This window comes from Acomys russatus, chromosome 2, assembly GCF_903995435.1.
Source record: "Acomys russatus chromosome 2, mAcoRus1.1, whole genome shotgun sequence".
NCBI lineage: Eukaryota > Metazoa > Chordata > Mammalia > Rodentia > Muridae > Acomys > Acomys russatus.
Genome location: NC_067138.1, coordinates 72582879 through 72727057, shown reverse-complemented (window position 1 = coordinate 72727057; position 144179 = coordinate 72582879). Strand labels below are relative to the sequence as shown.

The 144179-nt window shown below is 37.1% G+C and overlaps 1 non-coding gene across 1 annotated transcript; it reads right to left on the bottom strand.

The window, feature by feature from the left end:
• Nucleotides 1–20418: 20418 nt before the first annotated feature.
• Nucleotides 20419–20549, bottom strand: LOC127208026 (U6atac minor spliceosomal RNA). Its single transcript, XR_007833048.1, has one exon. It is a non-coding gene; the product is annotated as a U6atac minor spliceosomal RNA (small nuclear RNA).
• Between the last annotated feature and the right edge of the window lie 123630 nt (nucleotides 20550–144179).

The window sequence follows — 144179 nt, the reverse complement described above, 5'->3', positions numbered from 1 at the left end:
GGAGTCATCCACTGTGGTACAGGCTACCTGCCAGCCAATATTTCCTTCTAGCAGGGAAGCAGTCAGTTGTCAATACCCTTTGGATATGTGTGTTATCTGTGAACCCCTTCCTGACATCATGTTAGGATTTTAACTACACTCATACCATGTACGTGCTGTGTATATCATTAGGAATATGTTTTTCATTCTTTAAAGAGTACTGGATATAATTCAGATGATGTGCCTGATGCTTCTTCTACTATTTTTTTAAAGCATCTACTTCATATGAGTGGCTACAAATCTAAAAATCTTCATTACATACTATCATCAACATGTAGTACATCTGACATGACAGAGCTCATTGAATTCCAGCTTGAAAGGCCTAAGTATATGAAAACTTATACCAAGATTCATAGAATGAGCCTTTTTTTTTTCTTTTTCTTACAGATAAAGTCAATTGATATCTTTATTAATCAGTCCCACTGGTCACCATATTCATAAACTAGTAAGATAAACTCCAAAGCCTTAAATTAAAAAAAAGCACAAACCATGGAGGTGAGTAGACTTATTTAAGTTCTGGGTCATGCTACAGATGGAGAGTCTGACCTCGAGCAGTCACTTGGCTTTTGGCCTTACATTTTTCAATATGAAAAGTATGGGTAATAACATTTACTCCTCATTCCTTCTTGGGATGCAGGACAAAGACATAAAATAAGCACTTTGTATTCCACAGTGTAAATGTACCACAGTTTCTTTATCCATTCTTCTACTGAGGGACACTTAGGCTGTTTCCATGTTCTGGCTATTATAAATAAGGCTGCTATGAACATGGTTGAGCGTATTCCCTTTTGTGTGGTGGAGCATTTTCAGGGTATATTCCAAGGAGTGGAATAGGTGGGTCTTGAGGAAACCCTATTCCCATTTTTCTGAGAAAGCTCCAGGTACATTTCCAAAGTGGTCATACCAGTTTGCATTCCCACCAGCAATGAAGGAGTGTTCCTCTTTCTCCACATCCTGGCCAGCATGTGGTGTCACTTGAAATTTTGATCTTAGCCATACTACTCAGCTATTGAAAACAAATAATTCCCGAAATTTGTGGACAAATGGATTGAACTTGAAATGATCATAATGAGTGAGTTAACCTAGAAACAGAAAGAGTCAAATGGTATATATTCATTTATTTATTTTTTATTTTTTTTTTACAACCTTGGCATGTTTACTTTTATTTTTTATTTTTTTCTTTTTTTTTTATTAATTTATTCTTGTTACATCTCAATGTTTATCCCATCCCTTGTATCCTCCCATTCCTCCCCCCCCCCCATTTTTCCATTATTCCCCTCCCCTATGACTGTTCCGGAGGGGGATTACGTCCCCCTATATATTCTCATAGGGTATCAAGTCTCTTCTTGGCTACTTGCTGTCCTTGGAATATACCCAGAAGATGCTCCAGCACACAACAAGAAACTTTGCTCAACCATGTTCATAGCAGCCTTATTCATAATAGCCAGAACATGGAAACAGCCTAAGTGTCCCTCAGTAGAAGAGTGGATAAAGAAACTGTGGTACATATACACTATGGAATACTACTCAGCTATTAAAAACAAGGAATTCCCGAAATTTATTCATTTATTTTTGGACATTAGCCTAAGGGAAATGTCCCATAAAAGTCTTCACTTACCAGGAAAGTGAGACAGAGAGGAGGACATCCTATTTGGACTTTAGATGAGAGAAGTGTGGGAGAATGGGGAAATGGATCCAGAGGGTCCTAGAAACCTACAAGAAGAACATTATGATGGGCTACCAAGAAGACACTTGATACCCTATGAGCATATACATGGGGAGGAGGTCCCCCTTAGTCAAACTCATAGGGGAGGGGAATAGGAGGAAAGTGGAAGGGAGGGAGGAATGGAGGATACAAGGGATGGGATAACAATTGAAATGTAATATGAATAAATTAACGAAATATTTTTAAAAAAGAGATTGACACATACAACATGATGATTCCCTAAATGATGGCTGGTTTCATGACTATAGCAATATTAGAGATTATTGTCATCTGGCCTCTAGTCAATATATGCATTTATGGAGTAGTGTAGAGGGTTTTTTTAAATGAGGATCAGCCTTATAAAACTACTTTTTGTTTTTGTTTTTTGTTTTTTATTTGTTTGTTTGTTTTTTCGAGACAAGGTTTCTCTGTGTAGCTTTGGCTGTCCTAGACTCACTTTGTAGACCAGGCTGGCCTCAAACTCACAGTGATCCATCTGCCTCTGCCTCCCAAGTGCTGGGATTAAAGGCGTATGCCACCATGCCCAGCTCATAAAACTACTTTTAAAGAGTTGTTTGGGGTTCCTGAAGAAGGTACCTCTTGTAATATTAGGTGACTTGCTGGTCATTCAGTTAGGACTCAGGAAAAAAAATTTGCCAGTCTTAAAACCAGCAGCAGTGTAGTTCTGTGACAAATGTTTCTCATATATTCTGTTTGCTTGCAGTGCTAGGAAGCTCAAAGTTGAAGAAAGCCAATTAATTGCCACTCATGTAAATATTCTTTATTTCAAGGACTCATTAAACCAAAAGGAATACTGAGGCCTCAGCTGACATGTTCTGTGAAACCTCTGCTAATGCATTCTTCAGCTCTGGAACTCTCCATTCTTGACTGAGTTTCTGAGTCCTTTCCATTTCTTCCCTTTCAGCTTCTTACACACTGAATACTTTCTACTCTCACATTGCAATGTGTTTTTCTTACGCTATCATGGTACTTAACCTTTCCACAAATATTCTAAAGCATGATTTGCTATTATGTTTCTTTTTACAATAAAGAAAATGGTGGCTTAGAACAAACTGTAAAAGGCATGTTAGTCTTTCCTTCAGTATTTAGGCTATAACATTTCCCCTAATGACTTGCTTCATTTATGTACCTTAAACAAAGGCACCTGCACTGAACAAGACTGAATTTTCATCAGCAACTTTCTGAACAGTCTTTTAGATACCCAAGAGTTATTTTCAGGTTACTGGTTATTTCACAGAAACTGTAAGTTAGCCACCCTGAGGACCAAACTACATCTGCAAGTCATGTTTTACTTACAGATTTAGATTTACCTAAAACTAACTAAATAATTATAAAGCTGAACATACCTCATTTGTCATTTTTTTTCATATTCACTATGTGACCCACTCCTTGTGTGTATGCATTATTTCATTTAACCCTAACAATGGATTAACATAATATTAAGCTTAGTAATATACATTTGTCTTAAGCAGTTCAACAAGCACCAATTGTAGCAGTTCTGATTTGAGGCAAAAACACTGAAACAAAAGCAGATCTCTTGATCATATGGACTGAAATTTCCTCTAAGTTCACTTTATTCCTTTCATAAAAACCTTTAATCATTCAGATGAGCTAATTGATAAACCAGTGGCTCTCCAACTTGAGGACACATTGCAATCACCCATGATGCTTTATGATCTCCTCTGTTTTGTGCTTCTCCAATTTAATTGGGACACACTACATTCTGTGTAGAGTATTGGAAAGCTTCACAGACAATTTAATGGGCAGTTGTATTTGAGTCCAGCTGAAACATCATCCCTACTACTCTTGCCCTGGACTAGTTTCATAATCTTTTCTCAGATATTGCAAGATGCGTAACCCAACATCCTGTCCTCTTTACTATCTCTGACCGTATATTCTCCCTGGTGACTCTCAAAATGATTTCAATGAGGCAGATCTAATCAGGCCACAGCATGGTTTCTAACTGCCCTTAAAATTCTAACTTAACCTTCATTCATCTAATTATAACACCTGCAAAGCTCTTTCTCTTGAATGGATCCTACCATGCCCCAATTCTATCCTTAGCTCCTGCTGCTGCTTCTTCCTGGAAAGGACTTCCTCCGTGTGGTCTTGAGCCATCCTGTAGGACTGTGAACATCAGACGACTCTTAGAACTTCCTTGTTTAAGACTACCTGACCCTAATAGAATAATTTCCTCCCTTTTCTGTGCTCCTAAAGAAGAAAGCTATTACAGATTTAGAACAACAGCAGCTGGTGAGCTCACTAAAGGAAGTGAAAGTTTCATTACTTGTTTTCTTATGGCTACGGTGGAGCTTATAATAGAAATGTAATAAGCTAATAATAGTTACTAAACAATTACACAAATACATTGTTAAACAAGTCACCATGCCTTTTGGATATAACTTCATTTGATTTACTGCTTCCTTTAATTGTAGTGTAATAGTTCTTTCTGAGGAGTTATTTGTGGAGTGGCATTACATAGACAGGAATTAGACAGAAAACAGCTGACTTTGAGCTGTTTAAAAGGGTTGTAATATTGATCTTGAGAAAGTGAGGCAAAGCCTTGGACAGGGCAGTTTTCTAATCTATAAATCAGAGCATATAATTTTATAAACTTATTTCAGAGCATCATTAAAGCTTAATGAGATGATGTTTATATGACAATTGGCAGAAATAGTACCTAGAATAAAATAAATACTTTTATTTACTTTTGAAGACTTCTTCGTTTATGCCAAATCTTTATGAAACCTCGTTTATCTTCCCTATTTGTATTTACTTACTTAATGCATAATTATTTAATTGATTAATAATTGTTTCAAATCTAAAATATGGTACATGCTTCTTGAAAATGCTATATTATTACAATAATTAGCCAGCAATTAATATTTATAGCTTACACATTATTATATACTCTCCATGATTGATATGTAAACAATAGATGCATAGATGAGAGCTAGACAGACAGATAAATAATGGGTAGATCGATATCAATGAGAAAAGCAGCAGATAGCTCTGTCCTCCATGATCTTGTGTTTTTTTAATGTAAGTAATTTATTCAGGTTACATCTAACGTGTTATCCCCTCACTAGTATCTCCTCATTCCCCTCTCCCTCCCTCTTTCACCCTATTCCCCTCCCCTGGGTCTATGACAGAAGTGGACTCCTCCCTTCCCATACAATCACAGCCTATCAGGTCTCATTCTGGTAGCCTGCTTAATCTTCCTCTGAGTGCCACCAGGTCTCCCCTCCAGGTGGTAGAGGTCAAGTAGGGGGAACCAAAATTCATATAGGAGTCAATCCCTACTCTCCACACAACTATTTACACAAATGTTCTGTCCATTGGCAGGATCTGATTAGGGATTCTAGGTTTACTGCATGCGTTGTTCTCAGTTGGTACAGTAGTTTGAGAAGACACCATTGGGTCCAGATACACCAGTCTTGAAGTTCTTCTTTTAAGTTTCTAGGGCCCTCCGAATCTTTTTATTTCCCCATTCTCCCATACCTGTCTCACCAGGAGTCCCAATAGGAAGTCCTAGCTCTATCCCAATATCCTGCTAAGTAAAAACTTTCAGAGGACATCCCTGTTGGGCTAGTGTCCAATTATAAGTTAATATATACCATGCATATCTTTCTGGATCTGGGTTAACTCACTCAGGATGATCATTTCTGGTAACATCTATTTGCCTTCAAGTTTCAGGATTTCCTTGTTTTTAATAGCTGAGACATATTCTGTAGTGTAAATGTACCACAGTTTCTTTATCCATTCTTCAACTTAGGGACATCTAGGTAGTTTCCAGATTCTGGCTGTTACAAATAAGGCTGCTATGGACATGGTTGAGCATATGTCCTTGTTGTTTGGTGGAGCATCTTTTGGGTATATTCAAAGGAGTAGAATAGCTGGGTTTGAGGTAGCCCAGTTTCCCAGTTTTCTGAAAAAGCACAAGATAGATTTCCAAAGTGGTTGTACAAGTTTGCACTCCCAACAGCAACAAAGAAGGAGCATTCCTCTTTCTTCATATCTTTGCCAGTATGTGCTGTCACCTAAGTTTTTCATTTTAGCCATTCTGATGTGTGTAAGACAGAATTTCAGAGTCATTTCAATTTGCACTTCTCCAATGACTAAGGATGTTAAACATTTCTTTAAGTGTTTCTCAGCCATTTGATATTCCTCTGTTGAGAAGTCTCTGTTTAATTTTGAGCCCAATCTCTTAATTAGGTTATTTGGTTTGGTGGTATTTAATTTCTTGAGTTCCTTATATATTTTGAATATTATTTCTTTATCAGATGTAAGTTTGGTGAAGATATTTTCCCAGTCTGTAGGCTGTTGCTTTGTTCTGTGGACAGTTTCTGCCATACAGAAGCTTCTCAGACACATGAGGTCCCATTGATTAATTGTTGATCTTAGAGCCTGAGATGTTCATGTTCTGTTCAGGAATTTATGTCCCTGGTTGAGTTCTTTAATCCCTTGGACTTGAGTTTTGTGCATGGTGATAAATATGGATCTAATTGCATTTTTCTACATGTAGACATCCAGTTAGACTAACACCATTTGTTGAAGATGCTATCCTTTTTCCATGGAATGGATTTGGCTTCTTTGTCAAACATCAAATCTCCATGGGTGTGTGGACTTATTTCTGGATCTTGGATTCAATTCCATTGATCAACCTACCTAATGCTAAGCCAGTACCATGCTGTTTTATGTATTGTTGCTCTAGAGTACAGATTCCTCTGGAGGATCATTTATAGTACAGAGTTGTTTTTAGCTATTCTGTATTTTTTTCCATATGAAGTTGGGAATTGATCTTACAGTATCTTTTTAAAATTGTATAGGTATTTTAATAGGGGTTGCATTGAATCTGTAAGTTGCTGTTGGTAAGATAGTAATTTTTATTCTGTTAATTCTCCTGATCCATGAACAAGGGAGATCTTTGCACTTTATGATATCTTCTTCAATCTCGTTCTTCAGAGATTTGAAGCTTTTTTCAAACATGTCTTTCACTTGCTTGGTTAGAATTACTCCTAGATGCTTTATGCTACTTGTGGCTATAGTGAATAATGTAGTTTCCCTAATTTCTTTCTCAGCACTATAGTCATTTGCATGCAGGAAGGCTACTGATATTTTTTATTTAATTTTGCATCCACCACTTTGCTAAAGGTGTTTATCAGCTCTAGAAGTTCTCTGGTGGAATTTTGGGTGCCAGTTATTTACACTATCATATCATCTTTAAATAGGGATAATTTGACTTTTTTCTTTCCCATTTGGATCCCCTTGATCTGCTTTTGTTGTCTTATTGTTCCTGCTAGAACTTCAAGAACTGTATTGAAGAGATACAGAGAAAGTGAGTAGCCTTGTCTGGTCCCTGATTTTAGAGGACTTTCCTTGAGTTTCTCTTACTTTAATTTGATGTTGGCTATTGGCCTGCGGTATATGGCCTATGTTGTGTTTAAGTATGTGCCTTGTATCCCTAATATCTCCAAGACTTTAAACAAGAGTGTGTTTTGGAATTTGTCAAATGCTTTTTCTGCATCTAAGGAGATGATCATGTGGGTATTTTTTCTTTCAATTAGCTTATATGATGAACTACATTGATAGATTTCCATATATTGAACCATTCCTACATGCCAGGAATGAAGCCTTCTTGGTCATAGTGAATGATATCTTTGATGTGTACTTGGATTCAGTTTGCAAATATTTTATTGAGTATTTTTGCATCTATGTTCATAAGAGAAATTGGCCTAAAATTCCCTTTGTTTGGTCTTTGTGAAGTTTAGTTATCCAAATGACTATGGCATCATAGAATGAGTTTGTTAATTTTCCATCCATTTCTATTTTGTGGAGTAGCTTGGAGAGTATTGGTATTAGCTCTTCTTTGAAAGTCTGGTAAAATTCTGCACTGAAACCATCTGTCCCTTGGCTTTTTTTTTTTTTTTTTTTTTTTTTTTTTTGGTTGTGAGGCTTTTAATGATTGCTTCTATTTCTGCAGAAGAAATAGGACTGTTTAATCTGTTAATCTGATTTTTGTTCAACTTTGGCAAATGTAATCAATTAAGAGAATTATCCATTTCCCTTAGATTTTCAAATTTCATGGCATATAAGTCTTTTAAGTAGGACCTAATGATTCTTGGTATTTCTTCAGTGTCTGTGGTTTTGTCTCCCTTTTCATTTTTTTATTTTGTTGATTTGGTTCATGTTTCTCTGCCTTTTAGTTGGTTTGGCTAATGGTTTGTCTATCTTATTGACTTTCTCCAATAACCAGCTTCTGCTTTTGTTGATTATTTGAATTGTTCTTTTTGTTTCTAATTTTTGATTTCACCCCTGAGTTTGATTATTTCCAGCCATCTACTCCTCTTGGGTCTTTCTGTTTCTTCTTTTTTTCTAGGGCTTCCAAATTTGTCCTTAAGTTGCCTATATGAAATGTTTCCATTTGTTTAGGAAGGCACACAGTGCTATGAACTTTCCTCTTAGTACTGCTTTTTTCATGTGTCCCATAAATTTGCTTATGTTGTATCTTCATTTTTATTGAATTGCAGGAAGTCCTTAATTTCTTTCCTTATTTCTTCACTGACCCAGCTATCATTAAGTAGAGAGTTGTTTAGTTTCCATGTATGTGCAGACTTTTACTTATCTCTGTTGTTGTTGTTGTTGAAGTCCAGCTTTAGTCCATGGTGATCTAATAGGATACAAGGTATTATTTTAATCTTCTTGTATCTGATAAGGCTTGCTTTGTAATCTACTATATGTTCAATTTTGGAGAAGACTTCATGAGGTGCTGAGAAGAAGGTATAATCTGTTCTGTTTGGGTGAAAAGTTCTGTAGATATCAGTTAGATCAATTTGATTCATGACATTGGTTAGTGTCATTTTTTCTTGGTTTAATTTCTGTTTTGTTGACCTATCCTTTGGTGAAACACAGGTGAAGTTTCACAGTATTAATGTGTGGGGATTGATGAGTGGTTTATGCTTAGTTAATATCTCTTCTACAAACATGTGCCCTGTACTGGAGGCATAGATGTTCAGAATTGTAACATCATCTTGGTTGAATTTTCCTTTGATGAGTATGGATTGTCTTTCCTCATCTCTTTTGATTAAATTTGGTTGAAAGTCCATTTTATTAGATATTATTAAAATGGGTACACCAGCTTGCTTCTTGTATCTGTTTGCTTGGAATACCATTTTCCAGCCTTTTAATCTGAATTAATGACTATTATTGTGGCTGAGATGTGTTTCTTGAATGCAGAAAAATGTTGGGTCTTGTTTATGCATCCATTTAGTTAGACTGTGACTTTTTATTGAAAAATTGAGACCATTGATGTTGAAAAATAATAATGACCAGAACTGTTAAGTCCCTTGATTTTGATGTTTGTTGCAGTAAAGTGTTTGTGTGGTTATGTTTTGCAATAGTGAAGTTATCTATTTCTCTTGTTAATTTTGTTGTAGTTTGTCAATTTAGGTTGGAGTTTTCCTTTTAGTAATTTCTGTAAAGCTGGATTTGTGGACAGGTACTGTTTGAATTTGTTTCTTGTCATGGAATATCTTGTTTTCCCCATCAATGGTTATTGAAAGTTTTGCTGGAATAGTAGTCTGTACTGGCACCTGTGGTCTCTTGGGGTTTGCAAGGCCTCTGTCCAGGCCCTTCTGGCTTTTAGGGTCTCTGATGAGAAGTCAGGTATAATTCTGATAAGTTTGCCATTATGTGTTACCTGGCCTTTTTCCCTTGCCGCTTTTAATATTTTTCTTTGTTCTATACATTTTGTGTTTTGATTATTATGTGGCAGGAGAATTTTCTTTTCTGGTCTATTCTTTTTGGTGTTCTGTAGGCCTCTTGTATGTTTATATGAATCTCTTTTAAATTGGGAAATTTTTCTTCTATGATTTTTTTTTTTGAAAATATTTTCTGGGCCTCTGAGCTAGAGCTGGGCATTTTCCCTTTCCTCAATTCCTATTATGTTCAGGTTTTGTCTTTTCATGGTATTCTTGATTTCTTGGATGTTCTTTTGTCAGGAATTTTTCAGATTTTGCATTTTCTTTGATGGTTGCATCAAGTTTTTCAATTGTATCTTCTACTCCTGAGATTCTTTCCTCCATCTCTTGAATTTTGTTAGAGAAGCTTGACTCTTCATTTCCTGCTTTTATCTCTAAGTTCTCTCTTTCCTTGCTTTCTTCTGCCTTTGCTTTTATCATTGTTTCCATTTTCACCTTCAGATCTTGAACTGCTTTATTGATTTTCTTCATCTGATTGTTTGTATTTTCCTGAGTCTCTTTCAATGATTTCTTCATTTCCTCTCTATAGGCTTCTTTAATGTCCTCAATCTATTTGGCTGTATCCTCCTGCATTTGTTTATGGATTTTATTAGTTTTCTCCAATATCACCTTCATTACTAAGGATTTGAGATCATTTTCTTGTGCTTCAATTGTGTTTGAATTCTCAGGGTTTAATTCTTTGGGATAGCTGTATTCTGGAGATGTGATATTGTTTTGGTTTCTGTTGTTTTGTTTTTATGATGGACTTTCATCATCTTGCTGTCTCTGACATTGAGACAGGTCTCTGGTGTCCTCCACGGGCCATTGAGAGCAGATCGTTGGTGAATGTCTATAGGTTGAGAACCCTCACCAGAGGGGATTAAGGAACCCTTCCCTGGATAAGGCAGATGACCTGGTTTCAGCTCCAGGGGACTTTGCTCCACACCCTGGTCTCCCCACTGGGTCAGCTAAGCCTGGTGCTGGTGCTCTGTAACCCAAGTATGAGTTTGAGGTAGTGTAGGTAGATGGTTATCCTGCCTTTGGCTCATCTTTGAGAACCCTGGCCTCAGGCACTGGAGCTTTGGAAGCCTAGACTCAGTCCACCCTAGAGTGCAGAAAACCCTGCTGGCTTGTGGCAATTGGCTAGATTTCCATCTAATCCATCCAATCCATGGGACCTAGGTTAAGTCCTGCCTGAGAGAGCATATACTCCCCTCTGGCTTATGGCAGCTGGCTAGTTTTCTACTCTATGATCTCAGGCCAGTTCAGTCCTGCCCAAGAGTATGGGAAACCACCCCACCACCACCCTGGATTTTGGTGGCTTGCTAAGCTTTCACCAGTTCCCTTCAGGCTGGTTTAGTCCTACCGAAGAATGTGGGAACAGTCTGCTGTGGTGTCTGGCTAGGATTCTGCCTGATCCATTCAGGCTCAGCTGCCTTATATCAGTCAACCAGAAAGTGTGGCTATAGAGCTATAGCTGGAGAATGTGTCCATATATTCCTGGGACCCCTCATGGGCCCTGGGTCCCTCCATGGATTGGCAGGATGATCTGAGGTCAAATCTATCCCTGATTCACACTCTTGGCTCTCCCTGAATGAGCAGACTCTGAAATTGTTTCTCTATAGCTCTCACATCAGTCAGAGAGGGGCAGAGAAAGAGTGCAGGTATATCCTAGCATGACAGGCTGTGCTGGGCTTTGGATACAGTGTCTCCAAGGTGGTAGCAGTCCTCTGGGGCTTTCTGTGGATTAGCAGGGCATATCTGAGATCCACCAATTTTCCTGAGTTTTCCCCAGACCAGAAGATCCAGACTATTGTGCTTCACCACCCACAGTTCAGTCCCACATACTGAGTCCATGATATAGAGTATGTCTGCAGCTTGCATGCAGGAGGGTATAGGTCCAGACTCTAGGGACTGGGCACCCATCCTTTATGGGCAAGTTAGTTGGCCTGAGGCCAGACCCACTTGTGCTCTGCACTGTGTGGACCCCTCTTACTTAGGGCTTTCTAGGTCTTGTGGTTTGTAGCTCCCAGCCAGGTCACTAGTCTCCAACCTGTAGATCAGATATCCTGCATGTTTGGCACCACCATCTTGGATCTCCCATGATTTTATTTTTAATATGAAAGGCAGAGAAAAATAAGCAAAATAAATCCTACATATAAAGTAAATTGTAAGGTGAGTTCTATTGAGAAGAATTAAAAAGGAAAGAAAAAGAATGTTGTGGTTATTTTGTTAAGAATAATCAAGCCCTTAAAGAGAAAGTCCGGGAATGGGGCAAGAAAAGTTTTTCAGGTGGCTGTTGAAGCAAAGAGCAAGAACGGGATCACCAAGGGAGTGAGTTTAGAGAAAGAAGGTGTACAAGTCTGAGCTTTGGAATAGTCCAGCAAAGCAACCTCAGGACCAGAAACATCATTAGCCTGTATGATGTCTTGATGTCAATTGAAGACAAGGTTGCAAGAATGATGGGATGAGACATACATGAAACAAGATGACTGTGAAGAAATTCTGAGGTTCAGGCACATGAGTAACAATCATCACCTTGCTAGCAATCATTTTGGTGCAAAGGTGGAGGTGAAAGCTGGATTGATGGGTAATGAGGATGAAACGGACCCCACACTATTCAACAACTGCTTCACACAAGTTTGCAAATGCATCCTTCTCTTTCCATTCCTCCTACCCACACTCCATCCCTCATTTACCCTTTTCTGACCTGAGCCTTTAAAGTGTTTTCATGTTATGTTTAAGGCAAAGAACTATTTTATGTGTCCCTTACAAAAGAGAGGACCTCCTTGGTTCTTCCCCTCAGGAGATGATGACCCCAGTATCTAGGACAAACTTTGCACAAGGTGATTCCTATTAGATATTTACTTTTTGTTTAATTGAATCTATAGTTCTCCAATTCATTTGGGGATGAGATTATTTCTTTGGAGAATAAAGGAAACTGTCATGGTTAAGGTGAGGGCACGATATTAGAGGCCACAGCCAGCTTTTCAGGAAAGGAGCATTTGGCTCAAAACTACATAGGGCTTCTGACTGGAAATAACAACTGGAAGTTTCTGCTTGGAAGTGGAAAGGAAAGGTCTGAGAGTAAATGCACTCTGTCCAGGGCAGCCTCCTGCGGAAATGACTTCCAGAGCAGAGTGCCAAAGTGCTTTCGTAAATGACTCTGGCTCACCCCTTTCCCTATCTCCTGCCATGGATATGCAACATTTATAAAAATAAACATTTGCAGGAGGCACTTGGGAGGAGGCCAAGGTGGAGCACCCAAGAAGAAAAACAGATAAACCAGAAGACTTAGAACACCCAAGAAGAGGATAAGTTTTCATAAGAGGAACTGAGGGTCAGCTGATAATAAGGATACCGTTAAAAGAAGGTAGACTATCAGAGTTTCACAGTATTAACTCCTCAATTGTTCTAATTCTCACTCATTACCTTGTATCTCTTCATTCTTCCCATAAAATGCATGATCTTGGGGAAACAGACTTGTGAGGAGTGTGTACTCATTTTTGCATATGAATTACTTATCTAGACATGACATGTTTACTGAATATTAAACTGTACCTGGAACTCTGCCCCTGCAGTAGGTGTTGACATAACTCTGCCTCACTTCATGCATTAGGTGTTCTGTAACAAGAATCATTTCATCTGGACTGAAGAGATAGTTCAATGGTTAAAAGCATTTGTTGCTGTTAGAAAAGACAGAAGTTCAATTCTCAGCATCATGGCACCTCACAACCATTTATGACTCCAGTTCCCGAGAGTCTGACTCCCTCTTCTTGCCTCTGTGAGCATCAGGCACATACATGATACATAGATACACATGCAGACAAAACACCACATACAAAGGGAAAGATTATTTCTTGACTTTTATTCTTTAGCTTTTCATTCTGTTTTCTTTTTTTTTCTTATTCTGATTTATTTGTTTGCATTTTGTATTATTATCATCACCATCATATTATTATTATTTAGATACCTGTTTGTATTCTAACAAAAGAGAGAGAGAGAAGGAGAGATAGAGAGAGATAGATAGATAGAGAGAGAGAGAGAGAGAGAGAGAGAGAGAGAGAGAGAGAGAGAGAGAGATTTGTGTGGGGAGGATCTTGTGGAAGGGAAACCATAATCACAATTATTGTATAAAAATCAACTCTCAATAAAAAGTAAAAATTTCTTCAGCCACTTAGCTTAACTAACTCATTACCTTCTCCATTTTCCATCTAAACAGAGCAGTACTCTTATGCCTGTATGCAATTGAATGTTTACAATTTCCTAATTTTCTACTCTTTCATTGAACCTTACTGAACATACTATTTAGTTTTATTTATTTAGACACTCAAATCCTGCCTGGAACATGAGAAGTGCTATAGCCTGAATATCAATGTCCCTCCATTCTTTAAATTCATATGGTGCAACATTTAATGGCCAGGAAGAATTATAGAAGATTGTGTTCTTTAGGAAGTGATTAAGTCAGGATGGCTCCTTGCTGACAAATCAGGTTAGTGCTCTTATTTCAAAAGTTGAAGAGGTTTTTCCCTTTCTGCTGTGTGAGGAAAGATGTGTCTTCTACAAGAAAGAGGCCTCCAGAAAATGTAGAATCCATAGGCAACTTGGCCATAAAGTTCCAATAACCAAGGACTGTGAGCAATAAATCATTGATTGTTTATTAACACTCTAAGTGATTTTCTTATAGTGGCTTCCACAGATTAAGACATGAGACATTAATTAATATTTTCAAGAGATCATAAATTATTATTATATAGTTTAACCTTTACCCAATAGTTTAAAAGGAAAATGGGAGCATCCAATAAAGTCCCTTCCTTAAATGACTGTTGATAAGATCAGCCTTGTATGAGCCCAGTAACTAAACTACGCTTGATGTAAGTTAATGGTTGTAGTAGCAGGTCAGAAGTGAGGAGTGGCATTTTGTATTTTTTTCATCCTACCTTCTGGTTTTTATATACTTCTTGCATCCTTACACCATATTCCCAGAGCTTTAGAAGGCATAATGTAAGTGTTTAGGGCTGAACTCATATGCATCTCTTACTTTCTATATCATGGGCAGCCACAAATCTCTACATTCACAGTAAGGAGTGTAAGGAGAGGTTTCTATGATTAAGACTGGGAGCTGATTTTGTATCTGGGTATAAACATAGTAATGTAGAAAGTAGTTTACTCTTGTGTTCGTTTACTTAACCATCAGAATCACACATCTGCATGGCCCTACTGTCTCTATAGATATGGGCATTAGCTAAGTTCATAGTACCAGGCACTGGTCATCCTTGTTTCTATGGGTCCTGAATCCTTTCAGAGTGCTGTTTGATACCCACTTCCATCATTCATCTGCTATTGCATAAGTAGGCATTTCTTGGTTTCCAAAGAGTTTCTTTATATTTCTCTTACCCCTGCAAATTCTCCTCACCCCTTACTCTCATCTTTCCAATTCTCTCACATTCCTTCTTGGCTAAACTGTGCCACTCACAAAATTTCCCTCTTTATTTTCTTTTGCTTGACAATCTACTATCCTTAAGACACCTAAGGTAGTCTTTCTTCCTTCTGTCCCTTCCTCACTTCCTGGTTGCACGGCTATCTCATTAGACACACCATCCTAAAGAATCAAGTAAGCATACTTATATCCTCATGAGAGAGATCATGTGACATTTGACCTTTTGTGTCTGTGTTACTACACTTAGAATAATGTTCTTTTTTTCAATTCTCCCTATTTCCCTGCAATTTCATTTTTCTTTAAAGCAGAGTAATATTACACTATGTAGATATACTATATGTACATTATCTACTTGTCAATTAGGTACTATTGTGCTTCTATTTTCTAAGCATTGTGAAAATTACAGCAATGGATATGGTTATGTGGGTATTTCTATTATACTGAATAGAGTCATTCGGGTATATTATCATTATTGGAATATCTAAGTCATATTTGGGGAACATAAAATTGCTTAGTATATGATAACAGGATAAATATCTAACCAAACATCTTGTATTTTCAGAGTATTCTTTAAATAATTAATCTCTACCTCATAAAAATGTGATTTTATTACATAAGTTATATGTAGCATTAAAATAAGAGACAAAACAGCAGAATTGTAGAAAGACATCATGACTATTAATTTCATCATAATCAGTAATTCAATGGTACACATTTCTGTCTACATTTCCCCCAAATAAATTATGTACTGAGAACCTACTCTATACTAATAACATGTGATTCATGGATATGAAGAGGTAACTTCAAAGGCACCAATCAAGATAAGGATACCAAAAGAAGCTGTGAAAGAACATAGCTTGGAGTCATCACCAAACAAAACAAAACAAAAAACTGAGAGACAGAATTATTAACATCAAAGATAAATTATAAAGATTCATGTATATACATGAGAACTATCCTATCATTAGACAAAAGGTGATGAAAGAGGTAAAGAGCATTGAGATAATTCTACACAGGAAGAGGGAAGAGCATGCACTGAAACACATGCATGGTAAAGTTAGAAGAGAGCAAGGGAAATGATAGACATGCTCAATGGCCAACAAGTAGATTGCAGGTAGACAAGGAAATCAGAGATAGCGAAGGTTAAATGAGCTAGATGCTATGCCAAATAACATCATATAATTTACAATCCATTTGTACCTTCTCACATATGATATTCAATGCTGATTCATGCATTCTCTCCCTTTCTTTGTAAATGCACACAAGCAGTTAGACACTAGATAGATAAATCATTAGAAAGTCAATTAACGTATAAATTAGTGGAACATCTTTGGTAGATAGAAGAAGAAGATGAAAATTCAAGATCTTTACATTCATATGAAAAGTCCAACACTAGAAATGGAATCTGGACAATATATTTTATAGCAACTACAATGTCTTGAGTTGGTGTTTCAGAAGTATTCTCAAGTTCCAGTGTGGTCTATACAGAAGAGTGTGAGGACAGAATGACACTGTATAACTCTGAAGAGTGAGCAATAAAGTGCTGACAGTAGAACCTGTAATTTATTTGGCAGTTTCTGAAAATGTACAGTGCAGTTCTCTGACACCACATAGACCTCTCTCATGTAATTCACTCTAACTAATTATGATTCTTCACTTACTCTCTTTCTTGTTGGAATATTTATACATTGTGACACATATAGAAAATTTCCTAGAAACCTAGAATACTACCTATAAAAACAACTTAAAAGAAAATTAAAAGTGGCCATTAGCATGGTTATGCAAAGGAGTTTAGGAGAACATAGGAGGCAGGAGGCAGGACATACAGAGGGGCAGTACTAGAGGGTGAATTTTTCAATAGGGATGAAGGGATAGGAAAGAAAGAGGATGAAAGTTAATCAAAATGAAGTGTAAATGAAAAAGCCACACGGAAACCTACTATTTTAAAAGGAAATTAAAAATATGTTAAAATTAAAATAAAATAAATGGAGATATCCTACTTGACTAGATAATGTTGGTCCTAGAATCACAGAATTAGCAAACAAAAATCCCATGGCCAAGTACGAGTTCTTTAGATAGGACCCTGTGGTTCCTTAAAAAAAAAAATACAGTCCCTTGTCATTCCTCTGCCTGCCCCCTGCCCGGAACTACATGATAAAAACATATTGTGAAAACACCATGTACTGTGACTGCAAGCTATAGGGGAATTATACTGAAATCAGCTGGAAGCTTCCTATCTGCTAGTTAATTTTCACAGTGCTGGGAAGTAACCTGTTGGGGATTGGTCTGGTGCTCTGTATTCTAATACTAATTACTCGCTCCCAAGATCTGGTTGTTACCCAGATGAGAATCTGGTTTTGTTGTGTAGACTTTTCTATACTTAAATCAAAGTTATTTGATTAATAAAGTTGTAGAAGCCTGTGACTAGGCAGAAGAGAGGTAGGTGGGCTTATGTTCCAAGGCTTGGTCTCTCAAAGGGACCACAAGGTGAGGAAGAGAGAGAAAAGGGGGAAGGAAGGAGTTTGACAACTGGACAGGGTGGACTAGGAGCACCAGGCAAGGGGAAGTGATGGAGCCGAAGCTGCCTGAGAATTATTGGATTAGCAAATGACAAACTTTTATGTAGGGTTAAAAAGTACTAGGATTAGAGTAAATCCGAACTTGCCCAACATAGTGCCTATAGCTTAATAACAAATCATAATCTCCCTGTGTCTGTCATTGGGTAACTAATTGACTAAAGAAAACTGCCACCATATTAATTTTCTGCATACACTATTATTACTAATTATTTTACATCAACCCACTAGGAAAGACATGCCCATTGCTACAATAGTGGTATAGTTGTTTGGAAGGCAACCAACCTTTTTCTTACATACTTAGTGCTGTAAGCCTGGTCAAAAAGCAATGGCCAAGGAAGTCATAGAGTCTAGGCAGGGAAGTTACTATTGTTGTTTAACTTAATTTATATGGTATTAAGTAGGCTTCTAAGCATCTATATCCATATATACAGACAGATATTACTCTCAGCATTAATCAGATGAGCTTCTCTTTACAATGAGTGGTGGAGAATGAAAAGAAAAGTAGTTCTTCAAGATGCTGAATATAAGAGACAGTTAAATGTTCAGTCTGTGAAGATCAGAAATTATTATGGAAAAGTAGGCAAAAGAAATATAAGAGTAGAAAGATAGAGAGAAGGCCTGAAAGACTGTATCTTCAGGGCATGAAATAGTCATTACAACCATGAATTCACAGCAGCTATGTTTTCCTGTACAAGACTGGTCTTATCAATAGTCAGACATGCATGGAAGAAGGACTCATTGGACCCTTCTCTTTCCGGTTGGAGAATTATCTACAGATGCATTCACAAGTGCATTCATTGGTTAGACCATGGGCGTCAACTAGATAATTCCAAATTTCCAGCCACATAGATGGCCCTGGATAATAAATTCAGTGGCTCATAAAACAAAACACAAAGGCATGCACATTAGAAAGGGGGTATAGAACAGAAGGGTTTTGAAAGTCATAGCAGGGTGATAAGAAAAGGTGGCAACTTTGGGACCATGATGCCATGGCTCTTGGAAGAGAACCTAAAATCAAATCTTTACTATATCAAAAAACATAATCCCTAACTATGTTATAAATATTTGTCCTTATACCTACAAATAAGTGTAGTCCTTACCATGCATCAAGGAAACTTCTCTTTGTAACAGAAGGTGATCATTACAGCAACACAGTTCCAATGTCTACATTTAAACACAATTTCTGCACCTAAGGCTCAGCAAACATTGGCGTGTGTGTGTGTGTGTGTGTGTGTGTGTGTGTGTGTAAGAGAGAGAGAGAGAGAGAGAGAGAGAGAGAGAGAGAGAGAGAGAGAGAGGAAGGAGTTTGCTGTGATAATATCTCCAAGTAATATCAGAAATTACATTCATGAAGTGTAACCAAGATTACTGCCTAAACCCAAGCTGAAGGACAAAACAAACATGCTAAAAATGTATGAGAGAGAGCCCATGAGGACTCAGCCATCCATAAAGGACTAAGAAAAACTGAGATTGCTTAGAGTGGGACAAATAATCCCCCTCATGCAAGAGTGCACCAATTGAATAGCAAATAGCAAATGGTCAGCTCTGAAAACATGCAAACAAGTAACATTAATCAGACTGAGTTAGTTATATTTAGCAATAAAATGTGTATACATATTTTCATGAAATCCAAATTAATGAAAAAGAGGTCACACTTTTGAAAGAGAGCAAGTAGGGGTATATGGAAAGGATTAGAAAAAGGGAAAGGAAAAACTGATATAATTATGATAACAAAAACTAAAAGAATGATAAGAATAAAAAATTAATTACTTGAATTTTGTAGGGGAGATTTGGGGAGATATGGGTAGACTTGGAGGAGAAAAAAGGAGTAGACATTGTATTTAATTATATGCATGTATGGAATTCTCAACATTAGAGAAAATTTAAATATAAATGCTGAGTACTGAGAATAATCAACATGCACACTATAAATATGTAAATTAAAAGAGAACAAATTTAATAAACAAAATTTAGTATTTTTTTCTTTTATTAGATTTTTTTTACATATACATTTACATTATTACACATATATGCAATAAACTACTTACAGCAAGAAGAGCCACAAAACAATCAGGAATTATATAAGTTCATAGTGTTTAGGCTATTTATATTTGGTAGCCTTGAGGAAAACATCTTTCCTATCTTGGTGAGTCTAAAACTCTGAATGTAAATCAATATCTAACATATCTCATCTTTATCAATTTAAAACACCTATATAGACCTAAAAACATCTTAACCACTAAACAACTAAGCTTTATTGTAAAACTAAACTATCTGGTTTTCAACCCCATCAGAGACTTGAGAAAGAGTAAAATTAATTACTTGAGTATCCAGGGAATACAGGTTGACAGCTTCCCAAATGATATGACAGAGATAGTTTGCCACCTGACTAGTCAACCAAAATTCTGTATAACATTGGAGCATCAACTTCAGCCTTCTGGACCAATATACCTGAAAGACATATTTGTGAGGCAGGAACTATTGAGGACTTGCTTACCCTTTCTTGACAGAATTTGGTCATCAACTCTGCCTGCATCCAAGCTTGTCCTTTTTAAAGCAGAATTCTGTCTGTAGTAGACACATGGACATTTTCCCCAGTGGCTTGTTTGCCACATTTGAAACCATCTCCTTAAGGAAGTTCTTTGATGCTCATCATCTTCTTTGAGGTAGGCTGCGTGTTGACAGAAGTTAACTTGTATTATTGTAAATAAATCTTTAAAATAATAAAAACATCTTTAAATGCCATATTCTGTATGTCTCTGAGGTTTTTGAAGACCTTATAAAACTATTTTACTTTAACTTTCTATAGAATCATATCTATCTTTTACACATAGGATGTATGTTCTTGTGATAAAAATATACTAATAATTTATATGAGCATGATTTGATAAACTAACAATTAACTTGTATAAAGTACTTATCCTAAACAGACTGCCTCCTATAGAACTTTCAAATTATTGGCAGTAAACCTTGTATTACTTCCATCCATTTCAAGGGAAGTGCTAACCTCTCCTTTCATACAACACAAAATCTAGTATTTTGATGGATTACTCATAATCCAGTTTGATTGCTGTAATATTCCTTAGTGTCTCCAGCAAGATTCAACTATTTAAACAAATAACTGGAATTTTTAACCAAGACACTAAAAATCATATTTTTGTGAGTATAATAAGAGTCCTATAACTTGCTCATGGAGGCAGAGACTTGATGATAATCTCTCTTTTTATTATCTCTATGGCCTGAAACTAGACATTTAAATATTCTTTGCTTGATATGTCTTTGTTTGATTATGATACTTGAGAAGGTCTTATGAGAAGAAGTTTGTGTAATGGATTTTTTTAAATTGAGAATTAAGAAGAGACATTACAGATGCTGTTAGTGTCACAGAAGTATTGATGCTGGTGGTGGTGTTACTGTGGTCTGTTTCCTGTCGAACATTTCTATGGCATCTGAAGTAGTCAGATTGATTTAATCCATTAAAAACATCAGAATCGAGTCATCTTCCTGCTTTTCACTAACAGATTCAGTTTATGTTAATAATTAAAACCTCAGCCTCCAGAGCCAGGGAGGTTCTAGAGTCTTGCCATTAACTGAGTGAAGCTTGCTGTACATTTAAAACACTATTTTTATTTTGGGCTCCTTAAATCTATTTCTTCTTACTCCACCCCAATGCCTTTTAACAACCCAATGCCAGGTAGGGGAGAAACAAGGCTTGTGGGGAGAGGGGCCACAGTTTTCTTTAGCTGCTTCTGTTCTTTATGGTCATTGGATTCCTTCGGGCAAGTACTACCTTAGTTTCAGGAGATCTCTGACTTCTTCCTGTCACACTGCATCTACAGCAAGCAGGAGCAGCAGGTGGAAGCCGCAGTCTCTCTTTGGGACTGGATTTTATCCTGACTGACAAATACCATCCCCTCCATGAGGTAGTTCACAGCTGACAAAGATCATATACCATCTCAGGAGCAATTATCATCTGTGGACAAACCGCAGCAGACTCCATATCTCATACCTCTGATTAAAACAAACTTCTTTACACATAAACCAAAACTTCCGCTACAGAGGCTGGGTAAATTTCTTATACTCTCTGAACCAGAATATTGCAAAGTAGGAATAATAATAATATGTGTGGTTATTCTATTTAATGACGTAATACCTGTAAATGTTTCTATAGTGTGAAACACATAGTAAATGCTTAATGGTGATTTATTATTATTATCATTATGGTTATTATTAGTATTAGTATTGTTCACATTACCATATTAGGATACAATAATACATTTTATAAACTATAGTTTTAAAATTAAACATGGAATACTATAAAAATGCCCCTTTGTTTCACTAGGCTGAAACAAATGATGTGGCTATAAGATTATTAATATCTTGCTTGCATATCATGTTTCTAAAAGGAAGTCTTTCTGATGCATTATTCTGATCTGAATGTTAAACAAAGGAGAAGGAGAAAGAATAGAGAGAGGCTGAAACATCAAGTTTTACTGAGAGTCTACTGTAATTAAGGTGCAGGTCTAAGAATAGAGTTGAGGTTATTTGGACTCTAATCAATATGTACTTACAAGAGAGAAGCCTTTTGAGTGGAACAACTGAGGATTCTCTGCCAGAAACTCTTCTACCAGAGTCCAGTATTTTCTCCAATATCACTAAGAAATCATATACATAGAAACCTGCAGAGGGCTGCAGGTCCAGGTTATTTTTGCCAGCACCATCAGTTTGTACACTCGCCTTATAACTTCATGCCTTTCCTCTAAAACCTACATCTATATCTACTGCCATATAAAAGGCTATTGTATATGTATGTATTTATTTTATTTAATTTCATGAATTTGTCGTAAGATTTATTTTGATCATATTCATTCCCCTGCTCAAACTACTCCCAAATATCCCCTCTCTACACATCCTACTTCCCCCTATCTCTCTCTCTCTGTCTCTGTCTCTCTCTCTCTCTGTCTCTCTCTCTCTCTGTCTCTCTCTCTCTCTCTGTCTCTCTCTCTCTGTCTCTCTGTCTCTCTCTCTCTCTCTCTCTCTGTCTCTCTCTCTCTGTCTCTCTCTCTCTCTCTGACACACACACACAAACACACAATGCAAGGCCATGTCTATACAAGCACTTTGTGGTAATATAAATGTAGTTGGATAACTGAGTGTGTATTATGTACATATCGTAAAAGGGAAGATCTAGGAAAGAAAAAAATCAACTTTCTCCTGTACTCTCCATACACTCCAGTAAGGGGCAGAATAAAAAATATAAGGTAGTGTTAATTTCAGTTTTTCTTATAGCAGCCCGCCCATCCTCTACATCATGACCTGAATGTTAGTCTCTCCCAAATGTGTGGAATTTAACAGCAATATGCATTGGGGAAGATTATCCCTGAAGCTTTTCTAAGATAAGGAGGTTTTGAAGATCAGCTACAAATATCCGATGGAAGTTCACTCTGTATGGCAATTGATGTGGCAACAGTTGCATCCTACTGTGCATTCTAAATAAATAGGTAGACTGAACTAGAATGCTGAGTCCTTTTCTAGATTACATTTGTGAATACCAATACAAAAAGTGGAACAGTGAAGTAAAGTTCTACAGTCACAAGAGCAAAGACTATATAGCAGATGAGAGCTCAGGATTAAAGACAGAAAATTGGATGTCATTTCCCATACAACATTCTAATTTTGCATTCCATGTTGCAAATGAGAATTCCTTAGCACACAGTTGGGACTACTGAGACCCTCAGAGGAACATGGAGGCTTGACTTCTGAGCTCAGCACATTTTCTGGTAGCCATTCCTATACAAAAAGCCCCTTGGGAAGAGCAAACAAAGCTAGCATCCTGCATCCTCTAGCTTTTCTTTCTACAGACCAGGACTCAGCCTATGAAAGCCTCAGATCATTGCCCATGACTGGCTTTACCCCAAGCTGGCTCTGTAAACCTCTCAAGTGGCGATTGCATATGAAATATTTTCAAAAGCAAACCATGTAACCATGAGATCTTTTATTAACTCTATTTTGGGCCTTTTGCCTGCTATCCTGTTGGGCCAGTTCAACTTCTACCTACTTTCTTGGCCCTTACCCTTACTGCTTAGGAGACCAGAAGACCCCAGAGTATTGAAAGCGAGTATATTATTTTTCAGGTATTCCTTTTACCTGATGCTCCTATCAGCTCAGTATTGCTGCTGGCCAAAGGATTTGAGAGAACGGGAGAGATAGACAAGCTACTCAGCTCTTGGCTGAGTAGTGAAAGAATAGCAGCAAACAGCAGCATCTTGAAATGTGATCAGGATTGGCACCCTTGCAGGGGAAAGGCACTGAGGTATGTCAAATTATTTCTGCAACCGTGGTTCTGTTTTTAAAAGGAAAAATCATTCACACACAACGTTTCATGTTTCAGTTTCAAAAGAGAGAGTTTGGCTTTTAATCTCAAACACATAGTTTAATGTGAAGCATGCACTTGGATTTATAGCTGATTTTCATTTAATTGTTTATTTACTTATAATAGTTGAGTTTATATATTTACATATTTAATACACACATACACATACATATATGGATATATGTATGTATTTATTGGGTAAGTTAAACTTCTCCAATGACTTCACTATTATCCTTAATGCTTGGGAATATATATATATATATATTCAATCCAGCCAAAAGATTTCACTGAGTGGCTTATTGCTGAATTAGACATATGTAGGGCAGATAAAAGAATCATCATCCTTAGACTTACAAACTCAGTTATAGGAAACAATGATGGAATAATGATAATGATGGTGATACTTCCAACATCAATGCTTCCCAAGTATTTTCATACTCTGTGGCCTACTTAGATCTATTCATGTGACACGGAGAGCAAATAGAATTGGCTGCCATATGCGTGTGATTAAGCTGATACAGAAAAATGAACGATGGACAACTTAGATACAGTAGACAGAAAGCTGGTAGAATCAAGCCCTGGATCTCAGGAGATTTAAATCCAAACTTAGTTCTTTAATTAATCAGTATACGCATTGTGAGAAACAGTTTGGGGAGGCTCTGTAAAGGAAAAACACACAGATGAGTTATAGAAGATGAGTGAGAGTATTGGTGAACACTGTGACAGAGATAAATTGTATAGCCCCTCCTTCATCCAGATTGTACTGACACAGACTGAAAGCATTTCACACCTGTACAAGTGATAAGCTACTCCTACAAACCAGTTACTTGCCTCCTGTCCAAAGTGAGATTTCACATGGTTCAGATTGCTTTGTACATATGCTCTCATCTTCTCCAATGTCAGTAAGGGTTATGTCATTTTTGTTTTTATTTTTGTTTTGTCATTGTTTCGCTTAATGCTTGTTTTTTTTTTTGTTTTTGTTTTTGTTTTTTTGTTCCTCCATCCACATAAATTATGGGTGTGATAGAATTGATTGAGGTTTCAGCTGCACAGAGGTGGGATAGGTGGTGCAACCCGGGTGTACTGTACACCAGAAGACTTTGTTGTTGTTGTTGTTTGATTGTTGAGACATGGTTTCCCTGTGTTGCCTTGTCTGTCCTGGACTCACTTTATAGACCATCTTGGGCTTGACTTCACAGAGATCTGCCTGTCTCTGCTTCACCAAGTGCTGGGATTACAGGCATGTGCCACTGTATCTGGCTTACAGGAAAACTTTTATTAGTTAAAAATTGGAAATAACAAGAATACTACTAGATAGGTTACCTTTTCATTTTTATCTGTTTTTGACAGGCTCTTCTTAGATTCTATGGTACTATGTGGATTTTCTGAAAGGTTCTAAACTATCACCAATCAGTTAGGCTTATTTTAGAAGCCATGTCCACTTTGCTAACAGACTCTCTTGCAATAATTTCCCTTGACAGACCATCTTCACTTATTTCAAGAGCAGTATACTCATACTTTCAAGTTGTGTTTTATAGGTAATATGATTAGGATTTCAACCCTGTAATAGTTTCAAAATAAAGAGATTGGCTTTTTCCTGGGGTTCAGTGTAACATTAACATGTTTGAGATCTGTACTTTGCAATTACATTTTTTTGAAATTACTTCTTTTTTATAGACTGTAATAAAATTACATCATTTCCCACCCCCCCCCCAAAAAAAAAAAAGAGCAGTATACTCTCACTAAATTTCCTAAACTTGCCACTTATAGTTTTCTTGGATCCTTTTTATATTGAAATTACTATACATCAATCTATGGACACTTTGAAGGATAATGTTCCCATTAATAGTGAATTTCAAATATGTTTCTCTAGCTGAGATCTATTTTTTGTACTTTATACTTGCTTAGTAGAGCAAGTGTCAGACCTTCATGGGTATCCAATCCACATTCTAAACATTAATGACTGATCCACCCCCTTCACTATCCCAAGGCACATTGAACAACCATCAAATAAATGTTCTTTCTCACTAGAAAATGTCCCCAACCCAGAAGATGACAGTTTCAACACATTTATTGCTAGAGTCAACTTTGATCACTTTTTCTTTCCCTCCTTTAACCATCTCAAATCCATTATCCAATGTAGAATCAATCTGTTCTTCCTCCTTTTCCAACTTTACCAAGTATTATTGCCTTTCACTGGACTATTGCAATCATTTCCTAACTAAGGACCTTTTAACTATACCGTCCTTTCATTTTTAACTCAGCAAACTAAGCTATTCTTTAGAACACAAATCAGATGGCATAGTCCCTTATGTTAATAGTGTCTCAAATTTTGCATCTTAAAATAGAAATCAGCCCTTAAAATGACCTATAAGATCTGATAGCCTGACTTCCCCAGGTTCCAGTATGTTTTATTTTTTTTTTTTTTCATTCCATGCCTGCTATTTTGGACTCCATGTTTACCAGGATACAAGGGATGGGATAAACATTGAGATGTAACAAGAATAAATTAATAAAAAAAAAAAAAAAAAAAGATTCTCTGCTTGGTCTCACCTTGAGCCATTAGCACTTTCCATTGGTCCTCTTGAATACAACTTTTTTCATTCATGTCCAGATCAGCATACTTCTTGCCTCCACACATTTTCTTGACAAGACATATCTTGCACCTCTGTTTGACATTTCCACTTAACCTTTTTGCCTTTCCTAATGTCTCTATCTGTCTCCCTCTGTCTCTGTCTGTCTCTTTTTGTCTCTGTCGCTCTATGTGTGTCTCTCTGCCACTGTCTCTGTGTCTCTCTCTTTCTGCCTCTCTCTCTCTCTCTCTCTCTCTCTCTGTGTGTGTGTGTGTGTGTGTGTGTGTAATACTTCTTTTTTGAAACATATGACATAGTTCACTTGATTGTTTAGTTTATAATCTAATGATATTTGTAGTAATTTTCTAGAGTCTCACTGCTCTTCTGCCCTCAATTCCCAGCCCACACAATAGCTTGGTATGTCCAAGGTGTTTGATGGATTTGTTGGATGACCAGGTGCCTATTCTTCCTATGCTGTGACCTGCATGGCTTCAGTATTGATCTGACTGGGAAGATGGAGAATGCAGAAACAACAGACATATGTTCAGAAAACATCAAAGTTCATTGATTGTGTGTTTGATGGAGATGTACTAGCAGCCTAAAACTCATTGAATTATTATATACAAATAATCAAAGAGGTTAGTTTACGCTATACAGCTGAATGAGGAGTTTATGTATGGGAGAAGTTTCAGGCTGCAGTCCTCTGAGAGAAGAAAGCTGTGTTTGCTACTTTTAGCAAAAAATAGTAAATATCCATTCTTGGACCAGTGGAAGGCCTTGCCATTCCTCTGGGTCTGACTAGAAAAAGGCCTTGCTATTCCCATCCTTCTAAGGCATTACGATCCTTAGCATGGACATTTTGATATCAATAATACACATTCGCTCAAAATTTCACCCACTCCATATATGCCAGAGTACTCTATCATTGTTGCTTTTGATATCAGTTTTTCTGACTGCTGAAGTAACAAGACTGTGGTACCATATGGCCTTCACTGGCCATTTAGAACTTCAGCAGAAACCATGCTTCCCCATGTTAGCAGATCCTTTGAAGTAGTAGGAGGATTCATATGAACACAGCACAAGATGGCTCAGACCTATTACTCTCTTTCTCAAGGGAAGACATGGAAGCCCAAGGGGCTATCACAATGATTGGCTACAGGAAATGATAGAGTGGCATTTGTGCATAAAACATAAAAGAAATAATATTTTAAAAGAACCTTACTCTGTCCTATCACTCAAGCGAAGTCTTAGTAGATCCTTTCTGTCAACCGAGGTAAGAAGGAAAGGATATATATGTTCCCTGTGTATAAAAGGGGGACATTTAATCAATGGAATATAGGAGCTCGGGGGAAAAGATTTGGGAAGCAATAACTGAGCATTATACTCTATTCAGGTGCTTGAAGGCAGAATCATGGGGATGCCTACATTAACAAGAGCCTCACAAACCATATGCAGAGCAATGGTTTCTGGGAACACAGCAAAGCAAAATTCACCTTTTCTTGGCTAGATAGACAACAGAAGCAAGTCTCGGACAACTTAAAGGACTAACAGAATATCTGAGGAAAAATATATACCTTGTAACCCTCTGTTAGGATAGTGAATAGTATTGTGTGCCCTAAATACAGGTATTGGTTAGTGAAGATTGGAAAACAACTATTATAACAATGGCAATAATCCCTGTGACTTCTTTGTCAATGATGTTATTCTTATATAAATGTCCTTCAATCTTCATTTACTAGAACATAACAGAAGCTTATATACACCTGGAATCTCTTCTATCAGACAAGATTATACATAATTTTTCTTATAATTTATTTTCAATTTCCCCCATAGTTTTACCCTTTGACAGGTAGAAAAGTTAAAGTAATTTCAACAGGACAGAGCATTTACAGTGTACAATCGGTTTTATAGTTCTGCTAGTGCTAGATGCACTAGCTGGATGCACTAGCAGAGGCATGGAATAGCACCATTCATCAAAGCAGAGCTTTTATTCTCAAGAGACAGATAAAAGGATCTAGGACAAAAATTATGGACCTTGGTCTTGGTCGTGCTAATATGTTAGCTGTAGAAACACTGAAACTCTTCCTACTTCAAATTTCCTGTCTCTCTCAAGTGAGCTAGCACACAGACAGTCACTAGAATATCCAATGTAATAATGTCCAATCCTGTCAAAAGCTGGCAGATTATCATTCTCAGTTTGCATTTACATGATTTGTGATCTTTTGGTTATTTTTTCTGTCAGTACTTCAGACTCCTCATTAGCGTACCAATGAGACTCTAACAAAACTCAGCTGCATGTCAATACACTGATGGCAGACTACTGAAAGAAAAAACAAGTCCATTTACAGTGGCATAAAAAAATATACTTTTGAATGAATAAATTCAGACAAGGATATGAAAGATCTCCAAAGTGAAAGCTACAATACCAATTTAAGATATGACAAAACACAAGAATAAATAAATAAATGATATTTGATGTTCATAGAACAGAAATATAAGTGATATTAACTTTTAAAATACCTATAACACCTCCAAACAATATACAGTTTAGTATAGTCCTAGAAAAAATTATAGAGTTTTTGTAGAGCTAGAAAAAATCCTAAAATTCACATGGAATTATGAGAATAATGAAAACCATTTTAAGCAAAAAGAAAAATGTCTATTAAAATTCCCAATTTCAAACTATATTAAAAAGATATATCTATCAGAACAGTATAACACTAAGAAAACGACCTAGGGCAAAGGAATGCCATTCAGAGCCCAGAAATATACATCAGCACCAAACAGGACATGGATGAAGAGAGTCCCTTGAATCAATGGTGTTGGAGAAACTATATAGTAAATAAAACCAGCATTTTGTCTTATACCGTCAGCAATGTTCAACATCTCTTTATAATAAAAGCTTTGAAAAAGAGGGACTAGAAGGAACATAATTGAACCAAATAAAGATTACTTTTGATAAACTTATTATTGATACTATACTAAATGGAAAAAATGAAAAGCATTTTCATTAAAATAAAAAACAAGACAAAACATACAACTAAGCAAGGTAGCCTCTTTAAAGGTTACTAGAAAAATGGGTTACTCATATGCTGAAATGTGAAACTAGCCTTTATCTCTCACGCTGTATAAATGTTAATCCAAAATAGACCAATGATCTTACTGCAAGACTAGAAACCCAAAATCTGCTAAAGGAAAAGAGAACAGGAAAAACACTCAAAGATACAGACAAATATGAGGGTTTTCTGGGGGTGAAAATAGTAAAGAAAAGATTACCAACAATATCTAAAGAAACTAAAAATAGATAAATTAAAATGGGAATAGTTTGGGCTCAAGAGATGGCTCAGTGCTGCTTTTGCAGAGGATCTGAATTTGGTTCCTAGTACGAACATCAGCCATTTACAACTGCCTGTAATTCCAGTTCTAGGGGGATCTGAGGATACTTTTGTGGGCACCTGGACACACATGGTACACAAACACATAAACATTTTTAAAAATGAATCTTTAAGATGGGCAAAAATTATACATGATCAACACAGAGAAGGGAAAATCTTACCAGTCTACATATTACAAAACCTGTTCCACCTCACCAGTAATTTGGGAAAACTAAAAACGAAAGTCAGTAAAAAACAAAAAAAGAATTGACAACTACAAGAAAATAAAAAACAGTTGACAGACCACTTTAGATACATAAAGTTGACAAGAAAAATCTGGCATATTATTTTGATATAATTAGGAAATCTAAATATACGGAATTCTGTGTAGTTTAGTCACTTTAATACTCTTCTGCCTCTCTGGTGTTGAAAGTCATCAAAGAACATTGTGATTTTGTTTAGAGTTTTCCACTTATTTATGAAACAGCACTCATTACTTTGTAAATTATTCACTCAGCAGCTATCTCAATGAAGAGTCAAATTAAAGACATTTGTACCAATCAGTGTTGTTTCCTAAAGACCCCTCCCAACACTCTGAATCCCTCTGGAAGGTTGTCAATTAATGAAATCTGTCTTTTTTCTCAGCCCCGAGGTGTGTTTCTGGGGATATACACTTAAACATTTCATTAATAAATATTGAATTTTGTTCCATAACTTCAACATTCAAATTTTTAAGACATTTTAAAATTCTTCATTTTCTACTTGCAAAACAAATACAAGAACACATCAAAGATATCATTCACCGTGACCAATAATCTTCATTCTAGGCATGCAAGGATGGTTTAATATATGGAAATCCATCAATGTAATCCACCATATAAACAAACTGAAAACAAAAAACCACATGATCATCTCCTTAGATGCAGAGAAAGCATTTGATAAAATCCAACACCCATTCATGTTTAAAGTTTTAGAGAGATTGAGGATACAAGGCACTTTCTTCAACATAATAAAGGCTACATACAGCAAGCCAATAGCCAAATCAAATTAAATGATGAGATACTCAAGGAAATTCCTCTAAAATCCAGAAAAAGGCAAGGCTGCCCACTCTCTCCATATCTCTTCAATATAGTACTCAAAGTTCTAGTCAGAGCAATAAGACAACAATAGAAGATCAACGGTATTCAAATGGGAAAGGAAGAAGTCAAATTATCCCTATTTGCAGATGATACGATAGTGTACATAAGTGACCCCCAAAATTCGACCAGAGAACTCCTACAGCTAGCTGATAAACACCTTCAGCAAATTGGCCGGATACAAAATTAACTCAAAAAAGTCTGTAGCCTTCCTATACACAAATGACAAACTTGAGGGGAAGAAATTAGGAAAACCACACCCTTCACATTAGCCACAACCAATATACAATATTTAGGAGTTACTCTAATCAAGCAAATGAAGGACTTGTTTGAAAAATTTTTCAAAACTCTGAAAAAAGAGATTGAAGGTGACATGAGAAGTTAAAATGATCTTCCTTTCTCATGGATTAGGAGAATTAATATAGTAAAAATGGTCATCTTACCAAAAGCAATCTACAGATTCAATGCAATCCCTATCAAAATACCTACACTTTTTAAAAAAGATATTGAAAGTTCAATTCTGAACTTCATATGGAAAAACAGAAAACCCAGAATAGCTAAAACAATCTTGTACAATAAAAGGTGCTCCTGAGGAATCTCCATACCTGATCTCAAGCTGTACTATAAAGCAACAGTAATTAAAACAGCATGGTACTGGCACAGCAACAGGCTGGTTGATCAGTGGAATTGAATCGAAGACCCAGATATGAATCCACACACATATGGTCATTTGATTTTTGACAAAGAAGCCAAATCCATTCAATGGAAAAGGGATAGCATCTTCAACAAATGGTGCTTGTCTAACTGGATGTCTATGTGTAAAAAAGTGCAACAGGACTCATATTTCTCACCTTGCACAAAACTTACATCCAAGTGGATCAAAGACCTCAACATAAAACCTGAGACACTAAGTCAGATAGTAGAAAAAGTGGGAAAGAGCCTGGAACACATTGGCACAGGAGACAACTTCCTGAACAGAACACTGGCAGCCCAGGCCTTAATGTGAACAATTAATAAATGGGACCTCATGAGGCTGAGAAGCTTCTGTAAGGCTGGAGACACTGTCAAGAGAACAAAGCGACAGCCTATAGACTGGGAAAAGATCTTCACCAACCCTACATCTGACAAAGGTCTAATATCCAAAATATATAAAGAACTCAAGAAATTAAACACCACCAAGCCAAATAACCCAATTGAGAAATGGGGCTTGGAACTAAACAGAGAATTCTCAACAGAGGAATATCAAATGGCTGAGAAACACTTAAAGAAATGCTCAACCTCCTTAGTCATCAGGGAAATGCAAATCAAAACAACTCTGAGATTCTATCTTACACCCATCAGAATGGCTAAAAAAAAAATTCAAGCAACATACCATGCTGGCAAAGATATGGAGAGAGAGGAACACTCCTTCATTGCTGGTGGGAATGCAAACTAGTACAGCCACTTTGGAAATTTATCTGGTGCTATCTCAGAAAACTGGGAATAGGGCTTCCTCAAGACCCAGCTATTCCACTCCTTGGATTATACCCAGAAGATGCTCCAGCACACAACAAGAAACTTTGCTCAACCATGCTCATAGCAGCCTTATTCATAATAGCCAGATCATGGAAACAGCCTAAGTGTCCCTCAGTAGAAGAATGGATAAATAAACTGTGGTACATTTACACTATGGAATACTACTCAGCTATTAAAAACAAGGAATTCCCAAAAATTTGGACAAATGTATTGAACTGGAAATGATCATAATGAGTGAGTTAACCCAGAAGCAGAAAGACTCAAATGGTATATACTCACTTATAACTAGACACTAACACAAGGGGCATGTCTCATGAAAGTCTTCACTTACCAGGAAACTGGGACAGAGGGGAGGTCATCCTATTGGGACTCTAGATGAGAGAAGCATGGGAGAATAACAAAGTAGAAGGATCCAGAGGGTCCTAGAAACCTACAAGAAGAACATTAGGATAAGCAGATTTGGCCTAGGGGTCCCACTCAAACTATTGCAACAGCCAAGGACAATACAGGCTGTAAACTTCACACCCCTACCCAGATCTAGCCAATGGACAGGACATTCTCCACAGTTGAGTGAAGAGTGGGGTATCACTTTCACATGTACTCTGTTGCCTCATATTTGGCCATGTCCCCTGGAGGGGGGGACCTGGTGGCACTCAGAGGAAGGATAACAGGCTACCAAGAAGAGACTTGATACCCTATGACCATATAAAAGGGGAGGAAGTCCCCCTTAGGCACAGTAATAGGGGAGGGGAGTAAGGAGAAAATGGGAGGGAGGGAAGATTGTGAGGATACAAGGGATGGGATAACCATTGAGATGTAACAAGTATAAAGTAATAAAAAAAAAGTTGGAAAAAAATTATTCATTTTCCCAACTTGATTTAGGGGTCTCTGGACTCAGTAATTTCATTGATGCTTCCAGAACTTACAATGATCTGACTATGTAACATTCCAAATGAATTATTATTATAATTATTGCACTTAATGTGAAGTGAGAAACATTGGCAGAGAGACATAAGTTGCAGGAGGTGGTATTAGGTGAGTTGGAGAAGCTCAGATCAAAAAAAAATCCCAGTTATGAGCAGTAATCCTAAAAGCAGCACCAAGTGCCAGATGAAACAAGTAGATGGCTTAAACAGTGACATGTGTACCCAGGAACTTACATAGCATGTACCTAGCTTGAGCAAATCTCTCAGGATCCATTTCAGGCTGTTAGTTTCTGGAGAAGGGCTGACCACCCTCACTTACACATGTTTCCAGAGGATCTGCACTGCAGGCCTTCTACCATCTTTCCTCAAGATGAAGCATCCCCTCTAATTCTCCTGATGTTAGGATGGGGACCAACTGCGCAGTCATTTTAGAAGAATACTCTGCCTTTGCTAGAAGAGGTTTCTTAAACACACATTTGGTACCCCACACCGCTGGGGATTATGTCAGAGGCTTTGGAGAAAAGATCAAGGCCTTTGAAATGCAGTTCTATTTGCAGCTGTTTCTCTAGCTCCCCAGAGAGTGAGGTGGGGTGACAACCGAAACCAGGAAAGACATGTGCAGCATCAAGAGGACTGGCATAGGAGTCAGGCCAGTTATTGTATGAATGAAAAATAGAGATAACAAGTGCCCACAACATGGAAAGCATTTTTAAAAATTGAATAATGGAATAAATATTTCTTCACATTGCATAGATGTGACTGTTGGCTGTTGCCAAGACAATGGGTTGCTCTCCAAAAACTGAGTGCAAGTCTGATTGCTGGAGACAACACTTATCCAACTAATTGAACACAGAAACTTAGAGTTGAAGCCTACACAGAGCCTCCACCTCTACAGATTAGTCTCTTTGATACAGAATGGTACTGTGAACATTACCAAAGGAGAACCATGAACACCAGCCCAGTAATAAAACCTTTGATCTACAGTGGTGCCATGACAGCAACATAGTCTAATGCAATGGTAGCACAAAGTTTGTGGAAGTAACCAATCAATACCTGATCAAATTAAGGCCCACAAGATGGAACCCATGTCTGACCATTGCTTGGGTGACCAAGAATCTGTGACTAGGATCATAGCAATAAAATGACTACTAATGACACTTGGCCATATTCCTAAATTAGTGCTTTGCTCAGCCATCATTAAAAAAGGAAAAAAATCTCTCTAAACTCAAGACTGAGGCACATGTGAACTCAGAGACTGAGGCAGCTTGCATGAGGCCTAAACAGTTCTTGAACCTGATGGAGTCTTAGAGCTTACAGGACAAGTGGACACATGCCTTCATCCCAAGCAAAAGGTTATCTCCAATTGACACTCACTTGGAAATGAAAATTTAATTTTCTCCAAGAAAGTCTTATTGGAGAAACAAACTACTAGATGGCCAACACAGAGTAAACTCAGCGGGACCTTTGGAGTTTCTTTGACTCATAGTATCCTGTCAGAGCCTTTTCTTTTTTTTAATAAATTTTATCATTTTAGTTTAAAAATTTCTCTCTTCTTACTTTATACGGTTTTTTTGTATATATGTTATGGGTTCTAGTTTTGTGTTTTACTGAGGTTCCTCAGTATACAAATATCTGTTTCTTGCACCTTTTCTCCTTGCTCCTTAACTTCTGTTAGTATGTTTTTACATAACTCAATTTTATTTTGTTTAATTACATATTATATTATTTTGTTAGTATCCCTTAGAACCCTGCTTGTTTTCTAAAGAGATACTGAAAGAGAGTAGGTCCAGATAAAAGGGGAGGAGGGGAGAAACCAGAAGAAGTAGAGGTTCCTCTAGGAGGGGAAAACACAATCAGTATATATTAAAAACTGTTTTTAAGAAAAAATAAAGCAGTGCTTTCACTTATCTGCAAATGTGCATGCAACTTTAAATGGGAAACAAAATATCAAAATAGAATATAGCTACTTTAGGCAAAAATTTTCCCTTTTCTCTTTGCTTCTGATTCTGAAAGGGATAGAAGTTTAATGTAGAAATGTTAAAAATAATAAAAATGTTGAAACAGTATGACACATTCATGTATTTCAAAAAAAATATTTTCACATGTCTATGCACCCCCCAACACACTATAAATATGATTGTTTCTTTTAGACTTTAACTCATCACTTTCATTTTGATTTTAGTTGTTAGTTGTTTAGTATTATACTCAAATTTTTTGTTTGTTTGCACTGTGTTTTATAACCTCATATGAGATTTAATTAAGCCCATTTCCGCCTTTATTACATGTTCTTATTAATTATTTCAAGACCCAAAGACCCAATATTTGTTTTCCATCACTTTATCTTTTGTTTTACAGTCAAACCTTATATCATTGCTATACTTCCTCAAAACACCCAGACCAATATATTTACCAATATATACCAATATATACCAATATTTACCAATATATACCAATATATACCAATATTTACCAATATATACCAATATATACCAATATATTTAATGTCTCTTTTGGCCGTTGATCACTGAAAAAAAAACTAACTTGGTTTGTCTTTTTTGAATTTTATTTATATAAATAAATTGCAATTTTATTGTTCAATCTATATATTTTCGTAATGTATTAAATAGGTATTAGGTTATAATAATTCCTTATCTATTGTTCTATTTTTTTTCTCATAAAACAAAGAGAAAAACTAAAAGTGAAACAAGTTTCTAATTTTCATAGCAAGCCTCAGTGATGTAATTCCTCCAGCAAGACTTCACCTTCCAATAATGCCCAAAAAGAACACTGGACACTGGAAGCCAAGTGCTGGCTGTGTCTTTGGATGATGTCTCAGTTTCTTTCTAAAGTCCATTTCTGCACAAGTATTTGTCTCAATGGTCCCTTATCTTACTCTTTAGTACTAAGTGAGATGTAGGCTTTTGCTCAGAATCGACAAAGAAGTCTTGAACACTGGCTTAGAGGCCATACTTTCCGCCCTCATTTGAATAACTTATTTCAAATTTTGGCAGTCAATGTGGATATTAGGTCACCTTCACAGCCGTGCACACTCTGTGAATCACTTTCTCATGCATACATAGCCATGAACCTGTAACTGATTTTTCTAGAGCTCAGGAACAAGGCTCCTTTCTCTCTAGTTCCATATACAGACAGTTTTGTTTACCACAGCCACATTTGCTCTGTATAATAGCTCATTCACGCTCTTTCCTGTAATGCAAGATGTTGGGTTCTAATTTTAATCACTTGTCCCAAGTTGAACAATACAGAGTTTTATGTTAAAAATTTTTAATCAGACGGTCTGCTGATTGTCCAGTTGTTGTTCTCTGTATTAATTATCACCTACTAAAAAAAAAAGAATAAGAGCATTCCCTGTTAAAATCTGAGCAATTTACTAATATATTGGTATAGCAACATGCCATTAGGAATCATTTTTTGCTAGTTTCCTTTAGCAAAATAATGGTAGTAGTTTTTTTCTTAGACATGCCTGTCTAGTCTCAGATTCTTGGCTACTTTTGCAAAGTCAGGCATGGGTTCCATCGCATTGGGCCAGAAGTACATTAAATAAAGAAGTTCATGTTTACTACCGTAACATTTGTCCCAGTACTTCACCAGTGTATCTTGAGGTAGGTCACTGTTGTTGCTTGCAAGACTAGCAGCTGAAGGATATTGATGAACACTTTTCTTCTTTGGTAGTATGCAAAGAACTTTCCAGCACTATGAAAATAGTATATATTAAAAGGAAGAATGAAAATTATATATGATGTAGCTCTTTAAATATTTTAGCTTATGCTTAGAATTCCTAAAAATGCTTTTTATTGATTAATAACAGTATACTTGCTCATAAAAATGATTGTTTCTTTGCCTACTCTTTCTAGAATAGTGCATGGAACATACAAATCCGAGTGGGCAAAAGGTAAACTCTCCTAAATGATTCTATCAGGTAGTTAGCCAAAAGGTCACCTACATAAGGATATGTTCACATTTACACTGTAGAAAACTTGATGCTGTATGGTAAATAAGTAACCATGACTTTATATTGTACACAGTATGATGATTTCAGAACGGGATCTTGTTCTGGATAATCCATGTATGACCTGAATACACTGACAAATATTACTTTTAAGCATGAGTCAAGGAGATTTCTATCTCACCCCCAAATGCGTCTATTAATAGCAGAGGTGCACTAGAATTACGTGACTTCACATCAAAGTTGCATAAAGATTTATATTATTTATTATTATATGAAATAACTACATATTTCCATGTGTTTAGCTGGGTAAATCTTTCTGAGACACGTTCAGAACTAGGATTCTTTCTTTCATATCAGCATAGTGCTTGTACTATGCAAGGTCTCAACTACTACTGCCACACTTCAAAGTACACTGACTTACATACTCTTAATCTTATAAATAGGTCAGGAATACTTGCAATCTTATGACATGATCATTCTTTAAACAATTACTATAGTATGATTAATGCTTCAAATAATAACCTTAAGGTATTTATACTTTCAAATGATAAGGCGGGCTCTTACAACCTTTGTTTTACCTCAATTCCATTTTTATTATTTCACATTACATAAAAATTTGCATAGCAACAATATTGGTTTGTTATAATTGGCTACAAATATGAATAATTTTAGTCATGCTACTTACCCAATGCCCTTGAGATGCCACTCAACAATTCAGATCACTGGAAACTATGCTCTCTCCACATACTCATCCCATATTATGATAAATAAGCTACAGGTAGGTATTTACATAGGATAAGAAATTCTAATGGTAGAAGCCCTACATTGTATTGGAAGAAAAGTAAAATTTAAAGCTAAAAATACAAAAAAAAAAGATGAATGCCATATAAAATTATCAAACATTCCATAAATAGGACTGATTTCTTTAAAATTCATTTAAGAAAAAAAGATTTTGGAAAGATATCTCTTAATGTGTGTGTGTGTGTGTGATATGAATGTGCATGTGCACACTAGGCATTGCTCTCATGAATAATAGTGGGAAAGGGTTTAGAGAAACATCTACTTGAAAACATACATTTTTGGGGGGGACAGTTACATTTCAAACACACAGAGAATCTTACCAATAGCCACACAGTGAATTAATAGGACAACATTTTAAACTCCTGCAATATAAATTAAGAAATGTTAATGACATAATGCAAATATAATAGTTTACATTTAAGACAAGGTCTTAGTGTGTCCTTGTTTTTACCTCCTGCAGTCATTTTAAATTTATTGGTCTTTTTTGTTGTTCAGAAAAAAAGTTTATCTTGGCAAACATGCCATGTATACATGAGAAAATTGTTTGCTGCTGTTTCATGGCATTCTATAAATGTCAGTTGGAACTAATTCATTAGTAGGGTTGTTTGAGTTTCTTGCATTCTTACTGTTTTTCTGCTACATGTCCCATTAATTACTGGAGGAAGAGTCATGAAATCTTTAGTATGAATTTATATAGTCTCTACTTATATCTATCAGTCATTGCACATATACCTTGAAGCTCTTTTATGCTCATGAATTAATCATCATGTTTGTTATATGTGCAGCATATATGTTTTCCCTTACAATATTTTAAACATGGCAAAATTCTTCGCTGTAAGTGTGATCATGTATATCATAGCTAGGAAGACAACTAAGATATGTTCACTCTACTCAAGGGCTTTGCATTACTCAGAAGTTATGATCAAAATCCGTGGAAATTCTGAGTAATGAGGAATGACTTTGTTTTTGAGTTAGTTACTTTAACTAAAGATTTCCATTATGGACTTCAGTTTTTATTTCTCTTCTCCTATTTTTATTAGTTTCGTGAGAACTTTGTATATGTATTTTATTTATATTCACTGCTCCTCTTCCAGATCCTCCCAGATCCCCTTCCTTATCCATCTAATGTTGTGTCTTTTTTTTTTTTATAAAAAGAAACCATTGAGTCCAATTAGTAGTGTTTTCACTCTTAGATATATGACTTTTACTAGGATGTAGATGACCTACAAAGTGGCCACACCCTTGGAGAAAACTGACTCCCTGTCTCAGCAGCTTTCAATTGCCAATGCTATCTTAGTGAGGCGTGGTATTTCATGTTCACCCCACTGCTTCTTCTCTGGGATTATGTCTGACCTGGGTTTGCACAGATCTTATGCATTCTGTTGTGAATGCTGGGAGTTCATATGTGAACTGCACAGTGTCAGGAAAAGAGTTTCCTTGCAGTCATCCACTGTGTATGCCTCTCACAATCTTTCTGCCCCCTCTTATTTCTTAATATGATTGATTGAGCTTCGAAGAAATAAAGGATGTCTGGAAAATCATTGAGAAGTGGTCCTTTTCATTTTTTTAGACTAGAAAGTGACATTAAGCACAAATTCTTGAAGATATCACTGTGTTCTTGCCATCCATTCCCTTTCATGTTCTGTTCTGACTTTGGAGAATGAAGCCATCTGTAATCTTTTGTAACTCCTAAGAATATTTCTAATAAGGGCTTAGTTTTTTATTCACCCAGAAAATAATTTTAATACCATGGAAGATATTATCCCTTATTCATATGAGCATTACCATTGGACTAAATAGAACAGCTATAGTAATGCATTGGGATTGTTTTCTTTTACACATATTTTATTGTACTGAGATATTGAAGGCACAAATTATTCCTGCTTCTATCACAATCCTTACTACATTGTAGCCTAAAATATCACTTGGAAAATGTAAGTAGTAAAGAATAGAACAGACTGGAATTGAATAACATAGAAATACAAAGAAATACCATGAAATCAGGCAGGACAGGAGAGAAAAGGACAGAACAGTTTGTCAAATTGGTTTAGACTTTCTGCAGTTACTTTAACTTTTGGAAGCTTTCCAAATATCAATTATTTACATTGCATTCACTATGTGTACACCATTTGTGAACATATCCATAACCGTGTTTCTCTTGGGAAGTGACTTAAGTCTGTTAAAGCCCTAGAAAGTACTAGTAAGATGAAACCCAGAAAGCCAACCTTTCTCAGTGTCCTCGCCTGTGCCTGTCATACATAGCTCAGTGCTTTAAGTTCAACCCATCATGGTCAGGTGTATGGACAAGTGCATATCCCCCAAAGATTTCACACAAATTCTGTAGTTCTGGCTTTAATGCCTCAGAAAAGATACTAAGACACCTGATGGCCAGTTAGTATGAGAAGACTATGTAGAAGTGTCAGAGGAGCTTCAAATATCATAAAGTGAGATACTTGTCATGACTGTAGCATTTTACTATTACTATATGCATTTTTTATTTACTTATTTACTTATTAATTAATTTTATTTATGCTTTAAAATATTTATTAATTGCCCATAACATGGCAGATAGTCCTTATTGTTTAACCTTTCTTTAAGAACATATAATAAGGATTCCAAAATCAAAGGGAAAACAACACTGGAGTAAGAACAGAAAAATGGATTGTGATTGAAATAGGCAAGTATGATAGAATGTGGTAGGTTTTGGAACAGAGAAATGCGAGGAGCTTCTCAGCCCATATGACCAGCTTTGGAAGCTTCTTTCTCAGCTAAAGCAGTATCCCAGTGAATGAGTGGGGAATGCTGAGGGAAGGACAATACAACTGTTTAGAAACCAAGAGGAATGTGTAACAGCAGTTCTGAATCATGACAAAGGGGTGAGAAATTGTCCCTGTGTTTCTGGGTAGAAACAACGATGCAAAAGACTTTGCAGGTTTGATTAAGGATTTGAGCAATTAACATTTCTCATTTTTGTTGTAGAATATGTGACAGTGACATTCTATGTATGTATGTGCATATGTATTTACATATGCATATATCACATCGTAACATATATGATATATATATATATCTGTATATGTACTCACACATTAAGTGGGATGTGAACATGTGCATACTCACAGAGATATTGCTGCAGTTACAGTTAGACCTTCAATGACTACTTCTTAGAGTGCATATTCACACATTTGTGGATGTTTTAATTACTTGTTATTGCCATTTTCTCAGTTCTTCAACCCATGCTTCTTATTAACCAAAAGCCCTAATACAAAATGAAAACCTGATCATGCTATCTCCTTGGATTAAAGCACTCCAGTTTTATCCTTAAGCTTTCAACGTAAAAGACAGATTTTGAGAAGTATCTTACCAAGAGCTTTCAGAATCGGAGACTTGCAAAATTTGCCAATCAATACTCGGATCTCATTGTTATCTATATAAACAGCATCCTGATAGGTGCTCAATGTAGCATAAGCTTCTGCAGCTTTGTACACATCCTTCTTCTGCCTTCAGTATCCATCTGCCTACGTTTTTTTCCCAGTAACTCCTTTGAGGCATCATTTTTTCCTCTCCATGTAGGCTAGTCTGTGTGCATTTTCCCTTCAATTACCTATAGCCTCATACACTTCTCACTCCAATTTTATTACTTGCTGATAATAACCTTGGCTTATTACTCAATGTCTGCAGTTCTATTTCCTTTAACATCTTTAAAATAAGGACACCATCTCCTCTTGGCATTCCAAGGTTTAATATTCCTCTCAATAAATTATTGTCATTATTTTATATCACAGCTTTTGTTGCATGGACTTTAATTCAATTAATTGATTTGTTTTCTCTCTCATTCTGAAGGGCAAGTATATGACTTACTTTCTTTCCTAAGTATCATTACACAAGGCCTAGATGTGATGTGGGAGTTCAGTAAAGCTCTATTGTCTAATAAAAAAAAACTTTGTTAGCCGTCAAAGGTTCAGCTTCATTGATAGCCTACTGAAGAATCTTGGGCGGAGCATTTTCTTTCTGGGACTCTGAATGTGTGTGTCTGTGTGTCTGTGTGTCTGTGTGTGTGTTTTGTTTTGTTGGTTTTGTTTTTTTTTTAACTAGAAATTTAAATAAATTGAGCTAGATGGGGTGGGGGGTTAAAGTAACTCCTAATCATAAGATATATCTCAAACTTAGAATAAAATGCATAATGATTTTTATGTTGCTCAAAGAATCCATTGTAACTCCAGGATCAGGTACCAGCTAAGTTCAGAGACTCCTGGGAAATCTAGAAACTACCTGAGGTGATAATATGAATGGTCTTGGCCATTACTGCCAATTGTGACGGCACTTGGGATAACATTGTTCTCGTGACATCACCAATAATATGAAAGTTGCATTAAGTTTGAGTAATACAGGCAAAGTTAGATAAGGTGTTGTCTATAATTTTCAGATGTCAAGGTGACTACCCTTGAATGAAAACACCTAGGTCTTCCTTTCATTTCTTATTTCCTGTCCAATTTCTAGCAACCAACTTTTTAAAATTAAGAGCTCTTCGGAATCCAGGCTGCTGGGAATTTGACAATTGGTGGAGGAGTATTTTTCAATATTGGAAGCAGAAAAGAAGCTGTGTTTTCTTGTGGAAAATTCTAAGAACTTGTACATCATATTTTACTCATGTATACTTGATTTATGCATGACTTAACTGTCAATCAGTGGTTGAGTAATTTATGATCATGTCCACACCTCTTTTTCTGCAATTGTTGAGTGGAGATGATAATATCTACCTTGTATGATTACTGGAAGAATTAAATATAAAATTAAATTCAATAGCCTTTGGTCAATTTTAACTCACCAGTAAACATAAATTATTGTACACTCAAAGAGTAAAACAGTGATTTACATATTTAACATCTTGACAAACCACATAATTCCAGTTTTTACTCATGAGATAGATTACATTGATAACAATGTGAATTTTGTTTAAATGTTGGAAACTCTGTTGGGAATGGAAATTTTCACTCTTCTGAAATGAAGAGAGGAAAGCAAACTGAATTGGTTCTAAATTTGCCACAAGAGAAATGTCTTTGAATTACAGGGGGAGGGGATTTTGTTGATTAAACACACATGCATGTACATAATGTCACACACACACACACACACACACACACACACACACACACACACAGTCATCATTGTGCAGTTCCATTATTTTACTTACAATTCTCCTATTTCTCTGAAACCCAAAATAAGTAGACGATCAATCCTGGCTGTATATAGGGATACTGCTTACTGGATTGCTTACCATGGGTTGCTCAGCCTGCTTTCTTATAGAACTCAAGACCACCAGACCAGGGATGGCACCATCCACAATGGGCTAGGCTCTCCCCATCAATCACTAATTTAAAAAATATTAAAGCTAAGTCTTATGGAGTCATTTTCTCAATTGAGATTTCCTCCTTTTCAGAATGCTCTAGCTTGTGTCAAGTTGACAGAAAAAAAAAAAAAAAACAGTGAAAATTTATATAGTGGCCTTTCCATGGGGCTCATGTAGTTCTGGCCATGAGTCTTTAAAATAGAACACTGGGAACCTGGAGCAGATCAAGAAAGACTTAAACATCATGACTATGTGAGAACTCAGGAAAGGAACAAAAAGGGCTCAGCCAAAAACAGGAGGCTTAGAACTGAAGTAGGAGTTGGTGGGGGAATCGTAGAGATTGATAACCCAAGGTGCAAAGAATTATTCACATCTCCTTGTAACTTAGGAAACAAAATTTAGAGCATAGTTATAGTAAAGAAGAATCCTGGAAGACTAATCCTAAACTACAAATCAACATATCTCAATTTAGCTTTCCTCATCACCACTGGTGATCTTTCCTTCTTTGGACATTTTTGCTTATGAAAATGCAAATCCTTTATCAGAATATCTGTGTACCCTTGAACTTTATTCCAGAAAATTGAGAGTGATCAATGAGACCATTTGTTCTATCTGAGCACTAAAATATGAAATGAGGACAAAACTTTACCCCGACAAATCTGTCCTTTATAGTTTTCACCCCAAGAACCACTGGAATGTCTTCCCCTGATGGAAGAGAAGCTTTCTGGAATCGGATGGCCTTGATTCATCCCTAAGCTGTAGCCCCATATCCAAAGAACAAATGTAAATTTAGTTGAGATGGGTTCCTTGTTGGACAACTGAACAACTAAACATCAGAGACCCCATCTTTTGCTTAGAAACTAGAAAATGAACAGTAGGAGATATAATCTGCATTATGATAAACTTTAGGTAAGTATCATATAACCTGAAATTATGGGATGTGAGTCTCTGAATCAGAGATGCAAAGAAAAAAACATTTGTATGTGGTGAAGAGACATGGTTGCTCTGTAACAGGCCTAGAGGGGCCTGCTGAGACTGAAGCACCAATCAACGACCTTGTATGCACTGGACCCAGACTCCCTACAATGATGTAGCTGATAGGAAGCTCAGGCTTCATGTGGGTGCCCTAGCAAGGGTAGCAGAGGCTTTCTCTTACATGAACTCTCTTGCCAGCTTTTCAATTACTTCCCCCTGGTGGGATTGCATTGCCAAGGCACAGTGGAAGAGGACACTCTCAGTCCTGATACAACTTATAGCAAAGGTGGATGGGAAGAGGGACTCCCTTTTTTCTGAGAAATAGGGGACGATGTAAAGTGAATAAGCAAACAAACAGGAAATAAATAAAGAAGAAGCAAAATGCCAAGAAACTCAACCAGTATCCTGGATTCTGCTACTGAATTCCAGTGAACAGTTGGCTTCCCCAGAAATCCCCAATGACAGATTATGATTTCTGTGTAGGAACCAATGTAGTAGAAAATGAGGAGAAAGTAGCATCAAACATCTATAATTTGCATAGTCTCAAAAGTCAACATGTGGTCCAACAGCAGCCTATCAGAATAGAAGAGTCCCAGGACTCACTGGTCATGTTTTCAGCTACAAACAAGGCTGTCTTAGAAGGCAGTTACTTAGGTCCTGCACAAATGAGGGTCTCTATAAGTGCTCTTTAGCTGAGTCAGTTAGAGACAAGGGTGAAGCAACTTTCCCCTGTAAAGAAATTATCTTTACCTGTTAGGAATCATAAATACACACTCTGTAAAAACAAGTCCAGAACTTTCTGTGTGACAAGCAAAATGTACACAATCCCAACCTCCATGATGTTTATACTATAACTTATGACATGTATTTCAGTAGGGGATATTATTCATCAAAAATTTCAAAGATGTGTTAACGACTTTGTTACACTGGAAGACAATTTCCATAGTCTGAGTTCTTAGAGTAGAAAATATACTTTACTTCCTGATTAGTGCTTAGAGCAGAATTATAATCTACGCAACATATTCCTCAGGTAGTACGTGCCTTGTTTCAAGCATTAGAGTCACCATCTGTAGAACAGATGGGGACAGATGTCATCTTAACTCCCAGGTGTGGTAGAAGAGAAAGCCTCACCTGGGAACAGGAAGGCAGGTTTGAGTATTTCACTTTAATCTGTGGTGCCACCTTGTGGTTATCAACAAGGAGCGCACCAAGGGCAGGAAGAGGCTCTGTAACTTCATAGCCTGCATTAAAAGGTAGGCAGGAAGGCATGCAAGCTTGTGTTTTTCTCTCCCTGCAGCTGGGTCTAAATGAGGGGATGAAAGAGCTTTATTTCCAAGGCATATCTTTTGCTCATAAAGTATTGTCCTTTTGGCAGCACCTAAAGTGAACTCTTATGAAATAATTTGGGATTCTGTGAGAGCGAATCTTCATTGTCAATTTGATTGGACTTGGAGTTACCTAGGAGATACACCCATAAGCATGCCTGTGAGTACATTCCTACATAGGGTTAACTAAGGAGGGAAGATCACTCCCCAGATGTGAATGTGAGTATCACCATTTCGTGAGTAGGTTCTCCACATGAGTTCAAAAACAGAAAGGAGAAAGCCAGACATGCACCAGCAGGCTCCTTTTGCTGCCTCCTGATCTGTTCAATTGCACGCATGTAGCCTCATGCTCCTGTTTCTGTACCTGAGACTAGCTCTTGCTACAATGTTGTTGCTGACATGGTGGAGTGCACATTCAAGTTGTGAGGCAAGATAAACTCTTAATCTTTAAGTTGCATGTTGTCAATTGTGCTGTCACACCAATAAGAAAAATGCCTAATACAGACTGCATCTATTTGATAAAATTATCCACAGTCACATGCATTCTCTAAGTCATCTAGACAGTGATAGATGGGAATGGAGTCAAGACAGGCCAGTGGAGACAGACACAGAAAGAAGACAGAGAGTAGTGTTTTGGTTTGTTTATTTGTTTGTTTTATTTTATTTTATTTTCTTCTGCCTAATTTGCCATCACTGAAGCAAAGGCAGAGTGTAGTACAGCCAGGTGCAGAAGCATTAAGAGTTTCAAATTTTTGTCTACATTTACTTTCTTCTTATAATTACTTCTCATAACTACTATTTAATTTCTTCTTATAACTACTATTTTCTCTGATGAATTCATTATTTTAAAAAAGGGAACTTTCATGTCTCAGAATGCCCCTCCACTCTGAATCCCCTAACCTGAAGTTCACACCAGTCATCTGTACATCTGCAGTGCCCTAATTCCAAAAGCTACATTCTAAGTTAGAAGTTCCTACTGGGAGTTTTTCACATGAAGTACTCACATGGATTTACACTCTCTTGACTTGTATTGCAAGGGCATAAGGAGCAATTTTCAAATATCTGGTTCTTGAATACTCAAGAACTCAGAAAATGCATTCCTTCGGGGTGGGAGGCAATATGACAGGACACAACAGCAGGAGAGCTTGCAGAGGAATCCTAACTACACTTGGCACTGAGCTAAACATTCACCATATGTTATGCTATTTAATGTACTTTAACAAAATTATGAAGTAACTCATTTATTATTCTAATCTTTGCAGTGGAAAAAGCCAAGGCCTGTTAGGGAGTGTGGATCATGCCCTCAATCTCTCAACTCAGAAGCATCATTTTTCAATCCCTCCCCCAGCCCCCCTCTCTCTCTCCTTTCATGTCTGCATCTTACAATACTAGAAAAGCATGAGGCCAAGTATTAGGTAACTTTTTTCCATGGTGTTCTGTGGTGCTCTCTATCTGTAAGTGGAAAACTTTGTCCTTGGACTCACTGTGTCTAATCTTTGAATTTAAATCTAGAAAGGAGATGGCATAGCATCAGATAATAGCTAAAAGGCTGCATCAGATCACTCCATGCAGCTACTCAACTCAGGATGACATTTTATCTTAATGATACCTCATTAGAGATTAAAGATAGGGGAAGTCACTAGCTATAAACATAATTCATCTTGTCGATCTGTTTGGTTTGGTTTGAAATGTATTGACTTTGAATTTAAAGAAATAGAGTGAAAAGGATTCTTCATTTCATTTCAGCTCCCAAATGTCTCATTCCAGCTGCCAGTCTGACACCAGTGGATGTGATGAGTCCATAGCTGCGACTTCTCAAGGATTTGGCCCCCTGCGTCCTTCTCTTGCAACCCAGCTTTAGGCAGGATACAGGACCTAGAAGCTTGCAAACCAGCTCAAAGTCTCCCCACTTTCCAAATTCAGCTTTTTAAAATAGTTCTTTTATGGAATCCTCCTAGGATTATCTGTCAAAGTAAACAAAATCCAAAGTGTTGTACATTGGCAATCATATTGAGAGCCAGTGTAAAGGTAGATTTTAGCACTAGCCTTTCTCTTGTTTGTTGTATGAATATGTTGGCCTTTTAAATTCTGTTGCCTTCTCTGGAAACCTATGATCCATTTGGGTTACAATTTATAACAATATAAGAACTATCCTGACCTAGATTCCCAGAGCCCTAAGTCTGCTAACAATTGTATGATACTGAATAAGATCATGAAAGGTTAGAATGAAGACTTGCAACATCTATGTCTATCAATACTGGAACCGTTTGCTCTGCTTTAGTCAAGTGGTACTTTGCCACAGTATTTGTTTACTATTGTTGTATTTTAAACACAGAAGTCCCACATACAGTCATGTAATGGCTTTGATGTCTTTATTTTTATAAGAGTTCTGTGAGATTCTGAGCCATTATAATAGAGAATCTCTGCATTCCAGTGCAAAATTTGTAACAGACCCACCTTAGAATAGCCCCATATTCCTAAGAAGATAGACATGGGACAAAAAAACAAAACAAAACAAACAAACAAAAAAAACAGGCAGACAATTCTTTTTAAAAGATGATGGCACTCAGAGGAAGGATAGGCTACCAAGAAGAGACTTTATACCCCATAAGCATATACAGGGGGAGGAGGTCCTCCTCAGTAACAGTCATAGGGGAGGGGAGTAAAGGGGAAATGGGAGGAAGGGAGGAATGGGAGGATACAAGGGATGGGATAACAATTGAGATGTAATATGAATAAATTAATAAGACATACTTTAAAAAGATGATATATTCAAAATGCAACCTGGAACTCCCACTTAAAACCCAGGTTGTCTTGTTAGACCATTTTTAGCAAAACATTCAAGGAATCCAGGCATCCTTTTCTTGAGTCATTTAAAATGTCTTATAAGTTTGATAAAGTAAATAAGATGAAATTAGAAAAATCGACCTCCACCAGCTTTCAGGAAGGCTTATAGGAGATTCTACATGTGGGTCTTCCTGACCTGTTTAGTCTTGTGACCTTATTTTCAGCATGTTAAGGAGCTTTTAACACAAGGAAGGATTCTAGAAATACATGGGTAGAGTGAAGACACAGCTCACTCAGTCCTACTCTTTAGCCAACATAAGCAGTGGCAAAAGCAGGGTAAAAGATCAGCACCATCTTTCAGATTATCCAATCAGCTAAAAATCTCCCTTGGTCACCATCCAAGGGAAGAAGAATGAATTGAGAATCAGTTTCTGGCAACATGCAGCTTTCTGTATCCTCAGTACCTCCTTGGGCTCCAGATTCACGTGTCAAGTCACACTGGCCCACTTGCAAATACTGTCTGCATTCATAGAGGCACTCTTATTCATCACATTTATTAAGTAATAGAAGGTGAGTTATAGTCATTACTGCATATAAAAATGACTTTTATTCAGGTGCCCATGAGTCTTTCCAGCTGGAAAATGAAAATAGGAGACCTGGCTGACTTTTCTCTCTACCCAGCAATTGTGCCAGGAAGTAGAGAGTGATCAGGCAGTTCTTTCTAGAAGATTAGTCTAGCACTTAAGCTAATTAAGCATCGTTCCTTCACATTTGTTTACTGAGTGTCCAGTATGTGCCTGGAACTGTGCTAGGACAGTGTGACTCTGGGTATTTGAAATAGACAAAAATTTTTTTTGTGACACAATACCATGACATAAAGCATATTTAAACTTTGTCCAATGTAAGGAACATTTAAAAAAATGCCTTTTCCTTTTTATATTTTCATCCTAGAATTGCATTTTAATAAAATCATTTTATGTAGTAGTGATTTATGTATCTGATGTTCTATCTCACTCCCATGTGCCCTTATGTCACTTTGATGGACATTTTGTTGGCTATATCTCTGGTAGAAATAATCAGCTATTTGATTCTGCCCTGAACAGGTCATGGTCTCATCTTTTTTAATTGTGATATATGTTAACCTTGATGCAACATCAATGAAAATTATTGTTAATTATCTTTCTGAGAATTGATTTATACCTATAAAGCTCTAGGATTTGGAGGAATCCTTAGAGGAACCAATGACAATTTCCTACGTAATCTTCAAAACTCTGCTATTAGATTTGTTTGTTTGTGTGTTTATTTATGTGTGAGTGTGTATGTGCATGCACACATGTGAAATGGTGTGATGGATGCTAGAAGAGGACATTGGGTTTCCAGGAGTTGGACTAGTGGATTACAAGAAGTTATGAGCCATGATACCTGGGTGTTGAGATCTGAACTATATTTCTATGCAAAAGCAGCAAGCACTCGGAATCACTGAGCCATCTCACCAGCCACATACTACTCAGTCTTAAAAGAATTTGGATTTTTATAGCTAGATATGGGAAATTTAGTGAGTTAGCTGCATGTATTTTACATTATAGGAGAGAAAGCAGGAGTGTTCTCAGAGATAAAAATAAAAGACATTGCATTTAAAGTCTAGTTATTAAAATTTTGCTGCCTTGCTTTGTTTATCTTGGAACTCACCACCATCTCTGAGTCTTCAAATATCATAGGAATGTATTAGATAGTGATGGGAATATTCAATATTGTACTTAATTAATTTTGACTCACAGTATTTAAAATGCAGGTGTGTTAGCTCTCTTCCTATAGTCCTCTAAATATATTTCCTACTAGACTGTATATAACTAGTGCTTCTAAGGATCCATCCAAATACAAGATATTTTCTACCATTATCTTTACTTCTTTTAAGTTATTATTCCGTTATTGTATAAAAAAGCATTAACTGAGAGATCCAAGATGGCAGCGAGCAGCATTGACTATGTTTAGAAGCGCCAGTAAACAATTCAGGGAATTGCATAGAATTCTGAACCAGGAACACCAAGCTCCCCACCCCACTACAGCAGGAGTACTACACAGTTCAAAAGGACCAAAATACAGAAAACCTGCTTACCCCGGCACACGGGAGGAGTGCGGATTTTTTTGGACCAGAGCGGCAGTGGCGGTGACTGAGGTTTGCAGCTGGGAGCTCTCTGGCAGAGGTGATTGGCATGGTAACTGGTGGGAATTGCTGCAGGAGAGGGGACTCAGTGCAAGATTTGGGCCCCGTAACCCTAGCTGGACTCGGCGCATGGTTTGGGGCCCATCACCCAAGCTCAACTTGGTGTGCAGTTCGGCTCCTGAGACCCTAGCTCAGCTCAGCAAGTGGTGTTGGCCAAGAGTCCCTAGCTGAGGTCGGTGTGCAGTTTGGGCCCAAAGAACCTATGGTGGGCAGTTTGGGCTCAGAGATTCTAGCTGGGTTCAGCACGTGGTCCGGGCCCCGATACTTCAGCTGAACTCAGCGAGCTCAGTGTGTGGTTTGGGCCCAAGACCCTGGTTGGACTCAGCACTAATTGGACTAAGTGTGTGGATTAGGCCCAGAGACCTGTTTGGGTCCAGAGACACGATTGGGTCCAGAGACGTGAACTGAAATCAGTGTGTGTGCGGTTTGGGCCCCGTGACACTAAGCTGAATTCTGTGAGTGGTCTGGATGCCAGAACTCTACAGAACCACAGACCAGCAGAGCATTAGAACTCTGGGACTAAGGAAATCTTGGGGAGACAGGGAGTAGAGTGTCCATTAGACCCCCTGCGCCCAAACTTCTTCAGTCCCTGGAAAGCTCCAGTGCTACAAGGGGACCCACAAGGCTGTGGACACTTTGGCCTGACCAAATGCACATTCAGAGACCCAGGACAATTACAGGACCGACAGTACAAGGGAGCTGGGGCTCACTGGCTGAGAGAGACCCAAACTACAGGGCTAGCCTCCTGTCATCCAGACCAGTGAAGCATCAGAGATTTTGGCCTAGGGAAATCATGAGAAAGTGGGTGAATCTATTCCAAGATTCCCTCCACCCAACTCCAGAAACTACCTGCCAAAATCAGAGATGGCAAGATTACTAAAGGACAGCATAAATCAAGAGCTGGTTCTTTGACAAAATCAACAAGATAGACAAACTGTTAGCCAAACTAACTAAAAGGCAGGGAGACACTATACAAATAACAAAATCAGAAATGAAAGGGAGACATAACAACAGACACTGAAGAAATACAAAGAATTATAACCTCCTACTTTGAAGTCATATAAGCCACAAAAATTGAAAATCTAAGGGAAATGGATGATTTTCTTGATCAATTCCACTTGCCAAAATTGAGTGAAGAACAGATAAACAAGCTAAATAGTCCTATTTCCGCTATAGAAATAGAAGCAATCATTGATAGTCTCCCAACCAAAAATTGCCCAGGGCCAGATGGTTTCAGTGAAGAATTCTGCCAGACCTTCAAGGATGTGCTAATACTGATACTCTATAAGCTACTGCAAAAGATAGAAAGGGAAGGAACATTACCAAATTCATTCCATGAGGCCATAGTCACATTGATACCTAAACCTCACAAAGACACAACAAAGAAAGAGAACTTCAGACCAATTTCTCTTATGACATTGATGCAAAAATACTCAATAAAATACTTGCAAAAGGAATACAAGAACACATCAAAGATATCATTCACCATGACCAGGTAGGCTTCATTCCAGGCATGCAGGGATGGTTTAATATACATAAATCCATCAATGTAATCCACCATATAAACAAACTGAAAATAAAAAAACCACATGATCATCTCTTTAGATGCAGAGAAAGCATTTGATAAAATCCAACACCCATTCCTGTTTAAAGTTTTGGAGAGATCAGGGATACAAGGCACTTTCCTCAACATAATAAAGGTTATATACAGCAAGCCAATAGCCAAAAGCCAATTAAATGGTGAGATACTCAAGGAAATTCCTCTAAAATTGGGAACAAAACAAGGCTGCCCACTCACTCCATAGCTCTTCAATATAGTTTTTAAAGTTCTAGCCAGAGGACTAAGGCAACAAAAGGAGATCAAGGGTATACAAATGGGAAAGGAGAAGTCAAATTATCCCTATTTGCAAATGATATGATAGCATACATAAGTGACCCCCCCAAATTCAACCAGAGAACTCCTACAGCTTGAAAACACCTTCAGCAAATTGGCTGGATACAAAATTAACTCAAAAAAGTCAGTAGCCTTCCTATATACAAATGACAATCATGCAGAGGGAGAAATTAGGAAAACTGCACCCTTGACGTTAGCCACAAGCAACATAAAATATTTAGGAGTTACTCTAACCAAGCAAATGATGGACTTGTTTGGAAAAAAATTTCAAAACTCTGAAAAAAGAGATTGAAGATGACATAAGAAGATAGAATGATCTTCCTTTCTCATGGATTAGGAGAATTAATATAGTAAAAATGGTCATCTTACCAAAAGCAATTTATAGATTCAATGCAATCCCTACCAAAATACCTACACAATTTTTAAAAGATATTGAAAGTTCAATTCTGAACTTCATATGGAAAAACAAAAAACCCAGAATAGCTAAAACAATCTTGTACTATAAAAGATCCTCCAGAGGAATCTCCATACCTGATCTCAAGCTGTACTATAAAGCAACAGTAATTAAAACAGCATGGTACTGGCACAGCAATAGGCTGGTTGATCAGTGGAATCAAATCAAAGACCCAGGTATGAATCCACACACATATGGTCACCTGATTTTTGACAATGAAGCCAAATCTATTCAATGGGAAATTGATAGCATCTTCAACAAATGGTGCTAGTCTAACTGGATGTCTACTTGTAAAAAAAAAAAAATGCAATTGGACCCATATTTGTCACCATGCCCAAAACTCAAATCGAAGTGGATCAAAGACCTTAGAAGAAAAACTGTGGAAGAGCCTGGAACACATTGGCACAGGAGACATCTTCCTAAACAGGACACCAACAGCCCAGGCCTTAAGGTCAACAATTAATAAATGGGACCTCATGAGGCTGAGATGCTTCTATAAGGCAGTAGACACCATCAGCAGAACAAAGGGACAGCCTATAGACTGGGAAAAGATCTTCACCAATCCTATATTTGACAAAGGCCTAATATCCAAAATATATAAAGAACTCAAGAAATTAAACACTACCAAACCAAACAACCCAATTGAGAAATGGGGCTCAGAAGCCACACCCATTACGTCTCACAGATATGTCTGCTGAAGCATAAATGAGCTACACAAGGATAACACATGTTAATGTTGAAGGGAAAAACTCAACAGGCCTCAAGCCCAGACAGAGATCTACAGGCAATTAAAAAATGCTCAGAGAACGAGAAATAATCTTCCGCAGATAAGAGCACAATTGATTCTCTAATATCAAATAGTAAGGTCTGAAAATATATACAGAGCAGTAGCATTACACAGAGTGATCATTAGGTTTTTTTAAATTTATGAATATGTATGCGTGTATATTTGTGTATGTAAGCAATGAAAGATGACATAAATTTGAAGGAGTAAATGGGTGTAAATGGAGGTGTTAAGAAGAAGAAAGTGAGGAAGAAATGATATGACGATCCTATAAGCTCAAAAAATAAAAAGTTGAAAACAAAAACTAAAAGAATTATTATTCCACTTCCTTTCACAAGGTAATGCCAATAGTACATACTGTTTTGTAAAAAACATATAATCAAAACATTAATCTTATCACATATCATCAAGTGTTAAATTCTCATGGATAAAGAATGTTTGGCATCTGTAAAACACATACACACACACACACACACAGAGTGAGAGAGATAGAGAGGGGGGGGATGTCAGAAGGTTTCCTTTTCTTTTTAATATTTTTCTCTTGGTGACGTAGGTTATAGGTAGAACATGAAGAATTAAGGTCACACAGCAAGTTGACAGAGGATCAAGATAAGAACTTGTGTGGGATAAAACACCTCACTCCTCCATTTTGATACGTCTCTAAATTCTTACAAGGAGATCGTCACAGTGCAATCCATTTTGAACCTGGCAAACACTTATCTCTAACATCATGATGAGTATCTTCAACAATGGTGATAACACATCCCTTTGGTCAGATGATAAAAACACTGCATTTCTGTGATTTTATCCTCTCCAAATCCCATAACCTATTTTACCACAGGAAATGTAGTACGAAAACCCAGAGTCAGAGGTATCCTACAAAATGTCTGAGACAGTTTTTCAGGGTTTATATTTTTAATATATTTTATTAATTTCTTCATATTACATCTCAATTGTTATCCCATTCCTTGTATCCTCCCATTCCTCCCTCCTTCTCATTTTACCCTTACTCCCTTTCCCTATGAATGTGAAGGAGGGGGACCTCTTCCCCCTGTATATGCTCATAGGGTACCAAGTCTCTTCTTGTTCAAGGTTTATTTTTTAAACATTCATTTTTAAAATCAAGTCTGAGAAAATGTCACAGTTCAGAGTCACAAAAGAAATCCGCTAACTAAATGTAACGTGATATCCTGGATAGCATTCTCTAAATAGGAAAAGGCTAGAAGAAATCCTGCTGATATTTATATAAGTAGTGGCCTTTAGTTCATGTAATGTACCTGCAAGTGCCTTAAATATGATTCATGTATTAAATAACCAAAACATATTAATTACGGGGAAAAATTAAGTTAATAGATAAGAACACTTGCTGTGGAGGTGTGAAGACTTGAATTTAGATCTTCAATATGCACATAAAAGCCAGGTAGGGTCGTGTACACGTGTATCCCAAGTGTGAGGCTTGTTAGAGGGAGTGTTGCTAAATAAACTTAGCTTTTTATGTGACAACCTGGCAAGCACTACTGTCTGGGACACCAGTGTGTCATCTTTAATGATACATCTTGTTAATGGTACATATCTTATTATGTGATGATAACACACCTTATCAACATATCATTGTTGCTCTTGATCTAAACTCTAATGGTATATGCTACACATGTCCCTGTATATAGTACAGTATCTCACAATGTTTTAATCCACATTTGTATTATTAAATCTCAATTTTTTCTTCTACAAATTGAATGTAAAATTACTGCCTCTAATATTGGTTTTGAGACAATAAACACTGTTTGTGATGTTTTATAGTCTTTTATTAGCAGATAGGCAACTCAGGACAAAGAAAAGACACTAGATCAAGTTATCAGAAAAATCCACCTGTATTTTCTTCATGCATGAGTGAAAATTACTTTATTTCATGAACCATTATATATATATACATTATATATATTTATATACATACATACATACATACATACATACATACATACATACATACATGATAAAATAGTGGAAGGCTCAAACACAGTATCTCCTTTGACAATTGCATTCTAGATTGATATATCAAAGAGTTGGCTAGTAATTTAACACAGCTGTAGGATGAAAAACACTGCAAGCTATGAGGTCACATGATATCAGAGCAACCTGGACTAGCATGTGAGAGGACTTTTTGAATATGAAGGAAACTGAAATAAAATATAAGCTAGAAGAATACAGACAAAGAAAGATCATGGGGGAGCTTGCTTGTTAAATGAAGCCTTATTGAGAAAGACATGCTGTCCTGCTTCTGTACCTTTAAGGAACTTGGTATAATTCACCACATTCTAACAATTTCCTTTCTGATCTGCTGTCTCGTTATTAGTCATTAGTACATAAATGAAAATCTTCAGTCTCAAAACTGTGAAATTCTAAAAAGGAGGTGGTTGGCATTTTAAAAAAGCCATTAACCTAAGTGGGTCTTAAAGTCTTTCTGCATCTCAGTATTCTAAAGTATGATGGGCAAGAAAATACAATATCTAGACAATTTTAAAATCTGATTGCAGGTGGAATAAGAGGTTGTAGAATATGCTCTGATTTGGAGAGATGCTGTGGCACTGGGTTTTAATTAATTTCACAGGGTGAAGAGGAGGGTTCACATGAGAAATGTCTTTATCAGGTCCAGTGATCTCTAGACCAAAACGTAATGGTGAGTCTAAGTTTTTGTACTTTGTATCCTGAACACACAGTTAAGGTAAGAAGATAAATAAGAAGATAAGGTAAGAAGATGAAACAGGAGTGATTTTAAGAAGGCAAAGATATGTTTTATTCAGTCCATACAAAGTGCAAGAAAAATCATGTGGCGATAATCTCAAGGTCCAAGGATTCTTAGGACACTTGATGGTAGGTGAGGGCTTGATATGGACATCTCTGAGTATAAGTGGAGATGACTTAACTGAGTAATCCCCTATCTTTTTCTCTTTTCTGTCTTCCATTCATTCTCTTTCTCCCTCCCTTGGTTAGTCCCTACCTCCACCCCCTACTTCCTCCCTCCTTCTCTCCCTTCATGGAAGAGTCACAAGTATGTAGGCCAGGGTAGCCTCATACTTGTAATCTGTCAAGTAGAGGAAGGAGCCTTAAAGAAAACTGTCTCTCTGTTTCCTAGCAGCGACCAAATTTCCAAAACCTTCTTTGTGCCCACCTCTCCTTTCTATACTGGGATGTAGTCTGACTTTAACTCATACAGTTTCATGCTTGCTATGTCTGCTGTGGATTTATGGTTTCAACTTTTCTGCTGCTTCCAGAAAATAGTTTTCTTATAGTCATCCATCACCTCTGGCTCTTCCATCTTTTCGACTCATCTTCCTCAGTGATTCCTGACTCTTGTGAGGAGGGAGTGTGATTGAGGTGTCCAGTTTACCCATCTGCTTCCTATTTCATCTTTTCTTGGCATTGAATGACTGAGAAGCATACTAATTATTAGTTTTTCTCTAGGGTAGTTGTTCCTACAGTGAATACATTACTAGACCCCAATGGACTTCTGAATCATTGTTAGTAAGTACCAAACTGTGTGCACAAAATCTATACACAAATTCCTATGATAAAGCCTGGGTCATAAATGGGGCATGAGGAGAGATGAGGAAAAGGAATGTACATAGAAGTGTTATTTAAAACACCTACAATTGTGGTTGCTGTCTCTCCCAAAATAGCTCATCATACTGTACTTATGGTTATTCCTGTGTGTGATAAGACAAGACAATGATAATGAATAAAGATTAAGTGAGGTAAATGGCGGACTCCTGACATAGCATCAGACTCAATGAAAGAACTTTTGATTGGTACCCTAATACTGTATTGAAACCATGTTGATTTAAATGTGGAGTGTCCCACAAAACTGGTCGGGTGATAATGGCTTGGTCTTCAGCTGGTAGTGTTATTTTGGGGTGACTGGACTGTGAGAGGTCTAACTTCATCACTTTGTTAATCATTTGAGTCTACACAAAATGGTCTTTTAAGAGATGGGGACTGATTGGAGGGAGTAGATCATCTTCAAGGCCGTGTCCCTTTTGCTTTTCTCTACTTTCTGTTTTGTTTTCTGGCTGTGATAGGTAAGCAGATTCCCTGTTCTATACCCTTCTACCATAATGGTTTTGCCTTGCCATAGGCCTAAAAACAGTGGATCCACTTGTCATGAACTTTCTGAAATCATCAATCAATGAAAATCATGAAATTGGATGGATGAGGAGGTAGGGAGGATTTGTGAGTAGCTGGGGAGGGCAAACTATCATCAGAGTACATTATGTAAATTTTTAAAATAGAAAAATAAAACTTTTCTCCTATAAATTAATATGCTCAGGCATTCTGTCTTAGCAATGCAACCCAAGTGGCACTCAAAAAGGGAAGGCTAAATCACCAACAGGTAGGTTCACAGCACATACACACTAGATCCATTCAACAAAGAGACACTTTATGTCCTCAGCAAGATGGAGTAGGGTACTGTGAGATTTCATCATATTACTCAAAACAGCACTCAATTTAAAACTTATGAATTGCTTATTTCTGGAATTTTCCATGTAATATTTTTGGATTGTGGGTGACCACATGTAACTGAAACCGTGGAAAGCAAAACAGCAACGTTGGACTACCACATAAAATAAGCATTACACATGCTTTGTAGATTTGTTACATTTTTCTGCAAAGATTTAGGTTGAGTTCAAGTGTGTGCATGCTTACATATGGTTGTGCATTTAATTCAGTCTCTAGAATGGCTAGAGTTTTTTGCTAGTTCCTCCTTGGATCTTTTTAATTATATTCTTCATATCCTTGTTTTCAATTTTTTTGTCATTTTCCAAGTTACATTCTTTTCTAATTATCTCTCCTCTACAATCTTAAATGATTATTTCACTCCAATTTTATCATATTTTCTTAATTAAGGGTATATATTCCCCATATCTAATAATTACTTTGCCATAACAAAAAAAATTTAATAATGTATTGCGACTCAAATTTACATAATTATTTTAATTGCTCAAACTATGAGAAATATCTTCAAAAATCTCCTTTGTTATTTAGTTTTGATTTTTTTATAATGTAAGTAAATATGTTAGTACAACTTTTAAAAAATTATTTATTTAACATTTTCCTTACATGCATTTGTATGCGTCAGTGTTAGGAATGTCACTTGTTTGGAGGTACGAGTAAATGTCAAGAAGATGTATTGGATCTCATGGTGCTGCAGCTACAGGTGGTTGTGAGCTATCCCATGAGGGTGGTGGGAACTGAATCTGAGGTCTCCGGAAGAGCAGCATCAAACTCTGTTCATCACTGAGCTATCTCTTCAGCCCAGAGGAAAGCTCTTTGGAATGTGCTAACAGGTCTTAACATTTAAGTTATGAAATCTTTTGAAAACTATTTCATATGTGCTTATTTATCCTTTTTGTTTCTTTACTTCCTATTTCTGAGAGATTTAAGTGAAAGTGCCCAGTATAGTTATAAACATGTTATTTTGATCTTCTGAATATGTTAATAGTCACTTGGTATATTTTAAACTCCTAATATTGAGCGCATATATATATATATATATATATATATATATATATATTCAGAAATCTAATCCTAAGTAATTATTATTTCATTATTTAACACCTACCACAGAAGTGTTAACTGACATTTTTCCTTCTAATTGTGTGTGTGTGTGTGTGTGTGTGTGTGAGAGAGAGAGAGAGAGAGAGAGAGAGAGAGAGAGAGAGAGAGAGAGAGAGAGAGAATAAGTGTGTGTATGTGTATTGCATGCATGTGTGTGTGCATATATAAACATAAAATATTATTCTTATGAAACTAAAAGTGTTGTTTCTGGTACCTGAGAATATTTTGTATATCTTGATCTTATTTTGTCTTTGTATTACTCTTATTTCTTCTTTGTATCTTCATTTTATTTGAAATTTGCATTACTGTTGCTCAGACTAGGATCCCTGTGCATGAAGCACATTGCCAATGAGCTACAAAAGCAGCCCTTAATTTTTTTTTTGTCTTATTTGATTCTCTTGTGTGCAGAACATACTGACGTTTTCAGGTTCAATCTCAAGATTTATGTCTTGAAGCAAATAAAATGAGTTTGGACATATAGATCGTGATTACTGAGGTTTTGCATTTGCTTTTATAATTCCACTTTTTTTTCTGCTTAAAGTGATTATTTTACCTTTGAGTTCTTCCTCTGCTCTCTGAGTTCATCCAGATTTATGATTTTTAAAAGTTTTCTGACTTCTTACTAGTTTTGAAGGAAGTGTACATGAGTGTATGCCTGTGTGCTATTTGGATATAAATTTTATTGATTTTTTACTTGTTTTTTAATTTTATTTATTCACTTTATATTCCGATTGTAATCCCCTCCCTCCCCTCTCCTGATCCTACCCTTCCTCTCTTTTCTCTTTATCTCCCTTTCTCTGCGCCTCAGAAAAGGGGAATTCATTCTACCAATCAACCCCAGCACATCAAGTCCCATCGGGACTGAGCATGTCCTCTTCCACTGTGGCCCGGCAAAGCAGCCCTGCCAAGGAAGCATGATTCAAAAGCGAGAAACAGAGCCCATGTAAGAGGCAGCCTGTGCTCACCTCACTAAAGGATCCACATTAAGACTAAGCTGCCCATCGGCTAAGTATGCATTGGGGGGCCTCTGTCCAGTCCATGCATAATCCTGGGTTAGTGCTTCAGTCTCCATAACCTCTCCTGGACCAGGTTGGTTGGCTCTGTTGGTCTTCTTGTGGAGCTCCTGTCCCCTCTAGTTTTTTTAAGCCTCCCCTAACTCTTCCACATGCTCCTCAATCTCTGCCTAACGTTTGGCTGTAAGTCTCATCATCTGTTTAGATTCACTGCTGTGTGGAGCCTCTCAGAAAGCAGCTATGCTAGGCTCCTGTCTGCAAGCATAGCAGAATATCATTAGTAGTGTCAGGGGACACTTGTTCAACTATATTCATAGAAGCTTTATTCATAATTGCGAGAAACTGGAAACAACCAGATGCCCCTCAACCAAATAATGGATAAAGAAATTATAGTACATTTACACAATGGAATACTACTCAGCTGTTTAAAAAAAGGAAATCATGAAATTTGAAGGCAAACGATAGAACTAGAAAAGATCATCCTGAGTGAGGTAATCCAGCCCCAGAAAGACACACGTGGTATGTACTCACTTATAAATAGCTATTTGTATATTTTAATGTTAGGATTCATAGATGAAAAAAGTTATCAAAAAAATCCATCAGTGTCTCTAACCTGTGCAAAACTTAAAGAGACTAAAGTTCTTCCTGTCCCTCACGTCATTGTACTAGTCACCCCACTGTTTAGGAATACTTTCTCTCACTTTGCCTATATTTTCTATAATTTAGCCATTATTTGGTTTTGCTCATGCACATTCATATTCAGTGTCTGATAATTTCTTTTCTCTCACCTGTATATTGTACATCTCTGATCCTTTCTCAGTCTGATTTGCTCCTTAATTCTAGCTGTACATTTGTGATGGCATGCAAGGTTTTAGTATGTAATAAAATGTATTTGCCTTCTGTCAGCACGAATTAGGAGAACGTTCCCCTAAAGTCATTTCGTTTGAATGTTCACTGTCTAGTCTATTTCTGCCTTCTGGTTGCTGATATGAAGACTATGAAGTATCATCACTCTTTTTTGTTAAAGACTTTTCTTTGCTTCTAACATTTCTATAACCGGCAGTTTCACTGTGTTGTATCTAAGTGATTGTTTCTTTTTAATTACCCCATTAGGACTTGATGTATTTTTTAACTGACATATTATTTCTCTTCAAACATTAAAACTTCATAGTTATGGTGTATTTAATTTTCATTTGTTTACTATGTAGCCTCAGCCTTCTCTTTAGACAGTGATTCACCTGTTTATTTTTTTTCAACTATTTTCTCAATATGGATAGGGTGCCATGCATTATGTTATCGACACATCATCAAATATTGATAATGCTAATATTCTACCTCATGCTTTTTTATCTCTTCTGTCTTTATGCCTAGTCATGTCTCTATGCTTGGGTCAGCAATTTTACCTTTTCTTATAGTCTAAATTCTGCTTTTCTCTACAGCTGTGACTAACCCATTATAGAGCCCAGTGGATAAAAGATTGCATAAGATTGTTTCCTTTATAGCATCAATTTCTTTTCAAGTTCAAATTATTCATATTTTGGTAATTTCTTATTTTTCACTTTACTTTTGTCTTCCTCTGTGTTGTCTTTAATCATTTTAAAAGCATTTATTTGATAGCTTCTTTGTCGTATTCTCTAATTTCAATTTCTGAGGATATTAATTTTGTACTTTTCCGTTTCTGTTCATCTCCCATGTGGTGGATCATTTCCTTAAGTAAATTGTAACTTTGGATTATGTGTTTATTTTCCATGGTGGTCTTCCCTGCCACACCACCTCCTGCTGTCAATGAAAAACACATAACCTCTTCATTTTAGAATTATCGCTACTATGTGGTTTCTTGTCATTAGTGCAAGGCTCAATCATAAAGTTTACAATGGTCTTATGGTGGTATTTTCTGCATTATTTTCTCCACTTGTGACTCTACTCTACACCAGTAACAAATTCTGAGCTGACATGCTCATTGCCACAGTATAGGCTTTCAGTTTCTCACTAAAGGGTTTTTTCATTTTTCTGTGAGTTCCCAGAAGGAGATGGTTTTCTTGGTACCTTTCTGCCCTTGCACACAGATTCTCTTTTCTTATTAAAAGGACACATTGAAGTCGAAAGGCTGAGCTTTGTACCCCCAAATCTGGTTAAGGTCTTCCAGTTTAGACTCCACAGTTCCTGTCTTTGCAAAACACAGGATTTGCATCTTTTCTGATACTTCTAATTCCACTGTGAATTCACTTGAAAATGTCAGCATTTGGCTTAGCTCTAGCTTCTGTTATATTTCAGTTGTAGATAGATATATTAGTTAAAGCTTGCTAAAAGAACAACATCAGTGAATTGAATATATAAATAAATACATTACAATAGTGGACATGTTATATAAATTTACACACTATGGGATGGGTAGTCCAACAATTGCTTTTTAAACTGGAAAGGCTGAGAACCAAGTATATGCTCAGTTTACAGACTGGATGTGATAGCAGAAATCTGGCTCTGAAGTCCCGGGCAATGAACAGAAAACTACTGGTTTTGTTTCCATTTTGTAAGGCTAGAGAAACAAGCAGATTTTTAATGGCAGTAGCCACAACCATGAGCTACATGCACTCACCAGTGTGACACAAAAATGAGCAAGCAAAAAAAAAAAAAAAAAAAGAAAAAAAAATGAGCAAGCAAGAAATACTGCTTTACATTTTACCCCTCCCTGGAGGGGGAGACCTGGTGGCACTCAGAGGAAGGACAGCAGGTTACCAAGAAGAGACTTGATACCCTATGAGCATATACAGAGGGAGGTAATCCCCCTCAGGAACAGTCATGGGGAGGGGAATAAGGGGAAAATGGGAGGGAGGGAAGAATGGGAGGATACAAGGGATGGGATAACCATTGAGATGTAAAAAGAGCAAATTAATAAAAATAAAATTAAAAAAAAAAGACAAAATACTGCTTTATCCATGGATCTCATTCTACCTTGGTTGTTGATGGAATGTGCCCTGTTGTTAATTCCATCTGAAAGGGCCTTCACAGACCTGTCTATAGGCTTGTTGACTACAAATGCATCAATTCTGACTGGCTATCATTCTAGAGTGGCATTTCCACATGTGTAAGGTAAGAGCGAGTCTGGAGTCTCAGAACATGAGTATTAGAATTCTAAGTCAGGTCCAGGATTGTTACACCGTCATTGGCATCATCAAGCTAGGTCTTAAGGTTCTTAGATCATATGTCATCATTCCACATCAGGATAGAGGGTATCTTTTTCCCCTGTGGCCTGGAAAGGCAGCCTTGCCAGTGGGAAATGATTAAAAAAAAAAAAAAAAAAAGCAGGCCACCAAGTCCATGTCAGAGACAGCACTTGTTCCCCTTACTATGGAACCCACATGAAGCCTGAGCTGCCCATCAGCTACAATTGTGTAGAGAACCTAGGTCCAGTCCATGCATGGTCCTTGGTTGGTACTTCAGACTCCACAGGCACCTCTGGGCCCAGGTTAGTCAGCTCTTTTGGTCTTCTTGTGGAACTCTTGTCACCTTTAGTTCTTTAATTCCCTCCCCCTCATTCCCCACTTTTCCATTAGACTCCCTACTCATCACCCAATGTTTGGCTAAGATAATCAGTATCTGCTTCAAACTGCTGCTAGGTAGGGTCTCTCAGGGGACAGAAGATTGTTTCAAATAACTATTTCTCCTTTCTTTGTTGTTAATTTGTGTGTGTGTGTGTGTGTGTGTGTGTGTGTGTGTGTGTTGTGTGTGTGTGTGTACCTGTCACAGCCCATGTGGATGTCAGGGGATACCAGTTCTCACCTTCCACTGTGTGTGTGTGTGTGTGTGTGTGTGTGTGTGTGTGCGTGAGATTGAACTCAGGTCATCATGCTTGACAGGAAGCACTCTTACCTTTAAAATCATCTCACTGGCCCAGGTAAGTGTTTCCCTACTCCTATATAGTACATAATATCCCATCTCAAATGCAGTGGTCACATCTCTACAGTTTTCTGCATTAAAATATAACGGGACACTTTAACATATACAGTAGAGTACATCCCACAGTCCTGTTCCGAAATGGAATTTGAATAGTATCTTAGAGGAAACCTCCACAATGGACTCACCATCTGGTATCTAATTATGTAGTAAGAGAACTTCATTGGCCTTAGTTGTAGCTTTAGACCTATAAATTTTGAAGACTTGAAATGCACTGAGCATAGCTGAAAATGCAAATTTCAATCTCAATTAATCCAAAGTTAATCATAGATACCATGTTTAATTATCATCACCCATTCTATGACATTTTAAGAAAAAGTTGATAGATGAATCTAATTTATTCCACTTTGAATTTGATGAAATTCAGAAATAAATCAGGAATTATTAATGAAAATTGAAAATTCAAATGAAGGTGTATGTATTAGATTACCAGGTACCCCAATTTGTTTGGGATTGAAAAGTTTCTGTGTAGGAGGATTCTAGGACTAATGCTTGTGTTGTCTCAGAGACACTTGGTCGGGGGAGGTTCTAATCCACTTAAGGGTAGAAACTCAATGGATTTTAATGAAAAGAATTTCAGTGGCCAATTGCTTTCTAGCCATCTAATACAGAACAATAATTCTATCTAAGGTAATGTAAACAGGTGTTCTCACCTGGACTCTGAGTTGGTGCCTATGGGACTGGTGTTTATATTAGCACATAGAAACAAAAATGAACATAGGATAGAATCTAGACAGATTATTCCAAATGGCATCTCTGTCTTCAGATTTACTTACATGTTTGTGACAACAGAGATTTTTTTTTCATCTAATTCTATTTGATTCTTGCCTTCTGTATTAAGGCTTTCTGACAAGAAAAATTTTTATCACACCATGACCTAAATATTTTGAGTAATGATACTGTTAATGAGTCTCATTTGTATATGAGACTCTCAAAGCACAGAGAAGTTAAGTAACATATAAAATGTTACACCTTTCTGGATTAATACATTATAGATTAATAGTGGGTATTAACCTACTTCATCTACCTTCAGGATAAAGAACTTTCAGGCCAATCTGCTGAAAATTTTATTCTTGAGACTTGATGGATTGCTGTCAATGAGAGTTATGATAACACAATGATTTTTAAGTCTACACAGTATTAACTTACTTTTGGAATTGCAACAAATTACTGAAATTTCAAGGCTTAAGAGAGATACACCAATTCTTTTAATCCAATGAGTCCAAATTGTGTTTACAAGTGTCTTGCTCTTTGGAAAAAATTGGGGTAGAACTCACTCATTCTTTCCCTCTGGCTTCTAGAGTTTCACTTCTTGCTTCTTCTGTTCTTAGAATCATTATCTTCAAAATCACAATTGCTCTCATTTGTCATTATGTCATCTGCCTTTCTGCCTCTATAGCCAAATCTCTGATGCTGTGCCCTTTTAAGTACATATGTAACTACATTCAGGATCTACACAGATAAAACAGGAAAACCTGTTATCTCAGTATTCTCTGCTACATCATTTATGCACAAATAGTTTTGCTATATAGGGTTATGTTCATATCATACAGGGCTATAGGTCACAGGCATCTGGTGAATCATTAGTCAGTTTATCATATATACATAATAATGGTATCTGTTGACATATATCTGAGATATCCACAACATAACTAACTGTAACCATAGATGAGTCTTTCAGCAATCTAGATTCTAAAGTACAGTGCACATGAATTGTAGGCTTCACCTTTTCCAAACCTACTTTATTTGGGGTCCTTTAATGCTTATACCTCCTTTCTAACATAACTACCCTAGATAGGAGAGAAAGGAGGTTTATGGGAACAAGAGAAGTAGACATTTTTGGACTCAGTTCTGGGAACGATTCCCCTGGTGTAGTCAGCAGGATTTCAGCAGATCAGCAATTCCACCAAAGTTGCTGCTGGTACCCGGAACAGGAGCTGGAACCCAGAGCCCAGACGCATTCTCTGGAGTGGTCCTCTCTTGGAGCATCTGGAGGGGGAGCAATGAACAGCAAAACAATACCAAGACCCAAAAGGCCCCACCCTCTCAGAGTCTGTACTAGGATGTGTTTCACCTGGCAAAAACCAAGACTCCTCACAAAGTGGTTCGGCTTCTAAGTGGATAAACATCACCTTTTCTCTCACCAGTCTATTCCCCATCCCATACTTGGAATCAAAACAAAAACACGTTTACATCCATTACAATGAATAAATTTACTATTATGTCTAGAGCATTGATAAGCATGTATAAAATGCTAAATTTCAGAGTAGTTAAAATGTTAACAACATTTATCCTAAGTTGTATTGCCTCTTGTCAGCTCTCTTCTAAACTTATTCGAGGATCTTTGCATGCTGATTTCCTTAATCATAAGTGTTTCTGTGAATGTGCCTTACTTTGAGAACCACTATTTCATTAACAACAGAGTGGAGGAGACTGAAGTGATTTTGTGTGGACATTCATCTGCTTGTTTTGAGTCTAGATAGCATGTTCTTATTCTCCTGGGCAACCTAATGAAGATCTGTGGGCAATTGTCACTTCAAAGTTCTTAAATAGAGGATCATCTGTATTTATAACAGTACGACTGCAAAGATTTGTTCCAAGATCTATCTAGGTGTAAAAACATATAATGACAAGATGTGATGGAGATTGATTTTCATTCAGAATTTTAGACGCACCAAGATAGGAAAGATGTTATCTTCAAGTCTGTCAAATACAAATAGCCAAAACACTAAGAATGTAACATTTATATAATTACTGATTGTGTCATGGTTCTTATTGCTATAGGTAGTTTATTATATAAATGTGTAATAATATAAATATATGTAAAAAATAAAAAGTGTTTAATTAATTAAAAAAAGATTTGTTCAAAGAGATGCAGACTGTCCACATATCACGTGAGATTTCTATGTGATTGATACACTAGGCTTGCTGTCTACCAAGAAACTTATCACTTGTCTGAAGTCCACTTGTTTCACTTTACATAGTATTTTTACATAGCCTGAAGTGCTTTTTCTGTGCTAAGTAATCCCTATTATCTTTGTGACCAGGAAACCAGATACTATTCAAGTTTACGATTTTGTATCGCCAGAGAGAGAGAGAGAGAGAGAGAGAGAGAAAGAGAGAGAGAGAGAGAGAGAGAGAGGGAGAGAGAAAGACAGACAGACAGACAGAGACAGAGAGAGGGCGAACACTTTAGATTGGTTTTCATTGAAGACATTATGAGATATTTATACTCAGAGAGAAGCCCAAACAAATAGCTCTCTTGAAGTCCCATTTCTTATTATATTTTTAAAACCACCTTCTTTAAGAGAGAGTCATAGAATATCATTTATTACATATTCTCCTTAAAAGAATGCACTCTATTTTCTGGAGGTATTAAGAAATAGTATACAGATTAAAATAAAGAAACAATAAATTAAATATATCTGTTAAATGCTTTGTTTTACATCTTTGAGCTTTTAAAGCAGCTGGATAAGTTAAATGCTGATTGAGATATTTTCTCTGCAAGACTTACTTTTTTCAACTTTTCCCCCCCAAATAACCTTATACTACATGTTTGAAACTAAATATATGAACAAAATACATCAAACAAATTATAAAACTAAGTGAAATCAGAATAGAAGGCTTGTTTTTCATAGGAAAATAGTTGTAAAGATAGACGCTTAAATTTTAAAATATTTTGCCCTTCAGTGATGTCTTAGTTGGGATTACTACCGCTGTAATAAAACACTAGGAGTAAAATCAAGCTGGGGAGGAAAGGGTTCACTTGGATTACACTTTCATATCATTGTTCATCAAGGAAGGAAGTCAGGATAGGAACTCAAAACAGCAGGAATCTGGAAGCAGGAGTTGATGCAGAGGCCATAGAGGAGTGTTGCTCACTCGGTTGTTTCTCATGGTTTGCTCAGCCTTCTTTCTTATAGAACTGAAGACCACCAGACCAGGGTGGCTCTACCTGCAGTGGGCTGCTCTCTCCCCCATCAATCAGCAATTAAGAAGATGGCCTAGGTGTTTGCAGCCAGGTCTTGTGGAGGCATTTCCTCAATTGAAGTTTCCTTATCTCAAATGACAGTAACTTGTGTCAAGTTGACATAAAACTAAGCAGCATAGTGTCAACGTTCATATAATTTATTATTAAATTAACAAAGAGAAAACTTGGGCTTGTTAGGAGACAAAAAATGGGATGACTTCATCAGATTTGCTCAATAGTTATAAATACATTTTATTAGAATGTAAATATAAATGGCCCCTCCTACCTTGACCCTAGTTGATCAGTGAATAAAGTCCTCACAGCTGTGGAAATGCTTTATAACCCTTTTCAGAACTCATGCTTTCATAGTGAGCTCAGAGATAAAAATACAGCCATGGGGCACAAAGAGGGCTAATTTTGGCAGATAATGTAGGGTGAGTATTTCTATTAATATTTACCTCTGAACAATAGGTATTCACAAAATCCCAGATGCATTCTCCTCTCCCCAAACCCAACATTGTCCTTAAAAGAGAGCAGAGACAAACCGTCCATTCTTCACCTTCACCCCGCAGGTGAAATGGCATTCAACATCACACACTAATCCTTAGCTTTCAAGAAAAAAAAAAAACAAAATGATATTCTGCATTCATCCACAGCATCCACATTATTCCTTGCTCATGTGCTGGCTAGGTCTGGAGAAAAGCATGTGACTAATTTTGCATAATTGTTTACATGCTCACCCTCCTCAGAGGTTGTACTCAGCTGAGCTTAATTTTTGAAAGGAAAATTGGAAGAGCTGCCCTCCTTCTGGTAAGGCCACCAGTTTCTTCAAGGAGCACCAAAACGACCCAGCTCCTTCGCTTGACTGCATCCCAAGCAAAGACCATAATTGGAGTGACTTATAGTTGATGACAAGAGCCGACGTTCTCTGAATACTCAAGGATTTTGTAAACTCATTTACATTCTACAACAACAAGCAAGCAAAGAAGAGAACAGGTGTTACATGTCCCACTACTGAGAAAATTACAGCTAAGGAGGTTAAATAGTCTGTCAATGTCGAACAGCTACTATGTGTTAAACCACAGATCAAGTTCCAAAATGTTTATGTTACATTTCACTGTCAATCTCTTTTGATATGTTTTTATTTTCTTCTTTTTTCTAAGATTACCCTGGGTTTAAAGGGAGGGGGAGTATTTGAAGGATGATTATGGTGGTCTTTGCTTAAGTGTACATTTGCAGAATAAATGTTCAATAAACCTCACACTAAAAAGCCTTAAATGGGGCTTCAAATTTGGGGGATACACTCATTTGTTCAATTCACAGCCTTTCTGTACACTGTCTGCAGATCAAAGCTGCAAACTTAATTCACCAAGGCTGTTGTTATAAGCAGTTGAGTTATTTATTAGATAAATAAAAATGAGGAATTATAAAACACGAAACATGTTTATCCCATCCTAGATACAATTTGTAAGCCAGAGGTTGATCAGCGGGGTCTCAGCTGTTGGAAGTTTTGATACAGTATTCTAGGAATATGCTGACTATTTCTCCTTTGTAGGGAACTTATTTCTCAGATCATATGAAGATGAGTAAAGAAAGAAGAAATTTTTAGTAAAGTTTCCACCGTCAGATCAGGTCTGTGAACTTCTAGACAGAGTGTGAGAGTTTGCTTTTCTGTTACTATGATAAAATACTGAGAAAAGCCAAGCCAGGAAGGAGAGAGTTTATTCTACCTCACAACTTTCAGGTCACAAGCAGAGGGAAAGCAGAGCCGGAGGCAGGAACTGAAGCAGAGGGTATAGGAGGAATACTGCTTACTTCTTTGTTCCACATGGCTTGCTCAACTTGTTATTTGTTTGTTTGTTTGTTTGTTTTGTTTTTTGTTTTTTACATAAGCCAAGAGCATTGCCCTAGGCTGGTACTGTTCACAGTGAATTGGACCTTCCTACAACTATCATTAAACAAAAAATGCCCCCCCCCAACAGACCACAGGCCAAGCCAATCGTGGTGATTACTCAACTAAGGTGTCCTCATTCTAGATTTTGTTTGTGTTTTATTTTTCCAAAACAGGATTTCTCTGTGTAGCCTTGGCTTTCCTGGACTTACTTGATAGACCAGGGTAGCCTCAAACTCACAGAGATCCCCCTGCCTCTGCCTCCCAGAATGGTAGGATTACAGGCTTGTGCCATCAGGCTTGGTTCCTGGGTACCTTTAATTGGTTCAAGTTAAGAAAGTCTAACTACTATGCAAATCAAGAGAAGGTCAGTTCACTTGATTATGTTAGAGGAGAAGGGGACACCAAGGTTATACATTCTTTTATTAAGGAACACACTGCTTCTTTTGGGAGGATCTTAAATTACTTACTGCATTCAACTGTGAGAAACAGTACTGAGAACCTAGACTGCAGGATTGAATATTACTGAAGTCTCCACACACTATGCCAATAATGCTACAAACATGATTCCAGAAAGCACATAAACTAGAAAAAAATAAGAGCAGAGAAGTGGGCCAATCAGAAGTGTTGTAACAACAACAAAAAATAGAATGATGTGGTAACCTAGGGTGGGGCAAAACTTACTTTAGTCAGACTAGTCTTGGGAAGGCTCTCCAGATACAGGACTTGGACTTGAATGACCTGAGGAAGACCTAGCTAGGAAATCTGGAAGGCTGTTCTGATAAAGGCTGTTCTGATAAAGGTTCTGAGGAAACCTTGAGATGGATTTAAGTGTTGTGTACTTGAGAAGCAGAAATAAAGCCATGATAGTGATGGGAGAGGATAGTGACAGGTAGATGCTGAAAGGATCCTGGGGATCCTTGTGGGTGACATTGAGGACTTCAATTTATTCCAAGTATATTGAGCTGTTATGGGAAGAATTTAAACAAAGGAGTAATGAAGTATTGTTTAGGCATTTTAAAAAAAAATGTCTAAGGGAAAATGTATCAAAGTAGAGGAAAAGGGAAAAGGGAAGACAATATTTGCAACCAGTAGAAATGTGTGGGTGGACATTCATTTGGAATCTTGGAGCCCCATGCTATGGGTATGAGGTAGATGACTGAGGAGTTATGGCTGGATACTACTACAGTTCATGTAGGCATGTCAACTGAACCTCAGAATAATTCAATGAAACATCCTTTCTGACAAGCTCTTACATATTACTCCCCTGGTATAGTGGTGCCTTGAACTCAGGAAGGACTCTATATATAAAGCACATGCGTGCCCAGTAGAAATTATGGACTTCATCCATAACCATAGGTATGGAAATTGGGAGAGAGACCCAGATGAGAGATACTGTGAGGAAATATCATCAACGTTTTTAGTATTGGGAGAGCTTTGGGGTGTTTTATCTGAGTGCAGCCTTAGCAAGCCAAAAATTGAGATCAATCCAGGGACAAGATGGAAATGTGGACAAAAGCACATGAAAAAGGAAGGGAAGGAGAGGAAGATGAGGACCGAGAGGGTGGCAAGAGACTTAGAGCAAACAAAAAAGCAAAAGCAAAATGTATGTGAAAGTGAGAAAAGTAGAGATCAACAGCAATAAACTTACAAATGCCTTCTGATCTCTGCTAACACACATCGAAAGAACAAATGGATGTCAGAGTTTCCAACACTGGGAGCAATACTCACTGTTATTTTTTAAATGTACTTTAAATGAAAGACACACAGGATGTTTTATATCCCACATAGAGACACTGAAATGTTGAGAGGCAATTCAATTTGTCCCCAACTCCGTAATGTTATATTTGCAAGAACAAGAGTGGAATCTCAATCTACCTGGTCCCAAACCATTCCTTTTCACCATAAACTGGTTTTGTCAGATGTTCAAGTATTTATAAACAACATCATCTTATCGAATGTTTGATTCATACTGTATTTTTCAATATTATGGTATGAAGCCCTTTTGTGCCCATTACCTTTGTTATATAACACTCAATTGATTTACTATAATATATTTTAGAGTTCATGCACACATGGAACATTTATACATTTTAAAAAGTTATTTTTAGCCAACTGTAGTGGTACACCTTTTTTTTTTTTTTTAAGATTTATTTATTACATACAGTGTTCTGCCTGCATGTGTGTCTGCAGGCCAGAAGAGGGCACCAGATTTTGCTATAGATGGAGAGATGGCTCAGCGGTTAAGAGCACCATCTGCTCTTCCAGAGGTCCTGAGATCAATTCCCAGCAACCACGTGGTGGCTCACAATCATCTATAGTGGTACACATCTTTAATGCCAGCACTTGGTAGACAGATACAGGCAGATATCTTTAGTTCAAAGCCAGTCTGATTTACAGATTGAGTTCTAGGACAGCCAGGGCTATACAGAGAAAGCCTGTCTTTAAAACAAAACAAAAACATTTGAAATAAAGTAATTCTGCTAAGACACTACATACACATACTTTGGTAAATATGACCAATTCTTTTTGTTAATACATATTTAGCAGAAGAATTGCTGGATCATATGATGTACATATATTTAGCTATATGGGAGTCTGTCAAAACAAACTGTCCCAAGTGGTTGTACCAAATCCCTTCATTTTTAGAGACAGAAAAACAGAGACTCTAAGTGAGTTAGGAACTATCAAGAAGAATGATCTGGGCTTGGGCAAGAAGCACACTTGACAACTTTCCAAACTTCCCAGGACACCATCCCTCTTCTCTGTTGTGTTCCAATACATGTACTTACAGACTTATTCTTTTATAGGGATAGGGAGATGGCTCTGTGACTAGGAAAGAGTACATAGTGTTGCTGCAGAAGAGTGAGTTCAGTTCCCAGCACTCACATTAGATAGTTCACAGCTATCTATAACTCCGACTCTAGGGCAACAAAAACCTCTGGCCTACACAGAAAACTGCAACCACATGCACAGAATCAGGCATAATTAAAAACAATAAAAGTTAAATTTTAAAGTATGAATGTGTTCAGTCTATTTTGTCATTGTGCTTCTATGTAAGCAACTGAAATACACTACTTATTCTTGTCTGGAAATCTAGCATAGAAAATTGTAAGATGAATTTCATGAACAAAAATTGAACAATCATTGAGGAAATGCTATGTGGTGAAGAAATGAGACAACTGCTGCCTCTGTGAGCCCTCGGTGCACCCTTGACTTACCTAAAGAAGATCCTTGCAATGCAGAGACATTGGCTTTAACTGAACATTTTGTAAACAGCTAAGATTGAGCCCTATCTGGAGTTATTCACTATAAAAAAATCCACAAGAATTACACTGATTTCATGGACAGAGAAGCTGTCAGAGACCTCACCTTGTGCAGTATTTGAAGCCATAGTTATGTTTCTGAGGAAAAAGTCTCTGTATTATTATTTTAATTTTATGATAATCACTAAATAAAGACTTTGTCAAGTTTCTTCCCCTATCTCTGAATCTCTGATCTACCATTCCTTATCTAAGATATTTTAGACAAGAGACTTTTAGTTCTGTAATTTATACAACTCTGTACACCCCCCATGGTGTGTGTATGTGTGTGTGTGTGTGTGTGTGTGTGTTTATGTAGGCTAGAAGTTGACATTATTCTAGTTATTTCTAGTTTCTTCTTGAGATTGAGTTTCTCAAGAAGCCCAGCATTTATTTCTTGCATCCACTAGGAGCTAACAAGATTTGGTGTCTCCTATCATTTCCCTACCTGGGCTAGGATTACAGATGTGCACATCAACACCATGCTTTTGACAAGGGTTCTGTGGATCTGAACTCAGGTACTCTCTTGAGTGGCATCTTCCCAGGCCCCCTTACATATTTGCAATTGTCTCATTTATTCTTTCAAATAATTATTATTGGAGATCTGCTATGTGCCACAGTCCTAGATTCACCATTGGTATGAATAGAAGGACTGCATTTTTGCAAGCTTGGTTTAAAAGGGATCTTTGTGCACTGTGGCTCACATTCCTCTGAAACTGCATGTTGCAAAGCTTTGGAGGTGTGCCAGCTTAGAGACTGTATGAAGGCAAACTTTCAGGTTAGCTTCTAGGTTCTGCATGAACAAGGTTTACAGTTGTTCCACAGAATCCAGTAAAGGATGTAAGTGGAAGGTGGGATGTTTCCTCATTGTTGTCTAGCTAAATTCTTATAAGAAAGGACTAAGAAGATTGTGACACAAGAAAAGTCACAGTAGGTAGTTTAGCAATCAAGGTCAAACTTTATGAGTCTGGTACTGCACCAGCATGTGAAGCTTTTGGTTGGTGATTGGAAGACTATGGGGCACAATACCTTCCTTCTTGATCTCATTCTCTAACCTTAAGACAAAGCATCTCAGCAAACCCCCTGCACTGTACCAAATAGAAATGGTTAAGGAAAGAGAGCTTCAGAGCCTGTCTTACTTAAGGTTACTATTACTACAGTGAAACACCATGACCAAATACAACTGAATGAGGAAAGGGTTTATTTGGCTTACACTTTCACACTTTTCATCACTGAAGAAAGTCAGACCAAGAATTCAAGGAGGACAGGAACCTAGAGGCAGGAGCTGATGCAGAGGCCATTGAGAGGCACTGCTTACTGGTTTTTGCATCAATTGCTAAACAGACTTTCTAAGAGAACTTGGGACCACCAGCCCAAGGACGGTACCGCCCACAATGGAATTGGCTCTCCTCTGTTAGCCATTAATTAAGAAAATGCCCTACATGTTTGCCTACACCCCCATCTTTTGGGGGCAATATTTTTCAACTGAGGTATCCTTCTATCATTTGATTATAGATTATGTAACATACACATAAAAGTAGCCAGTCCAGAGTTGGTCTGTGACATCTGGGAAAAGTCTCTTTCACCCTAGCTGGAATGAAGCTTCTTTTCTGCTACAATGAGAATGGACCCAGGACAACATGTAACTATGCATAGAAAAACTTTCTGACTTTTAATGGTTCCCTAGCATACCTTAAGAATAAGTGGGACTCTCTTTTCCTAAGAGCTCTGCAGCAACCCTCACTGTTTCTTCCCGGGTTGGGTAGCTCTGCTCAGCAGATGGGCCCAGATTGCAGTCAGGGATGGGTGAGTCACAGAGCACACATTAGTCATTCAGGTGCATTTGCGTTGGACTCTGGCTGGGAACCAGCCCCAGGCTCAGCACTTGTGTATTTCCATGGGCGATGAATGTCCCAGAGCTTGTTGTGAAATGAGAAATTTATAAATTGTTATGTTCTACTGCTGACAGCCTTCTCCCTGCTCTTGATGCTCAGCAGCTTCTTGGTCCCTTGTTCCACTTGATGGAATGGGAACTTGTTTGACTGAAGTACAACCAGGTGTCCTGCCCTTAATGGAGAGCTTAATATTGATTATCTCATTTTACCCTCAAGTCAACCCCGTGACATTACTGTGGTGATCCTTCTTCTACAGAAATAGCACAGAGGCCAAGAAAGAGGAAGGATTGGTAGAACTTCTTAGTTGAGAAGTGTACAGCTAAGATTCAAACTCAGAACTGCATTTTACGAAGGCATGTTCCATATTATCTAGTTTTGAATTCAAGAAAAAATGATCTACCCACTTATTATTTTAGTTTTGGTCTACTTTGATTCTTATTATAGCCTTCTGAAATTGGCAGGAACCATATAGTTACATCTGAAGCCTGGAGAGATCACAATAAAGGAAAATATTCACATTTTTTTCTATCCCTTTTTAGTGGAGATGGTTACATGAATTTATGTGTGTGACTTTGGGTCAGAAACTACAGCAGCACATCAGAATTCTTTGTGGAACTAAAATAAATTAGCTTTCTTTATAGCAAGATTATTTTTTAATTTGTATGTTTTGACTGCTGAGATGGATTTGAATTATGCTAACATTCAGAAAAGACAAGACTATGCTTAACTATCTATAATTCAAGAAGACACAACCTTTAGCACTGTAATGTGATTTAAAAAACAGAATAACTCCCATTTTATATTATTTCCTGGAAATAATTGATGATATTTTGATCAAATATGCAAGTTTAAAGTCCACTAGCAACATTGATAGATCCTAGGAACTGTGGGACTCAGTAGACTAAATCCTTATTCAGATATGAAAAATTATTTTTCCAAATCAACCACTTTAATTTTCCCCAAGAAGATTTATATAGTCTGTATCCATGTATTTGTATAACATAGCTACCATTCATCTATCATTTATTATATGTCTGCCATCCATTTACTATGCTCTATCTATCTATCATCTATCTATCCACCTATCTGTCTAAATTTATATCTATATACCTATACATCTCTATATCTGTATATTTATCTTAAAGACATCAAATGTATTTGTTAGTATTCCTCTGAATAATAAAAAGAATGATCTAAATAAAGCCAGTTTTAAGGACAGGCAGTTCTAGAACAAGGTTGTATGTGTTTGGAACACAGACAGTAACTTTGTAACAGTCTTTTGCTTCTGCAGAGGTTTCTGAAGAGAAACAGATGTTCTCCTGTTCCTGGATCACATGAGCTGAAAAGAAGTGAACTCTGGACAAAGTATCAAGAACATTTGCATCTTGAAACCCATGACCTCAAAGATGTCAGCTTTTTCAATAAATCCTAATGTGAAATTGTCCTTGCACTTCATGTTGGCTAACATTTTATTTTTAGAATGTATTTTGACTGTTGGAGGCCCTATGCATTCCAGAAAGATTTCAGAAACATCATGTTCATTTTTACAGAAATCCATGGTAGGGTTTGATGATAATTGTATAGGAATACAAACCAAGTTTGAAAGAACCAACACCCTAACATAAAATTAAGAGCCACCTTCTACATGTATTCAAAATTCTGAATTCACTCTTATTCTACAATGTGTTCTCTCAGCATCATGTTCTTCTGAGAAACTGAAAACATCTTTTTTTTTCCCCTAGAGCTGGGCAACAGAGAAAGTCATTTTATAAAATTAACTCTTCATTCTTCTTTATAATTTCAGCATGTATTTCCAGGTTACACAATTCCAGATCGACTTGCTTGTGTTTTTACTGTTTCCTTCCTTTGGTGTTCTCTGACAATGTTCAATTTTTGTTCTCCCAGCTCTGTTTTTTCCTGCTGGCTTGCCACAGGATTGCCATCATTGATACTGAGGGCAAAGTGTGCCCTGTCTTATTTAATCCTAGTATTTGAACATTAGTTTAAGAGATCTGGTTATGTTGTGCCTTGTGGCTTGCTTCATATTCCCTCTGTTTAGAATGCATTGTATTTCTTGGATATCTGGCTTATGATTTCCATATAATATGGATAATTATAAGTCATTATCTCTTCATATACTTTATTTTGTTATCCTTCCACCTTTTCTTCTCCTTTGGGTACTTCAATTACATACATATTTAGTAGCTTCAAAGTGTCCCATGGCTCACTAATTACGAGGTTATGGTAGTATCTATCATATTTCTGTATGTAAAGGCAGTTGTTCCATGTGTAATAAGTATCATATGAATTGAGACCAAAATTATTCAACTGACCTGCTTCTCATCAGTACTAACTGGGGGATCCACTGATTCATACAATAATTATTACAATAGTGTAGGCCAAGTGGTGTTTTTTTTACATCGTTTACTTAACATTTATCAAAAAAAAAAATAAAAAAGGCTATGAAACAGAGTTGTCTTTCCCCCTAAGAGGTTACAGCCTAAAACCCAGCGTGTGTGTGTGTGTGTGTGTGTGTGTGTGTGTGTGTGTGTGTGTGTACATGCATGCACATATTTTATGCATTATTGTAAAAGGAAGATATGATCACAGACACAAAATGGTCGACAACAATTGAAATAAGAAAAGAGTATTCCAAATTATCTAGAAGGTCCATTTCTAGTCACTTCAAATGTAGAAGAGAATATAAATTCTATCAGAGTAAGACAGAAATACTTCAAGGTTATCTCTTATGGTGATGATGCAGGATCCTAGAGAATTTGGAGAAACAAGAACATGGATTTTATCTTGACCCTTTCAAAAATTATCATGTTGCTACTAATGCCTTTATTTTACATTGTTATAATCTACTTCAGATTTCTGACTCTTAGAACTGCAGAACTTAAGTTTGAAAAACAATATATTGCAGTTGCTATTTATTTATAGTATATTTATAATAAAATCTTTATACTTGATATAAAATGGAAAATAAGATATTGCTTTTTATTTTTCTATTCTTTAATTAAAAATGGACTCTTCTCACATACAATACCTGACCACAGTCTCACCTCCCTCTACTTCCCCCAGATCTCCCCCACATCTCTTCTCCCCCAGTTCTACTCCCCCTCTGTCTCATTTCAGAAAGGAGCAGGCAATAACCACACATGACAAAACAAGATGGGATATGAGAAGGCAGAAGCCCTCATATTGAGCCTGGACAAGGCAACCCATTTGCTGTAACACAAGAAGTTGTGTCTGTTTTCCTCCATTTCTTTACCGAGCTGTTTATTCATTCATACATTAAATACCATGGTATTAAATTAAAAAATTATTCTTTTATAAATTATAATTTGACACTACTTCTTATTTTGTTGCTTAAATCATCTCAGATTTTATGAGTAAGGATTCCATCAAACCATTTCCTATAACTTTGGGACACATCTCCACTATCTGATGAGCACTTTCATTCAGAGTGTCCATTCCCAACTCTGCCGCAGTGAACAGTTGTTGTCATATTTTAATTGTTTAAACTTTTGTAATGTTTTATGTATTTGGGTGGTTTGCCTCCTGTATATCTGTGCACCACATGCATGCAATGTCTCTGGAGACCAGAAGAGAATAACAGATCCCCTGGGACTGGAGTTACAGACAACTTTAATCCACCAGATGGATGTTGGAGATTGAACCTCTGTCCTCTAGAAAAGTGCCAGTGCTCTTAACCACTGCAGGCCTCTAAGTCATATTTTATGCAGTACTCTCTTTGTATAATCAGCAGTAATCTTCTTGCTGCTGAAAAATAGTGTTCTCGTCACATGAAAAAAAATGCTTAAAGTTATAAGAATTCTTATATCATTAAAAGCTTGATTGAAGATATTCACCATTCATTTATATTTGAAATCAACATAAAAAATAACTGTACTTACCACGTACTTGTTTCAAAATTGGGATTGATATCCCATGCCATAATTTGATTTCTTAATGCCTTCATGTTATCATTTATTTACATGCTTATTTATTCTAAAAGCAAATTAGAATACAATTTTTCAAAACTAATAAAAAAAGATGATAGCTTCCAAAACTAATGAGTCACTGGTTAGTAATGTTATGATGTAATATATTTTTATTTCAATCGTGCTTAATTTTGTCCAGAAAATAGGATATTCCAGAAGGTATGACTAAAGAAAAGTAGGAGAGCCCAGGGTTTGTAGAAGATGCTGTGATTTACAATGCCTGTGACTCCATAGTTATCCAGGGTGAGGCACTTCCTAGATATCACATCTTCATTAGTCTATCATAATTTTGATCAAGACATATTTCTTGCCAAGAGCCTTTGCCAGGAAAATTGAAAGTAGCCTGCAACTGAGCCTTGACTGCATACTATCCAATGAGTATCTTGGTATTGATGCTGATGATGCCTTGGCCAATGTGAGCTATGATCTTTGTGTAGTGGGGGTTTCCAGAAGCAACCTGTATACATGTGTGGAATCTAGACTGAACAGCACGCTGCTGAACAAGTGAAAAACCACTTGAAAGCACTGTTTCAATGGTACCTTAGGGCAACTTGTACAAGCAACAGTATGCCCACACTGCATAGGAGGCTTAAATATAATATTTAATCTTAAAAAGATAAAGACAAAGATGTATTTATTGCTCACTTCTCAAGGAACTGAGGTGATACAGACTTCTAAATATTGAAAAATGCATGTAATTTATCTGTCTGAATATATGTTAATGAGAATATAAAATAGTATTTTTTACATGTGACCTCTTGAAAAAGTACTAATGGGATATACAATAGGAACATGAAATAATATGATTTACATATGACTCCTGAAAAATTGTTAATGGGATAGAAAATAAGCCATTATTACAAATGTCAGAAAATATATATTCCCTGTTTGCAGAGTTATAATGAATGTGGAAAATTCTAGACTTCCTATATTCCCTTTGATGCACTTTCACAATAATTCCCATAATATTGGTTTGTCTTTTAAATAATTCTCTAATACAATAAATATCCTCACAGAGTTCCCAAAGTTTCAACTCGAAATCTATGTCAGTAATGCTTTGATATTTAGAAAAGAGACAGCATTATTAACCTATAGAGAGACAGTGAAGGTTCTTGAATTTTGCTGAAAGAAAAGTGGGAAGGAGTGGGAAAGCATAGGGAGAGAGAGAGAGAGACAGACAGACAGACAGAGAGACAGAGAGAGAGACACACACAGAGAGAGAGAGAGGCAGAGACAGAGACAGAGACAGACAGTGATAGGCAGATCCACCACTAAAGGATAGCTCCAGAACTTAAATCTAGATCAAATTATTGAACTTCCATATTTTACCCTCATCTCTCAATAGGAAGAGAGTATTTTAGTCATAGTAACCAGGTATGTTTTCTTAAATCCAAAAAGACCAAGATTGAGGAGACACCAGAAGCAGAAACATGGCATTCCAAAAATAACAACAACAAAAAGTTAATTTGGAGCAAAATCCCTGGAATGGAAATTTTGAGCAGCTAATTCAGTCTGACAAGAGTAATGTAAGAAAAGGAATGATGGAAAACTTGAATTTTAGGTTGGAACTAGATTTGTGACCAGTCTTGGATGACATCCTCAAAGTGACAGGCTTTGGATGACATCCTCAGAATGAAAGACACTGTCTTCTGCCCTCCCAGCATACATTGCACTGCTCAATAATGACTCATGTCTTTGGCTAGAAATTAATTTAACTCATGCTTCCAATTCCATCAAAACTGACAGATGAAAGAAATGCCCCCATCTTTCCATCATCCATCTTGGAAGTAGGCTTTGAACTCCAAGGTTAGGCAATTAGTCCTGATATCTGTAGGTGCAGTGAGTGGTCAAGAGTAGATATGCAAGCTATGGACAAGAACAGCAATATATCCAACAATAAATACAAGCAACCTAATCTGTTTGTGTTGCTGTTGGGAGGCAAACTAAAAGACCAACAAAAAACCTATTCTGACACTTATCAACTGGTATCAAAAAATCAAGTCACCATTGGATTTTTCAGCCACATCAAACAATATTATTGTCTCATTGACTTTTAAACAGATGTTTTCCTGATTTTATCATTGTTCTTCCTGATGTAGGCAGTTTGTTGTATATATGTGTAATTATATAAAAGCATATGTAAAAAAGAAAAAAGACTACCTAAAATCCTTTCAGACAAATAGGCTGATAAAAAATATTTAAAAAGTAACAAACAAACAAACAAAACTAATGTAAACTTGTTATTGCTCCTTACCACCAAAAGTTCCCATGACAGGTTTATTACTAGAAACATGTACAAATTGTCATCAGTGTGGTTTCAAAGGCATATAATTCTATGTCACAATAAAAAGAAAATTGAAGTAGGCACATTTGAAAGAAAAGAGGAGGGCATATTAGAACAATATGCCTATTTGAGCAGATGGACACTACCTTTAGATATGGCATTTCAGATATGGAAATAAGGGGAAATAGAGAAATAGTAACTGTTTTAGTTTTATTTCTGTTGCTGTGACAAAATAGTGTGAGAAAAAGTAACTTAGAAGAGAAAGGGGTTTATTTTAACCTACAATTCTAGGGTACAGTCCGTCATTGTGGGAGAAGTCAGTGCTGAAACTTCAAACAACTAGTAACATCACATCCATAGCCAACAACAGAGAGACATGAGTGCATGGATGCTCACAGAAAATGCTAGCTCGCTGCTTTGTGTTCAAGTACAGTTTCCCCACTTAGGAACCCTGCCTAGAGAATGGTACCACCCACACTAGACTGGGTCTTCTTACATCAATGAACTCAACTAAACATTCCTCCACAGCCACAGCCACAAACCACCCAAGCAGGCAACGCCTCCTTTAGAAACCTTTCTCAGTTGTTTCTGGGCTGTGTGAAGCTGACAACAGCTAACTAGACATCACGGTAAGTAAAAGTAACTTCAATTGGTAGTTGGGTGATGCATGTTACTAAATTTTTATTCTATATTTTGCTTACTTTCCCCTACAAGTGTAGAACACACTGAAATGTATTTCCAAGAGAACAATGTGTAAGAATAATACTTTTTGGAGTTGAAAGTACACCAGGTTTCACATATTTTAGATTATATTTTGTTAAGTTTCTGAATCTCATCTATAGTGGTGTGCCAACTGTAGAAATAAAACAGTAGGAAAAAAGGAAGGATAGATATGTGTCAAGAAAAGATGCCATCAAGACCAGAAGATCTGGATCCAGGAGGGCCTACACATATTGATGCACCATCCAAGGATGCTCATTATCCAATATTGGGGCTGCAGGAACAGGGACTGCCTCTGACAAGAACTCTGGTGCCATGATTTGATCACTTCCCCTTGGTGGGGAGGCCCTGTGGGCACACAGAAGAAGGGGAAACAAGCTATCTTGATGAGACCTGATAGGCTGTGGTCAGACAATAGTGGAGAAGGACTCCCACGTCAGAAGTCTAGGGGAGGGGAATAGAGTGGAAGAGGGAGAGAGGTGGGAACAGGAAGATACAAGTGAAGGGATGACAATTGGGTAATATGAATAAATTATAATAAATATAAATGGAAGGAAAAGAAGAAAATATAGGTATATAGGAGACTAAGGATTGGGGATTGATTCCAGGAAAATATTGAGATGAGATAATACACACACACACACACACACACACACACACACACACACACACACACACAATATTATTTAGGATGGTAATCAAACTCACAAAGCTAAGGATATGTGTTGAGCAGTTATCAAGTGTCAGCTGGTGTATAAGCAATTTATATGCACTACTTTATTCAACTGGGAGAAAGGAATCCTGCCTAAGAATGAAAAGCAACAAGTAATCAGAGCTGGCCTAAAATACAAGCATGTCTGGCCACAGTAGTGTAGAAACAAAGTTAACAAAAAAAAAAATGTCTCCTCTGGGCATTCAACTCCCTAGGTGGACCTCTTATCAACTGAACCAGGCACTGAAATCTGTAACAGCCTACTCCTAACTCACTCCAGTCTAATATCCTTTCTTCTGTCACAGCACTCATAAATTCCTGAAAGAAAATAGCAGGGCCTGTTAACTTAAGAGACTTTTCTGCATTGCTTATTGCTTGACAGTACAGTGGCTATTTAGTAACTGTGAGGCATGAATGAATGAGCTCGATGGAGAAGCAGCCTAAGAACAGAATGCCCTGTGTAATAAGGAATGTGCTTTGTGTTTAGGAGGGAGCTCAGAAATAAGAATTGGGAACACCATACTTGGGCTTTTCCTTTCAAGGTCTTAGTGCCTGGTGAGGGTGGGGAGTTTCTGTGGTGAATAACATGTTGTGTTCATTTATGAGTGTGATGCACACGATCCTGTTTAAATGACTAGATATACACTGGAGAATACAACTTCAAATGGCCTCCAAAACCACTCTTGGTAGCCAGTATGAGAATTTTTTTAGTAAAGGAGGAGAATGAATACAAGGTAAGAAATGATGATAGAGAGACTAAACCAGAAAGTCAATCTCCTTCCACAGCGCTCAAGTAATTAAAATAAAAAATTACCCCTATGCATAGAGTTGGTCAGCACATTTATTTTCATAGAACAAGGAAAATGTCAAAAGTCTAAGGGGTTATGATATAAATATTTCAGCTGATAGGACATCCAAGACCAAGAAGGTAGAATAAAGTAGATTTAAACAAACAATTTGGCACAGAACTGTGAAAAGCATTGTGAAATTCTGCAAAAGTGCAGATTCAATTTCCATGGAATATATACTTTAGCCTAGCAAAACTCTGACAATTACTCGTGTTGGAGGAGCAGGGAGAAATGGAGACAATGTGAAAAGAAACATTCAGTCATCAGATTTCAAAATGCCACAGTGTCCAGAGAAATACTTAGGTTGATTTCTTGTCCTTTAAGGCCTAAACCAGTCTCCTAACACTTATGTGTTCAAATATCTTTTTCTCACTGTCTGTCTCTCTCATTACCCCACTCTCTCTTACTCCTTCTGTATGTTTCTTCCCTCCTTCCCCGCACTTCCTTTTCTTCTTCCTTCTTTCTTTCCTTATTTTTTCTTTTTCTTTTATTATTTTCTTCTTTCTTTCTTTCCTTCCTTCCTTCATTTCTTTCTCCCTTCCTTTGTGTCAGTCTGTCTGTCTATATTACTGGAAATTGAATGCAGTAATGGTGCATGTTAAGGAAGTACTCTACCACTGGACCCTATCATAAGTCCTCCAACTATGTTATTCCATTAACTGTAAAATTTCAGTCTATGTTCAGATTTTAGCAAAGAGTGAGGTCCACATGAAGGTAGACAGTTGAAGAGAATTCCAAGAGTCACAGACTGAGAAGGCATACTTTATTTACTTTGGGTGGAAGCTGTTAAGTAAGACAGGAACTTTCAGGTGCCTGGGCACAAGCCACTTATACAGTACTGCACACAAGTGAACATCAGCTCATAGGCTTACAGACAGATGCAGACAGACTTGGGCCCTTGACTTCAAAGCTGTTTTCATACAGAATCACACAGACTATCTTCCAGGAATAGTTACACAACAGATTACATTGTTATTTATTTTGGAGGTTCCTGGATATCCATGGTCAGCCCTCCAGATGTCCAATGTCAGCTCTGTTTTAGATGATTCACCCAGATATCTGTATGAGTGCCATGCTGTCTAACCCTAAGCTGGGTCTTACAGTCCTCTGTTCCCATCAAGCCCATATCCCAGAACTTATGGTCTGGAACTACGAGAATCACAATAAGTTCAAGACAAGTCCAGTCTGCTAGCCTGAACTACAGAATGAGAACTTCTCAAAAGAAACAAAGGCAAGGGCTGCTCATGGGAAAGAAGTTACAAGGAACCAAAACTTATAGAAGGACCTCTGCCTTCCTGTTGGTCTTTCAGACTTCAAGGTTAGTTTGCCCTCTGATTTTTGTTTTGTGAGAAGTTACAATTGCTACATGAAAAAGTTTGGATTTTTACAAGATGGCACTAATTGTAACATTTTCTTCCTCTATGTTGACCAAATATTCAGAATATCAATTGAACTCTCAGGCCTCAACTTATCCCCTTTCTCTAATTTATACAATATAGGATGCCCATCCCAGATGGCCTTTCTTGAGCTAAGGCATTATTCATGTTGTCAATTTTGAGAAGAGGTGTGTAAACTGATCCAGAGCTTACTTACAGTTGTATCTATTGACAAAGCTTCTTGAGTAGAATTTCAAAGAATGTGGGTTTTAACCCAGCAAGATCTAGTTTATACAGCATATGTAGTTGGTAACTAGATAATTGTATTGACAAGCCAGATAAGTGGTAAGTCTTAGCAGAAAAGCACTCAATATCTGTGGTGAATACCTTCACATAAAGTACATTTTACAAAAACATCTGACTGGAAGATGAAACATTATTTACAGTTGATTTTAACATAAAGTGTCCATTAGGTTTGTTTTTTGTTTTTTTTTTTTGTTTTGTTTTTTGTCAAAATTCCTATTCACGTGCCAGGTACATATAGCATACACCATATGAGAGATGACTGCTTCTAAAATTCCACACTAGCCTGATCCTTCCAGAAGATGCATAGTGAACACCCTCCAGCCAAATGTCTGACTAATTCTCTGACTCTGAGCTACAAGTCAAAAATTCCCCTCTGAACAGATGGTCATTTATATTATCTTTGAATCATGTATGTGTTGGACTATTTTTGCACATTTCTCAGATTAGGCGAACACTAAGAATTTGGAAGAGACTAGAAAAGATGGCCAATTAAGAAAATGGACTAAATGCTACTAAAATACTACTGAATTCTACACTGTTCAAGTTCTGTAGATGGTGCTTTTATTTGTTAATGTTTTTTTATTGGTTAATTGGATAATTAGTTTATCTCTGTGGGCTTATAGTGTTTCATCTTTAAACTTCATGAGATTACACATCATAATTTTAATTAAAAGCTAAATATTTATAATATGCATGAATCTAATATTTGTTTATGTAATTTTGTGGACATACTGGTTTCATATCAATCCCATCTCCAGAACAAGTTTCTGAAAACAGTCTGTTAACGTTACCTGGGATAGACCCAAGTAGCTCCCATTAGACTCAGCTAAACAATTTAAAGCAGAGAAAAGACATTGAATTTTTGGCTCTTCCAGGACTAGCCCTAATGATCATTCAAGTAAACCACAGTTTGGAACTGTTGTGAGTCAATTCCTCCCTGGGTATCACTCAATATATGCTTACAGTTTATCAATGCTAAGCTCTACATTCCACATTTATAACAATGAACTCCTAATAGATGAGTAATAGTGAGCAAAGACATATCTGTACCTTTTCAAGAAGCCAAAAATGTAAACATGTTCTAAAGAAAGGGAACACAAGAAATTTTGGTACATCATAGTTGAACTTGATTCTTTTCTAAATTTAAATTTATTGCATTTGTTTTTTTTCCATTTTATGTATTTATTTGGGCATTAAAAATAGTAGAGAAGAGATTTTTATTTAATCATATTATTTACTGACCATGAAATATTCAAAATAAAATACACTTTTTTTATGACCAAGGTGCAAATAATTAGTTGGCCAAACCAGAATGTACAACACATTCTCCAATAAAAGTGAGGTGTTGATGTAATTCTATCACTACAAGTTGCAAATATCTGTTGAATTATAACATTGAATCATGTAAATCAGGGCAAATATCAATTTTATATCCATCAATAATAATACATAAATAAACAATACTGTTTATGCAATATTATACTGCAATCCAAGAGGAAAACGCTCATTTCTTATAATAGATTATAAGATAGAGATTCATGTATAAGAACTTCAAAATACTTACTGAATATTCATTAATGAAATAACAGAGCATAAAAGGAGTCAACTGAGATGACATCATGTTGTGGAGTTTATTACAGATTTTGCATTTAATCTTGTTGCTTTTAAGAAATTGGAAAATATTAAACAATGAATAAGCCATTCAGAGGGCTTGCTATATTACTTCTCTATTGGTTAATATATTGAATACTTGAGGTATAATAATTTTATAAAGAAAGGAGATTTGTTTATTTTACAGTTCTCAAGCACAGGACTGACTCTTCCAAAAGCTTTTTTGCTGGCAGAGTCCTGAGGTAGCATAGAACGTCACATAGCAGGACGCAGGGAGAGTGTTCCTGTAGCTGTGTCTTTTGCTCTTCCTCTTAGGACACCAGAACTCATGGATAGAGCTCTGCCTAGATGTTCTTCTTTAATCATTTCTCCAAAGCTCCACTCTTAAACATAATTCAGTGGTATTAAGTTCTCACTCTTTTAGTAACTTTAAAGCAGAGATTACTCTTCAACACATGTGCTATCAGCAGGCATGTTCAGACTACTCCCATGCCATAGTATCCCCAGTGCCAAGGAAAAGGTGTAATATATTGGTAGAAAATGTAGGTGGTAACAAAAAAATTAAAAGAAGAAGGAGTGGTTGAAAAAGTTCAGATCGGGAAGGTCGGGTCTAAACCAAGAAATGAAGAGAAAGAGATGTTCATTAAAAGCATGTGAGAGAGAGGACAGCACATGGATTAACATGAGGGAAAGAGCATATGGATCATGTGTTTTGGATCCATGCTTGAATCTGTCTTTTAGATAAAACATGGCTCAAACACTTTGTCTTATACTAATATTTCTCAAGAAGCAAAGTAGTATGTTTTCTGAGCTATATACAACTGTATCTTGACCTTCATACCTCAATTTACTGCTTTGGTAATAAGAACTCTTCTGTCTCCAACAACAGAGAAATATATCGTCCTGATTCCACCGTGCTCCTAAGTGTGAGTCACATTTGGCGTCTTATTGGTCTCAGAATTATGGAGGATTCTTAGCAACAGTTACATGACAAGATGAGACCATCTCAGAATCAGTTTCCACCAGATCTCTACTTCCAAGTCCATCTCCTCCACTTTATTTTCTACATACACTGAAATTCCCTGTGCTTATACTTCACTCTCTTTCCAAATAGTAGGTAGCAAGTGAAGTCCTGGTTGACTGTGAAGTCTTGAGTGGATATACACTCTTAACGTAGACAAGGCCATAGCAAGAGCCAATGCCTCAGCTCCACAGGAGTGGCAAAGCCTTTCCTAGGGGAGGCTCATCAAAAAGGCGAAACCTTTTCTTTCCTCTGGTCCAAGTACTTGTTAATAGTACATACAGAAAATCACCCACTAATTTACAACCAAAGGACACCTACAGAATCCTCCTACTATAATCAACTAAACCTGTTTCTTGTTCATATGTAGATTGTGAACACACACACACACACACACACACACACACACACACACACACACAGCACTTACAATACATCGTACTGGTATCATTTGAGATGAGAATTTGCAGTTTAAGAGTCAGGAAATTCATTGTATTAGTCTGAAAAAATAGACTAATGGAATGACTATATATTCAAAGGTATTCATTAGTTTGGCTTTAAGGATATTGTGTATACAATTAGAAAGTCTGAGAACCTATCAGTAGCTGCTTGATTTTTGAGACTAGATGTCTCAGCATCGCCAATCTGGCATGAAGTGCTAGAGGATCCCAGAGAGAGTGATCAGCCCAGGATAGAATGTCGAAGACTCTGGGTGCTGACCTTAGCAAAGGATAGTGTCACCTGTGACAACAGTAGCAGGGTAGATGAACTCACCGAGCAGTAGATGAACTTACCTGGGGATACAGAGATAAACAAATAAAAGCTTTTCTCTAAGTTTTCCTTATTATTATTATCAGGTTGGATATTTGGACTTCAGTGAATGACTTTCCATGACCTCTTGTTCCTTAATTTTTTTGTTTTTTAAATTTAAATACATTAATATTATATGAAACATATGTTTACATGTAATATTAATATAATATTTTATTGTAAGACATGTTGATTTTCTCTCTTCTTTGAGTATATTCTTCTCCCTAGGCATCATTTAGCTTTCTGAAAAGTTTTGCTGTCTTGAAAATTTTTCTGTTTCTTGTGAGGTTGCTTTGCTTTGTTGGAGCTTTGAATACCTGTTCTCTCATTAAATCTACTTTCTAGTGTTACAGTGGTTGTGTCAAAGTGACACATACACAATTAACAAAGTCCCCAGTTCATCAAAAATCATTTTTTACAGGTTGATAAACAAAATGTACTTTAAGATGCTTTTACTTCTCAATGCCCCACTGCATACATTACAATTATGTAGCATTTCAATGGCCAATCCTAATTTTTGTTTGTTTGTTTTATATTACTATGCATAATTTGTTGTTAAGCAGAATGTATGAATGTCTACAGGCATTTGCACTACACTCTTGGACTCTGGAACTTCCTTTTTTCTCCCTAGTTAATTCCTCCAGAAATATCCTTTATGAGAGAAATCACAATAAAGGCAGAGTTTATGTATGCAATTATGTCTGTATTTCAGTCTCATTAAGACAGTCTTAGTAGTTATACAAACTTACTGTTCTATTTCAACACTTAGTACATATTCCTTCCATTGACATGTAATTTTACTTGTTTCATACTTATGCTGTCATTGTCATTGTTATTTAGATGCGGTAATCCATATATTTCTATATTCCTTCTTGTTTTGTAATTGAGAGAGCTGGCAGCATTGCCAAGCTTTTTAGTATTCTGAGAATGAAACACATTCTTTGTTCTGTTACAATACTTTTGGCATATTCCCTCTAATCCCATTGGTTGTCTCTGTGATGTAGAGAAGTTACTTATGAGAGTTTAGTGGACAAATATAACAAGTATGGAGGTTCTTGGTATTTACTCATAAGTTTATATTCATTACTAGTGAAGAAATTTATATGCAGATATTGTTTCACAATGTCTCTGTAAGGTTGAATACATGCATTGTATTCGGTAATAATTAATGTTCAGTATTCAATGAAATTAGAATTATTAGGTCAAGAATCTCAAACAATTTCAATTCTGAAATTACAGGAGATTGTACATCGGAGAAGCCAGGAAAAACAATTCCATGGCGCAGTTCAAATGTTGGCTTTTTGAGTAAGGACATCTGTCAGCTATTGGCTAACTTTTGGGATGGAGCATTTCTCAGGAGTCCTCTCAAAAACATGACATGGATACAGTAAGTTGTATTATAAATACCAGAATAAACAAGCTGCTCTTTCCTGAAGCATTTTTTAATGCTTTCATAAATCACTACATACTCTTATTGTTTTCAAATTTAGCAAGTGTAACTCCCCTTAGCTTTGGATAATAATTATGCTATCATAGTGATTAATCTTAATACTGTAACTAAAATACCTACACATTCTTATACTCCCTAAACATTTTAAAATCTTGGCTTATTATCATCTACAGATATTTAGCATACCATGTACCTAAAATCTATAAGGGTAAAATTCAAATGTTAATAACTTTTCTATAATAGAGACCAGAAACAATTCTACTGTTCCCAAATGGAAATCAAAGCCAGAATTGAGGAAAATTCAATAGCTTCCTTTGGAATCTCAGTCTAATGTGAAAGTTTCAATAACATTAAGTTTTTATGCTTTTAAAATATAAAGTCATGTCATTTAAAAGTTGAATAGAACAGGTAAGAGTTAAAAAACAACAGAAGGAATGAGAGGAATATAAGCATAACATGAGCAAACATGATCATAATTTATAGTATATCTATATGAAAATTTTAAAAATAAAAATTAAAGTGTTGAAAATATTCTGGAGAAACAATGCCATTCAAATGCATCATTTTATAATCAGGGATAATGATCGCTAATGTTTATGTTTTTCAAAGTGGTGACCCAGGGTCTAATTAATCTTGTCATCTCACTATGTGGTGTTCTAGATAATTACAGTTATCTGTTGACACCATCACTATCACTTACTCAAAATCTATGAAGTTTGATATAAAATTAAATAAAGGTATGGATTTAAAGCTCATAGACTGGTATGAGTGATATGTATTATAGTCAATATGAAGGCAGAAGAATTGGAATAAATTTGTTATAGGGCTGAGGGGCATTCTGAGTGGTCTGCTGATAACAAATATGAGAAACATATGGTTATACAAATATTTATATACATATCTGTTTTTAATATAGACAATGTAATATCATAAAATACGTATATTATGCACAAGTGTAATAAAGTATGTATATTACCTATTACTATATGTGTACACACATCCATATAATGGTTACATTTATATTTGTTTAATGTTCACTGTTGTCTTGAAACTATAATACACATACTGAGTCCTTGCTGCATAATTTCTGAATTAAACAATAGTACACTCTTCAAATAAAGCCATTTACATTCTGTGAGAAGATTTCTATGTACTCACTAGGAATGATACAGAGAGATCTCATGTACCTTTTTACTGGTTTCCTTTAATTTCATAATTGTGTGATATTATAACCAGAAAATTCAAATAAATACTGTGATGGTTGTGTGAATTGTCAGCTTGACAAGATCGGAAATGATCTAGAAGATAAACCTCTGGGCTTGGCTGTAAGGAACTATGTAGATAAGATTAATAGAGTTACAAAGGCCTACCATGAAAGTGGGTACCATCATTCTCTTAGCTTATGTTCTAGACTGCATAAAAAGGAGAAAGCTAACCAAACATAGGCATTTGGTGTCCTCTGCTCCCTGACTGTGGATTCAACATCACTAGTTGCTTCAACATTCTTCCATATTATGTCCTTGTCATGATGAACCATACTCTTGAACTGTGAGCCAAACAAGGATTTTATTATAAGTTTTTTATTAGCAGGAAAAGTAACTAAGTCATAAAGTTGGTACTGTTAATACAACCATTTTTCCAACCAACCTCATAAGTTTACTCTTAGATCCTTGGGAGCATTTGTGGTAGAAGGTATTCTAGCCTAGGAAAAATTAGCATGATGGAATCAGAATTTGATCCTTTGTTTTCATGGGAGTTGGAAGGAATGCTAATAGAAAGGTAAAGAGTGGAGGTTCTTGGCTCATAAGCTTTCAGAGAGGAACAAGAATGTTGTTAGGAACAGGTCTGGGAGACAGTCATTATGTTTTGGCAAAGAATATTGTTTCAGTTTCCTGTATCCTGAGAGCTTAAGTTAGGCTGAACTTTATGGTGATGTATTAAATTGTTGGCAGAATAAATTTGAAGGCAGGAGAACATTCAGACTGTGACATGCCTAATGTTTACTGCACTTGTACAGATCGACCATGAAAGAGAGTAAAATGTTGGTGAAATACACACACACACACACACACACACATACACACACACACACACACACACACACACACACACACACACACACACATGCATATTGCTTTCTAACACCTTAATTAAAGAGTTTGTTAGGAAGGTAAAGAACTTGAAGAAGCTGAGCAAGGGTGTGTGTGCCAAAAATGAAACTGTAGTTGTTAACTCTCTTGGTCTGTGCTAGGACAAAAGAACTATTCCCTCAAGGTGAGTCCCATCCATCAAAGGCTCCAATTTGTGAAAATGATGTGGAAACTGAACTTGGATGGCAGCAGATGGAGTTCATGATCCTTAAAAGGATTCTAGTAATATGTTTCTTTCCCCATACATCAACACACAGATGATGATACAGTTGTGGCCCAAGAGAATCATTCAACTCAAGTTGGCAGTGAAACTTGGTAGCATTGTCCACATTGTATTTATTTCACAGACAGGAAAGATTCAGAAACTGGGATCATGGAGTTTGATTACATGTCATATGTAGCAGGGGAGTCCAGACAGTCTACCCCGGTTTCTTTTAGAGACCATAAAAGGATATTATGTGAATCAACCAAGGTGAAGTGTAAGTTGTAATGGAAATGTCAGGTTACCAGAGATGGCACATCCATGAGACAAAACTGAGGAAAGCTACATGCCCAAGGAAGACACAAGAAAACAATTATAAATGGGTGGAGATATCCAACCCATTTTGAGCACTGTACCAGAAGACAGCAGTGGAGTGCAGGGATTGATGAATTTCTATCATGCTTTGGGTACCCTTCCTTAAAACATTCCCATTCTTCCAACTTTGTATAGGAACATTTACTCTGTGACACTCTTATCTCATGTTTTACTTTATAGAAGCTGAAAGTGTAGAGATGTTCTGACACCTCATATGAGACTTAGACATTGGAATTGTAATCAGTGTTGGAATAGTTAGAGGCTATGGGAACTTTTGACGTTGGACTAAATGCAGCTTTTTTACTCTGCAGTGGCTATGAGATTAGAGAGACAAGAGGTTTAAAGTTGTGGCTTTATAGTGATGGTTTTGAAATCAAGAAATGCAACACCTCAATCAATATGAAAAGAGAATTCTTTTTTTTAATTTTTTATTAATTTATTCTTGTTACATCTCAATGGTTATCCCATCCCTTGTATCCTCCCATTCTTTCCTCCCTCCCATTTTTCCATTATTCCCCTCCCCTATGACTGTTCCTGAAGGGGATTACCTCCCCCTGTATAAGCTCATAGGGTATCAAGTCTCTTCTTGGTAACCTGCTGTCCTTCCTCTGAGTGCCACCAGGTCTCCCCCTCCAAGGGACATAGTCAAATATGAGGCACCAGAGTTCATGTGAAAGTCATGCCCCACTCTCCACTCAACTGTGGAGAATCACTGGCTAGATCTGGGTAGGGGTTTAAAGTTTACTGCCTGTATTGTCCTTGGCTGGTGCCTTAGATTGAGCAGGACCCCTGGGCCCAAATCTGCCTATCATAATGTTCTACTTGTAGGTTTCTAGGACCCTCTGGATTCTTCTACTTTGCTATACTCACTTATATCTGCATACTAGCCCAAGAGGCATGTCCCATGAAAGCCTTCTCTTATCAGGAAACTGGGACAGAGGGGAGGACATCCTATTGGGACTCTAGATGAGAGAAGCATGGAGAAGAGAATTCTTAAAAGAAGAAATATAATGGCTAGTAAATAGTTTAAAAATATGTTCATTATACAGTCTGAGCAGGTTGAAATTATGCATTTAGAAACCCAAAAACACATACACACAACCACAGGTAACATTAGTGAAATAAAAGAGGTCATAGGTTTTAAAAAGAGAAAGGAGAAATATACGAGAGGATTTAGAGGGGAAGAGTGTAAGGGAAACAATGTAATTATAGTATAATGCAAAACAATAAAAGAAATATTTTACCTTTTATTTATTTATTTACTTTACATCCTGATCTTTAAAATAGGGTATACCCCCTTTCCATCCCCACTGGCTCATCAAATCTTTTCAGGACTGTTTCCACTGTGGCCTTGGAAAGAAATTCTGTCAGGGTGAAGTTATTGAAAATCTGGCAACAAAGTCCATGTCAGAGAGAGCCCTCACTCCCCTTATGGTTTAATATCAGTTGCTGAAGGAAATGCAAATCAAAACTATTGTGTGTCTAACCAGGAAACTGAGATAGAGGGGAGGATATCCTATTGGGACTCTAGATGAGAGAAGCATGGGAGAACGGCACACTTGAAGGATCCAGAGTATCCTAGAAACCTACAAGAAGAACATTATGATCGGCAGATTTGGACCCAGGGGTCCCGCTCTAACTAGGGCAACAGCCAAGGACAATATAGGCCATAAATTTCAAACCCCTACCCAGATATAGCCAATGGACAGGACATTCTCCACAGTTGAGTAGAGAGTGGGGTCTGACTTTCACACGTACTCTCGTGCCTCATATTTGACCATATCCCCTGAATGAGGAGACCTGGGGCACTCAGAGGAAGGATAGCAGGCTACCAAGAAGAGACTTGATACCTTATGAGCATATACAGGGGGAGGAAGTCCCCCTCAGTCCCAGTCATAGGGGAGGGGAGTAAGGGGAAAATGGGAGGAGGGAGGAATGGGAGGCTACAAGGGAGAGGATAACCATTGCGATGTAATATGAATAAATTAATAAAATAAATTTTTTTAAAAAGAAATCAAATGATAACAAATACTGGTGTAGATGTGTAAAAAAGTAAGCTTTATTCATTCTTAGTATGAGTGCCAACTGATATAACCACTATAAAAAATTGGTGTAGAGACTTCCAAGATTGATGCCATGGTATACTATATCTGAGAGGCAGAAGGTCAGGGAGTGTTGATCTGGTGCATAACCTGGAAGCGGATTCCATACCACTGACATCAGTGTTTCGTGGATGGAGGGGACATTCCAGGATCTGGGAACACTCTGTTCTTGGAATCCAGTGGCCATTTCCCAGGTTCAGGAGTCAAGCAAGGTCCTGGTCTAATGCCATCCAGAGCTTTCTGCCTATATGACTACAGGTCCCAAGACTTTGGGTTCTCATACTTCACTGAAGGTTGTGCCTGATACCTGGGGCAACACTACAACCTCCAATCCATGATTCCCCTGGTCCCCTTGGGGAGACAGGCTAGACAATAGGAGAATACAGAGTCCTGGGTCTAAAATAACAGAGAAGAGCTAAGTTGGAGTGCCAGGAGCTCAGTGTCTGTTTGGCTAGCAAGGAATGTGGGGGAATCCAAAAGTGCCTGTTCATTCCAAACTTCCACCACCATCCTGAAGAGGACTCTGGACTCTAAAGAACTGCAGATCCAGCTTTTGGTTCAGCTCTACTAGATGTGATGAGAAGACAAATCAGCAGGACCTCAGTAGATTACAAATGGTAGAGAAACCCAGCAGGTTTCTGGAACAACAGCCAATGACACTAACAACCAGATGGCTAAAGGCCATTGTAAGGACACACTCAACAAAACCCAGGAGAGTATGGATCCACCAGAAGCCTCAGGAAAAGAAAATGAATATCCTAATTCAGCTTAAACACAGAAAAATGACTTACATATATGCTTATGGAGATGCAAGAGGCTTTTAAAGAGGAAATAAATAAATCCCTCAAAGAAATACAGGAAAATACAATCAAACAAATAGAGGCCATCAAAGACATACAGAACATACAAACAAACGGGTGAAGGAAATGAATAAGACAGTTCAAGATCTTGTAAATAGAAGAAGACACAGGTTAATAGAATAGTGTTGTAAATAGTATCCAACATTCTGGTACACACAAGAAACACACCTCAGCAATAAAGATAGACATTACCTCATAGTAAATGGCTGGAAAAAAGTTTTTCAAGCAAGCAGACCCAAGAAGCAAACTGGAGTAGCCATTGTAATGTCTAATAAAATAGACTTTCAATCAAAATTAGTCAAAGAGAAGGGGGAGGGCACTTTATTCTCATCAAATGAAAAATCCACCAAGAGGACATCTCAATCCTGAACATCCATGTTTTAAAAACAAGAGTACCACTATTTGTAAACAAAACATTATTAAAGCTTTAATAACACATTGCTACCCACACATTAACAATGGGACACTTTAACATCTTACTCTCACCAATAGAAAGATCATCAAAACAGAAACTAAATAGAGAAATAATGAAACTAAGAGAGGTCATGAATCAAATGGATCTATGATACTTCTACAGAAAATTTCACCCAAACACAGGAGAATACATTTTCTTCTTAGCACCACACAGATTCTTCTCTAAATTTAACATATAATTGGTCACAATGCAAACCTCAACTGATACAAGAAAATTGAATTAACCCTTTGTTCTTTATCAGATCACCACTGATTAACACTAAACCTCAAAAACAACAGAAATAATAAAAAGCCTACACATTCATTGAAATTAAAAAACTTCATGCTCAATGACTACTGGGTCAGACCTCCTAAAATTCAATGAAAATAAAGGCACAACATGCCCAAACTTATGGGACACCATGAAAGCAGTAGTAAGAGGAAAGTTCATAAAACTAAGTGCCTAAAGAAATTGGAGAGCTCCCGTACTAGCAACTTAGAAGCTCACCTGAAAGCTCTAGAAAAAAATAAGCAAATACTTCTAACAGGAGTAGATGGCAGAAAACAATCAAACTCAAGGCTGAAATCAATGCATTAGAAACAAAGAGAACAATACAAAGAATTGAAGAAACTAAAAGTTGTTGTTTGTTTGTTTGTTTGTTTTTGAGAAAATCAATGAGATAGACAAATGCCTAGCCAAACTAACTAAAAGGCAGAGAGACAGTGCTCAAACAACAAAATCAGAAATGAAAATGGGGACATAGCAACAGACACTGAGAAAATCAAAAGAATCATTAGGTCTTACTTCAAATGCTTGTATTCCACAAATTTGGAAAATTTAAAGGAAATGGATTATTTTCTTGATAGATTTCACTTACAAAACTTAAATCATGATCAGGTAAATAGTTTAAACACTCCCATAACCCCTAAGGAAGAGAAACAGTCATCAAAAGTCTTCCAACCAAAAGAAAAAAGAAAAAAAATAATAAAGAAAACAAAAAGAAGGAAGACAAAGCACAAGGAAATCTAGATTTAGTGCAGAATTCTATAAAAACTTCAAAGAAGAGCTAGTCCCAATACTCCTCAAACCATGCCACAAAATAGAAGCAGAATGAACACTGCCAACCTTATTCTATGAGGCCAGTTATGCTGATATCAAAAGCACAAAAGGCCTCAACAAAGAGAATTTCAAACTAGTTTATTTCATGAATATTGATGCAAAAATACACAATAAAATACTAGCAAACAGAATTCAAGAACTCATCAAATACATTATCCATCATGATCAAGTAGACTACATCACAGGTATTGGTAGTTCAACATACAAATATCCATCAATGCAATCCACCATATAAATAAGCTGAAAGAAAAAAACATCATATGATCATCTCATTAGATACAGAAAATGCCTGTGACAAAATCCAACACCCCTTCATGATAAAAGTCTTGGAGAGATCAGGAATAGAAAGCCCAGACCTAAACATGATAAAGGCTACATACCATAAGCAGATAGCCAACATCAAATGAAATGAAAGAAAAAACTCAAAGCAACTCCATTAAAATCAGGGACAAGTTTGTCCATTCTCTTAATATTTCTTCAATATAGTACTTTAATTTCTAGCTAGAGCCATAAAACAAAGAAAGGAATCAAGAGGATCCAAATTGGAAAAGAAGTCAAATTATTGCTATTTGTAGATGACATGTGAGTATACATAAGTGACCGCGAAAAATCCACCAGAGAATTGCTATACCTGTTAAACACCTCCAGCAAAGTATCTGGGTACAATATTAATTCAAGAAAATCAGTAGTTCAATCCATTTGTCCACAAATTTTGGAAATTCTTTGTTTTTAATAGCTGAATAGTATTCCATTGAATAAGTGTACCAGAGTTTCTTTATCCTTTCTACTGAGGGACACTTAGGCTATTTCCATGTTCTGGCTATTATGAATAAGGCTGCTTTGAATATGGTTGAGCATATGTCCCTGCTGTATGCTGGAGCATCTTCTGGGTATATTCCAAAAAGTGGAATAGCTGGGTCTTGACGAAGCCCTATTCCCAGTTTTATGAGATAGCACCAGACAGATTTCCAAAGTGGCTGCACTAGTCTGCATTCCCACCAACAATGAAGGAGTGTTCCTCTCTCTTTCTCCATGTCCTCACCAGTATGTGCTGTCACTTGAATTTTTGATCTTAGCCATTCTGTTGGGTGTAAAATGGAATCTCAGAGTTGTTTTGATTTGCATTTCACTGATGACTAAAGATGTTGAGGATTTCTTTAAGTGTGTCTCAGAAATGATCATAATAAGTGGGCTAACCCAGAAGCAGAGAGACTCAAATGGTATATACTCACTTATAACTGGACCCTTGCTCAAGGGGCAGGTCCCATGAAAGTCTTCACTTACCAGGAAAGTGGGACAGAGAGGAGGACATCCTATTGGGCCTCTATGTGAGAAAAATATAGGAGATAGGGAAATAGATGGATCCAGAGGGTCCTAGAAACCTACAAGAAGAACACTGTAATGGGCGGATCTAGGCCCAGGGTTCTGCTTGATCTAAAGCACCAACCAAGAACAATACGTGCAGTCATCATCAAACCCCTACCCAGATCTAACAAAGGACAGAACATTCTCCACAGTTAAGTGGAGACTAGGGGCTGACTTTCACATGATCTCTGGTGCCCCATATTTGGCTGTGTCCCCTTGTTGGGGAGGCCCGATGGCACTCGGAGGAAGGATAGCAGACTACCAAGAAGAGACTTGATACCCCAGCATCATATTCAGGGGGAAGAGGTCCCCCTCAGTCACAGTCATAGAGAAGGGTAATGGGGTGAAAGCAGGAGGGAGGGAGGAATGGGAGGATGCATGGGATGGGATAGCAAATGAGATATAATATGAATTATTTTATTTGTAAATAAAAATGTGTTTAAAAAAAAGAAAAGAAAATCAGTAGTCCTGCTGTACACAAATAACAAATGGACTGGGAAAGAAATTATGAAAACTATACAATTCACAATAGCCACAAATAATATAAAGTATCATGTTGTAACTCTAACCAAACAAGTCAAGACCTATAGGACAAGAACTTCAAATCCCTGAGGGAAAAATATTGAAGAAAATGTCAGAGGATCAAAAGATCTCCCATTCTCATGGATTAGTAGAATTAACAGTAAAAGGAGCTATCTTAGCAAAGGCAATCTACAGATTCAATGCAATCCCCCCTCAAAACATCAACACAGTTTTTAAAGACATTGAAAAAACAATCCTAAACTTCATATGAAAAACAAAAACAAAAAAACCAAAACTAGCTAAAACAATCCTATACAATAATAGATCTGGACATATCTCCATCCCTAACTTCAAGCTATATTATAGAACAATAAGAATAAGAGCTTTATGGTACTGGCATAGAAATAGACTGGTAGATTGATGCAATCAAATCAAACACCCAGGAATAAACCCACACACCTACGGACACTTGATTTTTGACAAAAAGACAAAATCATACAACAGAAAAAGGACAGCATCTTTAACAATTGGTGCTTATCTAACTTGATGTCTACATGTACAAAAATGGAAATAGATCTATATTTACCATCCTGCTCAAAACTCAAGTCCAAGTGCCTTAAAGACTTCAACATAAATCCAGATACACTAAATCTATTAGAAAAGTGAGGAAGAACCTTGAACACATTAGCATTGGCACAACAGAATACCAAACAGCTCAGGTCTTAAGATCAATAATTATTAAATAGGACCTCTTAAAACTGAAAAGCTGTTTGGTATTCTGCCTTCTTTAAAGACATAAAGGTTCTCAGAATAATGGTTGAATATTTTTTCTGTACACAAGATATTCTTACCATCCTTTCAAGGCTTAGCGAACACAGAGGAGGAGGACTGCGAAAGGTCATCAGAATTGGAAGGGAAAAAGTATGTATGAAACGCCATCATATGGGCAACAGAGGTTCATTGCAACCGTGAAATAGCAACAACAGATGACTGTACTGGGGTACACAAGAGTGGATTTGTCAATAGCCAGAAAAGGATGGAGGAAGGATTCCGAGGTCAAGATAATTTCTCATGAACTACCTCCCACAGAAAGATTCAGGAAAGAAGGTATCATTGCCTTCAATTATTTATATTCTCAGTGATCCCTCCTATAGACAGTCCCAACACAACAGATACACATGTGGCACTTATTAAGTGGTTACACAACAAAATCAAGTGATAAATCTTAGAAAGAGAAAAGTCTTTATGAGTAAAGTTTATAGAGATGGGATGGAAATGAGAAAGGGTAGGAGGAAGGGTGTACCAGAATACATTGTATCTATGTATTAAATAGTGAAAGAATTAAGAAGCAGGGAAATAATTTACAATCTGGTATTCTTTTAAAAAGGAAAGCACTTGTTTGGGGTGTTAAAATGACAAGGCATTGAGCTATGATGGTTACTTTTAATTGTCAACAGACTCTAGTATCACCTTGAAGCTAGACTCTGTACATGTATGTGAAGAATTATCTAGATTAGGACAGCCTTTAAGTATCACTCAGAGGAACTATGTAGATTAACTGAGCTGGGAAGATGTGACATAAATGTGAATGAAGCCATTCCAGCATGTTAATCCTAAACTACATAAAGCAAAGCTGAGCTGTGCATAAGCGTGCATTTTTCATGGTTTTCTGACTGTGCATGCAATGGGACCAGTTGCCTCAAGTTCCTGTGCTTTGATTCTTTTGCAATAATAGATGTTACTCTTGAGCTATGAGCCAAGTTATGTTCTGATTTCTTCAAATTACTTTTGCCAGAGTATTTTTATCTCAGCAACGGTAACTAAGACAAATACAACCCACATATACTCATGCTATCACAAATTTTCACATACATATACATTTCTGTCTGTGTATGCATATTTCATGTAATGATACAGCATAAACAGTTTGGAAAATTCAATGAATTCAAGGAAAATTTTACAAACCACCCTATCAACAATTTACTGCTGTTACCATTAAGAAATATTCCATCATAGTGATGCATCACCATCTGTTTACCTTAATATCCATTAAACGGCATCCAGATTGGTTTTGGTTTTCAGGTATTATAAACAATGAACATTCATAGACAGAGAAACTACCTTTCACTTCAGCATAACTGTCCCAAAGTACACCTGCTGAGTCATATGTTAATCACATAGTTAGTCTAGAGAAGTAACTACAAATTATTTTCCGTGGTGGCTATGACATTTTATATTTTTAGCAGTGTGTACATAAATGACGATTTCCCTCAAGCTTCACCAGAACTTTGTATGTATTACACTATTTTGATTATTGAAACAATGCACAAGATTATCAAGTAATTCCATATATCCATTCAATGAACAATTAGTAAGCATAATATGTGAATTTAGCCATAAAGAAAAAAATATGTCTTATGAAATAAATTTATGAGAAAGTTCAGCAGTTTATACAAGAGTAATAAGTAGCAGAATCTAGAATGCATTACTTTATAATGAGCTAAAAAAAATAACAGTTAAGTCTGGGAAAGAGAAGGAGTAACTAGTGGAGTAATATTTATATTTTAAGAAGACCAGTCTTAGGGACATCTGAGCAAACACGTTGGAGACCAGGTGCACAGTAAATGTAAACTTACTGTACAATGACACTCAGGACTCTAGAGTTAGATTATGTAGTCTGAAAAGAAACTACTGATCATGTGGAAGTGCATGGATTTAGGGAGATCACTTTGGTTTTTTTTGACAAACTTTACCTAAGTTCCCCTACAAGAATCTGTATGATATTAAGCATGACAGATAAGAAACAAATAGCATCAAATAATAACATGTGGGGAGCTGAATTGTGTTTAAACAATAAACTGCAGATCAGAAGAATGAACACTCACCTGCCTCAGAGGGGAGATACTGATTCCCTCATCTCAGCTGCATGTTAGCTTTCAGTTGAGGACCAAAACTATTCAAGGATGAAACCCCTTCTTTCTCTCTCCACCCACTTGCTGCATCCTACTAATGGCCATCTCTTCTTCTTACTCTAGGCTATTTCTTTTTAAGATTTGGATTATTTGAAGATAGCATTTAGTTCTCTTGCTCTTCTCTGTTATCCTTTGTAAAACATTAACACGTATGAACATGAGTTTCTCTCCTTGACAACTGCAAACTCAAAGAACACATCCTCTCTGTGTTCTGTTTTTCTCTATCACCTATTATTGAGGGTACCCATGAACAACCAATTAGGCAAAAACAATTGGACTGTGAAATGTATTAACAATGTACATATCACCTACATTGGTAAAGTCTGGTAAAGATAACAGACGATGCTATATTGCTATATTCTTACATTTAAATTATAGTTTATCTTTGTATACATGTATATTGATAAGCAATCTATAGTAAAGAGATTTTGGACTTCTAAAGTATTGGAACTGTAAATGACCATGTGGCTCCTAACATTTTACTATATTTTAAAGTATGAGATAAACATGAGATTCTGGAATGAAAGATTGTGTCTGAAAAGTGATGTGTTTGAGTGTCAAGTAGAAAAGGAGTAGAATTTTAAAGTTAGTGTTAATTGTCAACTTGACAAAATTTATAGCTACCTCAAAGATGTTCCTCTGATTGTGTTTTTGAAGGCTTTTCTTAACTGAGTCAAATGAGTTGGAAAGGCTTACCCTGAATGAGGGCAGCAGTATTTCATGAACCCTTTACTGAATAGGAAGGAGAAATGGAAAGCAGCAAAGGCCCTGTTCTGCTGATTTTCTATAGGTTCAGTGTGATTGGGGCTGCCTCATCTGCTTCCCCTGTTATATCTACTGCAATGATGGATTGTCATCTTGAACTTTCAGTAACTCTGAACTGTGAACAGAGTTGAAACAATGTCCATCACTAAGTTTTTTAATTGGAGTATTCTTATCACAGCAAAAGAAAAGAAGCTAAGACAATCCCATTTTCCTGTATCTAAATAAAGTTATGACTCACATGCAATCTATGAAGTGTGTGGGAATGACGGTGCATTATTGTAGGGCCCAGGTTGAAACAAACTGAGCAGCTTCCATATTGCTCAACAAGAGTCACTGGAGTCCTGGGCTTCTGATGCAAGATCAACTTCCCTGAAGACTTATATAGTTCCAGCATGCCATTGTTATAGTGCCTAACCACCCCCCATTCATCCCATCTTCTCAGCTGAGGTAAAGACATTATCAAGCAGGGATAGTCAGTACCAACTCTGCTTACCTATATCCCTCATGCACAGGACATGTACAACTAGGTTTTCAGATGATTTATCATATAGGAATAAAATAGTAGGACAACTCCCCACTCCAACTCAACTACAGTTACTTCCTTTTTATGTTTGTAAATATTTTTGAACCCTGACAAACGGGTTCTCACCATATTGAAAATATTTATTGCTTTGCTCAACCATTTGAGTTATTTGCTTAATGCAGGTGACTTCCTGACCGCACTGGCTTCATCTTCTAGAAGTCCTCAGCTTCTTATATGCTATGTACCCCATGTTCTTCCATACCCCACACTCTCCACCAGCATTAGCATTCCTGATCCAGTTGAATACACTAATGCTCCTTGTCCTCTCACCAATCCCTTTTACAAGTTGATATGTAGGAAAGGAACTAGAAAATGATTTAGGATGGAGGAGAAAAAGAATAAGTATTTTGTTCTAACTATAAAACATCCTAAGTCCAAAATTAGACTGGAGTTGGCAAATCACAGCAATATAAATATTTTCAGTGTCCTCTTGGATTCAGCAAACACTGAACTGAAACTTATCTCAAGTAGTTTTACCATGCATTTTCCCAAGCTAGATCCTCTAACCTTTTGTCATAAGTCCATGCAAGAGAGAGTCTGAATTTTTATCTTACTGACATCCTGTCCCATGAAACTGCCTTTGAGGCCTCTGGGGTCACTCTATGTTGTCACCTTGATTCTAACAGGAAAGGAAAGCACTAGGTGAGGATTTACCTTCTTGGGCAGTCTTCACAAATAGGAACTAAAGATTACACAAGAGTGGCTGGGAACGCAAGTGGGAGGAATTCTTTTTATTATACACAAGATGATCCTGTTTTTGCAAACTTAAGAGCATTCTCCTGTCATGCACACACACTCTGAAAAGGAGAGTATTGTTTACTAAATGTGCTGTCATTGTTATTAATGCAGTAGAATTGAATTTCAATCTTGGTTTCTATTTAGGATTCCTGAAGCATTGCTCATATAATTTTCTGACCCTGGTCTTAGATTTCTGTTTGACAAAATGAAGGTAACATTTCTTACTTTTCCAATCTGGCATCTACAGAAAATTATGGGGGCATTGTTAGACCTTCTGATAAATTTATTTACAAAGAAAATATCTTTGCTTAAATCATTTTTGTCATTGTGCCCTGTGAGTTGTTATTGCTTTGCCTGTGTTCATATGCATTCCTGTTGGGTGTCAAGTCTAAAGAACTAATATTTTCTCCACATCTGTACTAAAACCCAGAAATTAAGGTTTGCTTTTCTATTTTATTTCGATTTGATTTGTGTGTATGTGTGTACATGTACTTGTGTCTGTGTGTGTACATGGTAGCACATGTATGTGTCAATATATATATGTACTGTGTGTGTACTGTATGTACTTGCAGAGATCAGAATAAGATGGCAGAGCTTTTGCAACTAAAGTTACAGGCATTTGTGAGATGCCTGACTTGGGTGCCTGGAATCAAATCCAGGTCCTCTGAAAGCACAAGTATTCGCAATCACCAACCCATCTCCACTCCCAGGGGATTCTTTTTCAATAGAATCCTTGCAAGGATCTCAGTTTACTACATGTGTGGGAAAGGACTATAATACTTTGGATGTTTTAGTATGAATTCCAATTTAAACTAGCTGGAAAAAATTGAAATCCTTAGGCACTCAGTCAGTTGTCCTCTTTAAGCGTAATGAATCAATGTATAGAGAGCTGGACCTCATTCAAATTGCTGTGTCCAGAACCTTTAATGCAATTCGCAATGCAACCATCTTTTAAGTAACTACCTATAGATGGCCCAAGAAATGGTCATAAATAACCTAGTATATTAGTTACTTCCATCACTACTGATTAATTTTTAAAAATATAATCAAAGTGACAAAGAAAGAAGGGTTTATTTTGGCTTATAGTCTGGGAGGAAATCCAAATAGTAGTAATGACATGGTGGCAGAAGGGTGCGGCTACTGTTCTCATTGCATCCATAGGAAGGAAAAAAATTAATTTAAAATCTGGGGCTGAGCTAGGTGAGTCTTTCTCATTCACGACTTGCTTTAAACTAGAGAACAATGTGATGCCACCTTCACTGAGAATGACACTTCTTACCTCAACTAACCTAATCTAGAGAATCCTTTTCAGGCACTGCCATCCCTTTGATGATTCTAAACCATACCATGTTTATAATCAGTATTAACCATTACACATGGCAACAAGCTTCTGTGTTTCAGGTAACAGATGGAGTTATGTTACAATGTCAGCCTTTCACACACTTAACTCAAGGTTCTCAGATAATAGCAAACATCTCCTTTCTGTAACATGATGTTAACAATGTACGTTTTGTGGATAACCTCAAAGCTAACTAAGACTGTCCTAGAGTAGATGTGAAAGTGCAGTCCATGTACACACACACACACACACACACACACACACCAGACCAAATAATCCAATTAAAACTTTACGTAAAGCTTGGAAGAATATGTATTTTTCCTTGAGATGTTAATATTTTATTCAGGACTCACCTCCTCAGCTTCATTACATTGCATTAGGCATTCTTTTTCCTTAAATTTATTACAGTGACAGTAAAATCAAGTCAGTCCACCCTGTAAGTGTTTGACAGATTAGACCGCAAGTTTGAGAGGCTTCCCTGGGAGGCTGAGCAGAAGCTTCTTGTGAGACTCTCTGCTGCTCAAATTTGTCTATTTTAATTTTCTCTTGCCCACTCCACCTTTCAAGTCCTCAGCACCCATAGACAAGTGTATTGAAGCCATCCTTGGGTCAAACGTGCATATCAGCAGCCTCTCAAGATTTTATAGCACCGAAGAGTGTCTTGTCTATCAGGCTCCATCTTCCTTTGAACAGTTGTGGTGGAGGAATGGCAAGCAGACTATCATGGCTCATGCTCTACTTTTGTTTTTTGTCTCTGCTACACATGTGAACTACTCAGCAGTGCCTGACAACTGTGGCTCTTGGGATCACGTGTGAGGATAATACAAAGACACAACCCATACATCCTTCTGTGGCTGCTGTTCTTCTACCTTCTCAAAAATAGCTCAGTTTCTTCTGCGGTGAACAAGTTGGTCTTTGCCATGATCAACATAGACAATCAAGTATGTAAATATGTATCAAGGAGAATAGGGGAGGATGCACAGATATACTCTGTTACCTGAACCAGCCAGAGAATTTTCCATAATCTTTTTAGGATATCAACTCCAGTGAAATAAGATTCACAATTCCATTGTGTAAAACAATTCCATGCTTAAGCAGTATGAAGCATAGTTTGTAGTTTAAAAATATTTTTAATATAGATTTTTAAATGAGCAGGTGAAGAGAAAGGAGACAGACAGAAAGAAAGATACCCCTGAGAGCATAGGTATGGGCTTGTTGTAGAGAATGTGTGTTTCTTAGTTGGGGTTGCTATTGCTGTGATGAAACACCATAGCCAAAATTAGTTTGGCAAGAAGGGGACTTATTTTGTTATAATTCCATATCACACTCCATCCAAGGAATTCAGGGCAGGCACTAAAGCAGGAAAAGAACTTGGAGGCAAGAGCTGCTGCAAAAGCCATGGACGAGTAATGCTTTCTGCCTTGCTCCCCTTGACTTGCTTAGTTTATTTTTTCATAGAACCCAGGACCATCAGCCAGGTTGGAACCACCCATAATGGGCTGGTGCCTCCCACACCAATCACTAACTAAGAAAATGACCTACAGGCTTGTTTACAGTCTGATCTTGTGGGGGCAATTTCTCAATTGATGTTCTCTCTTCTCAGATGACTCTGTCTGGGTCAAGATGATATAAAATTATCCAGCACTGTGTCTTATTTGAAACTCTCTCTCTCTGAATAATTTGCTATTAAATGTAAACCAAGTCTGTCACTGAAAAGCTTGTCTTTTGACAAGAGATGGTCTGTTGAGAGTGCATATGTCTTCATTAGAGAAACCTCTATAGATTCTTGGAAGTTTCCACTGCACTAGATTTCCACACCTATCTTCAAAAGGCCTCCAATTCCTGATCTCTCTCCATCCACCTCATCTCATTCTTTCAACTGATTCCCACCTGACTCCTGTCTCCATAGCCTCCAAGTCTGCCTAAAGCCCATTTTATTTGCACCTCCCAGAAAGTCTAAATGGAATGTCTCCATCAAATCCTTCCCTCAGAATTCATGGAAACTTGCAGAAGAGGAGAGAAAAATATTGTATGATCCAGAGGGTTGAAGGACAAGAGAGAAACAAGGCCCTTGAAATCAACAAAGCAAGTCAAGTATGAGCTCAGAGTTGACATAAAACTGTCCAGATCACAGAGAATGAAGTGAAAAAGACAAGGTCTACATGGATGTGTCTGTACTAGGTCTTCTGTATATATTACATCTGCTAGGTTTGTATTTTTATGGTACTCTTGACTCTAGGAAAAAGAGAGTCTCTGATTCTTGTGCCTGCTCTTAGGACTCTTTTTCATCTGTTGGATTAATATGTCCACTTTCAGTTGGATAGTTTTTGCTTTCTGTCATGTTTCATTCTTGTCTCTCGAAATCCTGTCATTTTCTAATGAGAGACAGAAAGGGAGTAGATTTAGAGGGAAGGAAAGGTAGAGAGAAAGTGATGGGAATAGAGGGAAGGGAAACTATCTATAATCAGGATATATTATGTGAGAAAATAATTCATTTACAACAAATAAGAAGAGAGGGGAGATGAGGGAGAAAGGGAGAGGGGAGAGACAGAGAGAGAGAGACAGAGAGAGAGAGAGAGAGAGAGACAGAGAGACAGACAGACAGAGACAGAGACAGAGAGAGACAGAGAGAGAGACAGAGAGAGAGACAGAGAGACAGAGAGAGAGGATACTTACATGAGATCATATGGTGCATATGAAAGTTCCAGAGATGAACCCTCAGGGTGACAAATGATATGGTAAAGGGGGGTGTCAAGGGGGTGTAAGCAGGTAGGGCACCTTCACATAATAATCACTGCTAGCAATAATTAAACATTAACCAGGCACCCTTCTCTATAATGTTTTTAATTTTTGTAATTTTTATCCAGAAAAGAAGTTGGGGAACCTTGAGATTAAGTACCTAATTTAGTATTTGAATTCAGGGCATGTTGTTATAAAAATTAGTATATAATACTTTGTATTAATTTCAATACATTTTCTTTAAAAATTAACATCAAAATCTACCCAGACAGTATCATCTATACATATGTGAATTTGATAATAATATAATTATGAATCAATGACAGTAGTTTTGTTGATGGGTGAGCATTATTGAATTTTTAAAAACTTTGTTATTAATTTATTCTTGTTACATCTCAATGGTTATCCCATCCCTTGTATCCTCCCATTCTTCCTTCCCTCCCATTTCCCCCTTATTCCCCTCCTCATGACTGTTCCTGAGGGGGATTCCCTCCCCCTGTATATGCTCATAGGGTATCAAGTCTCTTCTTGGTAACCTGCTATTCTTCCTCTGAGTGCCACCAGGTGTTCCTCTTCAGGGGACATGGTCAAATATGAGGCACCAGAGTACATGAGAAAGTCATATCCCACTCTCCACTCAACTGTGGAGAATGTTCTGTCCATTGGCTAGATCTGGGTAGGGGTTTAAAGTTTACCGCCTGTATTGTCCTTGGCTGGTGCCATAGTTTGAGTGGGACCCCTGGGCCCAGATCTGCCCATCATAATGTTCTTCTTGTAGGTTTCTAGGACCCTCTGGATCCTTCTACTTTGCTATTCTCCCATGCTTCTCTCATCTAGAGTCCCAAAAGGATGTCCTCTCCTCTGTCCCAGTTTCCTGGTAAGTGAAGGCTTTCGTGGGACATGACCCTTGGGCTAGTATGCAGATATAAGTGAGTATATACCATTTGAGTCTTTCTGCTTCTGGGTTAACTCACTCATTAGGATCATTTCTAGCTCAATCCATTTGTCCACAAATTTTGGGAATTCCTTGTTTTTAATAGCTGAGTAAAATTCCATAATGTATATGTACCACAGTTTGTTTATCCATTCTTCTACTGAGAGACACTTAGGCTGTTTCCATGTTCTGGCTATTATGAATAAGGCTGCTATGAACATGGTTGAGCAAATTTTCTTGTTGTGTGCCGGAGCATCTTCTGGGTGTATTCCAAGGAGTGGAATAGCTGGGTCTTGAGGAAGCCTTATTCCCAGTTTTCTAAGATAGCATCAGATAGATTTCCAAAGGCCAGGCCTTAATGTCAACAATTAATAAATTGGACCTCATGAGAAGCTTCTGTAAGGCAGAAGACACTGTCAACAGAACAAAGTGACAGCCTACAGACTGGAAAAAGGTCTTCACCAACCCTACATCTGACAAAGGTCTAATATCCAAAATATATAAAGAACTCAAGAAATTAAACACCACCAAACCAAATGACCCAATTGAGAAATGGGGCTTGGATCTAAACAGAGAATTCTCAACAGAAGAATAGCAAATGGTTGAGAAACACTTAAAGAAATGTTCAACCTCCTTAGTCATGAGGGAAATGCAAATCAAAACAACTCAGAGATTTCGTCTTACACCCATCAGAATGGCTAAGATCAAAATATCAAGTGACACCACATGCTGGCGAGGATGTGGGGAGAGAGGAACACTCCTTCATTGCTGGTGGGAATGCAAACTATCATTATTGAATTTTATCTGTATCTTTACGTAGGCCATCTTCTTTCAAAATGGACAATTTTAAAAGACAAAAAGAGAGACAATTCAATAATTTCCTCTATCTTAATGACAAACTGTAAAGGTAATGATTAATTCTATAAACACATCATAAAAATGACAGAATAAAGAATACCTTGAATGAATAGAATTAGTCTTACATTTGATTCTTTACAACCAAAAGAGACAGAAATAAATATCAGTGAAAACTTATGTCTAAATGATTCTTAATGCAAATCCATAATTATTAACCTACACTTCAGTTTTTCATTTGTAAATTCATACTTTTGGAAAAAGAAGTAGAAAGAGGAAAATTGATACATTACATCGGAATATATATATCAAAGGGACTCCTGTAATAAATATAACTGACATTTATATATTACTTTACAATCTATAAAATATGTGTTTATTGGGTTATTCCCTTCTAACAATCTTATGAGGAAAATCTTATTATCAAAATTTAATGGATGAAAAACTTAGACTCAGAGAGCCACAGAGAGGTACTGAAAATATACAGTCAGCCAGGGATTTGCTCTGAAATCATCTGACTTTAAGTTTGTGTTTTATTATTTTAGAAGGAAATAGGTAAGTAACCCTTTTTAAAGAGCTTGGCTATAACTTACACATTTTTTTAGTAGTCTAATCAATAACAAAAATGAATCAGTAGGTAGTAGTTGAGCCATTCACTTATTTGTGAGTTTTTAATATAATTCCTGTGGTGTAATGAGCAATGAAGTGGATAGTATCATGAAATGTGTAGACCAGCAACTAGGTTAGTTCTCCATCCTCAGCGTCCTCACTGTAAACTCTGAGGTGTACATTACGGCCCTCAGATGCAGTGAAGACCCTCATTCCTCTTCTTACCGACTCATAATCTGTCTCACAATGTCACCTTTCCACAAACACAACCAATATCAATCCTTCTGAGAACATTTTTAATTGACTTACTTTATAAATTGAAGATGGGACTTATTGGTAACTACAACCAACAATTGTTAGATATTTCTCAAAATCCATTTTCCTTCTGCAGTTTTCCTTTCGTATTTGTGGGCATCATTCACAGTGAGGTGGTACAATGACTGTTTTCAGGCTAGTCAGGACCTCTCAGGTTCACTTAACCCATCTCCTCACCATACTGGGTCATTCCAGATGCATGTGTTCACTACCATATCTGGCCCATGTCAAAATTCAAATATTTAACAACTTCCATGCGTTATCTTATTCTCAAAAATTTCCTTCAGCATTTTATCAAACCTTTAAATATTAAACAACTTTAGGTGTTTGATGCTTACCAAATAATGTATTTAAGCTTCATGTTGTAAAGCATTAAAGTGCAAAGAACACTTTGGAGTTCAGCACCCAAATGAACAGTGTGATCCTTATTCTGATTTTTCTCTTCTCACTGCTTTATTGTTAATTTAAGAAATAACTGAAGCTGTTTTATTAAAGTTCAATGGAGCAGGTAAAGAAAGTAACCACCCTTTGCTCTGTCTCATTTATTCCTGCTTCCTCAAAGCATCTAAGCTTAACATTTTAAAAATGTTTATTTTATACTTTTTTCTCACTAAGGTGCTTTATAAAAGATGAATCTATAACAATGTGCACATTATCTTTCATAATTGTGTACATATACATAATTATATACATTTTGGTCTTAGTTGAGACATTTTATTGCATTATATGTATGTCTGGTTAAGGTTGGTTGCTGTCTTGTAATGTGTCCCATCATTCAAATACCAAAGCATAAATATTTTTATTTTCCTAACTTTACAGAAGAGCTCTATCATATTTTAAAAATTAAGTCAACATTTTCAAAAGTATTATACTATGGAAACATTTTCAGAACAGAGCTGTTAAATATTACATAATTATTTTCTTCCATTTTATTCATTTTCCTCCCTTTGAACTCACAGATTATTTCCTAAGCCTACAAATATTCGAAAGAATTAGTCAGACATTACAACCACTTTAAACAAATATTTAAAAAGTATATATAGATATCATTCTTTAATCACACAGTAAAAGTTTGCTAGTTCCATAGTACACAAGAACAGCTGGGACCTGAGCACCTGCTATGATTGACTGGCTTTCTGTATGAACAAGATTTCAAGTTACCAAGAACCTCTATTTTTAATTCATCTTGGCCTTCTAGCATTCTATGATGCAAATTGGACTGGTTGTTAAATTAGAATCACTTTTGGAAGGCAATTGGTTTTCAAGACTTGCCTAGCTTGTTAGCTCCATTCTTCCTAGCTCATCTGCTTTCCATCTTCCAATAATTTACTGCTTCTTTTTTTTTTTCCAGTTCATATTGCTTCTGGCTTTCTTCACCTTTGTGAATACATATATTTTAATTTCATTATTATTGTTTTATGGTATTTACTAAAAAAGGAAACCTAGGAAAACACATGTTTAAGATAGTCATTGTAAGCGGAATTGGTTCAAATGACTGGAGTGTGTCTCTGTGTGAGTGCGTGTGTGTATTTCTCTGGGATGTTGTCTAGAGAGAATTGATGGAAACACTATTTCTAAACACAGTACATTTTAATAACTTCAGCATGCTAGTAGTGGTGAAGAGCGAAGAGAAACCATTACAGAACATTGAAGATTTTAATTTAGAAGATACATCTCTGAATCTAAAATCTGGATGAACCATACCGAGACATGGATAGAGGTTGGAAGCTTCTAAAGAGACTGTTATCTTTGTGGTGCAATGAATATACTGGCTTATACTAGGTTCTGTTATACTGGAGACAAATAGATTTTTTAAAAGAAGCATTAAGTAAACGGTTTAAAAAGATTTGCGGGTGGATTAAAACTGATCGTGATAAAGACAAGGCCTTAGAATTATTTCTTACACTTTTTGACTTAGGATATTGCATGACAATGTCAAATAAGAATATATAGCATGGTAGAACTCATCGGGGTAGATTATTAATAGTTGGAAATTTGAGATACTTAAAAATCATTCCCCAATTTAGTCATTTCCGCTTGGTGGGGAGCCTTGATGGCAAACAGAGGAAGGGGAAGCAGTCTATCTGGATTAGACCTGATAGGCTGTGGTGTTATTGTGGGCGAGGAGGTCCCCTTCCAGGGGAGGGGAATAGGATGAAAGAGGGAGGGAGACTGGGAACTGGAAGATACAAGTGAAGGGAGAACAATGGACATGTAATCTTAATAAATTATTAATAAATTAAAATAAAAGAAAATCATCAAAGTTGAAATTCCGTATGAGAATTTGAGTGAGACTTTGAAACAATGAGTTCTTCTAGACTAGGTATAGGTCTGGAGTGACAAAATGGCTATTATTGTACCCATGACAATCTTTCATGAAGGTGATCTCTGAGATGAGCTTGAGGTGTATCTCTCATTCATCTAGTTCTTAGAAGATAGACAGCAGAAGAGCCACATCCATGGAGGTTCAGACAAAGTCGTTAGAAACATTAAATAAAAGCAAGACAAATGAAACATTGTGCAGCAATGTTCCACAAATAAACCAAAACTTACTTTAGTACAAGATCTTTGATGATCTTGAGAGCCTTTCAGTAGGTTAGAGGTACAAATCTAGTGGAGAAGGACTGAAGAGTGCCTGGAAAAATAGGATATGAACAAGTTTGTGGAGATGAGGTTTTCCAAAAGCATGGTTGAAACAGGAAATAACAGTTAAATAGAAAAGATGAGAGATGGAAGAGAAAGATCAATCAATCATCTTGGTTAAATGTAGACTGGGAAATGATATGAAACTGTGAAAATATAATAGAAGAATGAAATAATAAAGGTTACAGATAAAAAGTGAAATGCTAAGAGAAACTGTAGTTTATATAGGTGAATAATCACTTTTGTAAAGGGATTATTTTCTTGTGATTTTCTGTTTTAAGATTACTAGAGAAAAGGTGGTAACACAGAGATAATTTTTTACTTTATCTTTTTTTATTTAAGTAATTTATTCAGATTACATCTCAACTGCTATCCCCTCACTTTTATCTCCCCATTCCCCCCCCCCCTCTGTGACAGAAGGGGACCTCCTCCCCCACCATATGATCATAGCCTATCAGATCTCATCCTGGTAGCCTGCTTACCCTTTCTTTGAGTGCCACCATGCCTCCCACCAAGAGGAAGTGGTCAAATAGGGGGAACCAGAATTCATGTCAGAGTCAGTGCCTACTCTCCAAACAGCTTTGGAGAATGTATTATCCATTGGCTATATCTGAATAGTGGTTCTAGGTTTAGTGCATGCATTGTCCTTGGTTAGTACAGTAATTTGAGCAGACACCCCTGGGTGCAGATCCACCAGCCTTGATGGACTTCTTGTAGGTTTCCGGGACTGTTTGGATCTTTCTATTTTCACATTCTCCCATTCCTCTCACACCTCGAGTCCCACTAGGAAGTACCAGCATCTATCTCAATTTCCTGCTCAGTGAAAACTTTTAGGGGACATCCCTGTTGGTCTAATGTCCAATTATAAGTGTATCTTTCTGAGTCTGGGTTAACTCACTCAGGATGATCATTTCTAGTTCCATCCATTTGCCTGCAAATTTCAAGATTTCTTGTTTTTAATAGCTGAGTAACATTCCATATTGTAAATGTACCACAGTTTCTTTATCAGTTCTTTGACTGAGGGACATCTAGGTTGTTTCCAAATTCTGGCTATTATGAATAAGGCTGCTATAAACATGGTTGAGCATATGTCTTTGTTGTGTGGTCACAGAGATAAATTCTAAGTCAGACTATGAATATTTTAAGAATTACTACTAATTATATATTTTTTGTATTCTTAGATAAAACAAGTGGATTAATGTTCTTCAAATGAGATAGCAGAGAAAAAGAAATGTTAACATGGCTGTGTGAAGGGAAATTAAGAAAACTATAAGATTGCTTTGTGGATTGGAAGATTAAACTCTAACTGCTGATCATGATTTTGGAACGACATCCCAAAACAAAATGTTGAATAATGTATTCTACCACTGAAGAAAGAATTATCTGGATTTGAACTTGTATCAAGAAGGTAACATTAAGTAAATTAACCTTCATCAATTTCCATATTGTCTCCTGTACAATAGAGACAATTTTATTTATCTCACAGAATGGCATATTAGTAGATATTGGCAAATAGTTTCTTTATTATTATATTTTTTCCTTCTGGCAAATATTCATGGTGTCTATAATTCCAAAGTTTTAAAATATGTAGTTTCTCAAAATCACTGGAGTCATTTGCCTTTTCTATATAATTAGAAGAAGTACCTCCATTATGTCTTCCAGTATTTTTTCAGTACTAATAATTACTTATGATTTTACCAGTTACCAAGTCAAGACACTTCGTTAGTCGGATTTTTTGGCTGTTGAAATATACATATATTTATAATGGACTTCTTTACTGTACCAGTAAAGTGAATTGAGACAGAGTAAGTCTATTAAAGTCAACATGACATACATTCTATACTCAGAGGGCTTATTCTCATGTAAAGATGATAAGAAGTAGACCCAAACAATATAAACCGTGACAGCAAGTGACTCTTAGCAATCACAATTTATATGCCATTTACTAAACCTGTATTAATACATGTCAGGTATTTTCTGACATATTCATACTATCTAGTAGACTTTAGGATCCATTTGGTGAGGTTTTATAACATAAAAGGAAACAGAGGCATGGAGTGGAGAATCAATATTATTTTTAAAACTGTGTGCATTTTAAAATCACACATTCAGAATTCTAACTCAGCTGTCAGACTGTAGAACCCAGGTCACAGGAGTTTTTAAAAATGTATTCAATTTACATCCTGATAGTAGTCCCCTTCCTCGTCTACTCCAGGTCCCACCTTCCCTCCTTCATATCCTCTTCCCCTTGTCCTCAGAAAGGGAGAGTACTCCTCCCTTATCATCTGACCACAGCCTATCAAGTCTCATCAGGTCTTCCTGCATCAGCTTCGAGAGTCCATGTCAGAGGTAGCCCCTACTCCCCATATTGTGGGACCCAAATGGAGACAGTGCTGCCTATCCACTACATATGAGCAGGGGGTCTAGGTTCTCATTAAGCATGGTGTATGATGCAACAATCTCTGCAGCTCGCCTTCCCCAACCAAGATTTGTTTGCTCTATTGGTCTCCCTGTGGGGGCTCCTGTCCCCTCCAGGTCCTTCTATCTCCCAACTCTTCCATAAGACTCCCTGCATCCCACCCCAAAATTTGGCTATGAATCTCAGCATCTGCATTGATCACCTGATAGGTAGAGTCTTTCAGAGGACCTCTATTGTAGGCTCCTACCCTGTTCTTTCTCTTCAACCACTTCCAGTGTCTATTCTATTTTCCCTTCTGAATGAGTATTAATCATTCTCCTTGTTATTTAGCTTGTTTAGGTCTGTGTATTGTAATGTGGGTATCCCGTATTATGTGGCTTATATCAGCCTATAAGTCAGTATATACCATGCTTGCCTTTCTTGGTCTGGATTATCTCACTCAGAATGACCTTTTATAGTTCCATCCATTTGCCTGCAAATTATCCAGATTTCCTTGTTTCTAATAGCTGTGTAAATATACCACAGTTTCTTTACCCATTGTTCAGTTGAGGGACATATTGTTTCCAGATTGTAGCTATTATGAATAAAGGTCCTAAGAATATAGTTGAACAAATGTCCTTGTTGTATATTGAAGCATTATTTGGGTATATGTCAAGGAGGGTTACAGATATTTTTTATGGTCAGATCTCCCATGGAAAATGACCTCTTAGTTTGGGGAAGATAAACATCTTATTTGCAGCAGGTGACAATTAATGCAAAGACTCACAGCTGGTCAAAGTGCTAACAATAAATTTCGGTTAAAGCCTAAATGAGTTATCTACATCAACCCATCCAAGGCCCCAAGAACACCATTGAGGAGGGGCTAGTATGGAGGATAGAGCTGCAGGATGGATGAAGGCTAAGAAACTGTCTGCTAGATAGATGTCACATAGAATAGACATCACAACTCTGAATATTCAGCAAATGTGGCTCCTGCTTAAGGTGGAATACACACAAAAAACAAAAACATGGTGGTAGAAGTGAAACTAGTTGGGATACTGAGAGTCAGCCAGGGTAAAGGAGGGAGAGTAGTGGGGTTTGAATGTAATCATAGTACATTCTTCACATAAATGTCATTGTTAAAAATACTTTTTAAAAGGAGATAGTTGGATGGTATAGCATGGGTATCAGTGCTAACATGAAGTTGAAGAGAATGTCTACCTCTCAACACTGTATTTGTGTTTGCAAGAAGTAGACATAGCTTTATTTCCCATCTGCATTCCTGACTCAAGCCCAAAAGAGTGAGCTGATGTGAACCATGTCATTAGAGGCCTAGACTCCAATTGTCCTTCTCTCTGGCCCAGAGCCAGATCCCTGCTTCAGTCCGTGTCATTTTTCTCTGAGGTATGCATAAAGTAGAGGTTACTCATGTCACATCTGGTCCTGCTTTGTGAGTTCATTGGGGGGAAATCACTGACTTTATTTTCCAAGGGAGACCATTTTAAGAACTGCCGGATGCAGGGTGGCCAGGATAGAGACGCGCACACATCCTTAAAAGCAAGCCTTTCAGCTTTAGCAGTCATAAAATATACCTGGGCCCATGTGCTCAGACTCTAAGGATTCCAATCGACCCCTGTTCAGTTTAGAATTTCAGAAACATCACAGTCCTGCAGTCCTTTACTGCAGAAGGAATCGAACCTGTGCATTGATATCACACACACACATATGCACAAACCTCACTGATAGGAGTGGCTTTTCATGGCCCCTTCCCCTGGAACAGCTTCCAGTTTTAAAACAACCTTGTTTTTTTAATTTTTTTTTAAATTTTTTCTTTTTGAGTATAATGAAAAAGGCTTGCTCGTGAAAGAGCTTTTGTTGGAAATGAACAGCAATTTTGAGAACATTATTTTTAGGGTTCCTTCATAATATCTTATATACTTGTTCTTTAAAAATGATTATAGAATTCATGTATCTGGTAACAGACAAGTTCTAAATGACTCACAAGTTCATATTTGAAAATACACATTTAAAAATTAGGTCAATTTTCAAAGCAAGCTGCACGTAAATCTCTGAAGTGAGACATCTTGAATATTATTTCCTTTTCCTGTCTTTTCTTTTTTTTTAGGCTCTGTTTCTTAACAATTAAACTTTATTATACAACCCAAATAGCTTACACAAGAGGGAAAAAAGGTTAAAGGGAAAAAAGAGTGAACCTTCCGGTATCTGTTTCACAGGACGGGTCCTTAGGTGTCTCCGGCCTGCGTGCTGGTCCAGCCTGTTCGCTGATCCACGTGCACTCAAGCCCCATCTCTCCTTTTCCTGTCTTGATAGATAAGTAAAGATATTACTAATAACCAGGTAAAAAATTAAAACCTCAGAGTTGTATAGAATGATAATTTTCCTTGGATCAGCAAAGAGTCCTCGAATAGCTAAGCTATGGTGTGTCATAGTGTCATCTATATTTTAAGAATGTCCACTCTGAAAGCCATATGGTGAATTTGTTAGGGAACCCTAAAAGAAGAGATTAGGAAAAAAAATACTGTACTACCAACTATATACAAGTTAGAGTTATCCGAAGGATGAAACCTCAACTGAGAAAAACCTACATAGGAACTGGTTGTAGGGAATTTTCTTAATTAGGAACTGATCTGACATGGTCTAGGCCATTGTAGGTGGGGCCACCCCTGGCCTTGTGGTCCTGGTTCTATAAGAAAGCAGACTGAGCAACCATTATGATTAAGCCAGTGGGCCGCACTCCTTCATGGTCCATGGCCTCTGCATCAGCTGCTGTCTCCAGGTTTCTGCCTGTTTTGAGTTCTCCTGATTTTCTTTGATAATGTACAGTGATATGAAGATGTAAGTCAAATAAACTCTTTCCTTGCCTAGTTGCTTTGGTCATGGTATTTCATCACAGCAATAGTAACCTTGACTAAGACAAATTGAGAAACTGAACATTATTTACATCCACTTTCAGATTAATTAGGAGTATGAAGATGACTTCCTTGTGCTCTTTCTGATGCCTGCTTGGCAGACTCAGCACAGCTGTTACTGTGGAGAGTGTACGTTCCTTCCTCATTGCCTTGGCAGTTAAATTACTGTGTGTGTGTGTGTGTGTGTGTGTGTGTGTGTGTGTGTGTGTTCATGGAGGCACATGAGTAGAGAGGAGGCACTTGTCCAGTGTCCTCCTTAATCATTTCTTCACCTTATTTTTGAGTCAATGTCTCTCACTGAACTTGAAGCATTAACTGGATAATTAGTCTGATCAGAAAATTCTTGGAATCCTCTCATCTCTCTGGCCTTCCCCTAACTTTGGGGTTATAGACATAAACTATAGAGGGATGCCTGGTTTATATGTAAGTGTAGGAGATTCTACACTAGGACAACATGCATTTTACTGATTTAGTCTTCTCCCTAGGCACACTAATTTACTGTTTGATGCATACATGCTTTCTTATCTATATACCAGAAGATCTTGTGGATGAGAACTATGCATTGCCTTACCCATCATTATGTTTAGCCTGGCACTTCCTGCTTACTAATTAATATATGAATTTGTGTTATCTGGTCTTCCTCTATCTCTGTGTTTGCCTGTCTCTCTTTTTACCCTTTGGAAAGTCTATGCTGGACACCACTAATGAGTTGAAATACTGGACATCATGATGTTTCTATTCTCTGTGTATTTATTGAGACAGTTTTTCATTGGAACCAAAATTTCTGAGCTCATAAATCTAAACTTGTGATCATTTATGTAGGACTCAGAATAGAATGTGATCTTTCTTACTGTAAAATAAAATACACTAAATGTAATATATGCAAAAGGCTTAGAATAGTTTCTGGTATGTATTGATCATGTAATAAGTTATATTTTCTCTTGTGTCACAGATATTTTTCCTAATTCTAACTCTCTTGCTTAATGCCAGCTATCTTTCAACACTTTTTATCTTTTAGCGTGTTCAATCCCTACTTCTTTAAAAGGAAAACAAATAAATTAGTAACAATAATTTTAATTTTTTAAAGGTATAGTCTTTGTTAAAAAATGACACAGTTTCATATTTCAGCACCTACAGCGCAGTTATTAAAATATTGTGTATGTCTTCATTTCTTGGGTCACTTGCTTCATCATGTTTATGTCTTAAAGCAATTAATTTGAAAACAAGTTCATATTCATCAAATGAGATTTGGCTTACTTGGAGAAAATGATGATTGGAATGAGAATTTTAGTGTGCCATTCATTTTTATCATCCTCTGTTGGAGAAACCCCAGACCATCTGTTAACTCAAGGATGTATTTACTGAGAACCCAGTTATCAATACTTTCCATATTTTAGACCTGGCAGCAGGAGCAGAGAGTAACTTTAATGTAAAGACAGAAAACTTGATACAAGTACAGCAAGTAGAAAAAGTGCCTAAAAAGCTGAATGATAATCTAGTGGGATACTAGCTTTTTGCTGCAGACCAGGATGCCCTGGAAAGACAAAGGGGGAAAAAGCTTCTTAGAGGAGCTGAAGAGAGGATGAATACAGGAAGAGAAATAACATGACATTTCAGCATCAGATGAACCCTAAAAGGTTATTTATTTGGTCCAATTTTTCAGGCTCTAAGCCAGATATAGAAATACTATATTTTAAAGCCTAAAATTGTGTGCCATATACAAGAAACTTCAAGAAGAAGCTTAATTACTTAGTCCCCATATTAATATCCTTCTCAATGTACACACAAATCCATGATGTGCATGCAAGTATTCGGAAGAAATTCTTGATGTCACTTTTAGAAAGTAAAATATTTCCTAAGGACCAGTACTTATGAAATTAAAAAGCAAGTTCTAAGATTCATAGTAGAAGTAAAGTTAAAAATGAATGGCTGATTCAGCCCTACCCAATGTGGGGCTAGGCAAAGGAATCACCTTAAGGCAAAATTTGGAAATCTTTAAATCATGCATCACTGGGTATTTGGATGCAGGTTGCCCATGAAGACTGAAAGCTAGTGAGTCCCTTCTTGTAATCAAGGCCTGGGGATCCCTGAAATTGTTGACAGCCAAAGTCTCTCTGCTGATCACATTTCTCAGATTTAGGTAGTTTTCCCATTCTTATGGAGGCTTGGGGTAGCCCATCTATTTACCTATAAGAGCATAACTGGACCCACTCAATATTTAGTGAAAATTTACTATGTTCCAGAAACCATGGCAAGATATTTTATTACATTATCTTATCCTTGGAATATACCCAGAAGATGCTCCAGCACACAATAAGAAAATTTGCTCAACCATGTTCATAGCAGCCTTATTCATAATAGCCAGATAATGGAAACAGCCTAAGTGTCCCTCAGTAGAAGAATGGATAAAGAAACTGTGGTACATATACACTATGGAATACTACTCAGCTATTAAAAACAAGGAATTCCCGAAATTTGTGGATAAACGGATTGAGCTAGAAATGATCCTAATGAGTGAGTTAACCCAGAAGCAGAAAGACTCAAATGGTATATACTCACTTATATCTGCATACTAGCCCAAGGGGCATGTCCCACGAAAGCCTTCACTTACCAGGAAACTGGGACAGAGGGGAGGACATCCTATTGGGACTCTAGATGAGAGAAGCATGGGAGAATAGCAAAGTAGAAAGATCCAGAGGGTTCTAGAAACCTACAAGTAGAACATTATGACAGGCAGATTTGGGCCCAGGGGTCCTGCTCAAACTAAGGCACCAGCCAAGGACAATACAGGCGGTAAACTTTAAACCCCTACCCAGATCTAGCCAATGGTCAGAACATTCTCCACAGTTGAGTGGAGAGTGGGATATGACTTTCTCAAGTACTCTGGTGCCTCACATTTGACCATGTCCCTTGGAGGGGGAGACCTGGTGGCACTCAGAGGAAGGACAGCAGATTGCCAAGAAGAGACTTGATACCCTCTGAGCATATACAGGGGGAGGTAGTCCCCCTCAGGAACAGTCATAGGGGAGGGGAATAAGGAGAAAGGGGGAGGGAGGGAAGAATGGGAAGACACAAGGGATGGGATAACCATTGAGATGTAACAAGAATAAATTAATAATAAAAAGTTTTAAAAAACAATAATAACTGTCAGTTATAGTTAATTGAAATAAGCAGCAACAGGCATTGCAGCAATTGTTTGTCTCAAGGGAGTTGAGAACTACTCTGGCTATGAAAAAGTATTGTGTTGTAAAATGTTTATATCTAGACCAATTTTATTTCTTCATGTGAGTAGCTTTCAGAGGCCATTGAGAGAATAAACCATTCTTATGCAAGGATAAGTATGCATTCCAATTTATGATATGCATCATTTTCTGGTTACTAACCCTGATTCTGGTACCCTAGCCTTGACCCACTCACTAAATAGTGATAGGTTGGTTTTATTTTTTTTTCTGTTCCTTTTACATATAATAGATAAAATGATATCAACCAAAACAGATATTTAGCCTTAAGTATAACCATGAGTTTAAATGATATTCACCCAGAAAACAATAGTAATTGTAACAAATATTATCAATGTTGCTTTTATACCCACAACACTTCTGCTGATTCATGAATTTAAGAAAAAAAAAATATATATATATATATTCATACAGACATTGGCAACAGTGATCTCCTTGCTCCCCTAGTTCAGATTGAGACCTGACTTTTGCTTTTCTCTACCTTGCGTGAGAAAACAGTGACTCCTGGGAATGCCTTTTTCTCTCTACCTTTCAGTCATCATGAAAGCCATAATTGTTCATACTACAGTCCCTTTCAAAATCCTTTGCTAGATGACCATGGACTCATCACATAACCACCCCAAATCTCAACATACCCATTTGTTAAAGGAGGACAAATTGTATAAATGGATCTTGGATGTTATAGGGCCCAACAAATAGGCTGGGGAACCACGAGTGATCAATAATATCTCCTGCATTTATTGTGAGATAAAATACGGAAAGTGCCAAAATTACTCAATAGCATAGATTAACTTTGGTTCTGGCCTTGTTCCCCTCCAAAACAGAGTGAAGCAAACACAGGACAGAGACCCTATCTTTGTGTACATGAATTTTTATGGGACACTAGGAGATCTAAATGTAATAGTTGTTTGTTTAATGTGCATAGATATACTGTATCATTTGTGTCTACATCTTGGTAGTCTGTGGAATCAAAATCATACTGAGAAAGTTAGCTTCATTCAAAAATTAAGCTACATTTCTGTGGGACAGACCCTGTGCTTCCACTTAGATCTTTACCTAGTTATTTATTGGAAAAAAGATGTGTTTGGCAATATATATTTTGTTTTTAAGGTAAAGGGATTTGAAATATAGGTATGGAGATAATTTCCCTTAGTTACAGTAAGGATGTCCTCACTTGCAGAAAAAGTGATTGGACAAGCTCTCTCTGACTTTCAGGAATCAGTCTGGCAGGAATGCCTTGTTGTACTTTGGCTCTGGGCAGAGTGCAACTAGTCAGAATGACAAAAAGACTTCAACAGGATAGTGACCTCATTGTAAGACACCAATATTCTTAGCATGAAGGATGAAATCATGAATTCTCAGCGCAGAGTTAATTTTAAAGCTATTTTCCAAGTTCTACTGGCTACATATGTTAGAACTCTCATTCATAACTACATGAGGTCCAGAGATATCTGTCCCAGGGGACAAAAGAAACAGAAACAGAAAAAAATGAAATGAGACTCTGTTGGGTCTTTGTCCAAGCCTGGGCATGTAGAAATGCTTGCACATTTCATATAACCTTCATTTTTTTCTTTAACCATGCTACCTTTCATGTTGAAACCTGTTTCTGTAGCATGGACATCCACTTTTCGTTTGTCTTAAAGGGACAGGAGAACCTCCCAGCTCTGTTGCCTTTCTCCTTCCTGTCGCCGTGTCTCTTGCTTCTTTATCTCCTCCATGCAAATCTTTTCCAAACGCAGGTCCTTAGAAATTTCTGCTAACTGGACCAAATAGTCCACAAAACAGGTTAAAGTATAGATTCCTAATTCAGAACGGTGAACACACAAAATTGGTAACTTTTGACATGAAGAACTAATAGTTGCATTTATAATTAGTTGTTTCATTTGTCCTGGGCCTCACTCGTGCTCAGGAATATCCTCTAAGATATTTCTAGTTGAAAATGCCTCTAACCTAACCAATCCTGTACACTTTTTAGTGACATGAAAAAATTAACATAAATGTTTATTTTCATGTGCTTTTCAAGAAATTCAGACAAATCCAAATTGTTTAAGGACTCATTTTATTTATTTATTTATTTATTTAGTGTGTGTGTGTGTGTGTGTGTGGGTGGGTGGGTGTGTGTAGATACACATGGATGCCAGAAGAGGTTGTACAGGCCCCTGGGCCTGGAGACCTAGGTGGTTGTTAGCTGGACTGCTTTATGTGGGTACTTGGAATCAAACTTCTTTTGCAAGGATGAAAAATACTCTTAGCCACTGAACCATCTCCCTATACCCAAAGCAATAATTTTAATTGTATAATTTTTTTAATGATTTATACTGTTCTAAAGAATATACGGATCTGATAGTATGTAATTTTAAAGGGAATGCAATAGATGCATCTTTCTGAAATGATTTTATCTCATCATCTGTACCATCTGGCATTCAGTTTTCAATATTATTCTTCCAAAGAAGTTTGGATGTAATGGTTTTCTTCTTACCTTTATTATGCAAAGTAGATCTTAATTTTCCTATGATAACTGGGTAGGATGGAAGCTTGACTATCACTGTAAAGCTTATTTAGACCCAAACACAAGCACACACACACACACACACACACACACACACACATATACTTGAACACACACGAACACATACATGCTCTTTACATCACCCCTATCTGTAGAGATTCTTGTACATGAAAAGAAAGTGTCTGACCATCCTTCAGGTATCGTCTAAAATACTACCTATCCCATCAAGTCTTACCTGATTTCCACATACAAGGAATTTTTCCTCCCTGGAGATATTTTCATTTATCCGTTTGTCTGTGCCTCATTCCTCACAAGTCCTTTCTCCTTCATATTAAAGATTTTATATTAATATGCTTTCCTTTCCATTAGTCCATCAGCATTCTTTATCACATGGCATTGAAATTAACATTTGTTTTATTTTAGTGGCTGTGCTAATAGAATCTGTATTTGATGAATAGCCTTATTAATAGGAAATTTAAACATCCATTACATTACATTTATAATACTTGGCACTCCATAACATATAAAAGGCAGGTATAAAGCTGAAGTCCCAAATAAGTGATTTCAAAATACACAATGATCTCTAATGTTATAGGGCTGAAAAGAGCTTGAAAGTCATGTACTTCCATCAGCTAACTATAGTGATACATACTACAGAAACTGTGTGAAAGTGACTTACAAACTTTGCGTGGTCACATATGGGAACAGAAATAAAGGCTGGGTGTCCCTTGTCAAGTGATTTCGTTAACACATCTATAAACTCAACTACCCCTAACTTAACGTGTTTACCCAGAAAGCAATTAGATGCTACCATGCTCTTCTCTGCCTGGCTATGCACAGGTAGCATTGTTATAGGGATCATCTAAATATTGTTTGACCCTAATATCACGACTCCAGCATCCCAATTCTCAAGTCTCTGAGGGAGTTGAAGACCAGGTAGCTTAGTTTTGCCATGAACCTTAATTGTTTAAGGGTTAAGATGTTTTTAGATCTAAGTTCTAAGTTGATAATGACAATATGTGAAAGAGATTGATTTACATTTAGAAATTTAGATGCATCAAGACAGGAAAGATGTCTTCTTCAAGGCTGTCAAACACAAATAGCCAAAACACTAAGCATGTAACATTTATATAATTCCTGATTTTGCTCTAAAATAGGGAACAAGCTATAAAAATATGGTGTACATGGGTGTGTGATGAAGACAGTTTTAGTGTTTAAAACCCAAATTATCTTACCAAATAAATAAGATGTGTCAAATGAGAGACATGGCAGTCATTCAGAGCATCATATAGCATTTAACCATATGTAAAAGTGTGTTGAGTTGAGGAGGCATACAAGAACTCTGAAGACCACTTCCCTCAGCTCTCCTATAGTGTTGTTTATATCTAGAGCTTCTCTTTCCTTCCCTTAAGAGCCTTATTCTAAGTCATCGCACTTCTATTTTCATTTTTTAAAATTTCTTGACCACACCAAAAAAACAACTGTATATCAAGTCCTTGCTAACAGCATTAATATTTGAGACTACTGTTTTAATCTTCCAAGCTTTATAACCAAGTCCCTCATGAGAACAGAGTTTCTTCATTGTTCACTGTTTGTCCTTCTTAGTGTCACTGGATTATGATGCATTGTCTGCTATGCTCTTTCAATAAAAGCTTCTGCCTCAGATGCTGGATTTCAGTTATGCTGAAAGCAGTATGGAAATTGGGTGTTTTTCCTTCCATTATCATTTATCTTTTTTTTTTTTTTTTTTTTTTTTACTGCCCTAAAGAGGTTCTAACATGACTTTTAGCAAACAGGGGCACTTTTTCTTATCTGGGTCTAGGTTACAACATGTTAATGTAAAAGATTAAGCTGAGGGTAAATTATCCCATTTCTTTAAAAAAAAAAAAAAAGTGACACTTAAAAGGTATTTCATGGAGCAGCATCAACCAAATCATATCTGACCCACTGTGGTAGTGACATTTATGGAGAAACAGAGCTATTGTTGGCTGTTTCCAAAGGGAAAAGTGTCTTTGTCATATAATTGATATTCACAAATCCTATAAACATCATTCTCTCTAGAGAGCTATATTTTAGACTCCAATGAGGTCATGCTTTTCTCACAAATTTTAGGCACTTTGCAAGAGGATTTGGGGCCCTACACACATAGCTTTTCAGCACCAAATATTGCTGACCAAGTGTTTGTATGTATCTCTGTGTGCATAACCTTAATTGCCATGGGTTGAGTCAACTATATATGAAAAGATAATTCAAATCCTAAAATACATAGAACAATAATTCTGAATCTCCAGCATGAATGAAAACAAGCTAGATAGCTTAGTTCATGGCTCTCTTTTACTCCTAGCCATTGAGATTCTTATTCAGGGTATTTATGGAAGGCCATGAAATTTGTACATGGAGGAAATGGTACAGATATGCTGGTGCACATATATAGCAAATGTTTACACACTATTTAGGAGTGGGACAAACTTCCCTATGAATATTCTTATGCTCATGGCAATTTTCATAATTATCACCCAATTAGAACACCTTTGCAATGATTGCCTTTTTAAAAATGTTTATTTTTATTTATTTTTCTTTTTTTACATATAAATTGTTATTATTACAGATATATACAAAAAAACCATCCACAGCAAGAAGAACCACTATACATTCAGAAATTATATAAAGGTTAAATTCATAGTGTTTTGGCTATTTCTATTTTTAATTGTTCTTTTTTTTTTTTGAAATTTTTTTATTATTAATTTATTCTTGTTACATCTCAATGTTTATCCCATCCCTTGTATCCTCCCATTCCTCCCCTCCCCCCTTTTTCCCATTATTCCCCTCCCCTATGACTGTTCCTGAGGGGGATTACATCCCCCTGTATATTCTCATAGGGTATCAAGTCTCTTCTTGGCTACTTGCTGTCCTTCCTCTGAGTGCCACCAGGTCTCCCCCTCCAGGGGACATGGTCAAATGTGAGGCACCAGAGTACTAAATAGGCATATTCTTGTCTTTGATTTTGTGTCTGGTGTTTCATTTTGAAACTTCTTTCATCTCATCTGTTATGGCTAATTTTTCATTCTGCAACATTAACGATATTCTCTATGGAAGATTTTCCTCACTTTCTGTACACCCAGTCCTCTCTACTACATTGAACATCCCAGGTATTCTCTAGTAGAGAGGACCTCCGTATTTTCACATTCCTTTTTCAAAAAATTATTAATTTATTCAGATTATATTTGGATTTTTAGCCTCTTACTTATATCTTCCAGTTCACACCCCCTCCCTCTTCCATCCTATTCTCCTACCGTAGACCTCTGACAGAAGGCGACCTCCTCCCCCACCATATGATCACAGCCTATTATTTCTCAACTAGATAGCCAGCTTCTCCTCCCCCTTTGTGCCGCCAGGCCTCCTTCACATGGGAAAGTATGAGGAAAGCAGGGCATGTCTTTTAACTTTCTTTATAATTATGTCATACAACTTGGATTGAAAATTTTACAAAATTCAAGAGTTTTTCTGGAAAATTCTCTGGTATATCTTTCCAGTAATCAAGTAGTTGTATTATAGCTATTTATTAATTGCACAAAGAAAGTCCTCAGAAGGACAGCTCTACATAATCCTTCAGAAATGATCAGATTCAAGTCATTCATCATATTGGTGAAGTATTCAGACCCTGAGAGACAAGTAGGACTCTCTTATACCAACTACTGCTTACACCCATTTATTTCTAGCTACAAGTTTACAAAATTTCAACATTTTCAGGGCCAGGTGTGGTGGCACACTCCTTTAATCCCAGTACTCAGGAGGAAGAAGTAGGTGGATCGCTGTGAGTTCGAGGCCATCTTGGTCTACAAAGACAGTCCAGAATAGCCAAGGGTACACAGAGAAACCCTATCTCAAAGCAAAAACAAAACAAACAAACACACACACACACATACACACACACACACACACAAACAAACAAAGCCCAAAGTTCAAGTGAATTAAAACCTCAACAAAAACCAGACACTGTTATAAGAAAAGGTGGAGAAGAGCCTTGAACTCATTGGCACAGGAGACAACTGCCTGTGTAGAACACCAACAGCCCAGACTCTAAGGTCAACAATTAATCAATGGGATCTTATGAAACTGAATAGCTTCTGTAAGGCAAAAGACACTGTCAACAGAACAAAGTGGCAGCCTAAAGAATGGAAAAAGATCTTCACCAACCCTACATCTGACAAAGGCCTACTATTCTAAATATATAAAGAACCCAATAAATTAAACACCACCAAACCAAATAACCCAATTAAGAAATGGTATCACTCAGAGGAAGGATAGCAGGATACCAAGAAGAGACTTGATACCCTATGAGCATACACAGGGGGAGGAGATCCCCCTCAGTCACAGTCATAGGGGAGGGGAGTAAGGGGAAAATGGGAGGGAGGGAGGAGTGGGAGAATACAAAGGATGGGATGACAATTGAGATGTAATATGAATAAATTAATAAAAATATATTTAAAAAAGAAATGGGGTTCAGAGCTAAACAGAATTTTCAAGAAAGAAATATAGACTGGCTGAGAAACAGTTAAAGAAATGCGTAATATCTTAGTCATCAGAGAAATGCAAATCAAAATGACTCTGAGATTCTAACTTATACCCATCAGAAAGGCTGAGATAAAAATCTCAAGTGACACCACATGATGGGGAGGATGTGGAGAAAGAGGAACACTCCTTTATTGCGGGTGGGAGTGCAAACCTGTATAACCACTTTGGGAATCTATCTGCACTTACTCAGAAAATTGGGAATAGGGCTACCTCAAGACCCCGCAATCCACTCTTTGGCATATATCCGAAAGATGTTCCACCACACAACAAGGAGATTTGCTCAACTATGTTCATAGAAGCTTTATTCATAATAGCCAGAATCTGGAAACAACCTAGATGTCCCTCAGGTAAAGAACAGATAAAGAAACTGTGGTACATTTACACTATGGATTACTACTCAGCTATTAAAAACAAGGAAATGTTAACATTTGCAGACAAATGGATGGAGTTAGAAGTGATCATCCTGATTGAGTTAATCCAGATCCAGAAAGACATACATGGTATATAGTCACTTATAATTAGATATTAGCCCAATAAATATGGATATTCTCTGATAGTTTTCACTCACCGGGGGATCAGGGCAGGTTCTGGGACTCTCTATTGGACTCCAAGTGAGAATGGTATGGAAGAATGGGGAAACAGAAGGGCCAAGAGTGTCCAGGAACCTCAAAAGAAAACCATCAAGGCTGGTGCATGTGGGGCCTGCACAAACTGTTGAACCAACCAAGGACCGTGCATGCAGAAAACCTAGATCCCCTATTAAGATCTAGTCAATGAACAGCTCATTCTTCATGGTTGTTGGGAGAGCAGACACTGCCTCTAACCTGAACTCTGTTGCTCCCTATTTGACCACTTTCCCTTGGAGGATGTGGACCTTTGTCTGTAGGCAGAGATGCCTCTTCCTGGTCAGGTTCCTGCTTGGAAATAGGAGGGTGTTCCTCCTGCTGGAAACAGCCCACAAGACCCTAAAATGTGTAAAAGGCTAGTTCCTTGAAGGGACACTTTTAAAGCAAACTGCACAGACTTTAGGCCAAAAAGTGTCAAAAGCTGGCTCTTTGAGGAAACACTGCTGAAGAATCAAAGCTGCCCTGGAGACAAGCCTCAGGAGGTGTACTGGCCATGGCTTCTACAATTCAGTTACCCTTTGTTTAAAGACCCAGAGGTCTACTTGTAGATTTCTAGGACCCTCTGTATCCTTTTATTTGACCATGTCCCCTGGAGGGGGAGACCAGGTGGCACTCAGAGGAAGGACAGCAGGTAGCCAAGAAGAGACTTCAACCCTATGAGAATATATAGGGGGAGGTAATCCCCCTCAGGAACAGTCATAGGGGAGGGGAATAATGGGAAAATGGGGGGGTAGGAATGGGAGGATACAAGGGATGGGATAAACATTGAGATGTAACAAGAATAAATTAATAAAAAAAAAAAAAAAAAAAAAAAGACCCAGAGGTCTGCTGTGGGGACTCACACTCCCCATTTCTCCCTATCTAGCTCCATGTCCTAGTCTTTCTTTTATCATTAAGTTTAGTGAATCAAAATCTAGCTCTTGAATTCTTTTTTTTTTAATTTTATTTTATTAATTTATTCATATTACCTCTCAATGGTTATCCCATCACTTGTATCCTCCCATTCCTTTCACCCTCCCATTTTCCCCTTACTCCCCTCCCCTATGACTGTGACTGGGGGGGACTTCCTCCCGCTTTATATGCTCATAGGGTATCAAGTCTCTTCTTGGTAGCCTGCTATCCTTCCTCTGAGTGCCACTAGGCCTCCCCATCCAGGGGACGTGGTCAAATATGAGGTACCAGAGTATGTATGAAAGTCACAGGAGCTCGTGGATTCTTTTTTTTTTCATCTTTTTTTTATTAATTTATTCATATTACATCTCGATTGTTAGCCCTTCCCCTGTTTCCTCCCATTCTTCCCTCTCTCCCATTTCTCCCCTTCTCCCCTCCCCTATGTCTGTGACTGAGGGAGACCTCCTCCCCCTATATATGCTCTCAGAATATCAAGTCTTTTCTTGGTAACTAGCTATCCTTCCTCTGAGTGCCACCAGGTCTCCCCATCTGGGGGCCATGGTCAGAAAAGGGGCACCAGAGTTCGTGTGAGAGTCAGATCTCACTCTCCACTCAACGGTGGAGAGTATCATGATCGTCGGCTAGGTCTTGGTAGGGGTTCGAAGCTTACTGCCTATATTCTCCTTGGCTGGTGCCTTAGTTTGAGGAGGACCCCAGGATCCAGATCTGCCTGTCATAAAGTTCTTCTTGTAGGTTTCCAGGACCCTGTGGATCCTACTATTTCCTCTTTCTTCCATGCTACTCTTGCCTAAAGTCTCAATCGGATATCCTCTCCTATGACCCACTTTCTTGGTAAATAAAGATTTTTATGGTACGTATCCCTTGGACTAGTGTTTTGATATAAGTGAGTATATACCGTTTGTCTCTTTTTGCTGGATTCTTGACTGTTTTTATTTTCACTAAATGTGGTCAGTTACCTGGCCTTTTACAAGTGTGAGGCTCCCTCCCCCTACTGGAAGGGACAAGGACTACCATGGTTTCAACCCCAGTTAAGCTAGAGGACACCCTGCACTCCCTCAAGCTAGGGGGGTAGTGAGAGCTCCCTCACTGCTGAGGAGGCCTTCCTTGTGACTGCTTTTCCTGACAGAGCTTTTCTCAACTAGGATCCAAAAGGCTAAATAAATCTCTGTGACCAGATTCTCAGCTCAGACTCCTAGGGAGAGGAACCCACAGATGGGGAGGCCTGGTGGCCCTCAGAAGAAGAGGAAGCAGGCTATCCAGATGAGACCTGATAGGCTGTGATCATATGATGGAGGAGGAGGCTCCTTTCTGTCACAGATCCAGGGCAGGGGAATAGGGTGGAAGAGGCAGGGAGGGGGGGAACTGGAAGATACAAATGAGGGGATAACAATTGGAATGTAATATGAATAAATTATTTAAAAAGTAAAAATTTGAAAATGAAAAAAGAAAGACAGGGAGGAGCTGGAATTTGGTTCTCTGAAAGTGGTCAGACACAGAGGGCCCCGATAGCTTCTTCTGGTTGTGCCTTCTATTCTTTCTCTTTTAAATTAGTACTCACAAGCTAGGACTAAATTCTACCATTTTGGAGGAGATTCCTGTAAATTAGGAAGGTTGAAGAAATGAGAGCCACAGGAATAACTAGGTCATGCTGGGTAAAGTTCATTGAGCACCCTCTTATTAACTACCAGTATATTTTATTTTTTCTTTCTCAACAAAATTTCACGGAGTTCAATTTACAAAATATATAAGAAGCACATACCTTTCTGGTGTAGCTAACAATCTTGGGCTTCATAAAGCCATACATTCTTTTTTCTTAATTTCACACATAATCCAGGTAGAGTAGTCACTGAATTACACAAAACTTTGAGGTTGTAATTGGACTTAGCTGTTATGATGTAGAAGAGGCTGGAGATCATGGTAAATAAATCTGTACATGACTAATAAGCTTATTCATATAGGAGATGGAGCGTGAGATAATAAACATTTTCCATTTTTTCAGGGATCATCTATATGTAGGAAGATCAGTACTGAGTGTGACCGAGATTGTGACAAGCCACCTGGAGCTGAATGTATAAAATGGCATTCTGATAGACTTGTTGAAGTTTGTCGAGTTTGCCTAGTGAAGCAATAAGGAATGGTTATAGAAACTTTGTTTCCTTAAGTAGAAGATGAACTCATGGACATAGCATAATATTGTGCTCAAAGACTTTACAACTTGAAAGGGAGAAACAAAGCCAAGTTAAGTGTCCTCCTTTTGTGAACATCAAAGTGGACATTTAAATGACTTTCCTGATACAGAAGCCATATATTGAATTGGAATGACCAAACCTCATGCTTCCAAACCATATTTTGCAAATATCATGTGTTCTGCACATATCAGCAGGACAGAATAAGTTTGGCAAAGAATAAAAGTTTAATGAACTTTGGTTTTGGTGACATTTCTCTCAGCTTTGCCAATAAGTGCCATGAATGTCTAGTAAATTAATACTATATTCATTGGCTCATAGACTTGCTTGGCCAATGAAAGGTCCTTTGATTTTAACACTGATGACTATCCAGTTAAGGGAGTTCTAGTGATGTCATGATTTCTGAACTTCTGCAAACCCTTGAGCACCAAATGAGTCAAGGAACTTAGAACTTACTACCTTGGAATGAAGTCATTGTGTTTTTAAAAACAATTTATTTTACCTTTTCTGAGCCTTGGTTTAATATTTATTGCTGAAAAAAATAAACATATATTTTGAAAACTTTTCACCTCCAATAGTTTGAGCATTTTATGGAGGCCACAGAGCATGAAAGAGCAATCTCACCTACTTGACAGCTCTCCCGGGGCCTACCTGCTGCTAGTGCTAGCAAGTTCTTATCTGGTGTCTTTGAGTAAGTATGTATTGTTTCTGGTTCCTATTCTCCTAGATAGCATCTTGAGGAGAGAAAGCCAAAAGGGCCTCCCATTCTGGAAGATTCCAAATTGCTTTTACAGACCTCAGCTATTCACAATGGTTGAAGACACTACAGAGATGTTCAGATATGTGGTTGACCCCTCTCAAACAGTACATAATTCTGAAAAATCTTGGAGCTCCTCCATAAAGTAATATTTCAGTCACACATTATAGGCATGCAATTTTATCTGAAAGCCAAAATATAGCACTGCTGAGTACTTTTTCCCCCTTGCAAAAATATGCCTTTGGACAAACCATACTAACCCCAAATTATAGGAATCTAATGTACCTCTTATGTGAAACTAAGTGCTACAGATTGAATGATCAATCATAGAAATGTAGAGTTTGATGCCTTCCTAGAGATTTCTTAGTCCAAAGTTCCATATAAGACTTCAATCTTCCATGGGTCCCTATGGTCTTTTCTTAGCTTCTTTTCCAAACTTATGTAAAGCAGACAATTTCTGGGGCGGACTGACCTGATAGTATTATGAATTTCTTACCTTTCAGAAACCTCCTCTAGCAGAATTACATCCATCTGTTTCTTGCCCAATATTATGAAATACAAATAATGGGAATAAAATCTCATTAAACGTGTCCTTAGTTTGAAGAGGAGAATGCATTTCCCTCTACCATGTCTAGTGAGAGTCAATCTTTCAACATAAGCATTTCCTGTATCTTAGTGGAATAAAGAAAAGCAAAGTGAACTTTAAAGGTACTAGAGTTCTAAATCCCAGTCTTCTATGTGTGTAGGCATGACTATGGAATTCATGCATTTTGCTGCTATATCTAAGCCCCATTGTTTGTGAATAATGAGCAAAAATGGTTATTTCATGATCTTAGGAGGCAAATTTCATGAAGCTTTTTCCATGGCAAATGGTAAGTACTATTACAGACATTAAGAACCTTAAGGCCACTGATGATGAACCATCCATTCGTTGTGAAATTTAGGCCCCACCTCCTAGTTTCCTAGTAATACCAGAATGGTAAATATCAGCTTTGCCACTCTTTAAGATTATGTTACACTATGAAATGATGGAGGTTCTGGGTTTTGTTGTGACCTATTAAAAGAAAGCTACTTCTTCTTGATCAAAAGAATGTTATCTAAGATCTATATCTGGCCTGTTTTTCTAAGACATCCTGAAAATTACGTATTAATTTGAAAGAATTAATGTAGCTAGACCTATTAATTACCTTTTTGAGTTCAGCAGCTCAGGAAGTATGAATCTTCTGAAGACTCATGCTGGATAGAAAGTAGAGTCTGGAAGCAAACATATGTCTGTTCAAACATAATACATAACCCAAAGACACTCTATCTCTCTCATTTGAGTTTAAAACTTCTATCCCTATAAATATTTTATAGTGTTAGGACCTCTCACTTTCTTCATACATTATAATACAGGCCCAAGAGAGGAGACCTTGAATGTTTTTGATGCAATATTTATATTTGTGAGGAAGTCAAAGAATCTGGTGTACTTGAACAGTGGCTAATTTCCTTTATGTTTATTATATTGTGAACTCAGTAACCAGAGATAGCAGTATCTACAAATGCAGTATAATTATTTGACCTTTTTCATTTTGTTTATTCTTTAAGAAGAGTGATTCTTTTTCATTAGAGTAAACCTTCTGTGCTCTGGATTCACATAATGGACACAGCATCATCTATCTGTGAGATCTGACATCAGATTTAATCACTCTGGAGGCAATGCAGGTCACAGACTGGAATATGGTGACTGAATCTTGCCTTAACTCTGCACTGAATTACTCTGCATCTTTGGAAAACTGAAGTTCTTGTCTTTCTGTGGTCCTTGGTGTCTCATTTGATTGGTTGGAGTGGAGAAGGATGACTTTTAAGAATTATTTTAGCTTCTTATTTCAAGTGTTTTCAGTTGGAGAAAGGCTAGTAATGGGACGTACTCTCATTGGCTAGTATAACAGAGAGGAAAATACATGCTGGCTGTTCTTTACCAACTTGAAACAAAACTAGCCTTATCTGGAAAGAGGAACCATAATTGGAAAAAAAATGCCTCCATAGAATTGGCTTGTGGTCAAGTCTGTGGGGCATTTTCATGACTGATGATATAGTTGGAAAGCCCAACCCACTGTGAGTGGCCCCACTTCTGGGCAAGTGACCTGGGGGTGTATGAGAAAGAAAGCCAACCAAGCCAGGAAGAATAAGCCAGTCATCAGTATTCCTCTACATCAGTTTATGACTTCAGGCTCCAGGCTGAGTTCCTGCTTTCACCTCCTCTAATGATGGTTGTAACACATAAACAAAATAAACACTTCCTTCTCGAAGTTGCTTTAGTTATAAAGTTTCATCACAGCAACAGAACTCTAACAAGATAGAAATATGTACCAGATTATGTGGTAGAGACCATGTTTTGGAGAAGATTGTATAAAGACTTTGTAACTTTCAGCTGGAAAATATATGGTGTACTCAGAGCTCCATGGCTGTTCTATTGGAGTTTAGAAAATAAGACTGTTGACAGCAGTACAGATGATGAAGAACTGGCTTGCAAAGTTTCAGAGGGAAGTGAAGTCTCTACTAGGTTATATTTTGAGTTAAGACTGTGGTTCCCAGCAACTGATGGGAACAGATGCAGAGTATCACAGCCATATATTAGAAAGAGGTCAGGGTGTCTTGCAAAAGAGTAGAAGGAAGGAGCCAGAGAAATCAAGGACACCACAAGAACACAGCCCACAGGATAAACTGACCCGGACTTATGTGGGCTCACAGAGCCTGAATGGGTCTGACATAGGTCCTCTGCGTACATGTTACTGTTATGTATCTTGGCGTTCTTGTGAGATTACTAACAGTGGGCATGGGTGCTGTTTCTGACTCTTTTGCCTGCCTTTTTCATTAGAGTAAACCTTCTGTGCTCTAGATTCACATAATGGACACAGCATCGTTTCTTTGTGATATCTGACATCAGATTTAATCACTCTGGAGGCAATGCAGGTCACAGACTGGAATATGGTGACTGGGATCATTTTCTTTCTATTGAGGTTGCCTTGATGTGAGACTATGTGCCTGGTCTTATTGAAGCTTGATATGTTGTATTTGGTAGAGGTCCATGGAAAGCATGCTCTTCTGTGAAGGGAGGTGAAGGGGTTGGGGAGGATGGTGATAGGGAAAAGAGGGTGGTGGGGAGACTAAAAGAGAAGTAGGAGGGGAAATGCAGTTCAGACGCAATATATTATAGAAGAATAAGTAAAATGGGAATATATTACTTAACATAATAGAAGACTGTGGCTCTGGTCAGTTGGAGCTAAAGAACTTCTTGTGATTAGAAAGAGACAAGTACCATTGAGGAAGAACTTTCTCTGAAGTATTTCCTTAGGCTCCGTACACAAAAGGAGTGGCCAAGAAGGAGCCAAGGCTAGATCTCATGTTCACAGACAGACTTGGATATGTATAACAGTATCACAAGTGGGAATGGATTTGAAGGCATGAAAAGGTTATGGATAGCAGTGGAATCTGGAACCAGGTGGTGGGGTCAGAATCCACAAAGAGAGGCTAGGTGAAGACATTGGGGAGGGTGAAGCCTCAGCTAGAGTAGAAACCCTAGTATATTGTAGGTATCAGGATCATGGGACAGTGACCAAGGACAGCAGCAGGTGAAGAATGGAGCACTTCTTAGCCTGGAAAACAAACTGCTGTGTTCAGCATGAAATTGCCTGGGATTTGTAGCTGCTACTAGCTCTTTGGTGCCCATACCATTATGAATGAGTCCCAGATGTTCAATGATTAACTCTTCATATTGTTGAACTTTGGTGTTACTTTCCTTTGACTTTAATTGTCCCTTGCTCTTCCCTCTAGTTACAGGACCCCTTAGAGAGGTTTATTTTAGAGAGACTATCGATATGCCAGAGAGAGTTAAGCTTTGTAAGAGAATTTTGATGTTTTAAAAATACTGAGTTTTTAAAGGCTATGGGACTTTTGAAAGTCAAAGTGTGTTGTATATTGAGATGTAGAAATGGAAATGACATCTCGGCGGCAAATGAGAAAAAAAATTGTAGTTGATAAGTAATATGTTTGTATGTCAGGTTGACTAGGGGTGAATGTTGGTGGTTCTTTTGGACAAAAAACAAAGCTAGACACATGGGAAGAAAAAAATTTTATTGAGAAAATGTTTCTATAGGATTGACCTATGGGTAAACTTGTGGGGCATTTTAATGGTTGACGGTTGATGTGGAAGAACCTGGTTCATCAGGGTGATTCTACTCCTGGGCAGATAGTCTTAGATGGTATAAGAAAGTAGGCTGAGAAGCCATGGGGAGAAAGTCAGTAAGAATTACTTTTCCATGACTCTGCTTTAGTCCCTGGCCTCAATTTCTGCCCTAATTTCCCTCACTGACCTATGAGGTGTAACCTAAAGTAAGCCCTGTCCTCCCCAAGTTGCTTTTGGTCATGCTGTTTTTTCTCAGCAGTAGAAACTTACTAAGGATAAGGAAAATTTGGTGATTGAAATATTGAGACAACTATGACCTCTCCGATCTGAGGATGACTTGTCTATGCCCTTCACAAAATCAAAGTGTCTAATTGTGAGCCTGTATATGTCTCTTTCCTCACAGGAAAGCTTTCTTTCCATATTATCCACATGGACCTATGGAAAATATCCAGATTTGTTTGTGTCTAAAACTGATGTCAATTTTGAGTCAATAATAAAGAAAGCTATAGAAAAAGACAGTCTGTCATTTTAACTTATCATCTTAAGTTACTGTATTGAGATAAGATTGAATGTTTTGATAATTAACTCTTATACCAGGTAATCATTTATATTTAAAAACATTTCCTCCTCTATAAAATTATATTATAAAAATTGTATTATAAACTTTGTACCATGCATTACAATATTGAAACCTTTATTTTTAATTTTTTACACCATTTTATTTTAAAATGTAATATAATGGAAAAATAAAGCCATGGGGAAGATTAAGAGTTTGACTTCTTGTCTTTCAATTGCAGTTGGTCTAAGAAGTTCAGGAAAAACTGAAGGTAAGCTTCAGATTTCTTATGAAGAAAGCATAAGATGTTTTGAATTTTGTGGTGTAAAAATAATACATTTACTATCTCAGAGAGTTAATGTAGATTTAAATGAATAAGGAATTAAAATTCTTTTCACAGCTGTCTGTCATATAGACTTAAAAACTGCATCATATATATATATATATATATATATATATATATATATATATATATATATATGAAAAAGAGTTAAGACGAAATGTCACAAACAATGCTCTTTGTTCTTCAATGAGTCCTGTATCCATCAGTTTCATGTAGAATTCTTGATTTCAAAAATATATCACTTTTTGCTTCTGGTGAACTCACTCATTATGATAATTTCTAGATCAATCCATTTGTCCACAAATTTTGGGAATTCCTCGTTTTTAATAGCTGAGTAGTATTCCATCGTGTAAATATACCACAGTTTCTTAGTCCATTCTTCTACTGAGGGACACTTAGGCTGTTTCCATGTTCTGGCTATTATGTATAGAGCAGCTATGAACATGGTTGAGCATATGTCCCTGTTGTGTGGTAGGGCATTTTCTGGGTATATTCCAAGGAGTGGGAAAGCTGGGTCTTGAGGAAGCCCTATTCCCATTTTTCTGAGAAAGCGCCAGATAGCTTTCCAAAGTGGTTGTACTAGTTTGCATTCCCCACCAGCAATGAAGGAGTGTTCCTCTCTCTCCACATCCCAAAGGGTATATACTCACTTATATCAAAGCACTAGTCCAAGGGATACGTACCATGAAAATCTTTACTTACCAAGAAAGTGGGTCAGAGGAGAGGATATCTGATTGAGACTTTAGGCAAGAGTAGCATGGAAGAAAGAGGAAATAGTAGGACCCACAGGGTCCTGGAAACCTACAAGAAGAACTTTATGACAGGCAGATATGGATCCTGGGGTCTTCCTCAAACTAAGGCACCAGCCAAGGAGAATATAGGCAGTAAGCTTCGAACCCCTACCAAGACCTAGCCGACGAACATGATACTCTCCACCGTTGAGTGGAGAGTTAGATCTGACTCTCACACGAACTCTGGTGCCCCTTTTCTGACCATGTTCCCCAGATGGGGAGACCTGGTGGCACTCAGAGGAAGGATAGCTAGTTACCAAGAAGAGACTTAATATTCTGAGAGCATATATAGAGGGAGGAGGTCTCCCTCGGTCACGGACATAGGGGAGGGGAGAAGGGGAGAAATGGGAGGGGGGAAGAATGGGAGGAAACAGGGGAAGGGCTAACAATCAAGATGTAATATGAATAAATTAATTTTAAAAAGATTAAAAATATATATATCACAAAAAGGCTATCCAAATATTTGACTATTGGAGAATGTATTATCACCAATATACAAATAATTTTTACTGACCCTTCATATTTTAACATTATTGCATGTGACAGTTCAATAGCACATACATTTTATATTTCTTTTTATCAAAGTCACAATTACAATTACTTAATTTCAGTGACAAAACATATACATGTTTATTGGAAGATGGTAAATTATGAGTCCTGTCATTAAGGACTTTGGGCCAACAAAGAAAAGGAAGGAGAAAAGAAAATTAAACAAAAATCTGGTAATCCAATAACATACATGGATCAAATTTTCAGTACATGAGCAAGGACTTTGCTATCCTATTGAGGCAATGCAATTAACAGATGGATGGAAAATTTTAGCTTTCAGACCTGTTCTCCAATGTGTTGGAGAGTTCACAGTAAACTATTCATGACTTCTTTCTGGTTTATTGTAAAAGAATTTCAAGTGTTTGAAAATAATCTTTTATACAATCCTACATTCATGTCAGACTCATATACACCCAGGCTTCTTTATAATTTACCTACTAAACCATATTAGGAAAAGTAAGTAGATACTTAAGAAGCCATATTATTGATGAGAAAATAAGTGATCAAAAAAGTATAATACTTAATTTTTTTTGCAATTTGGAAATGTAAATCTCTTCAGATTGTGATGGTTCTGGTAAGTAAGATCTGAACTCACAAATTTTGGGTTTCATTGAAAGAGTTCCATTTTTAAAACATTAGAGCCACAAAGACCCAAAATATAAAAATTAATGTGGTGGTTTGTTTTCTCAAAAGTTTCTATGTCTACATTCTATGCCAATGTTCACTATGAAATTCTGGTGTACACAAAACTGCTGATTCTTCAAGGCCACATTGTCTCAATACTAAGTTTGCGTCAGCTCTCCTCTCTTAGACCCTGATGTGCATTCTTTGTCTTTTTCTGCATTTATTTGCAAAGCCTTATAAACAGGGGGTTGGCTTTATTGATTTCAGAAAGAACTTCATGCTGTAACACAGACTGACCTAGAACTTGTGATCTTCCCCTCAGCCTCTTGAGTGATTAGAATCTCACACAACCAGATCTAGATTTTAAATGTACCTTTTATGTTTATTGTTCCTCCTATTTTCCTCTAGACTGTCAGTAAGAGAAGGACAGGAAATTGAGCCTGTTTTTGTTTAGTGGCAGATTCCCAATTTTGAAAGCACTGGTATATAAAAATTACAAAACAATACATTTTGTAAGAAAAATTAAACATATTCTTATTGCTTCTGTAGTTCACTTTTTTAAAATCAAGTATTACTGCTGTGTTGTCACATATTTGCTGTACAAAGTGTTTTATTGTGCTATTTTTCACGTAGACTAATGTACCTTGATGGTATTCACCCTTGGTTGTTCTTTCTTGTCCTGTCCCTCCCATCAGCTTGCAAACATAGTTTCAGAATCCTTTTTAACACTATCTTCAAGTTAATAATTGAATTTAGAACTGAACTGGTTTGTATTTTATATACATATAGATATAGATTATATTTTATATACTTAAATAAAATGTAAGTACTCCATTTCTTGACACATGGAGGTTAAGTGCAAATGAACCATCCACCACAAATTTATATGAACAACTAAATGCAACACAGTGCATAGTCATGGCCATGAACTTTGGTGCCCCCAGTTTGATCACTTCCTCTTGATGGGAAGGCCCGGCAGCACACAAAGAAAGAGGAAGCAGGCTATCCAGATAAGACCTGATAGGCTGTGGTCATATGGTGAGGGGAGGAGGTCCCCTTCTCTCAGAGTTCTGGGGGAGGAGAATAGAGCCAAAGAGGTAAGGAGGGAGGGGGAGACAGGAAGATACAAACGAAGGGATAACAATCAAGATAGAATTTGAATAAATAATAATAATAATTATTATTATTATTTCCAATTAGTATGTTGTAGATATCATTTATTTCACATATTTAGCGGAGGCTTGTAAATTAAATTATTTAAAATATATGCAAGAGTCTTTCAGGAGATTTAACCTGATTTTTCACTGTATCCTGATATGTAATGCTAACCCATCCAAGAACTTTTCATAAATCATGTCTTTACTTGTTTAACTTCCACAGTACCTGGCATACACAATATCACTGTCACATGATTACCAACCCTTGGACTCATGAGATAATGTATTCATACTCTTTGTGTTGTTGCTTTCTCTTTATAAGTTTTCACATCATATACTAACTGGTGGAGCCTCACTGAAAGAAGTAGGTTGCTCTCTGTGTGTGTGTGTGTGTGTGTGTGTGTGTGTGTGTGTGTGTGTATGAAGGGTTATCTTACCCTAGATGTTTCCTATTTGTAACTTTATGCTTCCTGGCTATAATGAAGCAAACAGCTTTCTACTGCTAGGTTTTTGTACCAAAGGTTCTGCCCTATTACAGACCTCCCTCTCTCATAGAGCCAGGAAACTGTGGACAGAAATCACCAACAAAAACCAATCTTTCCTCTCTTTCTGTTTTCTTCAACTATTTCCCACAGAAAAGGAAGCCTTAATAACACAGGTAAGATACATTTAGTACATACTGTACATATGCTTACCATAATGATAGCTTTTGATACAGAAGGAGAACTTGGAAATTTGCAAGTTCAATCACATAATGCCAATAATACTACTGAAGCTTGGAGAAGGGAAGGTAACCACAGAAGTTTTGTTCATAATAGCTGGAATCTGGAAACAATTCAGGTGTCCCTCAATGGAAGAATAGATAAAGAGAATGTGGTACACTTGCACAATGGACTATTACTTAGCTATTAAAAACAAGGATATCTTGAATTTTGCAGGTAAAAATAGATGGAACTAGAAAAAATCATCCTGAGTTAGGTAACTCAGACCCAGAGAGACATGCATGGTATGTCCTTACATGTAAGTGGATACACCTAAAGTACAGGATAACTGTGCTACAAACCACAGAAACAAAGCAGCTAAGTTACAAGGAGGGCCCAAGGCAAGATGTTTGAATATTACTCAGAAAGTAAAATAAAATAGACATTGAAGGTGGATAGAGGGAGTGAATAGGGTAGGAGAGGGGATGCGGAGGGGAGCACAGGTGGGGAATAGAAGTAGGAAGAATATGGGGAGAGAAAGTTGGGTAAGAAAATGAAAATCTGAGGTGGGGGTACCTTTGGAATTTGACAGAGACCAGGGATATGGGAGGCCCAAGGCAGACTTTCTTGTCTTTAATTACACAGGTTATATTGAAGACATGACTGCTAAAGCTCAATTCTACATAGCCATTTTATTTGAAGGCAAATTCCAGTTAGGTAATTTTGTTTAAAGAGATTGATCAGAGTAAA